The sequence below is a fragment of the Salvia splendens genome, chromosome 22, assembly GCF_004379255.2.
Source record: "Salvia splendens isolate huo1 chromosome 22, SspV2, whole genome shotgun sequence".
In the NCBI taxonomy this organism is placed as follows: Eukaryota; Viridiplantae; Streptophyta; class Magnoliopsida; order Lamiales; family Lamiaceae; genus Salvia; species Salvia splendens.
The window spans coordinates 24330731-24457233 of NC_056053.1; the positions used below are offsets into that span (position 1 = coordinate 24330731).

The window sequence follows — 126503 nt, forward strand, 5'->3', positions numbered from 1 at the left end:
CTCCAATATTGTCGCTGTCTTGATCCCTTTTGCTTAAACTTTCACTGCTCTATCCCGCCGGCGCCGCACCGCCACCGTCAGCGGCTTCTTCATTTCACAAGACAGCCTCATCTCCTCCGACAAATCCACGTCACCCGCCGCCGTAAACTCAAACTCATGCAAAAGCCTCGCCACCCAAAAGCTCACCGCCGTCATGCCCATCACTTTCCCCGGGCACGACCTCCGGCCCGACCCGAACGGCGCCAGCGTCATGTCCGCGATCCCCGCGCCTGAGAGGAACCTCTCGGACTTGAAGCTCAACGGGTCGGGCCAGTTTTCGGGATCCCGGCATATCGCCCACATGTTGACCATAGCCGTGGTCCCCGCTGGGACGCAGTGGCCGTCCACCGTCGCGTCCCGGATCGACAGACGGGACCACGAGAGCAACGGCCCCGGCGGATGGAGGCGCAGGACCTCCTTGACGACAGCCGTCAGGTAAGGGAGCTTCGTCAGGTCAGACTCTGTGACCTGACGCGAGCTCCCGGCCACCTCGTCCAGCTCGTGCTGCACCTTTGACTGAATGTCGCGGTGCAGCACTAGCCTGGCTAGTATCCACTCCATCAGCACTGCCACTGTGTCTGTCCCCCTGAATATCATTTCCTACATGACAGGATTACAAAAATAATTTATATAGTGATTTCAGTTATATTTATTTATTATTATATTATTATTTGTTTCATTTGCTCCAGACATACTACTTACCCAGAGAAGTGAGATCATGTCGGGTTCCGACAACCGGTCGGGCCCGTTAAGCGACATCAGGACGTCCACGAAATCATGATCGCCGTCTCGCCTCTCGTGCTCGGCCATGATCCTGCCGACAATCCGGTTCACCCGGGGCGCCATCCTGGCGCACCGGAACCGGATTCTCTGCAAGTCGAAATCTGCCAAAAACGAGAAGTGGTCGGACCAGTTGAGCCGGCCGAGCAAATCGTACCCTTCCTCCACCAATTCCCTCAGCTCCGCCGTCTCCCGATTACCGGAATCGAGAACGTACCGCCGCCCGAACACAGTGAACATCATGTTGTTAAGCGACGCCGCCTTCAACACATCCCTCACCCGAACAACACCAGATTCCATCATCGCCGCCGCCATCTGATCGCCAATCTCCGACCGCCTCCCGGCCGAAGCCCTGAGCTGCTTCGGGCAGAAGAGGTGGGCGGAGGCGATCCTCCGGAGCGTCGTCCAGTAAACCCCGTACGGGGCGAACCCCATGGACCGACCGAACATGAGCTCGTAGGCAGACTCCTTCGCCGGCCGGTCCACGAAGGCCGACCCATGCAGGATGTCACGTGCGACCTCAGGGTCGCACGTAACGACTGCAGGCGTCTCCCCGAGGCTGAACGCCATCAGGCGCTTGGCCTGGTGGGATTCAGCAGCGGAGGCCAGCTTGCGGTGGGCCAGGCCGGCCATGAGCGACATGCTGCCCACGACAGGGAGGCCTCTGGGGCCGGGGATGGACCCGGCCTGAGAGAAGGAGAGGGGGCTGGACCACCTTAGGCGGCCCCAGGCGAAGCCGCCGGGGTGAGCCCAGAAGATGATGTGGAGGATTAGGCATGATAGGAAGAAGAGAAATGCCAAGAATATGGCGTTTGAAGGAGAGAGAGATTTGCATTTGGAGACAAGAGTGATGAGCCATAGATTGTCTACGTGTGGTTTGATCATGTTATGTTTTTGTGTGAGAGAGAGAGCGATATATGTAAAGGTGGAGGAAAGTTTGATTGCTTTTGAAGCATGCTCCCTGCAACTGATTTATATAGGAGAGAGCTGTGTGTTTCGGTTTTCACTTTTTTACTACTTTTGAATTAATAAGTGTGTATTTTTGTAACGTTGATTAGTGGTGGCAAAATTATGCTCCGTTCATGAAATATTGTTCACTTTTGTCATTTTGGTCCGTTCACGAAATGTTATCCACTTTGATTTTTTTTTCTTTTATTTTCTTCCATTTTTTGTAATTGAAGCTCACTTTCCACTAACTCATTACACTTACATTCTATTATAAAATTAATATATAAATGTGTAACTCACCTTCCACTAACTTTTTTCATTCTATTTCTTCACATTTCTTAAAATCCATGCCGAGTCAAATATAGACAACATTTTGCCAACGGAGGGAGTACTCCTTTCATATATATACACAGTTAAGTGGAGTGAGAATAAAAAAGAGGAGAAAATAAATTAGATAAATGAACAAAATATAAAGTAAGAGCAAAATATACTAAATAATGAAGAAAAAATAATGTAAGAATAATTAAGTGTAATTTTTTGCCATACAAACTTAAACTATAGTTGGACAGCCCAAATAAAAATGAGACTCACTACAGTGACACAAACATTTTACCATAAATAGAAAATGATTAATTCTTGTGGATAAACAACGTGGTAAAAAGATACGATTAGTTATAAAACAACAGTAATATATAAAATTGAGTCTCATATTTGACTATATTTTTAATCCATATGAGGTTAAAATGGGACTAAATTAATATCGGTGAAAAAGGGAAGTAGTTACCGGAAAAGAACAGCGCCGCCATGGGCAACAACAGAGGGAAGAACAAACTAAAATTAAGGATGGCGCGTAGGGGCACGCACCAATAGGAATTGATAACGTGCGACACCCCTTTATTTAACCAAAACCTTATTGCGACAGAAGATGCCTTAAGCCATTAATTAATTAATCAAAATCTTATTATTTGTTAATAAAGTGGTGTTTTTGTTAATTACTTATGTAAGGATCAAGATCTGTGAGGTCATTACTTGCCTCTGCCTTTCTTGTTAATTAATCAAAATCTTATTATTTGTTAATAAAGTCCAACTAGCTTTTAATTTATCCATAAACATGCCAAGAGGATTAAGCTGAAGGCCTTGTTTACTTAGTTTAATCTAGTTGGTAAATGCCCAAGTTGTCTAAAATAGAAATAAAGGGAGTACTAAAGTTATGGAGACTCGATAGGGATGCATGGCTAAATTGGAACCACATATTCGATCAATAACTAGACCGATGATGACATTTTTTTGAAACATAACCGCTTCTCTCGAGCTAAGCTGGAATCAGTATACTAGTTCTACCAGTTAAGTCTCATAATATTTGGAAACGTAACTGGCGGTTAATCGTTGATTTTTGGCCAATAACAAGAAAAAAAATTAAAATAGGAAATTTGTGGAAAATTAGTGAAAAGCGTGCAAAATCGATCGTTTTGATTATAAAAAGCTACCATTTTCTTTTGTCGCGCCAATTGTGGTTCCAATTTTTAAATCGGAATCGGGCGGTTCTTATCATAAATTTGGCGATTCTTGAACTGCCGACATCCTTGTGACTCTTGGAAACTATTTTTGTAAGGGTTCATTAATCAACATATTGGGAAAATAATAGAGGTTGAAGAAATTCACTTAGTTTGGATGTAAACATTTTTATTTTATAATTTCATATATCTATAAATAGTCTTCCTATTGTACCTATTCAAGACAAAATATAATTATTCAACTATTAAGGAATGAACATGATAGGTCAGTGATTGAGGACAGTTGAATAGGGCAATAAATAGAAAGAAACAAACAAATTGCCTACAAACGAAGGTGAATTAAATTAAATGGGACCCCATTACTTAATTTAAATAAAGGCCACAAAGCAGTTGACGACCAGGATTGTGTGGATGAGTGAAGAATGATTCCCCCACCGTTGATCGTTCAACTGTTGAGGTACACATCACACGTACACACAAACATCAAGATCTTTCAAATATTGACCTTGGTCTCCCTCTTGTTTGCTCTTTCAAATTCTTCATTTTAATAGCAAATGTGATATGTGGGTTTTTTGTTTCTTGATATTTTTGGCTATTACATCGATCTCTCAAGTGGGCACTAATAATAGTGGATAACGTCAGGATGTATGTTGCCGCTTAATTGCTCATATTTTTTGTATTCTTCAATTTCATTACTCATGTAGTTACTAAAGACGTCAATCGAGCTAACCTGCCCGGGTTGTAAGACTATTCGGGTTATGATTTTTTCGGGTTATAAATGGTCAAATTCTAACCCTGCACTTTCAGATTTCGGGCGGCTAATCTGTTGGACCTAGCGGGCTCAACAAATTCTATAATTTTTTAGTTAATACTATATTTTTGTTGATAATTTTATATCTATAACGACTGAAGCCAATAGTAGTTTTTCACTTATATAGGGATGAGAATACATTTTTTTCCTAAATAAGGAGCACTAATAATGTTAAAAATATGAACTAAAATATATTTTCACATTTACCTAAAAATAATATTTTACTAATCCTTAAATGTTTTAAAATAGTAATTAAAATTGAAAACTAGCAAATGTGGTTATGGGGTCATGAAAATATTGTGCTTAAGACTATGGAATTTGAATCCCATCCAAAAGACTCCATCTGTTACATCCCTTTTTGGAGTTTTGTATAAAAAGTGAATTGAAGATGTCCAGGTTGCATAGTTTGGGATATAAAATTCAAACACGGATAATCACAAACATAATCACAAATTATCCCAAAATTACTTTTAACTGGTTTGCAAGAGATACATACTCTCTTCAAATTATTTTTGCTTCTTTCTTGCTCCTAACTTCGTCCTTTCACCATTTTTCCCAAGTGTGTTGGTGAGTATATTTTTGTGTCTAATTGTACTATTTAGCTAACAATTATTTAAATTTTAAACTCTCCAATATTCAAGAGATTAGTCAAAATAGTGCTAAGATTTGTTTACAAGTTTTGATGGAAAAAGATAGTGGATATCTTTGTGTACCTAATAGCTAATGGTAATGCCTCGTGATTTAATGATCTAAATTATTACTCCTATTATTATTATTATTATTCAAAGTTAGATGAAAGAATATTATTCGACTCCCTATCATGATGTGCTACTTCATGACATCACAAAATAAAAGAATTAAACTAATTAAGGGGGCATATTCAAATTAAGATTGTCATTTGGCTCTTTTTCCTTAGATATGATTCTTTTGTTAGTAATTTAATAAAATTAATCATTTTAATACTAGGATCTGCGATATTCATTTATATAAGCATCAATCATGCACTACTTACTATATTAATTGAATTTTTAGGACCATACCCACAATATATATACACTAATACATGTCTTTTTCCCAGCAATTAATTACTTTCCCAATGATTCATGGTTGCAACTAAATTATTCATTACAATATTTATCAGAAACTTTAAATTCAAGTGGGATTTCCAACGACGAAAGGAAAATGGATTTGTTCGTGAACTAGAAAGTGGATAGACTTCTTAATCCCAAAATCTTTTTGTTTTTTGAAATTAATAAGAGGGATTCTAGGAATTTTGTAATTTAATATCAAGACTTGATTTGACAACTATAAAAGAAAATCATGTCATATTTATAAAATAAATGAGTTCCCATGATATATCCGAGATCTACAAAAGGGTAAAACAGTAAAAATCATAATCCGAAAAAATATCGACTCAATTGATGGTTTATTATTTTTTTTTGGTAATAAGATGGTTTATTATTTTAATTTAAAAGAGATTTGTAGCATAACACTTCCTTGAGTAGAGGTATTAATAGGTGTACTTATTCAGTTGGTTCGGTTATAACACATGACTGAATCATCTCTATAATTATCAGTCATGAAAGCTAGAATAGATCGATGATCCTACCACATCTACAATTGTCGATTATTTATCGATGTACCGAGAATTAACCGTTTCGGTTTCCTATCAATTATCGTTGTTATTAAGGTTATACCAACCAATTACAAACTTTATCTTTTTTTTAAAAAACGAAATGCAAAATGCTCAATCCAAAGAAGGTACGTTAATTCAAATAAAAGGAAGACATCACAAATACAAACAAACATACACAGAAATAGAGAAGATGTAAAGTAAGATGCAAGATATGATTAGACAATTACCACTGACAACACCATATAACAAACAAAAGATGTCTTGTGGCAAAAGAGAACACAAACCAAATATCAAATGAAGACAAGACTAGAAGCAACCAGCAACACAGAACAACAACAACAACACATTCCAAACAACACAACTCTATCTTCTTCTCTTGCGATGTTCATCAACGATCGAGATCCCCTTGACTTGAATTACAAAAAAAAAGTTCATGTTTTGTCAAACATATTATCGATAATAGATGTACTCAATGAATATAAACCATTTATTTGTGCAACCTTATCATCATCTTGAGTTAGTTTCCAAATTCATCATAGCCTCAAAGCTTTCTCAAGGTAGAGGCACAGTTCCATAGAGTAAATTCTATAATCAAACAAACAATAATCATCTCCATCTTTAATGGATAAAGTGAAACCTTAAACAGAGATTCTTCATATATGTGAAACAAGATTTATTTAATTGAAGTGGCTTGCAACTTGTGTCACAAAGCCACTTGTTCTCATTCAAGAAATGATTGGATTCGATGCCATAATCTTACAAAATCATCTTTCTGGCTGATTTTTAGGTGTAAAGATTCTCACTATAGTTTGTTTTTTTCGACAATTTTATTCTTCAAGGTGTTAATATAAGTGAAGAATAATTTGTGTTGTTTAAATGTGGAGTTGAGGTTGATTAACCCTAGCGAAAACACAGGCTTTTTTTGGAGTATCTTTAATAATTTCAACACTTTATTAATGGCTATTTAATCTAATTAGCCTTTATTTGCCACTTAATCTTTGACTAAAATAGTTATTCCTGTTTTTATAATAAAAAAAACTGTGCATTTCCCTGCCTATGATTCTAGTATGATTATTGATGTTTGGACTCAAAATCTTAACCTTTCCTCTTTGGGTAAATTTCATGAAAATATCTATATTTTCGAGGTTATCCATAACCCATGAGCAGTAACAGTAATACCTTAATTAACCATAATCAACTTGTGCATTTTTTAGCACGAAGAAATTAAGCACTTACAACATTCACCTATATAATTTATTTTATTTTATTTTCTTAATTTTTAATTTAATATTAAATAACCAATAAACACAAATAAAAAATTCAATAAAAATCAAAATTCTATACTCAAAATAAATAATAAAATAGATAATTGGAAATTGTGAAATGGGTGTATATACAAACAAAAAAGATGACATGTGACGAGCTCTGATTGTGCAACAAAACGGGTGCCCTCCTACCGATGGGCGTGTAAAGCGCGGAGTGCATGTTTAAGAGTTAAGGCTTTTGATTCCAAGATAATTTTACTTATACTGAATAATTCTTTTTAGTATAGAGCATATATGTAAGAAATTTAACCTTGCAAGGAACGAATGGATGTCTTATTTATACATTATATGGTTTCAATTCTATAATCACATTCAATATTTTGAGGAATAATTTATAGTTATAAATAGTACGGCAGTGCCGATTAACATATGCATATAAAAAGGTTGTTATTAAAAAAGCTACAGAGAATAATATATAACAAAAAATTCCCCTATTTTAATATTTACATATGTCTAAGTTGACTTGCAAGTCCACGCATGATATAGTCGAGGTCAAATAATGGATATAAGGACAGGCAAACCGGCAATAGCATCTTTCATCCAAATTATTGTGGGTATTTTTATTTTGGAAGAATGAATAATTTGTGTCACTCCTTTGCAAGTGGACAGGTGAGTCTTGTATTATCAATTAATTATTATGTGACTAAGGTAAGTAAGTTAATTAATTTATGTGTTGAAGTTTGGACATACTAAAAAAACAAGGGGGGTTTGAAAAATAATAGGCTGGAATTGGAATCACTATGATTGTATATGAATAAATTATCGGATTTGAAAAAAATGTAGCTAGTGTAAGTGCAATAAATTGCGTTTACAATAGTGGATCTAGGAAACGGATACTTTCAGATCAGACAAAGTGAAAAGGTACTCATAGTAATCCGGCGTTGAAATGCAGAGACGATATCGCGACTGTTGTTGGTAATGGTCAATAGATAGTTGATGGAGAACAGAAGTGAACCATAACCCCCGATTGATTAGAGCAGACTTTAGCGTTGTAGGTACGGGGATAGGTCAAAAGTCAAACTTACTAAATTTTCCTGCCCTCGTGACCAGCGGTGGGATCAGTCGACCCCTCCTACCACATTTGCTAGAGGTACTGGAGTCTTACTCAAAATATATGGGCCTAATGAGATGGTTACAATTTTGTTTAAATGAGCCTAGTTAGTTCATGGCCCATACCTTATTTAATGGGCCTACAATAATCATTTTTATGCTCCTTCTCACCAATATCATATTCAGCTACTCATATGATTTTTTTCTTAATTTTTTTATTATTTAGATTGCTACATAAAGTGCTTAAGAATTTGGAATTAAGAACTCTAACTATATTCCATATATTTGTGAATTTCGTATTACATGCGGAACAACATTAAAATCAAAGTGGGAGATTCATATTCCTACTATACCTTAAAATCTTATTTCATTCCCTCTATACAAACCAAAGCCCTACCTATACCTCAGCCATAAGTAGGATAAGAAATCAAATTGCAGAGCATCATTAATTGCAAGAACACTAAGAAGCTCGGTCCAATTCTGATATGTCCCACAACTTTAAAAATCAACATGTTCGCAATCATCCCTCCGCGAAATGTTTTGATGATATTTCATCTTATATAAAAGTCATACGTAGATGTCATCGCTAAACGATGTCATATATTCATGAAGAAAACATCGGTGTTGGGTTGATAAACACAATCAATATATTACACGTACGCAGTTGGATCTTTTTCGTCTTGCGATACTTTGCAAACAAATCAAAACTTCCTGTTTTTTTGTTTAATTCATGAAGTTACGAAACAGACCACAATTTGACAAAATTTCATGAGTTTTCCGACAACCTGCACGTGTAATGAATCGAAATCAAGACCAAAAACCCCACCATTGGCAGCTACTTTGATCATTAACAACATCATCAAAATCAAGAACTCCCCAATCCGACGTCGTATCCATCATCCTCATCGCCATCTCTTCCTCCTCGACCGTCCCAACTCCCTCATTCTTCACTTCAAACTCATTCTTCACACTCTCCGATTCCCCATCGCTCCCTCCCTCCCCCTTCAACTTCCGCAACTGTTTCACAAACAAACAAATCAGTTGATATGAGTTGATTCGGCTCGAGTTTTAAGAAATATAGTCGCGTGAGTGGAAAAAGTTAGTTCAATTTAATCAATCTTTTATAATAAAATATGAGTTAGATGAGTCGGCGTGGTCCATTACCAAAACTAGTAAATAGTAACTAGCTAACTAACTACCTGATCGACCAACGACTGCTTCTCTCTCTTCAACGACTCGAAGCGGTCGGAGAGGGCGTCGTAGCTCGCTGCGAGCGCGGCGTACTCCTTCTCGACGTGCTTCGACTTCCACCGCGCCCGCTTGTTCTGGAACCAGATCGCCACCTGGCGCGGCTGCAGGCCAAGCTCTCGCGCCACCTCCGCCTTCCTCCGAGGCTCGAGCTTGCTCTCGGAGGAGAACGTGGCCTCGAGGCGCCGGATTTGCTCGTCGCTGAAACGGCGCTTGTCGTTGCTGCTCTTGCTCTTCTTGCGCGTGATTGAATCCGCCATGTGTTTGTGTGTATGTTTAAGTGAAGGAAGGTCATGCTCTTGTGTTTTGAAGAGGGTTTATGGAAATGTTTGCATGCTCAATTTATACTAAGAAGACGTGTACATATTTTCTTCTGCTTCCTTCGTTGGATTATATTGCCCATCACCACACTCCTAAGCAACTAATTTAATTGTTGGAAAATCGTGAAATTTGGTCGGATTCTGGTCTATTCAGCAATTTTTAAGATTGGTGAATTTTTTGGTTAAACTGTATTCGTTGCCCGTCGAGAAATCACATGTGGACATCGAAAATTTGACCAGATTTTGTAGTTTATAATTCGGAATTAAAGTTAATATACTTTCTAGGTCCTATTAGTTGGGTTACAAATTCATTACGCATAGGATGAGTGAGAGAAGTGAAAAACTGTATATAGTTGTCCAACTCCAATCAATTTAAGGCCTTTTGAGAGTGTTGTGCAAGCTAATGATTTATTTTATTTGAAAATATGTATTAAAAAAGTTGTGTTTTGTACTTCAAAAGATAGAGTTATTGAATTTGATTGACTTTATGTGTGATAACTTCCCTATGTATTTTAAAACGTGACAATTATAATGTAACAACACAGTGATATACGAGCCACTTTTAATGGGATATAAATATTAATTTTTTATACAAAATTAAAATAAATCTCAATTGGGATGGATGAATCATGAATGTTAACATTAAATAGAGATGCAGTGAATGTGCAAGTTGGAGAATAGTCAAAATCATCACTATGTTGTTTTCTCTCACATGGGTTTCAAGTTTCATCGGTTTACAAGTTGATATTGATCAAAATCAGCGGGGTCTTTTTGGAATTATTGTTGTGTCTTCACTAAATTTTATTTTATATTTTTATCTTGAAGTATTGTAAGGTGTAATCGGAGCAATGGTGAATTCATGTGAGGTCGAAGGATTGACCAACCCTACATTGATCCATGAGGGCCAAAAAATTCTATTTAGGCATTTGGAGTTATCTCTTAGACCTCACGATGTGGATATCGATGATCGCAATAACACTGAGGGGCTTAAGAACTTGTATAATATATCTAGAATTTTTGGTATTTGTGTCAACCGTTATGCAAAAGCTCTTATCATCATAACAAAATATAATAAAAATATTATAGTCGAAATTCTGAACTCAAAGTTGAGATTATATAGCTCCGCCCACCAAAACAAATTTCTACATCTGCATCTGTTTCCGACCACTCTTTTGGGCTTGTAAGTTCACTTGCATTCTTCGATCACTGTCCTTATCAGCAACGTCCGACATACTACTTCTGTTTTAGGGGATGATATTTTTACTGTGTCCGACCCAACGAAACCTATTTTTGATATTCACATGGAATAGTTTGAAATCCACTAATATGTACTTACCCATTGCTTATATGTGGTTAATTAAATTATTTTTAATAGTGATTAAATTATTTTTAATAGTGAAGTGGTAAAAGAGATACTTAGGGGCATGTGGTTATGGCATGCAGATAGAGCCGACAACAAATTTACTCATGACGAAGGGAATTATTTAATGTTGAAGATAGGGACAATTGTTTCAAAGGGATACGTTGTTTCCTTTTTATAATTTAATAATAAAATAAATACCTAAAATTAAATTTTGTATGTGAATCACGTTGTGGATTGGGTCCCATACTTCGCTACCATGCAAATATCAAATTTTGCATATAAAAAGTTATCAAAATTACTTTTAAAGTAAATAATGATTATTCTTCTTATAAATTAAAAATAAATGTTTTTGTATGAAATAGAGGGAGTATTTTTTTGTATTTTGCTATTTTCTTCTTTATTCTATTTCTTTTTGATAGATTTCTATTTATGAGGGACTCGTGCGGTTTAGTCTTTTCTAAAATGGATGAGTGTTGTTTTCACTAAATAACTTAACGAAAATTGGTTTTCCAATAGTATATTTTATTCCTTTTCCGATGATTCTATTTTTCATATGGTATATTTCCTTATTAAACAAGTTCGGCATTCATATAATTTTAATTGATATATATTTGTGCACTGTTTTAAATTCTTTCAAATACACGTATTCAAACATACTAGGAGTATTTGTTGTTCTTAATAATGAATTATGAAACTGACTGAATATATCAGTAATTCTAGATTTTATAGAAATTTATAAAACTATACTTTGTCAGATATAATCGATACAGACCAAATAGGAGAACTCATCCAAAAAACGTAGCTTTTTATGAGAGAGAGTTCATTTAGTCTATATATCTCACACCAGTTGTTCTCATAACTAATGTGGGAATTGAGTCCGTAACAATAATAATCTTATTATTTATATTTTCGTCAGTCCAAAAATCATTCTTCTAATTTATTCTTCTATTCATTTATTATAATTACTTTTCTATACTTTATTAAATTTATATTAAAGTATGTATAGTTCACTGCCAAGATTTTTGGCCGTGGATGAGACGGAGTTTTCTAATTCTCTTAATTATTCCTTTCATTTTCTAATTTATCTTTTTCTTCAATTTATTCTCTCTTCTCTTTAGTCTTTAAATATCATTTTGTTAAATTATACACTTAAATCTTTTTACAAAGCATAAGTTTAAGAAATATTTAATCGTTACCAAAATATAATTAAAAATATTTAAAAAGACAAGTAAGTCAGTATCACTGAGAGAGGCATAGGCGGCAGGTAGATTTTTTATTGAAAATTATTTATCATCTGTTAAAAAGGGCCAATGAGAGTGCGCCAGCTGACACAAAGCCAAGGCAGTACGGGACACGTGTCTATAGATGTGGGGACCACAGGGGAAACGTGTGTCCTTTTCATATGGTGTTGAAAATACGGTGGTTGCACGTCACTATCTCGTCTGGCCCCACACACTTTGTTTACCTTTTAATTTCCTATGGTTAATTAGGTTAATCGTGTCGCTTAATCCTAATCCACCCACCTAACGCCCATAGTATAATTCTATTTTAGTGATAATGTGATTTGTCATAGTCACAGTTTAAATAATAATCAAACTATTTTTTAATAATTTTGTTAAGAGATTTGACCGTTGATAAGATTAATAGAGTATATTTACATATAGTAAAATTTTGGTTAAATAATGAGTTTTAATTTTGTTCAATTATCTCATACATATATAAATCTGTCTTCTTTTGATGATGTTAAAAATGTTGTTTCACTAAAACGAGAAAAGAAATTGTACTTACAAATTTAAATGAAGCGCATCATTTTGTACATGTATATGGGACAATTGTGAAAAATAACAATTTCTTGATTTAATATCCGATTAAACCTTTATGAGAGTGATCATAATTTGACCAAATTCGATTATATTCAAAACGGTGTTGATTTAAATGAACTTAACTCGTACTAAAAATTTCCAAAAATAGTAGTACTCGCTTTTATAGATTGTGGCTATTTAACTTCATTTAAATTATGATTGTTTATTTTAAATGAATAACTATTATAGATTTTTAGAAAAAACAAGGCTTAGAGGCAAATGTTGATTGATTTGATGAATAGTTAGGGTGAGAGATAGGCATTGACTAAAGAGGAAAGTAGTAAAAATTAGGAAAAATTAAAAGATGTCCGAATCACTAATATCGTCTTCATATGCACATGTCAGCTTAAGGTTTGCTGAGGCAGAGACCTATCATTATCATTCTACTTCACTTGATTTAAAACGTGGACCTATTCATATATGAGTAATAAATATGAACTATACTAATACCATCCAAATTAAACCTAGCTTCAATTTTAATCATTATTTGTATTTATATACGTAACCAAACTCTATAAAAAGAGTCGGTCAGTCGTGCACGTGGAACTCAAAATGGTTCTCTATTTATCCTCGTGATGATTCAAATTCCGGACTTATTTGAAGAAGGAGAAATGTCTTTTCAACTAAATTGTGGTAACATGGCTAATTTTGCAGGAAAGAACTTACTTTGTGCCACATAATTAAGTAATTTGTAATTAAATTGAATAATAAATCCTAATAATAGATTACTAAATCAGTGCTAAACTTATCACAAACAATTCATAATGTGATTCAGGTTAGGGTGTTAGAATGGGCCTAGCATTTATAAAGATTGGGGCCTTTTTAATTTATATTGTATTGTTGAACAATGGATATGTGTGGGAATGGGCTCGAATCAAAATAGTAATTCATATTATCATACTTTTAGTGAATCAGAATGCACAGGGCTAATTTTTTTTTCCCATTGTTATTATTTCCTTAGTCTTATCGTAATTGAGTCATATTCCATTTTATGAAAATCCCGTTGTAATTGAGTCAAATCTATTTATGAAAAAAATCAGGAAATTTAAGCTTTCTTAGTTTATTCTCTCATATTTTGCTCTCTTTTCAATTATCTATTCTATTATTGTATCTTCTATTTATTTTCTCCTAAGTACTCATCAACTTTATTTTAAACATTAGTAATAGTATTTTATTTTCTCATCACATGACTCACTAAGTACTCATTCATTACTCTTTGTACTTTAAAAAAATGCATCAACTAGGATAGATGGATAGTATAATTTTTTCAAATCATGCTTAGTTTTATTGTAATCAAAAACTAATTTTATTTAAAAAATTTCACATAAACACGACTTTACTACATCTTGGCCAACCCAACATAGTATTGACGCGTTCGTCATTTGTGGTCGTCCACAACTTAGACATATTTCACTTTTCAAACAATGGCAGTTTGACCATAATAATCGAACAAATTTAGACATATTGCACTTTTCAAATTTAGATAATAATAACGTCAATTCCTGTCACAAAATTGATCAATAATTGGAGAAAACTAGCAAACCGCCTACCTAAGAATATACTCCATGCAACTCCCTATGAAAAATGAAAAATTGAAGTCATTGAAGAATGCTTTTAGATTGTTGTTATCATAAAAAAATCGAGTGATGCTAAATAACCACATCATAGTTGTACGCATAATAATTTTCTGGATGAGTCGCTCTGATTACTTTTCTAATTACTTTTCTTTAATAATCCATTTTCTAATTACTTTTCTTTCTCATTTAAGCCATTTTCTAATTACTTTTCTTTCTCATTTAAGCCATTTTCTAATTACCTTTCTTTCTCATTATACATCTCTTTCTCACCGCGACACTAACAGTGAAAATGGAGGACCTATTTAAAAATGTGTAGATATATGTAAATAAATGTATGTGGATATCGAAAATATATATTCAAAGCTCTTGAATTGTACATTTCGCATTAACTATATATGTTGGTGACAATGAACAAGTAATTTGGCTCTCACCCTCGGGTGTAGGGCATTCTCCTCCTTCCAAAATATTCATTGATGAGTCACATCTCACTTGAGACACCATGAGAAACAGCATATATTATTATTATTATTATTATTATTATTATTATTATTATTATTATTATTATTATTATTATTATTATTATATAATTTTCAATCTTTTCAAAATACAAAAGTTGGTCAGGGAAGTCAATCCATTTAATATGATGTATGTATAAAATTTAATTTTTTTTGTTTTTTTGAGAGCTCAAATTTCAGATTTGAAAAAAAAAAGATTAAAAGAAATATAGGTGCACAGTAATAATTAATAAGGCTAGCTATATAGGTAGTAGGCATAGTGGTGATATCGATTTCATCACATTTCAGAAAATGTCAAAAAGAAAGAAATAAAGGCACGCGGCTAACGAGGGTCCCCTAACTTTGTCACAACTATATTAAATAGGAGTAGAATGACAATCAAAATAAATGGGCAGATTGAAACAAAAAACATAAAATTTGGACAAATAATGGTATAATCTATTAATCTTGCAATTTAAAGATCAATAAAAAAATAATGAATTTGATTTGGTCTTAATTATCTCAACATGAAATTTTTTTTAGTTAAATTGTACTAGTATAGTACTCCCTCCGTCATGGCCTATTCGAGACGTTTTTATTTTTACACAAGAATTTCGATAGTGGTGTTTAGTGAATTAAATTATTAATAGTAAAGTAAGAAAGAGAAAGAGAGAATAAAATAAGAGAGACAAGAGGATAAAATATGAGAGAGGAGTGGGTTGATTGTTGCCACAAAAGGAAATGTCTCACTTATGTTGGGACGTAACCAAAAGGAATACGTCTCACTTAGGCTGGGACGGATGGAGTATTTGATATGTTAGCTGCGATTATATCTGGTCATCATTGTCTATGAATGAAATAATGTTGTTTATCATAAAGAAAACAATTGTCATTTGTTGAAAAACATAACAATATAATAAATATAGGTGATTAGATTTTGTTTTGTTGCAAGACATCCGTGAAAAAATCAGACTTTATAATCTTTTCAGCTGATTTTTAAATCGATAGACTAAAATTTGACCAAATTTTATAATATTTAATAACACGCATATAATAAAAATAATTCTACTATTTAATTATTATTTAGTAATTTGTTATAATTTCAATTTAAATAAATTATGATTCGTTTAATTGTGATTTAATAAAACATTTAATAAACTTAAAATACTATTTTAATCAAAACATTGTCATTTTAAAATAATCACAAAATTTAATAATATACAGATATTTAATTATATAAAATAAAATTATTAATTCATTATTTGTATGTTTTTCAAAATTTATAAAATTAACCTTGTATGGCATGATGCATAGCTTTATTCAAAGAAAAGAAAAGAGGGCCATGATTAATTAATGCTGTGCCTAATATCGGGCAAATCAATAACTCAACTACTCCCCTGACTCATTGGTGTGTCATCATTAATGATTCTCTTTTGTTAAATTATTTATCCATCATTACTCACTCATCACCCATCTCTTTATGTTACACCACTTTCAATGCAAACTTTCATTGCATTTTTATGCTATTTTCTCACCTTAATTTCAGTTTGTGTGTGTGTGTGTGTGTGCTGCTAAAGGTGAGTTCTTGTTCAAATAAATAGTTATTTTAATTCATGGATAAGTGTTTGATGCATGATGGTTAAAACTTAAAATCCAATGGTAGTAGAGTTCGAAATTGAAGTGTTTTTTTTTTTAAATTTGGACAAAATTCAAGAGAGAGAGTAGACAGAGAATGCATGGGTGTATTATTGTGTAGCTGTCAACCCTTTTAACCCGTAGTAATTCGGACCTTTATTTGTATCTTAAATCAGGCCAGAATAATGATATATTATCAATTCTCTCAAATTCTATGTCATGCAACAGCTCCGATAATCCCACACTGGAAGTTAAACCTTGATTAATTTTTTTATTTAAAAAAAATAATTTTCAAATCAGGCTAAAACACATAACTATTTTTATATTCTATTATTTGTAAAATAAAAATGACTAACTTAAAATTACATTAATTAAATACAATAAATAACACAATTCATCATTCCTAAAACTAAATTAATTAAATAATACAATTTTAATTTTATAAAAGAAGTTAAAATAAATAGTACTCCTACATGAATTGTGATTGTTGTATATATACATAAAAATGTGATTAAATAAATAACAAAAAATCAATTTTCGAGGAAAATTTTAAAAATAAAAATATTGATTTGCGGTCCGGTTGCTCCCCGCAACGTAACAGGGTCAGACCGCAAATCAGCCCCGGATTCACACCGCAAGAGGGATCCGAGGCCGGGCCCCAGAGCCCTACTTTTGTGATCAGGTCCAAAAAAAACCTACAGTTAGTTACCAATTCTCTTATAAGGTCTTCCTTCTATAACAAATCATATTCCACAATTTTATATCTCTCTCTCTCTCCCTTGAAACTAGGCGTAAGTTTTGGGGGATAAAACAATGAGAGACCAGAAAGTGAGATACAGACTCTCTTTTACATATAAATGTCGTCTTCACTTTCTAGTGCATGGTTATAAAAATAAAGTCGATCAAAAAAATTAAAGAGGAGCTAAATTTTTTGAGGGGAATGTTGTCTGGCTCGAGGACTTTTTCGATCCATTTTTTTCTTCGTTCTTGAAGATTTGTTTATGTAGATCTACTGCTAGAGTCTTCGGACCAGGCTTCATTCCCCCCAATTTCTGCTCCGTTATTCGATTCTTATTTCGATTGTGTTTATCTAAAGGTAATTAATTTTTTCTCTTTTTAGTTATAAATTTTCTTAGCTGTAGGTTTGCATATTCGTGTAATGATTAATTGGATCTTGACTTTTTGAATTTTCAGTTTTGACTTTGGATAGAATCTAGGGAAAGGTTTGTGATGATTAGTTACATTCATACTTTTAGTTTGTGCATTTTTTCTTACATGTCATGATTGTGTTTTGTGTCAGATGATTTGCCTTTTCTTAGGCTGTTTAACGTTTGGAGCACGAATTTGATTATGCCTTTTAGTATCAGATCTGGGAAAATATTGAAATTCTAGATCTGTTCTTGTTTTTTCTTTTTAAAAGATAGATTTGAGCCCTTTGTGTGTGAATTTGAAGTTATTTCGAGATTTGTGATTTTTTCAGCTTTGTTGGCTAGAAATGTATCAGTTTGCTAATCACATTTGAACTAATTGTGTAAGTATTACATTTATACTATATGAAATCTTAAATTGTTTCTAGTACTTTGTCACCTATCACCTTGTCCTAATTTCATCATTTTCAGTTTTAAGTTGTTTATTTCAAGTTTTTGCAGAATAACCTTCAATGTTGCAAACACTATACATTGCAAACACATTTCGAAATATTGTGTTAGTGTTTTTTATGTTGTACTTATTGGTGTGCAAAGAAAAATAAATATGGACACATGTTACTGAAACCCTAAGATGATTGGTGTCCATTAGAGTTAAGATTATGATTGAACTGGTTTTTGGTTCGATTTATGTTTTGGTACGTACGGCTAGCAGTAAGATTCATAACATTATCAACCGAACGACATGATTTGACCCGACCCACCAAATTAAAATGTCCATTTGCTGAACAGGATTTGCGGATTACCTACCCGTTTATGTTAGATTTTACTATAAAGCTTTGGTTGTTGACTTTATATGTGAGAAAAGCAATCCTTGGAAATTATACCTACATTTGAAACTCACATGCCATTGTCTCACACCTCATATTCTTCCGGAGAAAGAACAACCTCAAACTCCATGCCACATATGTTTAGTTAAATGATGAAAATGTTTTTAAATGTATACACATTATGTCACTTAATGCACTCCATCATTTTAATTTGTGCCCCACTCGTGTGAGCTTTCTCACGGTGCATGTCCGTCCCAGCCAAAGTGAAACTTATTTCTTTTTGTGACGTCTCAGTTTAAGTTAAAGAGATAGAAAGAAAATATAATTGAATTATTATTAATGGAGGATAAAACAATATCATATCACATAGAAACTAGTCAATATGACTATTTACTTAGGGATTAAGAATTACAATTCTCAGTGATCAATATTTATTATGCAAATAATTGGATATCTTACTTTTTATACCCAAACAATTAAATGGAAAATTGAAGGGCAAATTTCCGGAAAAAAATTGAATTTTGGTCAAATTATATAATATGTCCCACAACTTTATAAATCAGCCACAAGAAGCTTGTATTTCAATATTTTTCTCCACTTTCTAATGGCAATAAATTCTGATTCATACTCGTAATATATTGTTGATTTTGGCACACACGCTGAAGTGTTTAGAAAAAAGATAAAGTTCACAAGTAGTCTCATCCTCAAAAAATGTTTCAACGCCATTTGAAAAAAAAATGTTACTAGAATTTATGGTGCCAATTTCAAAGTTAACAGGACAAACCAGAATTTGATTAAAATTAAAGATTTTTTCTAACTTTTCTAAAAATTGAAATATAAAATAGTACTCCCTCCGTCCCACATAATTTGACCAAGTTTTCCATTTCGGGACGTCCCATATAATTTGACCCATTTCACTTTTACCATTTTTGGTAGTGGACCTCACATTCCACTAACTCATTTCTACTCACATTTAATTATAAAACTAATATATAAAAGTAGGACCCACATTCCACTAGCTTTTTCATCTCACTTTTCATTACATTTCTTAAAATCCGTGCCCGGTCAAAGTGTCCCAAATTATGTGGGACGGAGGGAGTATTTCACAAGGAAATGAGGCACTTATTGACATACAAAATTCACAATTGGGCCTAAAAAAGTAAAACAAATAAGTTTTAGGATAAAACAAAGGCATTACAGCTACAACACAAGCTTTTCTCCTCAGCTTACAATGGACAATCATTCATTCATTCTTCCCTCTGCTACTACGACGAACCAGAAAGAAACACTACGTCTAGTCAAACAAAAGTTGCTAGTTCTACAACACCAATCCAATGTCCTTCACTTGGCTGCCTCCGCATCTCCACTGCCACGAACAGCAGGAGAGTTTCCCTGGCCATCAGGACCGGCTGCTGCCCGACTATCAGGTTTATCCTGCATACTTACCCCACGGGTGTCCTTTAGGTTCAAAGTGGGAACACTGCTGCTGGCCCCTCCGAGACTCGGGTCGTTATGCTGGGGGTTCATGCCATTGTTGGGACCGACAGGCCTCATGCCCAGTTGCCCTTGGCTGTGTTGGTTATGCGGATGTAGCTGAGGATCTTGTAATAAGTGTGGGCTATTATTGAAGGGCGGTGGCCGTGGCTGGAACATGCCTTGCTGCTGAGACATGGGTGCAGCCTGAGGATGCTGCATGTAAAACCCTCCTTGTTGCATTGCGGGATGAGGAGTCACCTGCATTTTCAGATGCACGAATAAGCAAAACATGTCGGATATTATTGGTTACCTTCCTCCTACCAGACTGGAAAATATACCTGGCTAGGCATTGCGGGTGTTTGAGGCTGGGCATCGGCTATAGCAGCCAAATACATCAGGTTCTTTTGCAGTTGAGCCTGGTACCTGATCGATTCAGAATCAAAAGGATACCCGAAACAACAATACACAGAAAGAATCTTGAGATAACGTAATTAGCTGTTGAAAGGACATGTTGGGAGGTTATATACGATGGTGGCCCACATCTAAAACTAATGTTATGCGTTGGTATGATGACATTTCGGGTTCTCTGTTGCAAGAATTCATTTTTGAAAGATACTGGATCTAGACTTCATAAAGAGTATTGAAAAATGAAACCCTCTGATCAGACTAATTATTCTTGTCAACAAAAGAATTCACGAAATTATGTTCCGCGCTAGAGATCATTCCAACAATATCATGACACAATACGCAAAGTAATTTTTGAAGTAGTTTCTGCATTCGATAAAAGTACACATAATTTGCAGCATGTAAGCAGCAGAACTTACTGGGCACATTCAGCGAGTTTGCCTAGATTTTGATTATCCAGAATGGCCAATATCAGTTTCTTGTTCTCGTCTAGGTACTGCATCATGAGTTGCGATAATCAGAACGTGAATTATATGATGATCAGAATTATGCTATAATGATGTGTAATAACACATATAAGTGAGAAATTGAAGATGCATGCCATGGATCACTTCTAAGCAAAAGAATCGTGACGCACACAGCCTAATCTAGAAAACTCAAACTACACCTTTTTTCAATTTCTATACCGATCTGGTGCATGATGTGCATCTAATGCATAAAAAAAAGCACAACTATATGCTGAAAAGTATTTTATGAGAATTGCCTCATCCCATGAATCACTTAAGAGAGATAAGCATATAAGAGCAGTTCTGCTGGTTGCTGAATTCATTCTGATGATAATTTATCCAAAACTTGAAAAAATCAAGTATGAAGCAAAATGGTTAAAATGTGCATCTATAACTTCAGATTGGTAGCAAGGAAACACCCAAAGCAAGCTGTATGGCTAGATTCAACCCCAGAAGCGATGTTGGTGATTAAGTCCTATATGGTATTGACATGGTAGATCATATTGGCTTTCATAAAATTCATAAACTAGATCACGTTTTCAAGGGAAAAGATTCGGTCAATGTTTATTATTATATAATACACAAAACTTAAGCTTGAGGAGTCAATTAAACAAATTTGAAATGGAATAGTACTTGTGTTCCGGGATTAGCCCATGGATTAAAACAACTAGCGAGTGCCATTTAAAAACATTTGCCCATGAATGAAACTTTCAATTGGACACGTCACGAAAGTCCTGTTGCTAATATACTGTTTAAAAGTTTCCTAAACCAACGGACGCAACAAAATTTATAACAGGACTGCATCCTTATTCCTTAATGGAACAAACCTCAACTTCCAAACGACATAGACTCTTGTCACCACCGCTAAACTTCACACAACTCTACCAACTTCATAAATCAGAAAAAACTAATTTCTTAAGCCTCCAACCATGCCAGGTGGTACACAACCCGAAAATTACTATTCTTTTCCATGACCAACCGAAGCATAACTAGTGCTTGAGTGCTTAATAAAATAGTAAACCTTAACTTCCGAAAAATATAAACTCTTGCACCACTGCCAATTTTCATACAACTCTTCACAACTTCATAAATTAGAGAAATTTCGTTCTTAAGCCTCCCACCACACTAGGTGATACACAGCCCGAAAATCACTATTCTCTTCCCATAACCAACCGAAGCAGAATTAGTAGTCCTAGGTTGATATGATGTTCTAGCAACTATCACGTGGCTTTAAAACAACGATAACCGCAATTCTATTAATTCCACTTCATCAGAAGGTGCTTGAAGTTTTTTATGCAAAGTCTTGACATTTGTTTAGCAGACTGTAGTAGTTTCCCAATAGAACTCCTTGCTCCAGCTAAATTCTTTAATCATCAAATCATCAAAGTCAAGATATTATAAAATAGAGGTTAAATAGATCCTTAAGTTCATTGGTTAGAACTATGTAAACATCACAACAAAACATCCAATAAGCTCTAAAAGACTAAATCATATTCAGAAACTAATCAATTTTAAAATAATACAATCTTTTCCACATTAAAGCTAAAAACATCATCATCGAATTCATAAATTTGCCCTAAAAATTGGGGGAAATGGATAGAGATATGAGACCTTCTGAATCTGCTCCGTGGTGATGTTTGTAGGTGGAAACGACGGCATGACGGGAAACATTGGCGCCGGTTGCTGCATCTCTACTTTCTATCTCCTGCTTAATTATAAATTATGAAATTTACTATTTACAATCTCCACCAAAACCCAAGCAATCAATCGAGATTGAGTTCTATTTTTACTTTTTCCGGAACGGAAAGCATAAAACCCTAAGCCCGCGTGATCAAATAACTGAGAAAGTTGCTCTTGCTCAGCTGAAAAGGGGGAATAATCTGTCGAAATTAGGTTGTTAAGAACATCAAATTGGCGGTGGAATGTGGAAGAGAAGGAGAAGTGGAGTTGTACTTTCTTTTTTTGAAGAATTTGTGAATTATACTTCACACCCTATTAATTTATTATTTATTTAATATAAAGTGGGTATTAGTAGAACTATAGAGAAATTCAATTCATTATTGGGCCGAAATTTTATCCAAATTTCGGCCCAAATAATAAAAATGAAATGGAAATAAGGTCCAGCAAGAAGAATTTGGGTGATAAACAAACACTATTGCAGGTTATCCAATATATTTTGCCTTCAAATAAACTGGATATTCTCAATCAGACATCATCAAATATTTTGATTTTCTATTGATTATTTAAATTTTTTTGAAAGGATTTGAAACCGCAACCGACGGAATGGTTCAATTGTTCAATTCCGATTCCAGATTATTGGAACCGTAACCGACTGTTAACCATCCTGTAAATGTTGAATTTAATAAAGTTTTCAGGTACCACGAACCGAGCCTGGTCCTGTTTTGATCAATCATTGTACAACTATTTGTGACTACTTTCACATAGTCATAAAATGACACCTAACTGTATAACCAAATATCTCATGTTCGAGTCTCAATATACCTTATGCAAAGACGTCTTATAAATTTAATATTTATAAGTATCATAAGATTTTGCCCATCATGTTTGAGTGACACGTACATTTGGATTTTTCTCCCATCATTACTCAGATTGGTGAAATTAAATACGCACTATAATATCAATTATTGAACAATATGATTATGGTAGTTAGTGACCTGAAAATCGTAATTAATTGAAAATGCTACATTTGATTACATTCCTTCCAAAGCCTCCAAATTCCTTGAATACTATATATGTACAGTCACGTAAATAGTACGCAATTAATAATTACTTCAGCTAATCGCTCTGACTTATTAGTAACAACACATTATTATTATCATTATTATTGTAACTACTGTATTGTTTTATACAATATATATCCTAGATGGGCTGAACGGCCGACACGTCACCCATCGGGTCGTTATCCGTCGGCACAAAGCTCCATAAATCGCCTTCACTCTGGTAATCATGCGCCGTGGCTGTCGCCGCCGCGGCGTAGCGCCTCGACGATCTCTGCTGCTGCAGGTTCAGCAGCGGATCGTCGAAGCTGGTGGACACCTGCCTTGGGGCGTCGCTGATCAGGTGCGATGCCACCAGGCGGTCCAGCGCCGCCCAGTCCTGGATCTCGGGCGGCTGAGGGAGGAATGATGGGAAGTCGGCGACGACGTCGTCGCCGAACATTTGAAGGTGGAGTGGTTGGTAGTAGCTGAGTCCTGGAAGTTTCAGGAATCTTCTGCTACCGTTGTTGTTGTTGCTGCTGCTGTTGTTGTTATTATTATTAATATTATTATTATTATCATTGTTGTTGTTGTCGTCGTTGTCGTTGTCTATATCCAAATCTCTTATACAGGGAGTGCCCAGCATTTCCTCGAGGCTCGCCTCGGTGCATGAATTCATGGTCATCACCGACGAGCACGACCACGGGGTCGCGCTGTCGGACGCTTTGTGGCCGAGGCTTTTCTTCTTGAACACGCGGCAAACCACCCACCCGTCCTCGGGCCCGCCCTCCCCGGCCGCGTTGCAAACCTTGACATGATATTTTTGTACAGTACACATTAGACAACATTTAAGCGCTACAGAAGCGGAAACACACATATATTTATATAGCAAGCAAGCTTTACCGAGGTCGGAGCAGCGTTGTCGTCGAGCCGGTACTCGTGCATGATCCAGTCCGATTTCTGGCCATGTGGGGCGCGGCCCTTGTAGAACACCAGAGTCTTCCTCATACCGATTCTGGCTGAGTTTCCACCGTAGATGACCTTGTCGCGTCCCGTCGCCTTCCAGAAGCCCGAGCACGTTGCCCGGTTCGTGCGCGTCCCCGTCGGGTACTTCTTGTCTTTGTGGCTAAAGAAGTACCAATCGTTTTGTGGTGTAGTCCCAATTTTGCACTTTTCTGCACCATAAATTTTAATATTAACAAATAATTACATAACACGACAAAAAAATAAAAAAAGGTACTAGTGCATTTTGAAACATTGGTACATAACATCTGATTTATTTTTCGACGTATCTTCATTTCTATAATCTAAAACTTATAGAATGCGACAAACAATCAATTAAAAATTGATTGATAGTATACGATTTTCTGCTCGAGACTTGCCTTTCTCTCTATACTATGACCCAACGACGAAGAAAACGAAGAAGGTACCTTGAATATCCCAAGGTTCGAGTTTGTTAAGATCCACATCTTGGATGACATCCAAATCAATCTTCTCCGAACCAACTTTCTTCTTCAAGTAATACTGCAAAAGCTCCTCCTCGGTCGGGTGAAAACGAAAACCCGGAGGCACCTGAGACTGTCCGTTCACCGATATACTCATCTTCCTATCTCAACACAATCACCATAAATAAAATAAAAATGAAAATGAAAACATGGAATTTTTTTGGTTGTGATTTTGTGCATGGAATTATAACTTTATAAGATGAGGCCAAGGTGGGGCCATGAAGGGATGAAGCTACCTAGAGAGAGGAAGGGGGGTGGGGGCCCACCGCGGTGCCTGCCGCCACCGGCATAACGGCGACCTCGGACCTTAAAAATCCGATGATGGAATGAAATTGGGCAACCACCATGATGATGATGATGGTGATGATGACAATGATGGTGTGTGGTGAGAGTGGGCCTATGGATATACCTATTTCTATATATGTGTGTATCATATTCTACCTTTCTTACATATATTTTTATGTATAGGTATTGATATAGATTAAGGGGTTTTTGTGTGTATCATTTTATTACATACATACGGTTGTGATGTACCTCTCAATCTATACCAATGCATGCATGCACTCATCAACCATGTTCACCACTTTCCCTATTCTTGTCCTCTTTCCAAGTTTTGTCATCTTTGGAAATATGTATTTTGATTTGATTATATACTCGTTTGCGAATTGTCGAAAAAATCATGAATTAATTTTGGACAAATTTTGGTCCGGCCATGAATTTTAAACTTTTTTTTAAATTTTCCATGAAGAAATATTTTGAGTTTCTATTGTTGATTTACGCACACAAGTTTCGAATTGATGACATGATTGAGTTATTCGTGAAGTGTGTTGAAAAAATAATAAACTTCACGTGCAGTCTCATGCTCGTAGAAATATTCAGATGCCACAGTATATACAACTGTACTCAAATTAGATCATGTGGGGAAATTGAGAAAATTATCAAATTCACGGTTTTGTGACCGATTTTAATATTCCTTGCTTTTGTAGCAATTTGCCTATGATTTTAAGAAGGAACCTCGTGGATTTTTATAATAGGTTCAAAGTGTCTCATCAACTTTGGGCTAAAATTTTATCAAACTCAAGAGTATATCATAAATCAAATTTGATATTGTTTGAGATGAAGGATTGGTCCAACATGATCAAAATAACGTGTACATAATACATGGAGTATATTACACCAATAAACGTGACCATCGGACCCACCATATTTCTATAGTATTGATGTAGTACATGGTACATGCATTTGAAAATTTGTAGAATATCATCTTCTTTTCAATTAACCTACTCCTATTATCCATATAAATATATATTGCGTAGTGAAATATATATACTTATAAGGGAAATAGTATGATTGCCTATTGTTGTTTGTGTATAAAAGTGAAAAGAAGATAGAAACTTTGATCGACACACTTTTCTGATTTTTCACTTTGTTTGACTTTGTTGGTGATTACGAAATTAACTGAAGATTAGAGTGGTGACAATTTTCATTTAATGATGAATCTAAATCCATCCAAGTTGGGTTTGGATGGATCAGTTAGAGCTTATAAATCAAGCCAATTTACGATTGTTTAGTAAAATTTATTAGGAACCTTATTTATGTGCTGGTTGATCATGACTTGGTTCTGATGTCATTTTGATTGGGCATTTTCTAGTACATAAAAAATAAATAATTCTATTAAAGTTTGGTTAAACTCCTACCAGTTTATAACATTTCAAATCGAAAGTACTTAATTAAAGAATGGAGTTTCAGTTTTTCTCAATTGTCTCGCCCAGATACAAAACAATAGTTTGTTTGGTGATGTTATTAATAAACAACTTATTTCACTAGAAAAAAGAAGAAGAAAGGAACATAAAAGAAAAATATTTATATTAATGAAACGCGTCATTATAAACATCATAAAAAAATGATATTTTGTACACGAATAAAACAATGGAAAAAATTGAAACTTCATAATTTAATATTTCAATTTCAAACCTCATTAGATTAATCAAAATATAACCAAACTTAATAATTTAAATAGTTATTAACCCCAAAAGGTACATCTAGTGAGATTATGAGCTTATAAAATGAACAACATCAATTTACAATAGCTAAAACCTTGCTACATTTGTCTTAATTAGCCCACTTGCCAAGAGATATTGATCATATGCAATCTTCTTATCTTAAAACAATGTCTTTATGCGTGCTTGGAATATTTCTAGTTAAAGTAAGACATATACATTGAGAGAGTGATAAAAAGAAATGGGAGAGAGTAAGTATATAAGAATAATAATAATTATTATAATGTGGCTGGATTGTCAATTCCAAAAGACTTGATTAATCTCTAAAACCATCATGAGAAGGGCATGCTTATTTAGTTAGGCAACTTAAATTTTAGTGGTCTCCATAATTATGTTTAGCATTGCACCACAAATTAAATTCTTTCTGCCTAATCATTAATTGTTATCTCTTCTCAATTGACCACACAACCACTCCCTACTTTTAACAACTAGCTTTCATTTGTTGAATTCATTTTCCCAAATTTATTATATGTTATGAGGATTGGGGCAAAACTGCACAATCAGTTCAGTTCGGTTACCAATATACTGTTCGGCGATTAGGGACCGATATGCTGTTCGGTGATCTGACGAACTGCAATCATGCTCGGTGATTGGTCGAGTTTGTAGTCGTGCTCAGGGATTAACCGAACTCAATGTTCGGTGTTGAGCTCGGTGCTCAATGTTCGGTGTTGAGCTCGGTGCTCAGTGCTCGGTGTTGGTGCTCGGTATTGGCCGAACTTAAACGAGTTCGGAGTTGACAGTTGTTATTAACTGATGCACGTCGTCGGATGCGACTAGTTAGTTAGCTTTAAATGAAAGCCGTTAGGTTGAACTAGTTGTTAGATAAGTGTTAGTTAAATAGAGCCGAGCTGTGAAAAAAGAAAAGAGAATTTTTTCATCCAAGAGTTTTGTAATCTTCCACACAAATAAAACACAAGATTTCCATTGACTCTCCAAGAATTGTTTTCTTGCTTATTCATTTTCATATCAAGTATTCGTTCTTCTCGTTCCGGAATCGATCTCGTTGTGATAACAAGATTGAGTCGCGTATCTGATAGCATTACAAATTGGCGCCGTCTGTGGGAATCGAAGAAGGACGACGAATTCAACAATGTCTACCGCAAAGTTCGACGTTGAGAAATTCACCGGCGAAAATGATTTCGGCCTGTGGAGATTGAAGATGAGAGCTGTTCTGATGCAGCAAGGCGTCTGGGATTATGTGAAATCCAAGACGGACAAGAAAGAGATTCAAGGGATGGATGCGGCGAAATGTCAAGAACTGGAATACAAGGCGTATAGCTCGATTGTCTTGTGCCTCAGCGATAGAGTCTTGAGGGAGGTTCAGAAAGAGGATGATGCCGCGGGAGTGTGGGAGAAATTGGAGAAAATATATATGGAGAAGTCAATCTCCAATAGGTTGCATCTCAAGCAAAGATTGTTCAACTTTAGATTTTCTGACTCCAAGAATCTGGCGGATCAGCTGGAAGATTTTCGAAAGTATATAGATGATCTTGAGGGTGTGGATGATCCCATGAAAGATGAGGATAAAGCTTTGATGTTATTGAATGCTCTGCCTCAGAGTTTTGAGCAATTCAAAGACTCAATACTTCTTGGAAGGGATTCGAAAGTGACTTTGGAGGAGGTTTTTTCTGCATTAAAGCTGAAGGCAATGCAGAAATGTGTCAGCAAGCCAATCGATCAAGCTGCTGAAAGCCTCAATGTGAAGGCAACTTCAAAGAAACAATTCAAATTCAAGAAACCCCCATCTGACAAGTGGAAGCCAAGATCATCTAAGGAAGGAGATCAAAAGGAATCTAGAAGCTGCTTCTGGTGTAAGAAACCAGGACACATCAAGCAAAATTGTTTTGCTTGGAAGAAAAAGCAATCTGAAAATCACAAAGGAGATGGTACAGCAGCTATCACTGAGGAAATTGAAGAGGCAAGAGCTCTCAATGTGGTGGAGGATAGCCCATTATCAAGGCTATGGATCATGGACTCAGGCTGCAGTTTCCATATGTCCTCCAATCTCGACTGGTTCCAAGATTTAAAGGAATCTGAAGGCTCGGTGTTGCTGGGAGATGACCATGTGTGTAATGTAAGGGGTGTTGGGAGCATATGTTTGAGGATGGACAATGGAATTTTCAGAACTCTCACTGATGTGAGATACATCCCATCCATTAAAAGGAATCTTATATCCTTGGGTCTTCTTGAGAAGAATGGCTACGAATTGACTCTCTTTGGTGGAGAGATGCTTGTCAAAAAGGATGGCCAAATGATCATGAAGGCTGTCAGAAACAATGTGCTCTATTATCTGAAAGCTGAGGCAGTTGCTGGAACAGCTAACAACACACAAAAGACCATCAATTGGCATGCTAGGCTGGGCCATGTGGGGGACACTGGGCTGATGCAGCTGGTAAAGCAAGGCATTATTCAGATGGCTGATTCAGAGATACAAAGAGCCATTGGATCGTGTGAAGAATGCATTCTTGGCAAAAACAAGAAGCTGCCATATGGAGTGGGCAAACATAACTCAACACAACCTCTCCAATATGTTCACAGTGACATATGGGGCCCTGCACCAGTAAATAGCATTGGAGGAGGCAGGTATTTCTTATCATTTGTTGATGATTTTTCAAGAAAGGTTTGGATAATGATCATGAAAGAAAAGTCAGAGACCTTCAAGAAATTTCAGGAGTGGTGTACTGCAGTTGAGCTAGAAAAGGGGAAGCCTTTGAGATGCCTAAGAACTGACAATGGGCTGGAATTTTTGTCCCATGAGTTTGATGAGTTTTGCAAGAGAAAAGGAATTAAAAGGCATAGAACGGTGCCTCACAACCCACAACAAAATGGGGTCGCCGAGAGAATAAATAGAACCATTCTTGAAAGGGTAAGATGCATGTTGATAGCATCTGGAATGTCAAAACCATTTTGGGCAGAAGCAGCCTCCACAGCTGTTGTTTTAATCAACAAATGCCCCTCTGCTGCCATTGAAAATCAGACTCCGGATAGTAGATGGTATGGATCTTATGGAGACTATTCAAAATTAAGACCATTTGGGTGTAGAGCATATGCTCACATCAAACAAGGAAAGCTGGAACCAAGGGCTCTCAGATGTGTGATGATAGGCTATCAGGTTGGAGTTAAAGGTTACAGATTATGGTGCTGTGAGGAAGGGAATAAGAAGGTTGTCATCAGTAGGGATGTTATTTTCAGGGAATCTGAAATGCCTTTCTTCATGAAGCAAGTTCAGACTGTTGAGTTTGAGGTGGAGGGTCAGAGGGAATCCTCATTTGATGCTGTAAGAAGTCCACCAGATACTGTGAGAAATTCACAAGAAACCAGTGTTGGTGGATCCTCTGAACATGAAAGTAACATCAAGACTCCACAGAGACTGGTTGCAAGAGACAGAACCAGAAGAAGGATCAAGCTCCCTTCCAGATTTCAGGATTTTGATATGATGCACTATGCACTGGCCATAGCTGAGGAGATGGACTATCATGAGCCTTCAAATTACAAGGAAGCAATAAGGAGTCCGGAGAAGGATCAGTGGCTATTAGCCATGCAGGAGGAGATTGATAGCTTGTACAAAAATCACACATGGATTTTGGTGTTGAGGCCAACTGATCAGAAAACAGTTGGTTGTAAATGGATTTTTAAGAAGAAAATTGAGGCCTTCAACAACAATCAAATCAGATTTAAAGCCAGGTTGGTGGCCAAAGGCTTTACACAAAAGGAGGGAGTAGATTATAATGAAATATTCTCCCCTGTGGTAAAGCATAGCTCCATCAGGATTCTACTTGCCATTGTTGCTCAGAGAAATTGGGAATTGCAGCAACTCGATGTCAAAACAGCCTTTCTTCATGGAGAGCTCGAAGAGAAAATTTACATGGAGCAGCCTCCTGGTTTTGTCCAACCAGGAAATGAAGGAAAGGTGTGTTTGCTGAAAAGAAGCTTGTATGGTCTAAAACAAAGTTCAAGACAGTGGTATCTCAGGTTCAATGAGTTCATGCATAAGATCGGTTTTGAGAAGTCTTTGTATGATCATTGTGTCTTCATCAAGAGAAGAGGTGGAGTTGCTGTGGCATATCTACTATTGTATGTAGATGATATGCTGATCTCTGCAGAGCATAAGGAAGAGGTGGAGTTAGTGAAAGGTGATCTGAAATCTGAATTTGATATGAAGGATCTTGGAGATGCAAAGAAGATCCTTGGAATGGAGATCATAAGGGATAGAGACAAGAAAAGGATATGGCTAACACAGAAAGATTACATCAGGAATGTGATCAAGAAATTTCAGATGGATAAAAGCAAACCAGTGAGTGTGCCCCTGAGCCAGCAGTTTAAGCTCAGTGTAAATCAGTGCCCTAAAGATGATAGTCAGAGAAGAGAGATGGATAAAATCCCATATGCAAACATAGTGGGAAGCATCATGTACACCATGGTGTGTACAAGGCCAGACATCAGCCAAGCCATAAGTGTTGTGAGCAGATACATGGCAGATCCAGGTATGGAGCATTGGCATGCTTTAAAATGGATACTAAGGTATCTGAATGGTACTCAGGATTATGGCATACTGTTTGATGGAAGTAAGAATTTTGATGCACAGCCTCTATTGGGATATTGTGATTCTGATTTTGCTACTAACATTGACACAAGGAAGTCCCAATCCGGCTATGTTTTCTGCATGTATGGAGCTGCTGTAAGTTGGAAGTCGAGTTTGCAATCTGTGGTGGCACTCTCAACAACTGAGGCAGAATATATTTCCATGGCTGAGGCCGTAAAGGAGAGCATGTGGCTGAAAGGAATCTGCTCGGATTTTGGAGTTGATCAAGGAGCTGTGACTGTATTATGTGATTCAAATAGTGCCATATGTTTGTCAAAACATCAGACATTCCATGAGAGGAGCAAGCATGTGGATGTTAAGCTTCATTTTGTGAGGGATGAAGTTGAAATGGGCTCAGTGAAGATTGAAAAGGTAGCTACTGAGCACAATGCAGCTGATATGCTAACAAAGGTGTTGCCCGGACTTAAGTTGAAGTATTGCATGGATTTGGTGAATCTGATTCAGCTGGAGTGATTGTGGAAGATGGATGAAATCTATGGATTGTCCAGTTATGTCCCAAGGTGGAGATTTGTTATGAGGATTGGGGCAAAACTGCACAATCAGTTCAGTTCGGTTACCAATATACTGTTCGGCGATTAGGGACCGATATGCTGTTCGGTGATCTGACGAACTGCAATCATGCTCGGTGATTGGTCGAGTTTGTAGTCGTGCTCAGGGATTAACCGAACTCAATGTTCGGTGTTGAGCTCGGTGCTCAATGTTCGGTGTTGAGCTCGGTGCTCAGTGCTCGGTGTTGGTGCTCGGTATTGGCCGAACTTAAACGAGTTCGGAGTTGACAGTTGTTATTAACTGATGCACGTCGTCGGATGCGACTAGTTAGTTAGCTTTAAATGAAAGCCGTTAGGTTGAACTAGTTGTTAGATAAGTGTTAGTTAAATAGAGCCGAGCTGTGAAAAAAGAAAAGAGAATTTTTTCATCCAAGAGTTTTGTAATCTTCCACACAAATAAAACACAAGATTTCCATTGACTCTCCAAGAATTGTTTTCTTGCTTATTCATTTTCATATCAAGTATTCGTTCTTCTCGTTCCGGAATCGATCTCGTTGTGATAACAAGATTGAGTCGCGTATCTGATAGCATTACATTATATTCCCCTCGTTTCTGAAATATGTAATCTTAATCTTGTGATTGTTAAAATATAAAGTCTGGTCTCAATGGGAAATTGGAAAGTAACATTTTAATTAGTTTGATGTAATTAAGGCGTTGACCTCTGATATACATCGAAGACCGGCGGGAGCGGTGGTGGTCGACGAGGTGCGGCGATTTTTCGTAAACCCTAACCCTAGAGCTAGGGTTCGAATTATTTCGAATCAGATATAATTACATATTTATAGATGAATATTAGGGCTGTCAATTTTTGACACGACACGATAACACGACACGAACCGGCACAAAATTAATGGGTTTGGGTCAGAGCTTATTGGGTTCGTGTTCTTATCGGGTCGACCCGTTAAGGACACGAAAATTTCGTGTCGGGTTCGTGTTATGCGTTAAGAAATAATATTATAATATTATTAATTCTTATTATTTTCATTTTTGTTGAATTTTGTTGGATTTTGTTACTAAGAAATTATTGATGTTTTTATGTTTAGATCATATTTTGTAATTAGCAATTGGATGTTTTTAATAGGTTTAACCGTTATCAGGTCGTGTTGTTATCGAGTCGTTATCGTATCATCTCATGTACGTGTTGTTATCGTATCGTGTTGATCTGAAGTGGTTCGTGTCGTTAATGGGTTCGTATCGTGTTCGTGTCTGAGGGTAGCGGTTCGTGTTCGTGTTTGGGGTTTTCTTAACGGGTCGTGTTCGTGTTTGTTGTTATCGTGTCGTGTCGTTATCGTGTCGACACGATAACGACCCGACACGCACGGTTTGCTACCCCTAATAAATATAAGACTATAGAGGTTACGATAACGACACGACACACACGGTTTGCTACCCCTAATAAATATAAGACTATAGAGGTTCGACTTTCGTTTACTGAAAAAATTGACAAAAGAAAATCCATAAATAAACTTAGAATAATGCTCGACTTATTACATTAATTAAATAACTGTATTAAATTAAGGAGAGAAATAAATAACATAGATACTTGATTTGGCCTAACCTAAATATCTCTAAGGCAAGGTGACACTTCGACGGTTGAGGCGAGTTGGGCTCGACAAGGTCCTCATGGCTCGAGCAATTGTTGGTAGTGTCTGTAGTCTGTACCATCCGCACCATTTTCATGGAAATATATACGAATTCCAAAATTAATTATTTATTTTTAGGGAAAAAATAATTTATTTGAAATATAAATTCGCAAAATGCTAATAAATAATCTTTCTAGGTGAGCACTCAATTGACAGAACCCTCCCTTTAATAAGTTGATCCCATGTTTCAGGTCTGTATTTTCTTCACTTTTTGAATTATTTTATTGTTTTCTTGCCCAACATAATGAATGTGTAGAAATTGTTGGGGAAAAGGGTACTACTACCTTTGGAAGGATTTGGGACAGTGGAGAAGAGCCTTTATAGATATGATTATTATAGTACTAGTATGTATTTTGGTCGGGTTTCGCATTAGACTTTATTGGATTAAATCGCTATTAGGTTGATCCAATAATGACCTAACTAACACGATTTGTCATACCTATAAAATAAGTGTATATGTGAACAAACAAATTTTTATTGTATGTATATTAGTGCATAAATGGAAGATTGTTTCTATTAAGTATGTGGGGCTTAATTATGTACATCTATTTCTATACATAAATTAATAATCGTTTGAAGAAGTAAAGTTTTCGTTTATGACGCAAAAGCAACTTTATGCACATGACATATGAGTGTGAAACAAACTGATTTTATGTTAAGGACCTAGATCCCTAACGATCCGATAAAACGGACAATAACGAGATAAAGATAATCCGGCGCCCGTGAGGGTCAGCGGAGATAAAGATCTGGGCGGCTGTGCGCGGGTTCCAACCCGTCGGGCAACGGCTACAGATCAGATATACGTTCCGGCTGTGCGCGGAGACCTTCCGTCGGGCAGCAGGTAGCGTAAGGAATTAGGGATTCAAAGAATCACAAGTGGACTTGGCCAAAATAATATTGTATTTCATTGAATGATTAAAAAGATAACAGTCTATCATATTTATAATGCTACTGACTTAATGAACAAGAAAACAAAGATATAGAAAGAGATATGCTAAATCCCTATAATATCTAAACTAAATAATAATAATAATAACTAAAGTAAATAATAATAATATAGGTTCGTATCAACTCCCCCACGGTTAAAATTCACCTTGTCCTCAAGGTGGGAACCACGAAGCAAAAAGGAGAGTTGAAAGCAGAAGCTTCGGCGAGGCAACTCCTCCTGGATCAAACACACACCGAACAGATGGATGTCTCCCTTCTTCACTTCCATAAAAAATCAACAAAGAAAACCCAACTTTGTCGGAAAAATTTCTTGCCAAATCGAAAAACTTGTCCACGCCTCCCAGAATGCCCAAGCATGGCATGTCATTACTCGGAGGGATCAACCTTGCATCTTTGTCGAGCGATGTTGATCGATGATTCATACTTGGAACGTCACCGACATTCAAATCCACATAGACACAAGCAATTACGGGCAAATCGGTGTAAGTACCATCTCCTTTCTTGCCCCAACAGTTTGCAACAACATTTTTGGATGACACTTGAACAACATTGAGTGAGGCGATTATCTTCTCCACTTCACCAATAGAACCATATTCCTCTTTATCTTCTAGCAATGTCTCCTCCTTTTTACCAATCTTCTCATCATATACCCTAACGAGCACTTGCGGTGACTCATTGTCGTTCTTGACAATCCCTATGTTCTTGACGAACTCTCCAGGGGACTCGTTGTTTGGAACATCAAGAGGAGCGCCATCATTGTGAACATCGGTAATGTCATTGGGAACATCATCACCGAATACTATCGTGGGAGTATAATCAGTTTTTTCTTCGGCTAAATTCTCATCTTGAATGTTCTCCTCAAACTCCTCCCCATTATCCGCATAACATAGAATGCGTTGTTTACACACATGTCCCCTCACCCATTTCTCGGGACAGTGCCAGCAGAGACCCAACCTGGACCGTTCTGACTTCTCCGCTTGGGAGACCCGTATTAGCGGCAGGCGTGGCTGCTCTGGAGTTTGACTGGTCACACGTGCGGGCTGACTGTACAGGTCCCGCGTTGGATTTTCGATGGAGTAGCAGGGCTGGTGGGAGGCGGGTTGGACTCGCGCTCTCACCTCCTCCCGAGGGCGAGGTCGGTCCCAGCACGTCTCCGAGCGTCGGGGCCGGTCAACGGTCGTTTAGCCGCGGTCCTGCTGTTGCGCCGGTGGGTCCCAGCACGTTGGGCGGTGCCGCTGCGTTGCGGTTGTCGGGTAGCGATCAAACCGTAATTGGGTCTGATGCTCTCCCCGATTAGATAGGTGGCCACCCCTCTCGACGTAGCCGCCGCGGTGTCGGGGCCAAGCGTCTTGCGCGCCATCGCGGTACTCGATGGGCTGGTATCTCGGCCGTGGGCGACGATCAGGTGGATCTAAGTGGTGTGAGACGTAGGGTGATTCTGGATCAAGCCATGACTGCAGGCGGAGTACTTCCACTCGGATGCTTGGAGGGTCCCAACTGGTTACACGGCGAGGTTGGGCCGGATGGTAGGGACGGCATGGCTGTGGGGCATGAGGGAAGTCGTATTGACGACGGCGATAACCGGCGTAGTCGTATGACATGTTGACGGACTGAGGCGTGGCTGTGGTGGATGATGATCGTCTGACTTCGACGCGGCACGCGGGAATCCTTCCCGTCGGGCGTTGCAGAAGTAGTGTTGTCCTGCGGCTAGAGCTCGGCGGACAGGCGGGACTCGACAACCAAAGCAGTTGCTGTGCGCGGAATGTTTTCCGTCGGGTAGCGGTGTAGCTTCGGTTCGAGATGGTGGGAGGGTCAGCTCTCAATGAAAGCACCAGTTGTTAAGGACCTAGATCCCTAACGATCCGATAAAACGGACAATAACGAGATAAAGATAATCCGGCGCCCGTGAGGGTCAGCGGAGATAAAGATCTGGGCGGCTGTGCGCGGGTTCCAACCCGTCGGGCAACAGCTACAGATCAGATATACGTTCCGGCTGTGCGCGGAGACCTTCCGTCGGGCAGCAGGTAGCGTAAGGAATTAGGGATTCAAAGAATCACAAGTGGACTTGGCCAAAATAATATTGTATTTCATTGAATGATTAAAAAGATAACAGTCTATCCTATTTATAATGCTACTGACTTAATGAACAAGAAAACAAAGATATAGAAAGAGATATGCTAAATCCCTATAATATCTAAACTAAATAATAATAATAATAACTAAAGTAAATAATAATAATATAGGTTCGTATCATTTTATCATATTAAGTATTTACGTACGTGACACCATTATTCAATCTAATAATGCATTTTTGGAATGATTATTAATTCTTTTCATACAAAAGAAATGCTCATTCTTTAGCTTATTTTAAACTTGGGTATTTAGTGTCTTTCGTTTTCTGTTAGAAATAAAATGTTCTACAAAAAGTTTGTAGTGATTGAAATATCAAACTCACAACCGAAATTAAATATTGATTGAGTAATCAATGTGTAATTTTTGATAATCAGCATGTCATTTAGGTAATAGCCGTATAATTTATGCTATCACATCCATATTTTGATCGACATAATTTTTCTACGCGATATTTTATTCTTAGAAATTAAACAATGGCTATTAAATGATAATTACTTATACAATATGACATTTTTAGATAAATGGTTCAAACAACAAAATAAAATCGACCACTGATCCTTAAAACTTCTCATCCCTAAATGAGTTCAATTTAAAAAATATATATGTATAGGGAATATTTTGTTTTGGCTAAATGCATACACATTCATTGAAACCAAATAATGCTAGTTTATGTTAAACATTATCAAACACCAACTATATTTGAAATTTGTCATCTACAATTTGTCATCATTTGGTTGGATACAACCATTTTAAGATTAATATAATATATCCATTATATGTAGAAATTTCATTATATATTACTATTAATACCTAACACTACTATAATATAATATGAAATAAAATAAGAGGTCCCACTAAACTAAAAGTGGAATTTAGTATAGATGCTGTTTACCCGCCGTGGTCACCTCCCACTTCAGTGGGAAATATGAACGTCATAGGCATTTCTCAAATCTACTTACCAACAATTTTTTAAAAAATGTATTTGAATTTATGTAACAGCATCTCAAAATATTCTCTATATTCCTTAAAAAATGGCCTCAATTTGACATTTTAGTTTATTCACAAAAATTAATTCTATTTCGTTTAAGCATTTACGTTGTACATTGATACATGCTAGTATAATATTGTTCATGCATATATTATTCGAGAGCCACATTAGCTTTTCAAACAAAGTCCACAAACACCCGCAAACAGGAACAAATCCCACTACTTACTTTTCTAATTTCATCTTCTTTTTCTAAAACTTCGATTTTGTATATTTATTTGAATAGCAATATTTCTAAAATTAAAGTAAACGGTTAGAATTTTAAAAATTAATTTAAATTAAATTTTAAAATATATAATCAATAATTATAGAGCCTTTTGTCATAGTTAAAATTTATAAAATAAAAGTCTCAACAAATAAAATTAAAATAAATCTAATTTATCTATTTATTTACTCTTTCTATCACACACGATCAATTATTTTCGTCACCCATATTACATTTAATAATCATTATTAATACGAATAATTGTTCTTAAAGTAGACCCATTTTTCATTAAAATACGAATCAAAACCAGACTAATAGTCTTATCCATAGTTTCAATACTAACTTATCCAATAAAGGCAATTCTTTAGCCTAGCCCAACTAATGTCCAGCCTTACTTGTACTTGCAGAATTTGGGCTTTCATTCGACTGTCAGCCTGTCACAACATGGGATATCATTGATTTAATACATTAACTTTGCCTAAATTTTAATTTAGGGAAAATTGTCGATTTTTTATAACATTTGGCCAAATTTTGGCTTGTCCCACAATTTTAAAAATTAATAAAATTTGAAATTTAGATTTTTTTTACAATCACTTTTGTGGTAAAAATTATACTCTGATTTAGAAGGCAGAGAATCATATATAGATGTCACTGTTGAAGAGTTAAATAAAATAGATTATATATCGTTTATTTATAAATAAATCAGCATTGTTGGCTAAAAACATTAATTGTATATTACATTCAGGCAATTGGATTTTTTCATCGTAAGATAATTATGAACAAATCTAAATTTTATAATTTTTCCACTCGATTTTTAAAGCTGCATGACAAAATTCATGGTTTTTCGCTAGCCCTTTAATTTATTAGGTGATTTTAACTTTTTTTCTTAATCTAAAACGATTTTTGGCTTGATTGACCTAACAACTACTCCCTCCGTTCCATGTTAATAGAGTCATTTCTTTTTGGCACGGAGTTTAGGAATAATGTGTTAAATGGATGGTGGAAAAAGTAAGAGAGAATAAAGTAAAAGGGAGAATTACTTTTTACCAAAAATAGAAATGACTCAATTAACTTGGAACTTCCCAAAATAGAAAAACGTCTCTATTAACATGGAACGGAGGGAGTAACAACCACCCGTCCCAAATATAACCTTAGACTACACAAATACATTTATAGACATATTAGACTGATTACATAAATGTCTCAATCTTCCATTAATTGAAGTTGAATTTTCACAAATCTAACACCAGAAATTTGACGTAGCTTGTCAGAATCTTACATGACCACAAATAAAAGAAATGTGATTTTTCGGAAAGATTTTGTATCAGTCCAATTTTCATTTTGGTGTATTCGTTGAGATTTGGTTGGTGCTAAAATTCCAAGGTCATATTCACAATATATTACACAACAAATATAAAATTATTCAGCAACTTTGTGACTAAACTTTAGAGACTTGTATTAGTATGATAACAAAGAAGCAGGATTCAGGTATGGTTGGGGATCGATCGATCGATTCAATCGCCGATTTACGAGGTCGGAAAACTTTATTAAATTTAATCATTTGCCCCAGTTCTTTGAGTTAAGACTCACTTCTATTTTTTGTCTAGGCATTTATTGTCAATGATACGAACATAATGGATCAGGTATCGGGCGACCCAGTCGTGACACCTAACTTGCGCATCGAGGCTCTTGCCTACAAGACAAAAACACGATATAAGGAGTAGTATATAACCAAAAGATATCCGGATTAGGCAATTAGTTGGCTATTTATTTATTTCATTGTGTAGATAATATAAGTCATTTAATTAATATAATGACTAAGAACATTATTATAAACTCATATTTTTAGTTTTCTTTGTTGTTTGCTTGAATAACAAAAGAGAGGTGAACGCCATAGGATCAAAGTATTAGTCTATAAATACATAATTATGTATAATAATTAAGAAGATAAATATTTAGCAAAATGTATCTTCCTTATCTCTTCTTCTTTTCCTTCATAATTTTCGAAAACCATGGGGTACTCGAATTTGAGTCGCTGCCTTCTGGTGCTCATCGATCGTGACAATCTTCAGTGTATTAGACAAGAGTGGCCTTCTTCATTGTATCTGATTTCACGAGTTCCATTTCTTGGATCCGAACAATACCACGTGGAATGAAAATATTTAAATCGCTAAAATAAACTTTAATTTTATTGCACTAGATCAATTTAATAATAATCACTATTCTTGCTACAATTAAAACAATAATCATCATACAAAGTGATGGACAAATTAGAACTATTCAACTTGTGAGTTTCCTATCTACACATACGTCTAAAATCATCACCAATACTCAGCGGCGCTCGTCCTACTCCGCCGCTCAGAGCTAGCGGCGGAGGACGGAACCCCGGCCGCTGCGCACTTGGCCGCCGTCCGGACGCTCTCGATGAGCGCCTCCGTCTGCGCCTCCTGCGACAGTATCTCCGACAGCCGGTCCGTGTCGATGACCAGCCTCACTTTCCAAACCCCCGCGCTCGGAAACGCCTCCGCCTCCTCCGGCAGCCGCCGCAGCTTGTCCACAGACATCCGGTACGGCGGCGCACGGTCGTCGGCGGCGGCGGCGCCCTTGACTCGGTGGGCGGGGAGGAGGTAGTAGTGGTGGCCCGCGCGGAGGCTCTCGCTGTGGAGGAGCGGAGGGGAGGTGCGGCCAGGGCTGCCGAAGATGGCGTGGCCCGGGAATTCGTTGGTGACGCACTCGGCGGTGATGGGAGCGTAGAGCTCCATCACGCCGCCGTCGGGCGTCACCACTTTGGCCATGTCTTCTACGGCTCCCAACGCTTTGAATATGCAATTTCCCATCGATGGATTTATACGTGTGTGTGTGTTTGGATGTGATAATTAGTGATGAATAAATGAATGCGCAAGTGCTATATATAAATGAAGGTGCAAGTGGACTTTAGAGCATCTCCAATGAAGAACTTCTCAAAAAAATTGAAATATACCCTTTGGAAACTAACACATTTTAAAGGAAAAAATTTATATAAATATATTATTTTCTTAAAATAAAATAATTGTACAAAATACATTCCAAAAACATTCTCAAATACCTTCTCTCTTGGAAAATGGTCTTACCAACTACTCAACGGGGACGAAATTCAGTCGCCTATGTATAATGTATTGCTAAACGAGGCCATTTTATATATGAATAGAACTCACACAAGGATGTCCACATAAGATTTCTAATCTACCATATTAGATACAATTTCACCAAAATTTTTTTGCCATGGGATAATTGCGAACAAATCTAACATTCATGGTTATTCTTACTATATCTTATTTTTAATCTTATAGAAAAAACATAAAGTTTGGCTTTGTTCGCAACTATCCCACGGCCGATGATAAAATATGGTCGCTTACTTGAAATATATTGTTTATGTTTTTCAACCACACAAAGTCGTTTTATGTATGAACAAAGGACATTGTTCACCTCACCAACAACAACGTCCACGTATATTTTCTGACTGCAGTATCAGATACATATTTCACCGAAAATCGTTACGGGATAATTGTGAGCAAACCCGAATTCGATAGAAGTTCACGATTTTTCTGGTTATTTACTTACTACATAAGACTAGTGACAGACTAAACACATACTCCCTCAGTCCCTCTGTCCCATTAGAAATGAAACGTTTTCTTTTTTGGTCGGTCCCATTAAAAATGAAATGTTTCTAAAAATTGAAACAATACTATCTCTACTTTTTCTTTTCTCTTACTTACTCTTCATTAACTCACAAAACAACACTACATAAAATCACGTGCCGAAAAACAAATGTTGCATATTTAATGGGACGGATGGAGTAAGACATTTCATAATTTTCTCGACGTGTGCTCGAGGCCTGGGCCGGGTGAATGTCGGTGGGGTGGTTTGGTGAGGTTGTGTGGGTTGGAATATGTGTGGACTCGGCACAACCGACACAAGCATTCTTGTGTTGCTAGGGTACACGATATAAATTCAATAAATAGTAACATAGTATATAGCCATTTTTATTAGTTGATGTAATTAAAAAAGTATATATGTTTGGCTAATTAATTGTTGTTTTAAAATATAATTATCCGTCACCGTCAGATGCTATACTGAGAAATTTTATTTATATTTTCATGGTTCAATTATTTACTATATGTTGAAATGTTTGGTATAGAAGCGTAGCGTGTGCGTGGATCTTGGGCTTAAAGATGATATCCACGTGGGGCATATTATGTCTGTTTATATATATGAAGTGAGTGTAGTATTTATTAATTGATGGGTGCACCCAATGTTTAATTTTTTGATATGGTATGTATGAATCCTTCTATTTGATTTGTTGATACATTGTGAGTGGAAAAAGAATCTTAACTTAAAATTTGATATTGGTAATCATTAAAAAGGTTCCACCAGCTATATATATCAAGGTAAGTGATTCTTTTTTTGGAACTTTTCAAGATAAGGAGTATTGCATTTCGTCTTTTAACTAAAATTAACTTTTATTATTTTTCATATAGGTATATTGTTATCTTTCCTATTTTCCTTTTTACTCTTCTATTTTATTATGTACTACTAAATCTCATTTTTCTAATTCTTGTGCTCAAAAGTAAGAAAATATTATACCCTCAAAGCAAGGGAAAGAAAGATAGAAAGGTGAGGACCACGTTGAAATTAGACCTCTTGGTCTGTAACAGTGGCGGATCCAGGACCCGAAAATGGCGGGGACGGAACTTATATTTAAATATTAAATATTTAATTTAATATTATTTTTAATAATAAAATAAATAAATAAATAAATATTATATTAATATTTAAGTAGCACTAGCTTCATTAATAAAATATAAACATGCTTCAGCTTGCAAATATGTATTATTCATTTTAAAATAAAAAATTATATAAATATAAACATGCTTTAGCTTGCAAATATGTATTATTCATTTTAAAATATAAAATTATTGTAAATATATGTACATTTAAAATCACTGTAAATATTATATACAAAAGTGATATAAGTAGAGCACTAAATATTTATATTTCAAAAATATTTAAAATGTTTATTTTGTTACATAGAGAATAATTAAGATGCATGGATCAAATTATAAGTACTTTAGGATAAAAAAGACTTTAACACAAGATTAAAAATGATTTTAACTAAAGAATAAATATAACAACATAATATATGCAACTTAGTAGTATTTAAAGGTATTATTTTGATAATAAGAAGAAATATGAATTGATAAAATAAAAAATGAAAAATGAAAATAAATATGTTTTTGTTGAAGATTGAACCCTAGACATCTTAGTTAAAAATCCAACAACCAAACCATTGGACTACTACATTTTATATGACATTTATTGAAAATAAAAATATTTCTAAACTCTACGGAGGGGGCGGATATGCTATTTTCGGCTTGATTCAATGAAAAATTTAGCCTCTCCGGACGGTCGGGTAGGGGCGACCGCCCCCTCCTGGCCCCCGGATCCGCCACTGGTCTGTAATAATATTCACAAAGTGTCAGCTTAGTTGTGTTCAATTTTAATTAAGCAACCACTTGATAATGATAGTAAAAAGAAAAGTATGAAAAAGAAGGTGATCAACCACCTCTAATTTATCGGTGATTTAATTTACTTGTGTCCCCCCCCTACCCTAGCTCCATTTTATCTTCGACTTCATTTCTAAGAGCGAGTTTGTCCGTTTCGCGGTACTCGCCGGCAATAATATGTTTGATCACTTTTCTTTTAAATTTTGTCATCTTTTTTTTCCTTTTTTAATTCTCTGGAATTGATGATATTGATTTCATTTTGATTATAAAAGAAATAATGAAAAAACAATATATTAGACCGATAAATAGTGATAAGATATGATCCTGTAATTATATTGTTATGAATATCATGTGATGATATATCTCCTTGGATGGTTTTATGAAAAGCCCATTTCATTCATATTGGAAATACAAAGAAACAATTTGGAGTGATTTACTGGACTACTTAGTTTTAAAGTTGGGCCCATTTAGAAATAATCAACTTTTACTTGGACCTCTTAGTCTCTTGGGCTTTTTTTAGTAGTAGTAGATAGAGAGACTATGATATCTGTAGTAATTTTTAAGAATATCAAGTTAGAATTTCATGAACGTTTTAAATTTGAATTTATCATGTTTAAATCTTATAAAATTTGCATGTTATTGCACAAAAAAGAAAACATGAGTTTGTCCCACTAAAATACAATACAGTAGTAATAATTTTTGGCACAATAATATTTTTCCACGGTCGTTGTCTACTCCTCAACGAATCCACTGCCGTCTAACCAATAAATCGGGAATTCGAGTCACCACAGAAATAGATATTAATAGTGTCTAAGCTTTGAGAATAATACTTTATCACGTGAGTGACAATGAAAAAACATTTTCCCTCTCACCAATAAATCAAAAATTCGAGTCATCATAGTAATAAATACTGATCCACTATACACTATGTAAATATGTATACTATACTACACTATATTCTTGTTTATACACACATATAGTATATAACAAATTTGACCACATACATTCCACTTTGTCTCACTAAAACCTCTCCTACTTCACCCCTTCTCTCTCTTGAAATCATGGCCGAGGAATCACCACCACCACCACCCCACGGCCACCCCACCACCAAAATGGCCGCTGCAGACGAAAAGCCCCACCACAAGGAACAACAACCGCCCTATCCCCACCACCGCGGCGGCCATCCCCCCAAAGACCCCCGCCGCGCCATCTGCGCCGCCGCCGCCATCATCCTCCTCCTCCTCGGCTCCGCCGCCCTCGCCCTCTACCTCATCTACCGCCCCCACCGCCCCAAATTCCGCGTTCTCAGCGCCGCCGCCTACCAGCTCAACACCTCCTCCCCTCCCTTCGTCACCGCCACCGCCCAGTTCACCCTCGCCGCGACCAACCCCAGCCGCCGCGCCGCCATCCTCTACGACCCCTTCTCCGCCTACGTCTCCTACCGAGGCCGCGCCATCACGCCCGCGGCGTCGCTGCCCCCGCTCGTGCAGGAGCGGCGGAGCACGGTGGCGCTGTCGCCGCTGCTGGGCGGCTCGGCGGTGCCGGTGGAGGCGGAGCTGGCGAACGCGCTGGCGATGGACGAGGCGTACGGGGTGGTGGAGCTCAGGCTGGTCATGACCGGGAAGATGAGGTATAAGGTTGGGGCGTTCCGAAGCCGGCGGCGCGGGGTTTCTATCGCTTGTGATATGTTGATCAGTTTGAAGAATGGATTCGTCGGAAAACTCACTCTTCTTGGATCGCCGCCCTGCAAAGTTTACCTTTGATTTTTTCCATTTTTGTAATGTTTTTGTATCACTAATTATCACAAGTGTAATAATTCGAATAATCGAATCGAACAAAATGTTGTTACTATCTCGAATGTTAGATTTTACGGGGGCTAAGTACGCTTTCATTTATAATGATATGCTAAAAGGAGATCGAGTAAGCCAACTAATGTAGCACTACAAAAAACATGTGGTCGGAAAATATATGAGGGTGGTTGATAAATGCTCGGACATGTACCGAGAAGTCAATTGCCGACTCACATGTGAATCCTTCGTATTTGTTATTACCACGCCTAATGGTGGATTTGACTCAGGCATGGGTTTTTCCCTTATACTCCTTCCGTCCCGGATAATTTGTCTCATTTTTCCATTTCGGTCCGTCCCACATAATTTATCCCATTTCACTTTTACCATTTTTTGTAGTGGACCTCATATTCCACTAACTCATTCTTACTCACATTTTACTATAAAACTAATATATAAAAGTAGGATCCACATTCCACTAACTTTTTCAACTCACTTTTCATTATATTTCTTAAAACCTGTGTCCGGTCAAAGTGAGACGAATTATCCGGGACAGAGGGAGTACTATACTCCATCTCAGTGCGTCCTCTTAAATATGAGTCTCTCGTATTTGGTGTCGTAATATCCAAAGCCACATTCGGCTCAAGCACATGGGGTTCACTTTGATACCATGTTAGATTTTAACAGGGCAAATATGAGTATATCATTTATTAAAGCTTACATGATACGTGAAGGACAAACTAATCAAATCCAAGTGAAATTCATTCTTAAAACCAGTGGGTGTATAGAAGGAGGAGATGTCCCGATATTTTCACATTCTGGATACGAACAACTCACATATGAATACCTCAACGACGTATCATCCATAAAATCCAACACCTCCCCTTAATTACAAAACTCTTCCTCTTCAAATTCCGGCTACCAAGAAAGAGACTCGGTAACATATATACCTATACCTAAATATGGAAGTGCTTTTCTTGATCGTATTTTCAAATGTGGAAATAGATGGATATCATTATATTTTGGTAGGCGGAGGTGTCTTTTCGAAAATAAGAATCCATAAAGAAAAAGATTATTGCTTAGAGAGTTGGTAATGCATGAGAATTGATTCTTTCCAAACTACAAGCTATATTTAAAGAGTGTATTGTTTTAGAAGCTTGGCTTCCTTTATCATCCTCATATTCTCCACTAACATAAATCGAATCATCTACTAGTGATTAATTACTTCCTCGAGGTTTATTTTTATCACCATTTGCACTTTCTTGGCAATAGATGCAAATTAAAAGATGACATATTCTCTATGAAAACCTATTTTCACATCATAATGTTTTGTTAATTTGAGTTACAATATGGGTAATGGAATTTACTTCTTGTGATGATTTGAATTTTCTAGATGTACTGTTGATGTGCCAACACCATCAAATTTAATTGGTAGATACTGGGTCTGAGTCCATATTGATTCCAGTGTATATATTGGGCCTAGGCCCATTTCTGCCTTTTCCTTGATTTGTGCCTAGTGTCCACTTTGAAATAGAACACATGGATTGATTTATTGATTGACAAAATTTTGAGCACAAATTCGAATAAATTGTTAAATAAAGATTTGAAACACATAGAAATTTCTAAAAATTGTAATGTTTCGATAGTTAAATTGAAAACAAATAATTATGGTGGAATAGTTGAATCGAGAGTTTGAGCTTTTGTGGTTAATTCCAATACATACACATAAATTAACTCTTTGTATAATCGGGTGAATTGACTTATGATGGTTAATTTGTAAATTCTGATTGTAAACATCTTTCAATCTCACTCTTTACTAGTAAAGTAGTACTTTCCTCGTCCCACTTTAAGTGAGACATATTCTTTTTTAGGTCGTTCTATTATAAATGACACATTTCTTTTTATGGCAAATAAACAACACTCTATATCTCTCTTACTTTTTTTTTTACTTTTGTCTCACTTCTACTTTATTCTCTCTACATTTAACCGCTAAACACCACTACCTTAAAAATTGTGCCCGAAAGAAATATAACACTTATAATGAAATGGAGGAAGTAATAGTCAATAGTTAATGGAGAGAAGCAAATAAGTATTCAGTCACAACTAGTAGTTAATTTATTGGCAATAAAATGTTAGGCTCTTGTCGATCGACATCTACAATCTATCAAATACGAGTATGAAGTAGATCATGGATATAAAATGTTTTACCATAACCAGATTAAATTATGTATTTACATTCCACAATTTCTTGAGTTATTATCACAAACAACACCTTACTCACAACAAATTATTTTTATGAATAAAATTCACACTCTCCTTTGAAATAAAAAGAAGTGTAGCTAGAAGTAATATTTCTGTGAATAAAAATGAGTGATGAAAAAATGTTACTCGTATTTATTGCAAAATGACTATACGCAAGGGGAGTGCTGTCCCTCGTGTAGACACTTCTAGATAAAAGGAAAAGGATGGCCACGTAGGCGCGATGGGTCCCACCTCTGTCTCGGCAGACGAGTCCAACTCGGGGCGAGTCGGCCGACTCAGCGGTCGACCGCGAGTTTGTGGCTCTCTCTCTTTCCCTGCATATTCTAATAAAAAGAAAACAAATAAAAGCGCAAGGTGGGCCCAGGGACTTCAGGAGGAGACTCATCACCCACTAACCTTTCGCCACCTGGCACCCTCTCCTGTCCTAACTCCACTGTTGGTTCTCTTCCAAGTTCCAGCCTCAAATAAAACCCCCAATTTTTTTCCATTTTTTATTAATTAAATCTACTCTGTATTTTCGTGGCTCACAATTTTCCTCACATCAAAAATAAAAAACAAAACCACACAATTTTCTCTTTCTCTTTCTCTCTCTGCTTTCCCCTTTCTTCCCCACTCGCTTTCTCCATTGGAGCTGCTCTCGTTAATTAGCAGGTTGCAGCGGTTAATTGCCTTTTCGAATCACCTTATTGAGCTCGGGGACAGCGTCGGTGGAGATTTCGATACCTTCATGCACGATCAGATGGAGATCGGAGGTTCTGAGCTGTTGTGACGCCATGGCTATCTCCGAAGGTACTTCTCGAGCTCGCAATTAGCTCAGTTTTTGTTTTCTATTTGATTGATTTGCTGTGCTGCCAATGTTGATTGATGACTCACTGAGTCTCCGAGTATAATCGTGCCTACTGATTGAATCGTTGAACCGTTTCTGTTTTTTGGTGGATGCGAAGGTTAAGGCAACGTGCGGTTCGTTTTGGTGAGGTTTCTGGATAAGGAGTTACCTACTGCTTGTTTTACTGTACTTCCTTGTTTCGGATTCGGAGATGCGTTTCTCTTTCCTTGCTCTATTTCGCTATCTATGGTTCCACTTCTAATCCTGCTTCTCTGACTACCGGCTTAGTTGAATTAAATCCAAAGCTTGTTTACTTTTATTAGGTATCTGTTTGTTTCCAATCCTGACTATTTGAACTGAAAGAAAAAGTAATGCTTAGGAAGAGTTGATGATTGGAAACAGAGGAAGGTTTCGTTTTGAGTGTATTTGGTGCAAGTGTTTCTGTTACAAGTTAATTTCTTTTGCAGTACTAGTGTTACTTTATCAAATCCTGTACAATAACACCACCACCACCACGGCCAAGTTGTTTGGCACTATTACTGGAAGTGATGGACGAAAGCACCATCTTTATATGAAACCGATCTTGGTTTCGTGTTAAGATGGACCCTTATTCATCCGGAGAAGATGTTATCGTTAAGGTCTTGTTTAACTCGTTATATTTCAATGGAATTGTAAACGGCTACCTAGTTAGTTATCACATGTGTTTTCTAGAACCGTTAGTATTTGTTCTTCGTTGCAGACAAGGAAACCTTACACAATTACTAAGCAGCGCGAGCGATGGACTGAAGAGGAGCATAATAGGTTTCTAGAAGCTCTCAAGCTCTATGGGCGTGCTTGGCAGCGAATAGAAGGTCTCTATTATATTGCTTGTTTGTGTTTTTTTATCTGTGATTCTGTGACTGGAACCTAACTTAATCTATGCCTGGAAATTGGATCAGGTTGATTATATGCTTCCTTGTGTAATCATGTGCACATCATTATTTGTACCTGTTATTAAGATGTATTTGTGATTATTCCTTTTACGAGATTTCTGTTTCTTGGGTGTACTTTCTTTTGATTATGGAGTTGTCCCTGCTCTTCTTTCTGTTTTGTATCTGGTGTTGGCACAGAACATATAGGAACCAAGACTGCTGTGCAGATAAGAAGTCATGCACAGAAGTTTTTTACAAAGGTCAATTCTAATGCCTTCTTTTTCTATCTTGTTTGTGATATACTTGAAACTGCCCTGTGCTAGGATTAGATCTTATGCTTGAAATTAGGTGAGTGGAACTGATTTATATGTAGTACATGTTATTTTCTTATTAAGACTTGCACAATTGGCAGTGAGCCTGTGATATTATCTTGTGATTCCTTGGGAGTAACATTATTTGAAATTCTGCTTCTGGGGGAGCATGTTACATGAATTTTGGGCTGAAAGTTATCCGAGATTTTTTGTTTTAAGTGTATAGTATCATTTTAAGTAGTGTCCTTGTTCTTTAATTATGTGTAGTGGACAAAACTTTACTACTGATGCTTCTAGCTTCCAATAAGCTATTTTCTTGCTTGTTTTCATCTTGAGCTCAGGAAAAGTTACACTCAGTATACGAACTATGTATAAGGGGCAAGCTAGTGGAAAAAAAGAGTTTTTTCATGAAGTGAAATTATTTTAAACCATTTCCGTTTATGATCCCCCAAAAACATTTATATTGGACCAAATAAAATACTGTAGCATTTTTCAATCCAGTGCAAGCTTCTAGGGATGAAGAAGTAGAGGATATGAGGAGCCAAGAAGGATAATTAAGGAAAAAAACTTAATTCTTCAGTTCCTCAAACTACTTTAAAAATTCCATATATACACTGGACACTGGTTTGACATGATGGTATGACTTCGTTACGGCTTTAGCCAAGCAAATCATCAATACATTATTCAATTCCCATAATACTTGTGACAAATTTAGCACAAAATGTTTTTCATCATCAAAAAGTGATTTTCAATATGGGAAGACGAATAAGGAGGAAATGACTATAAACTGAATGATGAAAATGATGAAATTCGAAAAGAAAATAGATGATTGCTTGTAAGGAAGTCACAATCCCGCCGAACCCCAAGGCTGGCCCGTATAAACAGAGAAAATGAGGATTATGGTCATACAAATCCAGCATGAAATGGGTTCAGGCTGGCTCAGTTGGGTTGAGCCAGCCCCTTTTTTGGCTCTGAATATTCTTTGACGAGTTTATATTTGAGGCCCATGATGCATTGTGTATTTACTTTAGCTCACTAAGAGCAGGAGTACAAATGTTTTTATCTTATATATTAGGCTGAAATTTGTGGTTTGCTGTTATGAAGAGGCCAAGCACCACAGGGTATCTACTAAGATGCTGAATTGGATATTCTGACATCTTTTGGGTTGTCAAAAGGTGCATTCAGGATCATGTATTTCTCATTGATCTTGTGGCATATACTTCTTAAATACTTAGTTGATTGATACTTTATTGTATGCTACTTTTTGTACCTTGGGTAATTTTGTTCCACCTGTGTTGTGATGCTTAATTTATTTTCTGTAATCCAGTTGGAAAAGGAGGCCATTGTTAAAGGAGTTCCAATTGGGAAATCTCTTGACATCAAAATCCCTCCACCACGGCCTAAAAGAAAACCGAACAATCCTTATCCTCGGAAGACAAGCGCGGGAACTTCTGCTTCCCAAGTGGGGGTGAATGATGGGAAAATATCAAACCCAGTTTCTTCCTCATGTCAGAGTAAAGTAACCATGGAACTTGAGGTATAAGCTTTTCTTTATGTTAGCAGTGCTAAATAATAATGTGTACAATTTCCCTGCTATAGTTGTATTTGTTTACTGTCTCGTTTTATATACCTTGTCTTGGCAAGAAAGTACTCTGATCGTCAGTTTAGTTTTTTTGTTTGTTAGTTCACTTGAAATAAACATGTTCTTTTTTTCCCTGACATGGTATGTTCAACCAGAAACCTTCCGACGATGAGAAAATTGGAAACAGTAAAGAATACTATGACAAGGATGATTGCTTTGAGGCTTTCACTCTCAAGACAGCTCCCTGTGAATTTCCATCTTCAGCAAACAAAATCGCATCTGTATCTGATGCTCCTAAGAACTCATGTACTTTTAGGCAATATATCCCACTTTCGGGAGAAGCAGTGGATCAGGATGAAACAGCTGCATCCCAGGTCACTACTGAAGCCAAAGGATTTCAGATTGAGAAGTCTGTTAATGACCAGCCTCTTCAGGATAAGCTCGTGTTCAAGATTTCAAATGATGAGCTGAAGCAGTCTGAAAATGATGATACAGTAGGAACTGCCGATGCCCCTGCCACACAAAATTATCCTCGCCATGTCCCTGTGCACATTTTGGATGGGAGCTTAGGAATGAGGGCATTCGATATCTCCCAGGATACATCGTATGCAGATTCTGCATTTTGTCAAATGGGTGGCGTCCTTGCTCCTCAAAATCATTTCACGAATCCAGCTGCTTCTGGTATTTCTGAGCATTATGATAGTGCATCAAAATCTTCGGTTCACCAGTCATTCCCCAGTTATCATCCAGTCTTCGCTCCTATCCAAAGTCAAGATGATTACCAGTCGTTTCTGCATTTATCAACCACATTTTCCAGTCTTATTGTATCTGCTCTATCGCAAAATCCTTTAGTCTATGCTGCAGCTACCTTTGCAGCAACTTCGTGGCCTTCTCTGAATCCGGAAGCTTCAGTTAAACAATCTACAGCCTCAGCTGCGGCGTTTCAAACAAGGCCTGTAACTACGACTCCTAGTTTGGCTGCACTTGCTGCAGCTACCACAGCAGCGGCAACTGCATGGTGGGCAGCTCATGGCCTACTTCCTTTATGTGCTCCGTATCATCCTGGCTTTACGTCTTCTCCTGCATCAGCATCGGCAGCTCCAATGGCTTGCAGCCAAGATCAAGCTGTAAACAGTGAAAAAAGAGAGAGCAGTCCTGATCCTGCCTTAGGTGGTCAACAACTTGAACCAGAATGCTCCGAGGCTCTTCACAAAAAGCAATCAGTTTCAAAGTTGCCAACATTATCATCATCAGATTCTGAAGAAAATGAAGGCGTGAAACTGAATGTTGGATTAGCCGCTCCTGGGACAGAAAAGGCCGAGGCTACCGGTGAGCTGCAAGATGTAGACAAGTCCAAGAGCAAAAAGCCAGCGGACCGTTCTTCATGTGGATCGAACACTCCCTCCAGCAGTGAAGTAGAAGCTGATCCTACAGAAAAGCATGCAGAAGGAGAAGAGGAAAAACAGACAGAGGAACAAGAGAAGCAGGATGACATAGATGCTGCAATGAATCCTTTTGGTGATCCATTTAATCGACGTTGTAGAAGCACAATTAATGTCAGTGACTCCTGGAAGGAAGTATCAGATGAGGTAATAAAGCATTCTGTCCTTTCGAAAACATAGCATGCCAGCATTCATACCTTTATTTTCTGTCAATGCAGGGCCGGCTGGCGTTTCAAAAACTCTTCTCTAGACAAGTATTGCCCCAGAGCTTTTCACCACCTCATGCGAATAAAGGCAACATCAACTGCCTCAGAGAAAATGAGAAAGCCGAAAAGGGACTCCAGTTAGACCTAAATAGTACGACTTGGGGTTCCTTTTCCCAGAAGAAAGGCGAGGAAGATGGCGCATCTGTGATTGGCGAGAACAAGGAAAAGGAAGGCCTGTACACTGGACTGGGACAGTGTAAACTATCAGCGCGCAGAACTGGATTCAAACCTTACAAGAGGTGTTCAGTGGAGGCAAAAGAGTGTGGTGTGTCAGGAAACGGCCATGATGAAGAGAAATGCCCCAAGAGATTGCGCGTGGAAGGAGAGGCTTCTACTTGATGTTGAGGATTATACGTGTAAAGCTGCTGCGCCGTCTTTGGTATTGCATTTTTTTCGCTTCGTTCTGTGTTATGTGTCGAGTTTAATGTATTGATTGAAAGAACTACGTCGTATCGGTAAATTTGGTGTAGTTGTTGTTGTGTCTAGGAGACTAAGCAAATGTAATTCAAATAATGGACATATATATTCCTCAGTCACACTTTTCTACTTTGCTTCTTAACAATTTTCTGTGTTTACTTGCAAGAATAGTGTAATCCTCATTTATTATGTAATGGTGTAAATGTTTTTTGTGCACAGTATAACGGAGTAATGAAAAGAAAATTCAATGTAATTATTAAACATAAGTATATGACTTGATAGAAATCCACAAGGTTACGACCTAGAACCAATTGGTGATAGGAGGAGTGGTGCATGAAATTAATATGTAGTTGTTACAATTCTTTCTTTACACCGATGTGGAAGCATCTACTGCCATGAATTGCAGTCGTCCGGGCATGAGCAGATTCAGATGGCCGTGGACCTCGTGGAGCGGTGTTTGCTCTTCGGAGACATGCCCAGAATGGTGTATGTTGCGAGGAGCTGATGCATATCACAAAAAAAGTGGCGGATCATTTTGCACTAATGGCGAATCCAGAACTTAATTTTAGGGTTGAACCATTGGGTGCAATCCTTTTGCACTAATGGGAGAAAGATTTGTTACTTTAATAAGTACTAGTAAAATTGTAATTCGAATTTTTAAAAACAAAAAGACATGGTTTAACGTCTACTTCTTATGCCCGGCCATGCCATTTCCGGCCGACTCTAAGGAAAAATTGCCTCCTATTCGTGACCTGAAGCCCCTCCCACTCCTCTAAATCCGCCACTGCATATAGCTAAGGACTACACGGCTGGAGGTAGCCGGATAGCCTCCTTCAAATATCACGTCGCCCGATTCGATCCACATGTCGTCCCAAATTGAACCGGACCGGACCATATCAATAGATGCCCGCTTAGTTGGTCGCTACTTTCCCAAATTGAACCGGACTGGACCATATCAATAGATGCTCGCTTAGTTGGTCACTACTTAGTTACAAACCATTTCACTGTAACAATTTTTCCTATCTAGCTTGGGAAATCTATTAACTAATCAATCAAATACAAATTAATTAAATTACACATTTTTATCTTAGTTCTTACAACTTTTCCAATTCTATTATCAACAAATCAAACCGAAATACCGATATGTATGGATCACCAAGTGTCTGAATTATGTATATTCATAGTTATACACTAATTTATAGTACTACCTTTTTACATGGATCGATTTACATGTGTTACCGTACTCACTATATATTATGCTAATACGTTTCGTTAATTGTCATTAACATTCTTGGGCAGTTTCATTCTACTAATAAAAAAAGTAGTAATGCCTTTTTCTTGATTCAAAGCATATTAATGCATGAAATCAATGTTAACTCATCTTTTTTTTTTTTTGCAGATTGATTGAAAATGAGCAAACCAGAAGGATCAAAACCGGAATCTCCAAAGCTGAACAAGAGAATCTTGTCGTCCTTGTCCAAGAGATCAGTCATTGCACATCTTTGGCATGACATTGAAGTTGGTAAATTCATTAATCTCAATTTAATTATGTTAATTACATCACACCTTTTTCAATTCATCATGTTTTTGTTTCACTGCAGGACCTGAAGCGCCTCACATTCTCAATTGCGTATGTCTTCAAGCCACGTGCCACTTAATACAACGACAGATTTATCGTCACGGGGGCTTAATTTTTCCTTAGGGTCGCCAGAAAAAAAACGATGTGAAATTACAATTTTCCCACCTATATGCATGTTTTTTAAGAAGAAAATTCAACGAGGTTTTTATCTCATCAAAGTAAAAATGAACTGTTCTCGGTCTCGTTTCGTTCACTTTCAAGGGTGCGAGTTATTTTCGATCCATGGATCCGTCCCTGAAAATTATATTCTGAAATCGCCATTGGATCAATATACTTGATTAACTAATTTTGCCCATCATTATGTTAATTAGGAGAAAGGTAATTAATCAATATGTAAAGAGTATATGTTTTGACAGGTTGTGGAGATAACAAAAGGAAGTAAAGTCAAATATGAACTTGACAAGAAAACTGGCCTCATAAAGGTTGGTTGCTTGATACTTATTACTCTTTGGCTATCTTTTGGATTCTGATATAACCATTGCTTTTATCAATATTACAATTCACTAATTTATAGTAATTGATTTCATCAAAATTATACTCCCTTCGTCCCGCTTTAGCAGTTTCAGTCACTTTTGAACACTCGTCTTATCTACATTATTCTCTTTTTTATTTTACCATTTCTTCACTTTAACTATTTATTATCATTTTTATAAAATGAGTGCTCAAAAGTAATTGAGATTGCTAGAGCGGGAGAGAAGGAGTAATTCACTAATTTATATTGGAGTGGTGTTATTCTACCATAACAAGCGTTGCTATAATTTCAATTCAAATAAAAAGCCTTCATCTATAAGTGGTATAGTAAAACATGTAATTTACATTACAAGTATGATTATTCTTATCCTAACAATTATATCCTTCATTGGATCAGTAAGTGATGGTAGTATAAATAATTGAGGATTAACTAATATCGTTAATTTATCATTTTTGAGTAAAATTTACTCTTTTATGACAAGTATATAGCTTTATTCGTATGATTGTTTTAAAACTTTTTCAGGTTGATCGTGTTCTATACTCGTCGGTGGTATATCCCCACAACTACGGTTTCATCCCACGCACACTATGTGAAGACAATGACCCCATTGATGTCTTGGTCCTTATGCAGGTACCAACATTATGAATGTTTCTATCTATTTCTTTGTTTCTTGAAAATAATCAATTTTTTTACCAATTTTTGTACTCACTTAAAAATTAACCCACTTTCATTTATAAACTATATATTACTTTCACTATCTCACCTTCATTAAAATCTGTGTCATGCACCCTATTATGAAATAGGAGCCCGTCCTTCCGGGAAGTATGCTGAGGTGCAGGCCTATCGGGCTAATGCCCATGGTCGACCAGGTATATCCGGTGCATCCGTCCTAATTCAAATATAATCGAGTTACTATAATCACGCCGATTAATTAACTAAATGGATAAAATGAAAATAAAACACAGGGGGAGAAAGATGATAAGCTGATAGCAGTATGTGCTGATGATCCAGAATACAAACACTACACTGACATCAAGCAGCTCGCCCCTCACCGACTCATGGAAATTCGACGATTTTTCGAAGATTGTAATTATTTTAATTAATTCTCACGTTTAATTAACTTCAATTAGTATGTAACCACTCTAATTAAGTGTGCGTGTGTGTATAATTACTGTGTTTGTGTGTAGATAAAAAGAATGAAAACAAAGAGGTGGCAGTGAACGACTTCTTGCCTCCGGCGGCTGCGCTGGAAACTATTCAACAATCCATGTGAGTCAATGCGTGAATGCATTTTTAGAGTAGATTGTCGGAAAAAAAAACTAAAAAATTTTCGATGTGTCTTGTGATTGCTGATGTTTTTCATCCAAATGACATCGGTTTATGTTCACTATGTGTGAGCACATGCTCACTGGATGACTTCAATTTTTAAAAAAATTGTTTGTGCAAAGAAATCAAATCCAAGAGTTTTCTAGCTGATTTTTAAAGTTGACTCACGCACTAAAATTTGACCAAACTTTATGATTTTGTTTTACAATTTACCCTTTTTGTTTATATTTCAGTTAAAAATCCAAAAACATAGTAAATTTTGTTATTTTGCAAAAAAAGGAATATGGTTTCTATAACTAATTTTTTACGACTTGTTGTGCAGTGATCTATATGCTGAATATATTTTGTTGACTCTAAAGAAATGAGGCATCAGAAATCAGCAGTTTTTGGGAGGAGATGAAGTTGATTACTACTGAATAAGAGAGAGTGATAGTTAGTATTATAATACCTTAAATAAAAAATCGTCCTATTATTTTTCATTGATGAGTTTTGCCAGGCAGTACATAGTTTGTAATTTGGACGGTTGTATTTACACAATTGCAAAGATCAATATATATAATTTGTACTTTATTAATGAAATTGATTAGACACGTCACGTCATTACGTGACAATATAACAATATGTTTGGATTATCAAACTTGTACTCCATACAATGAGGATCATATATGAAAGTAGATGATAACGACTTGATTAGTTTTATCCTCCTCTATTTCCTCGAATTAAACAAGATAATAAATATAATACTCCCTCCGTCCCGCACTACTCGCCCCTTTCCTTTTAGGCACGGAGATTAAGGAATGAGTGATAGACAAAGTCAACAATTACAGCTGTAGGTATAAATTGTTACTAAAAATGGAAAGAGTGCAAATAACTTGGGACGCCTAAAAAGAAAATAAGTGCAAGTAGTGCGGGACGGAGGGAGTATTAAATATATTTCTGCAAAAATACATAGCATATGAATATCACAATCTTATGTTATGCGGTATAGTTTACTTTCAAAACTGTCAATATTCTGAAAATGATTCAAATTTTTTTTATTGAGAATAGTTGCAAACATCTCCTTCCCGTTGCATATCATCAAAATGTCATTCAACCAGTCATCTTTCATCTCATTTCGCAGCTTTGACCTCACAAATTTTATTATCGAAAATACTCTTTCAACAGATATTGTGTCGTTTTGTTGCCATTGATATAAAATAAGACCAATTTAATCAATCGACAAACCAATGAGAAATAATATTCCCTTGAACAAAAGTATGATACACGATTCCTCTATAAAATTTGTAATTTATATTCAATCTTTAATAATTTATCACAAGCTATAACATTCTGAATTTAGTCTAATTAAGGATAAGGCAAACAAAACAATTAAATCAATAATAAAAAAATTAAATGCTTTATGAGTTCCTAGTATTTTGGAACTTGTGCCATCTCAATTAGCAGGTGAGGCGAGGCGAGGCAGGCCCATTTTGTGAAGCCCAATTACTAAATAAGAATTCATCTTCTCCGCAGCAGATTTAGCGCACAGCAGCTAGCAGGAGACTTGGCGCCGTGGGGTCGGCAGTTGAAGGAGGGTGATTCTCCAGTCATCCGCCGCTGCTTTGTCGGTTCATCTTCTCTTACCTACTTTCACTTTACTTTTTGATGCTTTTAAGAATTGTTTGCACGATTTGAGCCTATCTGCTCCTGTAATCAAAAATCTCCTGCACAAAATAGTGAGAGCATTAGCAATGGGGCGCTCTAAGGCGCGCCCCGTCAGCAGTTTTATCCTCTTACCTCCCCACCTACAGTGGGGCGCCCTAAGGTGGGCCCTATGGCGCGCCACATCATCATTTTATTGTTTTGTTTAATTAATTTAACTGTTTTCAAATAACAAGTAACGAGTAAATAAAAAACGGTCTAAATAACAAACGACGAAGTTTTAATAAAAAAAAGTTACATCATTGAACTAATAAAAAAAAAACTAAGTCGGACTAATTCCCAACTTCCGACGCAGCTCATCGAGTAACGCTCGGAGATATTCGGCTTCGTCGGGGTCGGTACACTTCTTGAGGGCTCTGTGCGTCTGCAACATCGTCCTTGCCATCGACGCTGTTGCTAACGACTCAAACGCGGTGGCCGTCTGGGTCGGGAGCTCTACCGGGACCGGAGCTTGGGTTGCAGCAGTCGACGATGAGGTCGCGTCTCCTTCCCCTTGGCTTTTGCAGCCTTGACGCCGGGAGGACGCCGGAAGGACACCGGTGTGCCGGAACTCCCTTCATCCACGTACGTCCGGTTGAGATCAACCGGGTGACTGCCGCTGCCGCTGCTCGTGTAGTCACCGGGAACACCGGGCCAAAGTGAGAGTTTCGTCGTTGTTGTAGTTCGTACGGCCGGGGGCGTACTCATCGCAATCACCGGGATGCGGCAACTTCTGCGCCCGCTGCCGGTTCCGCTTCTTTATGGCTGGGGCGGAAGCGGTCGCGGCGGGGTCGGGATCGGCCGCTGCGGTTGGGCGGTGCGGAGACGGCTCCATGTCAGACAACCCATACGATTCCGTACTGAAATCGGGATCGTAATGGGTGTTGGTGTCGAACGAACGATAATCGCCGGGTTCTGTACCCGGCCAATGCGTCCCTGTGCTAAACGTAGAACTATTGGGGCTTGGATCCATTTCGTAGTAATTATGTAAATGTAAGTTTCGAAAATGAAATCGCGTGAAATGAAATGTTACAAATGAACGGTATTTATAAAAAAACGAAACCGCTTGCCATCGTCCGCGGTAGATCGTCCGCGACCTCCACAATGGGGCGGACGATGGCGCGGACGATGACCATCGTCCGCGGCCATCGTCCGCGACAGCCGCAATGGGGCGGATGATGGCGCGGACGATGGCCATCGTCCGCGCTATCCTCCGCGACCGAAGTATAGGGCGCGACTATCGTCCGCGTCCTATGGCGCACACCCGCAATGGGTGCTGACGATGGATGGCGCGGACAATGCGCGCCATCGGGCGTGCCATCGTCCGCCCATTGCGGATGCTCTGATGTTTTCTTAACAAAATTGATTGCCTTTTTACGGTAATGATTTGCTTACAAATTACGAATTCACAACTCAAACTATAATACATTTTGTATTAATTACTAGTACTTTACAACATAAAACTAAAAAAATAATGAAATAAAAATTATAAATAAAAAAATATTCCTAGATTTACTAAATCGCCCCCCCCCCCTTCCAAGCAACTAGTTTACAGTTTTCTTCAAATTCAAACTTCCTCTTCACTAAATTTTTACAGTATCTTTAAATTCATTATTCTTTTCTAAATTTCCTTCCTATTATAATTCACAACAATGCTTTCTCTATATTTCTCTACTCTCTTCTCATTTATTCTCTAATTTTCCGTAGAGGCGAAATTGTCGTACGTGGAGTCGGGAGGCGGAGTTGCCGTGGGTCGGAGGGCGGATTATAGAGTTCCCAAGCAGTACTCACGGAGGCCCGACCCCACCTGGGTCCGTCATTGCTTCTTATGACAACAAAACATAGTTTCGTTAGTTAGGCATTTCCCCTTTAATTAATAGATTAGATGTTCAAGTCTGAACAACGAGCTTTTATTTCATTTTAAATAAGTTTATATCTTGTTTTCTGCATTCCACAACAATTTTATTATTTTATTATTACTCCCTCCGTTCACGAAAAATATGACACTTTCATTTTCTGTACTCGTTTTGAAAAAATGATAATAAATAATTAAAGTGGAGAGAAAGAAAAGTAAGAGAAATAATAATATAGACAAGAAACTCCTCTACATTATTCTCTCGCGTACTTTACATTCTCTACACTTTAACTAATTATTATATTTTTTAAAACGAGTGCAAAAAATCAAAGTATCCTATTACTATCATTTTTCGTGGATGGAGGGAGTATTTAAAACTAAACAATTGGAAATACAGTAAATTCTGTCTACATTAATTGCAAGAGTAGAAAATTATTGCAATGCCCAAAAAATGGAAAATTACTAATAAGTAAAGTTTGACAAACACGTAGGAATTAGAATTGGAATTTATGACTATTGAAGTTGATGTAATCTATATTTTATCAAACCCTTGGAATCGTCGGTGAAGATACTGCATAAGTTTGACTAAAAAGCTTCAAAATTAATTTATGAAAATTAATAAGTTCAAAAAATCCAAATACAAAATTACTCTTTTGCTTGAAAGAAATCTAAATACAAAATTATCTTTAGTTTCAGTAATTGAATAAGAGGTGTTATAACTTATATCTATAACCCTAATATCCAAATAATTAACCAAAATGATTGTTAGAAAACAAACAAATAAAAATTAATTAAAAATAATTCATCTTTTTCGTAACAATTGAATAGTTCAACCAATTAATCTCTTTGCCCCGCAAGCCGCCACTAGGGCACAATGCTTGATGCCCTAAAAGGTTCCACCCGCCTCCATCCCTATCTTCATGTTTACCGTTATCACAATCTTTGCACCGCTATAGGGCTACTCGATTGTCTTATTCGCATATAGAGTGACCAAATATAAGACATGGCTCATCCGCTATAGGGCTACTCGATTGTCTTATTCGCATATAGTGACCAAATATAAGACATGGCTCATCCATTTACAACACATCGGGTACGCCAAAGACCACAGTTACATTAGCAAAGATCAAGCATAAGAGAGTAGCAAACTTCGTATGTGTTGCTTGACTCGACCACACCTTTACATATAACGTTTTCATGGATGATATTCCTCAGATTAATAGTGGCATCAATTTAATTTTAGATAAATTTATGAAATTGAAGATTCTATAAGTCAAAATAGAATCATTAGAGTTTTCCATGAATAAAATTATTGTGTTTTACTATGTTCTATTGACTTTTGGATTTGGTCCGATATAATAAAGCAAGAAATTAAACACGAATTGAATAAAAAAGGAAAAATAAAAGAAAAAGAAAGAGCGACGAACAGAGAAGAAGAAAGATCGGAATTCGGAAACGAAGGTGTGAAGGCGATCCGATTCAACTGAGGAAGCAGTGGAATTGCTTCCGATTCACGACGACGACCACTGCAATCGCCACTGTAATTTATCCTCTCAGATTCATTTCACTCAATCCAATTTCCGCATTTGAGCTCGAGATTTAGGGAATGTGGTTTACGCAATTGGAGAGGTAGGGCGGTCGATGTCGGCGTCTCAAACCCTAGGCGGCGCATCCCGCTGCGGCTGGGTGCTGGGGCCTTCGCTCGACAAGATCATAAAAAATGTGGCGTGGAGGAAGCACTCTCAGCTCGTTTCCGCCTCCAAATCCGCTCTCGACAAGCTCGAATCTCTCTCCGACGACCCCTCCGATCCCGCCTCCTGCTCCCCTCTCTACGGCCTCTCCTCCTCCGATGCCGACCTCCTGCTCCAGCCGCTCATCGCCGCGCTCGAATCGGCCTACCCTAAAGTCGTCGAGCCGGCTCTCGATTGTGCCTTCCGTCTCTTTTCATTTGGCCTTATCCGCGGCTGCGAGATCAAGGAGGATGCCTCGATTATCTACCGAATCATTGATTCCGTCTGCAAATGTGCTGCAATTGCCGATGAGGCGATTGAGCTGGCGGTGCTGAAGGTTTTGCTGGCGGCTGTTCGATCTCCATGCAATCGCATTCTCGGTGATTGTTTAATCTATATCGTTAGGTCTTGCTACAATGTGTACCTCGGCGGCCACAGTGGTACCAATCAGATCTGTGCCAAGGCTGTTCTTGCGCAGATGATGATCATTGTTTTCACTCGAACGCAGGAGAATTCGATGCACGTTGATGTGAAGAACGTTTCGGTTTTTGAATTGCTCGAGTTTGCGGATAGGAATCTTAATGAAGGGAGTTCTATACATTTCGCTCAGACCTTTATCAATGAGATTATGGAGTGTAAGGATAGCCCTTTTATGGTGAAATCGCCTACAGAGTTGCAAAATGGTTCCGAAGCTTCTGAAGAAAGACCTGATGAGGAAAGCAGAAAATCTGTTGATGAGAGTGCTGATGTGAGCGAGTATAGTACGATTAGGGAGGATGGTTTTATGCTCTTCAAGAATTTATGCAAGTTGTCTATGAAATTTTCATCACAGGAGAGTTCTGATGATCAGATTCTGCTGAGGGGAAAAACCCTCTCCTTGGAGCTCTTGAACGTGGTCATGGGAAATGCAGGGCCAATCTGGCGTACAAACGAGAGGCAAGTACCAAGCTGTAGAATGATTCATGTGCACCTAATTGAACATTATCTCTAGTTTGCATTTTTGGCTAAATCAATAGGGAGATCTATGCAAAAGTATCTATGTGGATTAAGATTAGTTATCCTACAAAGTTGATCGAATTTGCCTTGATAGATTAATAGATTAGTCAAGATAATAGGATGAACGAGTATGGTGCTGAGTCTGTGTCATATTGAGCTTCTTTACCTGGGAGGTGATGTGAATGGAAAGACCCTAATCTCCCCAAGATGAGTTTCAACATTAGCCCTTTTGAAACTCAAACCTTTATCTTCATGATTTTTAATAACGGGATGAAGTGAAGGGAATCATACTTGCAGTTGCACAAATAATTTCTTGATTATTTTGAGGTTTTCTCTTTCTTGTATATTAGGGAAATGTTTTTTTACGAAGTAGCTAATATGTTCTTCTGTTTCTTGTTTGTTAGGGGAATGCTTTGTTTACAAAGTAGCTAATATGCTCCTCTCTAACAGGTTTCTTTATGCTGTCAAGCAATTCCTGTGTCTGTCATTGTTGAAGAACAGTGGACAATCTGTAATGTCTATTTTTCAACTTCTTTGTTCAATATTTTGGAACCTGTTGTTGAAATTTAGGTCTGGGTTGAAATCAGAGATTGGAATTTTCTTTCCCATGTTGATTCTTCGAGTACTAGAGAATGTGCTCCAGCCTAGTTTCTTGCAGAAGATGACTGTTTTAAGTTTATTAGAGAAGATCTCTCAGGATCCACAGATTGTTATTGATATTTTTGTCAACTATGATTGCGATGTGGATGCTCCCAACATATTTGAAAGGTACAGAGAGTTTGATCCCAAATTATTGTTGTTTTTGGTATATTTTAACTACCAAATAATTTCATTTAGCAGACCAAATACTTGCAGGATTTCAATAGCCTTTTACAGTTTTCTATAGCTTGTGCCAATTTTTAATTCCCCTAGATTTTTGCAGGTCTGTCAATGGCCTTCTAAAAACTGCTCTAGGTCCACCTCCTGGTTCCATTTCCTCCTTGTCTCCCATCCAAGATATGACATTTCGTCATGAATCAGTTAAGTGCCTAGTGAGGATAATTAAATCAATGGGATCATGGATGGACCAACAGCTGAAAGTTGGAGAATATAATCCAACAAAGACCTCTGATAATGAAAACATGGTTGAGAGTCCGAATTACCACAACGATGATGCAATAAATGCTGATTTTGAGCTACACCCAGAAGCAAACTCTGAAATTTATCATGCCGCAACACTGGAGCAGCGTAGAGCTCATAAGTTGGAAATTCAGGTTTGCGTATTATTTCTCTTTAAGTAATTTATCTGTGGGTCCTCAAGAATTCTAAAGTAGGAGTCAAATTTTTGGGTAATTTAATGTCAGAATAGGGTTGCATTCTAACAATGCAAATATTTACCATGTAAAACTAGTTGCCTAATCTCGTAAGAGTCAAATTTTTCTTATAGTGGAAGACTGGTATGATTTGGAACATTTCAGTGATTATGTCAGTGTAATGGGCGCAGAAAGGTACTGCGCTGTTCAATAGAAAACCATCGAAGGGAATTGAGTTCTTGATAAAAGCCAAAAAAGTTGGTAGCTCCCCTGAAGAAGTGGCCCATTTTCTGAAAACTACTTCTGGCCTGAATGAAAGTATGATAGGTGATTATTTTGGTGAGCGGGAGGAATTCCCTATGAAAGTCATGCACGCTTATGTTGATTCCTTCAACTTTGAGAAGATGGGCTTTGGTGAAGCAATCCGATTCTTTCTAAGAGGATTTAGGCTACCTGGAGAAGCACAAAAGATCGACCGCATCATGGAAAAGTTTGCAGAGCGCTATTGTAAATGCAATCCGAACTCGTTCACCAGCGCAGATACGGCTTATGTCCTTGCTTACTCTGTCATAATGCTCAATACCGATGCCCATAATAGTATGGTAAAGGATAAGGTGCATTTCTAATACTTCAGTAGTTTCCTTTCTATTCTGTCAATGTTTCCTGGAATGTTTCTAATTTGTTTGAAAGGGGAAAGTAACATGCTTCTACACTTCTAGTAATGAGCATCTGTGACAATATTATTGGAAATAAAGTGCATGTATACTTAATGACAAGAATTCGAACAGTTTGGTTGCATAGTATAGTCTTATTTCTTTTTGGCATTCTAGTGCTATCTCCCATCTTAGAAGTCAAACTATGTACTACTGAAGTATTCTCTTTTAACTTGATACCTTCATTGTAATCTTATTTAGTCTATATAAAACTAGTAAGGTAATATCTATTTTATTGAGAATGAGATCTTTAAATTTTATGCAAAAGAGTTCTTAACTCTGTAGTTTGAGTATAATTTTTCCTTTCCCATAATTTTATGAAATTAATTAAAAACCATTTCTTGTATATGGTCTTAATTTGCATGATTTGATCTTTCTGTTCTAAATAAACTTTCCAGAAGCGTTCTTTGACATGCTTCCTCTTTGTTGGTGAACTCTAAGCCATTATTATCTGCTAGAAGCATGGTCCAGAAACAAATATATTGGATATCATAGCACCTTAGAAGTACTAAACAATTGAATAATTCCTTCTGGACATTCATAATGAGCTTGCATGGACCCGAGATGTCCCATGTATCTCGGATTCTCGGACCCATTTTTTTATGTTCATGAATAGGCAAAAGATGTGAAAGTAAAAGTGTTTTACTTATACTGCACTTGTTTCCCCAGTTCTAGCTACTCCTTGATTTGATTTTGTTTGTAAGTGTGGGCTTCTTCTGACTTATATTGAGATTGGATTTTGACTTTGAAGATGACCAAGGCTGATTTCATTCGGAATAACCGAGGCATAGATGACGGCAAGGACCTATCTGAGGATTACTTGGGCTCTCTGTATGACCATATTGTGAAAAATGAGATTAAAATGAAGCCTGATCCTTCTGCTCCACAAAGCAAACAAGGAAACAGCCTGAATAAACGGCTGGGTTTAGATGGCATACTCAATCTGGTATGGAAGCAGCCAGAAGAAAAAGCACTGGGTGCAAACGGATATCTGTTAAGACATATCCAAGAACAGTTTAAAGCAAAATCTTCAAAATCAGAGTATGATCCAGTTCCACTTTACAGTAGTTTGCTAGACTATTTTTGTATTAGATATTTGTTAATTGTTATCTAGAACCAGTATCAGGCTATCATCTACTTGGAATAGGAAGATGCCTAAATGGAACTATCAGTTGAACTTATTCGATGCAATTGGAGTAAACTATAATGCAATGTTATGATCATGTTTCTGGTTTTTCATTCTGAGGGTGTCTACTACTTTGCAAAATTTTCTCAAGTATTCCCTTTTCTTCTGCAGAGTTGTTTATCATGCTGTAGCAGATCCTGCAATATTGAGGTTCATGGTTGAAGTTTGTTGGGGCCCAATGCTTGCTGCATTTAGTGTAACTCTGGGCCAGAGTGATGACAAGGAGGCTACTTCCCAGTGCTTACAGGGCTTCCGATATGCTGTGCATGTTACAGCAATGATGGGGATGCAAACCCAGAGGGATGCTTTTGTTACCACTGTTGCCAAATTTACTTACCTCCATTGTGCTGCAGATATGAAACAAAAAAATGTAGATGCAGTGAAGGTATATGTCAATTTGATCCTTCAATAAATAAACCACTTGTGTAATCTGCTTACCTTTAACTCAAGAGTCAAGACCACCATGACGAGTATAATATTTATGTGTGGTTTCCGTAATCTCTATGAATCTATGAGCTGATTGTATGGGTATTTTAGTAATATGAAGTATTCATATTCCATGAAAGTGATCTGAGGCAAACTGTGTTTCCTTTTCAGGCCATTATATCAATTGCTATTGAAGATGGCAATAACCTTCAGGAATCATGGGAACACATTTTGACATGTTTATCCCGGTTTGAGAATCTACAGCTCTTGGGAGAGGGAGCACCATCTGATTCATCCTTCCTTAATACATCTAACTCAGAACACGATGATGTTACATTAAGAAATGTGAATTATCCATCCCTGAAGAGAAAAGGAACACTCCAGAACCCAGCTGTAATGGCAGTTGTTCGAGGGGGCTCTTACGATAGCACGTCTCTTGGAAAAAACACTCCTGGTCTTGTTTCTCCAGAGCAGATCAATCATTTCATTTCAAACTTGTATTTGCTTGACCAAATAGGGAATTTTGAACTAAACCACATTTTCGCTCATAGCCAAAGGTTAAACAGTGAAGCAATTGTGTCCTTTGTAACAGCACTCTGCAAAGTCTCCATGTTAGAATTGCAGTCTCCAACTGATCCACGCGTGTTTAGCCTCACAAAACTCGTGGAAGTTGCGTAAGATCCTTTCCTGAATTGAAAGTAATGATTAATCATAGTGCTGTCCTTGTGTCATTTAGATTGGGAAATAAAACAAATTGATGCCTTTGTTTTGCAGACATTATAACATGAATCGCATAAGACTTGTGTGGTCTCGGATATGGAGTGTCCTTTCCGATTTTTTTGTGGCGGTTGGGTTGTCAGAAAATCTATCTGTTGCAATCTTTGTTATGGACTCACTGCGGCAACTTGCTATGAAATTCCTAGAACGAGAAGAACTGGCAAATTACAACTTTCAAAATGAATTTTTGATACCCTTTGCAGTTGTGATGCAGAAAAGTAATTCCACAGAGATCAGAGAGTTAATAGTTCGATGTATCTCTCAAATGGTCCTCAGTCGGGTCGGTAACATAAAATCTGGATGGAAGAGTGTTTTCACGGTAATGTTTTATTTCACATTTAACCATGGATGCTTTCATTTCCAAGTATCTTTCATATAGTTTTTTTATGGAACTTCCATGGAAGTTCATGTAACACTTTGTGGTCCAGCTACCAGTGAGACTATCTTTTAGATTTTTGAGATGGCTAATAGTTGTAGAAGGTGCATACTTTTGTTCGGACTGATTAATGACCTTCCTTAATTCATCGAGTTTTAGTAAAGATTGAAATAACGTACTTGCTTCTTAGATTATATTTTGAACTATATCGTGATGCCTTGGTTTGCCTTTGAAATGTGATTTCAGGTATTTACAGCGGCTGCAGCTGATGAAAGAAAGAGCATAGTCTTGTTGGCCTTTGAAACAATGGAGAAAATAGTGCGGGAATATTTCCCCTACATAACTGAGACAGAAGCTTTGATATTTACTGATTGTGTCAAGTGCCTCATCACCTTCACAAATAGTAGATTTAACAGTGATGTCAGCCTCAATGCTATTGCTTTTCTGCGGTTCTGTGCTGTCAAACTTGCAGATGGTGGACTTGTTTGTAGGGAAAAAAGTAAGGAGGATGATTCTTGCAGTCAAGTTTTAAATGAAAATTCTGTCGATGGTCAAACTTGCACAGACAAGGATGACTATGCGAATTTCTGGATTCCCTTGCTCTCAGGTATTTAATTTAATTGATATTTGATAATTATTCTGGTGGCAGTCTAGCCACTAATGGTTGTATCTCTGGTCACAAAAAATGTCTTGTTTTTCCGATGTCTTTGTAGTCTTGTTCCTATTGGTGGATATAACAAATTTACCGATTGATACCCCTTGCTTTAGATTATTGACTTTTTTTTTATTAATTCAACTTCAGGACTATCAAAATTGACATCAGATCCTCGAGCAGCCATCAGAAAGGGTGCTCTGGAAGTCCTGTTCAATATTTTAAAGGATCATGGTCAACTTTTTACACAACCATTCTGGGCTAATGTTTTCAATTGTGCGATCTTTCCCATATTCAGAATCAGTGTTGACATTAAAGATTCTGGTCCCTTGCATCCTGAGGGGAATGTATGGGATTCTGAAACTTCTATAGTTGCGGCCGAGTGTCTTATTGACTTATTTGTCCATTTCTTCGATATGGTAAGAACCCAGATGCATGGAGTAGTATCCATACTAGTGGGGTTTATGAAAAGTCCAGGTCAAGCCCCCTCAAGTGCGGCGGTAGCTGCTTTGATGCGTTTGGCTAATGACTTAGGGAGCAAACTCTCCGAAGATGAGTGGCAAGATATCGTTCTCTGTTTGAAAGAGGCTGCTGGATCCAGTCTGCCTGATTTTGCGAAGCTTCTGAAAACCATGGACAGCATTGAGATTCCAGATATTTCTCAGCCCGATAATGAAATGGAATTGTCTACCGGCCGTGGAGTAAATAATGATGGCTCTGAGGATAATAATGCAAACCTGCAAACTGTGGCATATATTGTATCAAGAATGAAAGTCCATATTAATATACAGCTACTTGTTATACAGGTTCATGCTCTCTCTCTCTCTCTCTGAGTCGTGCGTTTACCAGCATGCCAAATCTTTTTCCTTAATTTCGAATTTGATAGCTCGTTGAAGTTTCATGCTGATCTTTCTCCTTACTCACAGGTTGTGACTGATATTTACAAGATCCACTGGAAGTCCCTGTCTCCAAATATTGTCACCACAGTACTCGGAATCTTTTCATCAACATCGTCTCACTCTCACGATTTGAACTCCCAAACATCATTACTGCTCAAGTTAGACAGAGCATGCTCTATGTGGGAGATCTCAGGTCCACCACTCGTTCACTTCGAAAACGAGTCATACAAGAGCTACCTAAACTTCTTGCATGATCTACTAGTGAACAGTCCATCTCTGTCAGAGGAGAAGAATGTTGAAGGCGAGCTCATTTCCGTATGCAAGCAAGTGCTGCAGACATACCTCGAGTGTAGTGGATTCGAATACGTATCACAGGATAAACCTAGGGCGAACTGTGCTCTCCCACTAGGCTCCGCGAAGAAGGAGGAATTAGCAGCTCGGACGCCTCTAGTTCTATCAGTTATGTGGATTTTGGGCAGTCTAGGGAGGAATTCGTTCAGGAGGCATGTTTCTGAGCTGTTTCCGTTGCTGGTGGGTCTCGTGCGAAGCGAGCATAGTTCGATGGAAGTGCAGAGGGTTTTGAGCAGTATATTTCAGTCGTGTATAGGTCCTTTAGTATGTAAGTGAACCTTGTTTATGTATAGAGTATAAATTGAGATTCTTCTCTTGCCTCATTATCTATAGGGATATTGTTTTGATGCTTAGGAAGATTCTATATTGAGGATCAAAGCCATTTTGCATTACTTTAGAAATATATGCATTCATACTAGTTTTGGCTACACTATCATTAAATTCGTTCATTTTCTTCTTTCTTTATTCCATTATTATTCACATTGCCCTTATTGTTGTTCCTTACGGACTGAAATTAATTGCAAGGTATTTGTATAAAAAATCGGATGTTCTGAAATAATCTAAAATCCAAAATATATTAAAAAAATACTACATATTATAATTATAAACCTAACAAATTACAAAACCTTTGTGTTGAACAATTTTGATGCTATTTGACTAGATTTTATATATATGTATTCAATTTTAGATTTTTCGGATCGGATATTTTCAATTTGGATTTTCAAACAATGTGAACTGATTCATTTTTTCATAAAATTTTGAATTCTCAGATCAAGTCAGATTAGGCAAAAGTCTAAATGTTCGACTCAACGAGTTTCATTTCCATTAGAATTGTGGTTCTTGTCATTGCACTGATCGTTGAACCGCAAACTACGATCCCGAATCCGCCTTTCGTCGTAATCCATGGAAAGTAAAGTGACTACTGATTAGTGCAATCACAAACCAAAGATTCGAGAATAATCCCACGATTAAGGGAAGAAAATTATTCCACGCTGTAATCTCACCACAATTTTGAAAATAAAAAACACAAAAAAAAACAAAAAGAGGAAAAATTCAAAATGTGAACAAACGAAATCACAATTTTGCTGTGTGAACCTTTTCAAAAACCCAAATAAAAACACGCTGTAAAGTGTATACCAAAAACAACATTCCATTCATTCCATCTTTCTCCTTCTCCCCTTCCTTCTCTCTCTAGAATTCAATCCAAAATCAATCACAGATTCACAATGAGCTCCGTTTTCCACCTCCATAGAAACGAATCCCTCCCTCTCTCGCAATCCGCAACACGCGAGGCCTCCTCAGGCCCGGGGATCCGCCGCCGCCTCTCCTCCCTCTCCCTAAATCTGAAGATCCAGCCGTCCTCCTCCTCCTCCGCCGCCGCCTGGGCAATGCGCCGCTCCAAATCCATATCCTCCATGGGCGAGTACGCCGGCAGCTCGGTGCGGAGGTTGTGGGGATGGGGATGGGGCTGGATCCTCGCCAGAAAACCTACCTTCGCCGCCGATCTGGAAATGAACGAGGACGAGGCCGCCGCCATCGGCAGCCACAGCAGGGGCAGCTGGCGCCACGTCATCCACAAGGTCGCCTCGCAGCTGCGTCGCAAGCTGCGGGGATCCGACGGCGTCGGCCTACCGCAGACGTTCCGCTACGATTCGTTCAATTACGCGAAGAATTTCGACGATGGAAGGTCCGCCGCTTCTCTCATTCACTGAATCTACCATTCCGTTTATATTCGTTGCTGTGATCTCTGTCACGCGTTGTTTGTATCATATTATGTGAATTTGTATGATATTCTTTAAATTGATTGATTAGTTTGGTCTGTAATTCGTTGAATTTTGAAGATGAACGCGTAATTGTAAAATGTTCAGCTACAGTCTGGATTTATTTATTTATTTATTTATTTATTTATTTATTTATTTATTTATTATTGCCAATGCCGACATTATATATGTCTAGGTGGCACATTTACCACCTGAACTTCTGTCAATCACTAGTAATTTCTCAATTAATCCGTCATCAATTACTCCAGTTAACTTGTTAAGTGGTAGATGTTGCTACTAATGTAATGACAAAAGGTAATGATAGTTTCTCATCTACTCGTGATTAGAATGACTCAAATCTTCGATCGATTGATTGCATTTATCGATCAAGTTCCTAGAGTTTAACAAACCTTCATAGATCAATAATAGTAAAGATTCAATTCTTCGATCCCCTAATTGCGAGGAAAGTGTATTACCGATGAAGTTAACTTGCAGAGTGCGTGCTTGATGTAACAAAATTAGTTTGACGAACCTTCGATTTACTGGTTGTAGTAGGTGGAAGTAAGGTTATATTGATTATTGGAAAGTTAAGATTAAAGAAGAATAATTGAGGTTTATAATGCAATAAATAGAAGAGAATGACAAGTTATGATAATTGGAATTTGGTATTAGTCATTGAAAGGCATATGCTACTGAATACTAGAAAATAATGACAGGTCATCCAACTTGAGGGTGACTTGGAAATTAAATTATGTCCACGCTGTCTCATTTCATGAATGGGTGGTGATGCCAATTAAATTATAATCGGAACTGCCCGCCGATTCATCACCATTCACTATAATTTCAGTCACCACAAAATAAACTAAGCCGGCTTATTATGAATTAAATTATGTCCACAAAATATCTAACTCATAATTCCAATGAAATACAAAGAAATTGGGATTCATGGAGTGGCATGACTAATAAATTAATTGGGTAGTTGGGTCTCGATTCTCTTTGTCCACAAAATAATGTTTCAATTTGGCATTTTCAGATATCTAAAGTCTCATTTATTTATTTTTATTTTAGATAATTTTAACAAATTTCTCCTACTATTTCGTTCAAGTAACACTCGATCGTCTTTACATTCACGATGGAGGCCTTGTATTACTTCCCAAGCAACTATGGTCTTTTCAAGAAAATTAATATACATATTTTCACACAATTCTGTTGCAAGAGATTGCAATAGCAAATGAAACTGCAAGTAGAATATAATACTAGTATAAATCATAGCAAATGCAATACCTTATAGAATCTACAAATACTCAGTTATTGCTTGTAGAAAATTGATTGCATTTCGTTAAATACTAATGTATATGATGTTGGTATAAATCAAAAGAAAGACAAAATTACAACACTAAAAAATAGATTCCCAAGCACCAGCAGCTGTAGCAGAAGTTCACTATCTAAATTACAACATTCCTATCTCCAGTATGAAGGTCACAACCTGTCTAGTTTCGCAGAGACACGGGTACTGTCGAACACGCATTACTTTAAGAGGCATATTTAGCCGAACCTTGTTTAACATTCTTCTTCCTGTACACTGCGCCCTCGTCCTATGCGAGTTGGGCTAACGGTTTAATAGGACAATCAATCAGGATTGAATTGATGGGTGAAGGTCAGGTAAGGGGTATGCTGTCTCACTAGACCTGATGATGAAATCTCTACTTCAATAAACTAATGAAATAATGGATTTCTATTATAAACATAAAGAGAGCTTCACCTGTTGTCATAAACCTAGAAATGAGAGAGATGAAGGCAAAAAAAAGTTGTGTTAAATACCTGTGGCAAGTTTAAAGCGAAAAGCTGAGGGCATCTGGAGCATCTCTCATGCTCATATTCAAGCTGTTTCGCATTGTCCGCCTTCCGATGCCAGCATTACCCTTTGTCATCATAGCAACGAATTCCCCATAATCGATCCTTCCATCCTGGAATCACATACCGGGGAGGATTAACTAAACTCATATCCATGATAAGTTACTTGCATCACTCAACAAAGTAAGGTGACTTACATTATCTTGGTCAACTTCTTTGATGATATCTTCAAGGAAGTTATCCGACATGTGTTGTTCTTCGCAAGCTTGCTGGAGTTCATCAAATGTAATATAGCCACTTCCATCTTTGTCAAAATATCGAAACGCTGCCAAAAGATGTTCCTCACGCTCGAGCTTATTCAAGTGCATCGTCGCTGCTATAAATTCTCCGTAATCAATCGTCCCACTGTTGTCTACATCAGCCTGCAAGCATAATAACAATTCAACTATGAATGACAGAAACTTTAAACATATTAACAAAAAATCTTACTGAAGAACCGAACAAGAAGCATATAGACTATAAACTTATTGACAAGATACGCCCATACCGCATCCATAAGATCACGAATTTCTGTATCCTTCAATGTGGAACCATATTTCCTCAAACCAGCTTTGAGTTCGTCAAATGTGATCGCGCCACTGTTGTCAGTGTCCATGGCCGTAAACATTTCTCTTAAGCCGGCTATCTCCTCTTCTGACAAGCTTTCAGCTATTACCTGGAGCAAGAGTAGAATCCCATTTATTTCTATTTCCTAAATCTTGTGATAACTGTTTGAAAGATGCCTTAAACTGATAAAAGACTCAAAATTGAAGAGAACCTTCAAAGAAAAATGCTATAAATATTTAGCTGCGTCCGTTACATACCCTCAAAGCCATTTTCTTCAACCTATTCATTGCAGAAAATTGCTTAAGGCGAGAAAGTACAGCCGCGTCCAAGGCTCTGTCAGGAGCAACACCATTTTCAGATATCCAAGGATGACCTAGTATGGTTTTCAAGCAAAAAAACCAATTAAAGATGTCTTTGTAGAGTAGTGCAAACAACGATCGTGTGCAGTCGCACAGGCTGAAGGATTACTTGATTGACATACGAAGTGGAAAATACAATATTAAAGATAGGGTAACAAACACACTTAATACTTGATGAGCAGTCGCACGGTCTGCAGGATGCATGCATAGCATCTTCCGAATAAGATCCTTAGCACTCTCCGATATCAGTGGCCATGGGTCGGAATCAAAGTCAATGTGACCCTTCAAAACAGCATCAAATATCCCCTGCTGTGTTTCTGAACAACCAACATAAATCATCAGTTTGGAATGAGGATACGAATCTCTAAAGCAATGGGTATATAAACAAACTCATTACCAGCCCAAAACGGAGGCACACCACTAAGCAATATGTAGAGTATGACTCCTGCTGTCCATACATCTGCTTGTGGCCCATAATGCTTCAACAGAACTTCTGGTGCAACATAATACGGGCTTCCGACCACATCAGTGAAAATCTGCCCTGAAGAAGCAAACGGCGTACAAAGTTAAACAGACATCCGAAGCTATTAGAAGTAGTTATTAGTTACTAGTACCTGGCTTGAAGAAAACAGAGAGCCCAAAATCAATAGCTTTAAGAGAGAAATCATCATCCTTGTTAACCAACAAGAAATTCTCTGGTTTAAGATCTCTATGCATAACTCCGAGCGAATGGCAAGCCTCAACAACACCTACGACGATCTTAGTCAGCTCAGCCGCCTTCTGCTCCGTGTAGTGCCCCCTCTGTATAATCCGGTCGAACAATTCACCTCCGTTGCAAAGCTCCATGACAATGTGGACATACAGAGTGTCCTCGTACGCCCCCTTAATTGTGACGATATTCTTGTGACCAGACAGATGGTGCATTATCTGAATCTCCCTCCTAACATCCTCCACATCCTCCTTGGAGATCAACTTCCTCTTCGTTATCGATTTACAAGCGAATTGTAAACCTGTGGCAATCTCAGTGCAGAGATAAGTCGTACCGAACTGCCCCTGCCCCAGTTTATGCCCGAGCACGTATAGGTCGCGAATGTTGGCAGTCTTGTGGCCCATGACGAAGTGAGCCTGGTTGGCCATGCCTCGGGTCATGATGATGCTGCTGCTGGTGTTGCTGTCTTTGCTGGGGCAGATCACCGGCGGCAAACCATGCTCCTTTTTGGGGCTCGGGTGGGCGTCTTCACCGCTCCGGGAGGAGGACTCGGACTTCGAATTCAGCTGCTCTTCCGGCTCACTGTACACCTCTGAAGGCTTGTCTCCCAATGATCCACGGCATGTATTGCCCATCAAACCCCAAATCTCTCTCTGCCCCTTTCCACCATCCAATTATTCTTTCCCCCCTTTTTCTGGAAATTATGAACGGAATACGATTCAATCATACAATTATACGCCAATTAATCAACTACACAACGGAAAAACTCAAATAAAAGCTAATTCATGGCAATAAACAGAAATGGCGATGGAGATCGGATGAATAATCAAATGAAAAGCGAAACGATAAATAAGCATAAATAGATGATTGCGGAAATGGAAATGGAAATGAGAAAGGAGAATTCGAAAGCGAAGGAGAAGGAAACGTACGAAGATGATTAAGCAGATGCGGAGATGGATTGATGGAGAGGAAATGAAGAGGCTTTGTAGATCTCGAGATAAAATTGAAGCATTGCCGGGAAAAATGGGGAGAGAGGGATTGAGTCAAAGGAATTCGTGTGTGTATGTATATATACATGTGTGTCGGACCGCTGCGCGTTTAATTCGTCAACTGCTGTATACATTCATGATAGATACATATATTAATTTTTGCATTTAATTCCCCTTCTAAGTATTACTAGTATAATTTGGTGTAGTACTAGTATTTATTGTTGAAATAAGAATATGCTATGCCTATGCATTTTGTATGTACAATACTATATAAATTAATCTTATTTTTTCTACTGTAATTTCTCTATAAAATTATTTTTTCTAATAACTTTCATTTAATTTTCCAGTATCTTTTCGCCAACCATTTTCTTTATCTTTATAGTTAATTCTCATATGTCCGTGATTGCAATTTACAAGTCTCATTTCTTATCAGCTCGGTTTTAAAAAATGTTAAGAAAGTGAGTGGAAAAAATTTAGTAGAATATACAGTAAATGTCAAAACTAGTCCTGAACATATGCTCATTTTATGATTTTGGTAATATACTTTATCTTTTAAATTTTTGCATCATGAACAGTTCAACTCGGATCACAATTGATCATACATTAACAATTCCGTCAATTTTTAAACGGTTTTAACCCGATTTTGACCGATTTTAAACGGTTTTAGCCAGAATGAGACTGTTAAAACCATCAAAATCGGTCAAAATTGGGTTAAAACCGTTTAAAAATTGACGGAATTGTTAGTGTAGGACCAATTGTGATCCGAGTTGAAATGTTCATGATGCAAAAATTCAAAAGATAAAGTATAAGACCAAATTCGTAAAATTGGCATATGTTCATTACCAGTTTTGACCTTTACTCTAGAATATATATACAACTTATATATACTCCTTCCGTCCCAATTTAAGAATCCGAATTAGTTAGGGCACGAGTTTTAAGAAATATAAAGAAAAGTGAGTTGAATAAGTTAGTGGAATATGAGTCTCACTTATATATATATATATATATATATATTACTTTATAATAAAATATGAGCGGAATAAGTTGATGGAATGTGAGACTTACTTACCATTTATGATAAAAGTGAATCATGACTCTTAAGTTGAGACGGATGAAATATTTGTTTTAAATAAGATATAAATGAAATAAGTTAATAAAATATAAGACCTTGATAATAAAAATTAATTGATACTCTTGTTAATGAACGAACTAAAAATGGACTCTAAAAAAGTAGGAAGCTACAAAAAAAGAGATAAAAAGGGTAAGGATATTTTATTACTCTACTAGAAAATAAATAAGCAGTATTAATATAAATCTAACTTTAAATTTATCATTCAAATTACCCAAACGTCACTTTCCATTAGGTTAAAAAATTAATTTATCTAAAAATAAGAAATTTAAAGCTGTTATTGATTATTTCTCCTTCTTCTCCATCTATCCAAAAATGACTGAAACTCCCCAAAGCTTCATTTTTGGTCCATTTCTTGTCCACCCGACCCTGCCGTTGTCTGGCACCGGCCAAGCCCCCGTTGCCTTTGTCACTGGCTGGCCGATGATAGTCAACAAGCGTTCCTCACCCCTCCGCTTGCAGGTCTGCATACCCGAAAAAAACACAATGTTTTCTTCTGATGAGAAGAAGGGTGACAATAGCTGAGCAGAAACTGTAAACAATCGGAGTGGTTATATATACTTACAGTCCCGTGAACATTTTGATGCTGTCGTAGAAAAACCATTGCAACGTAACGACAGGACCCACCGTTGCAATTCTAACGGGGAGACTTCTAGTAAACAGATTGGCAAGCCCGATCTTCTTTATCGCCTGAAAGAAAAACACGGGCGACATATATATTTGTATACTCGTTGCTACAAGAACCAATATGAACTGATTTGATCGATCCTAGCGAAATACCTGCAGTATACTTGCAGCCTTTTTGTTGTAAAGAGATGAAACTATGTTGTCAGCAGGATTGGAGAGCACAGCACCAACAATCCCAGCTGAATACCCGGCTAGACACGTCACAGCAAGTTGCTGGGGTATCGAGCAGTCTTCTCTCTTTCTTCGTATAACTTTGCGATGCATTAGATCCACAGAATGCTCAAACGTTGTGAACATGAACATGGAGACTGCCAAAACAAGGATGGCAGTCAGCAGTAGCAAATGCGAAGCTATCATACATGAAAACGTGTATTCTCAGCCACAGGTTATAACGCCCTAGTGATCTTTAGATGTCGGTATGGACTAATAACGTAATGCAGCGAGCAAAGAGTGTTTTTTAGTGGAAAAGATCATCTTTCTGGGCTTCATGGGGACTGATGTAGCGACTTCCTATAGTTCGTATCTATAGATGAACTCGGGTTACTGGAAATGTGCTGAAGCTCGAAGGACAGGTGTTACGAGACGTTTAAAGGCATAAGGTGAACAATATTTCCAACGAATTTGGGAACAAACTTTTAGAGCCCAAGCACTAAAATGTAAGAGCAAGCACATTAAGCAATGAAATGGATGAAGAAGACTGAAGCAAGGACACTTACATGGAAGGTTACGGCCCCAGAGCGGAAGCAGTCCTCTGTACAATCTGCAAAACGTTTTAACGCAACACGTGTCAACTTTTCCCAAGGTGAAATTTCAACTAAACTTGATGGGGTTCGCTTTACTTACCCGTAAAACCCTTCTTTAGAGTAAACTTTAGGAAATCCATCGGCCAAGCCATTGGCGAAACTTGGCTGTGACTGAACTCGGACTTTGACAGCTTCAAACGGGCAGAGAGCAATGTCAGCAAAGACTTGAGCAGAGGCAGCGCTGAGGAAGAATATGACACCCTTGTTCTGATTCACCAGTAGATCGCCATAAAGTTTCTTGAAATATTCATAGAGACCGAACTTGCATCCACCTTGTACACCATAACCAATAAGTTTTCCAGACCAACCTCTCCAAAGAGCCGAAGCACCTTCTTCTCGGCAAAGAGTACTGAACCCTGATATGATGCCATTATATTTCACTGGATTCACCTGAAACGTGCAAATCAGCAAATGTAACACTGAAAAACACAACATAATCGCAATTAGGGATAAAACACACACACACACACACACACACAACCAGGGCACATCCCCCTCCACACCACCACCACCTTTGTTCTTTTTTGCTTCTAATTTTCAGCAACAGTTCTCATCTGAAAACAAGTAAGCACTCAGGAACCTAACTATATAAGCTACACAGCGCAAAATCATCTTGATATAACCATTGAACATGGCATAATTCTATTAAGAAAACAAGGGGGAAATGAAGGGATTACCTATAACTGTAATACATGAACTGTCAACATAAACATAATTCTATTCAGAAAATTCATTTCTTTCAGATAGTAAAAGGCTCCATAGTGGGATTTCTAGGCCCAAAATCTCAATTAGGGCTAAACTGACACACACAACAAGGGCACATTCACCCCCCCTCCCCTCATCCCACCCCACCCCCTTCCCACCACCTCTTTTTCTTCTAATTTCCAGCAACATTTATCATCTCATAAAAAGGTAGCACTCAGGAACCTTGAGTTACACACGATGGAAATCATTTCGACAATTCTACTCAGAAAACAAGCAGAAATTGAAGAAATCTACCAACTGCACAAACATAACACAATTCTACCCACAAATTCATTTCTTCCGGATTCTAGAAGGCCCCGCATTCGGATTTCTATGCCCAAAATCACAATTAGGAATTAAGAACAAATGCAATCATCGTCAAAACGCATACATAATAGAAACAGATGAAGCTGGAGATCGTAAACGGAGCAAAACCTGCATGTTAACCTTCAAGACATCGAGAGGGGTGATGGCGAGATGCGTAGCTCCGGCGCTGAGCATTCCTCCCGCCGCACACACCCCGTAATACCCCTTCGAGAACTCCTCGATGTTGCGCTGCCGCCGCCACGTCTCCATCCCCAAATTCCTGTCGCTTGAAACGAATTCAGCAGCGCTCAATCATACTCGGAGCTAAAAGTGTTCAGTTAGCGGGGCCAATTCAATTAATTTCGATTCGATTCGGCATCAGAGCTGCGAAATTGCAGGAGCCAGTCGTATATAGCAGCTACTTTTCATTGTCGTTGTTGTTGTCAAATTGATCCACGTTTCCATGCTGAGACCCGCAAAATTAGAAGGGATTAATTCATGTTCAAACATGCAGAGTAAAGTTCAAATCTTTTGCCTCAATTGGACTGGATTGGAGCCCTAATCCTTGATTATGCTCCTAAACCTTTATTAAGCTCTTGTTTTACTACTACACTTTTATGTTGTTGGGTTTGATTTTGGATATGAACATTACTGTGCGATATTCCATCTCTCACTTTTCTTACTCAAATATTGTGGGCAAAGGCCCAATCCAATTCTTTGGTCATTATTCTACTATGAAAGATTGTTTTAAAAAATATGATTGGTAAGTTTATCGATGCATCTATCAATTTTTGGTTCAAACATTGATAGGATCTGAATATTATAGAATAAACATTATATGAAAACATAAATATAAGTATGTAATTATGCATATTAATTGCGCAAATTGTATCGGACGGGCAGCTTTGACGTTAAACCGTTTTAGCCCCGTTCCATTAATTCATAATACTCATATTTTTATTATAAAATTATTGTATAAAAGTAGGACTCATGTTCCATTAACTTGTACTATCTTTTTTTATAAAATCAAATAATTTTTTAAAACCCGAATCGATCAACTATGAAACATTTAGTCATGGACGGAGGGAATATTACCTTTATGTACTTTAACGCCCACACTCCACTAGTATTAGAGCATCCGCAACGCATCTCGCGGGCGTCTCGGTCTCGTCTCGAGAGACGAGACGGCCGCGAGACAACGTTGCAGCCTTCCGTCCCGGTCCCGTCTCGTCGAGCGTCTCGTCCCGGAGGGACGACTGGCGCGACAGCTCGCCACACGCTAGGCGTGATGCCCACTCGCCGGCCCGCGAGTGGACATCGTCACGCTGACGCAAAAAATCATTTAAAAAAAAACGATTTTAATAAAAAAAAATTATAACGGTAATGTTACCGTTTTTACCGTTCAACGGTATTTTTTTTACTCTATAAATATTCCTCTTTCATTCTCATTATACACACAAACACACTTACACACATCTATTCTTCTCAAATCATCCCTCTTTCCTCTCCAATTTTCATCTCACCTCTCTAATTTTCATCTCAAAATGTCCGGCGATGGAAACGAGGGCGGCTCCGGCGGATATGACTTGAACACGTTTGGCGACTGGGGGCATGTACAATGTCTTGGGTGCTGCCGGTTCCGGTTCTTCGACACCGGGCACCCAAGGCTCGTCGACGCCGGCGTACCAACCACCCTATTTTGATGTGGAAGCATACTCTCGTCCCTCCGCCCCGAGGTACGGGCAATCGCAGGGATTATCCCAAATTAGGGAGGATTTTTCGGATGAACCCAATTCGGAAGGAGGACGCGGCGGTGGAAGCTCCAGGGGTCGCGCATTCGACGCCGTGGAGGAAGAGGAGGAGGCGGCCGAGGAGGAGGAGGATATAGGTCGTCATCCATACAGCCGGGCGGATACGATGACCCTGTTCAACGCTTGGCTCAGCGTCTCGTACGATCCCGTCGTCGGGAATCAACAAACCCGCAAGTGTTTTTGGGAAAAGGTCACTGCCGCCTACAACGAGAACAAGCCGGCTCGGTCCCGCCGCCGCACGCTGAAGATGCTCCGCAGTCATTTTGACCGCGTCGACAGAGATGTCAAAAAATTTTGCGACATCTACAAGAATGAAGAAGCTCAATAACAAAGCGAAGCCAGTGAGCCGACATTATGAGAGTGGCTTTGCAAGTCTTCTTTGACGACAACGGCAAAGAATTCAAACATGTCGATGTTTGGGAGGCCATCAAAGACGTTGAAAGGTGGGCCGACGGTGTCCAGTCCAGCCAGGGCTCGAGCTTGAAGCGCACGAAGCACACGGCGGGTGGCCAATACTCGTCTAGTGAGGGCGGGTCAGGCAGCGCCTCACAAGAGGTTGAGGGCAGGCCACCGATGCAGGGGGCTCCTCACGTGGGCGTCGTCGGCCGCAAGGGACCAAGGCGGAGAAGGCGGCTAGAGGGAGGAGGGGCCGAGGCAAATCAAGTCAGGCGGGCTCGGGTTCGAACACCCTATTGTCCATGTACTTGACCTCCACGATGGCGGACACTTCCCGCATGACGCCTCTACAATATCAAGCTCATCTTGCCGGAATTGAGTATATGGCAAGTAGGGGTGTGCATTCGGGTTTCGGTTCAGTTTTTTGCCAAAACCGAACCAAAACCGAAAAAACCGAATTTAGTTCAAAATCCAAACCGAACCGAACCCGAAAAACCGAAAAACCAAAACCGAAAAACTGAAAACCGAACTTAAAAACCGAAAAACCCGAACAAAACCGAAAAACCCGAAAAAAAATCGAAAAACCTAGAAAAAATAAATATAATATAAATATATATTTATATATGTGTATTTTATTTTATTTTATATATACTAATAGAATATTTATATATAATATAAAATTAATAATACATATAATATATATTATATAGTAGAATATATTAAAAGAATACATATATTATATATAATATAATATATTAAATTAATAGAATATATATAATTCGGTTTTTCGGTTTTTCGGTTTTTTCTTCGCCCGAACCGAACCGAACCGAAAAACCGAAAAAACCGAACCGAATTTCAAAATTTCGGTTTGGTTCGGTTCGGATATTCGGTTACCGGTTTTTTTGCTCACCCCTAATGGCAAGACAAATTGGTATTTCGTCTCCAGTTAGCTTAAGTGCACCGCCACCGCCTTCGGGGGATAATTCGCCGGCGGAGTAGTTTTTTTAATTTCTATAAAATTATATTTTAAATTATGTAATTTTTATTTTTGTTTTGAATTTTAATTATGTGTTTTTTTATTTTAAGTTGTATTTTTATTTTATTTAATGAAGTGTGTTTTTTATTAATTGAATTTGTTGGAAAAAAATAAAAAATGAAATTGAATGAATAGTTAAGGGATAAAATGGTTAAGAGACGGTTAAGAGATGAAGGGTTGCAGGTGTTGTCTCTTAGTTAAGAGATGAGATGAAAAGTACAGTGGGGCCCATGAATAGTGAAGAGATGAGACGGTTAATAGACGGATAAGACACAGCGTTGCGGATGGACTTAGATAACACTTCCATTTATGATTATCACTTCCATTTATTGAGGTAGTATTTTAATAAATTTAACAAAACTAAATTATCCATAAAATAGATGATATTGGGCCTAGATTAATTAGATAGCCTAAACTAATAATTTGGCCTTGATAGTGATATTTAACAAACAAAAGGTTGAACTGAAAAACTTAAAAAAATAAATAAAGAAAATAACATAAACCCTCGAAGGCTTAAGAGCATCCACAATGGCGTCTGTCCCGGCAGACGTCCGGCCGGCGTGCGGACACCGGAGTTCCGCGCGGGACGTCCGCCATTGCGCAGCAGTGACGCGGATACGGACGTCTGCTGCGGACACCGGAGTTCCGCGGCGTTCCCGGGACGTCCGTCGCGACGTCCTTGCGGACGTCCGCCATTGCGTTGACCCCACAGACGTCCGCGCGAACGTTCCGATTATTTTATATTTTTTTCAAAAATTCTATAAATACGGCTCACTGAACTTCATTTGATTCGCACCACTTGTATTAACGAGTATCTCTCTCTACGTTTCTTTTTTTTATTTAATGAAATTTTAATTCCGTAATCGTGGCGAAATTTTAATTCCGTAAATTGTTTAATTTGGTGAATTTGTGAATTTTTATTATTGTGGGAAGTCCGTCGGGATGTCCTTGGGGATGTCCGCCACTGTGCAGTGGGATGTCCTTATGACGTGGCAGTGCAGTGGGAAGTCCTTATGACGTGGCAGGAGGTGTTTTTGGGATGTCTGCCGGGACATCCGCACCACTGTGGATGCTCTAAACCCATTCCTCTCTCTCTCTCCGGCATCCATGGCAACCGTCGCATCGGAGAAGAAGAATCAGAAGAGGAAGAGAGAGAAGCACACTCTCTCGGAGCTGAAAACCATGGGGCAACAACTTCTAACCTCAAGAGCTCACGTCAACAACCTCCCCCTTCTCATATCCTTCATCACCCCCAATTCTCCGCCACCATACGCCCTCGAATCTCTCCTCTCACTCCAATCCTTCTTTACTCCCCTCATCCCCAATCTCCCTTCCTCCTCCAAGCATCCCGACGCCGATACCGACGCCGAATTCATCTACCTCACGTGGCTGCGCTCCAAATTCGACGAGCTGACGCAATCGACAACCCGGAACCGGAAGCACCCAAAACATTGTACATGCCCCCCAGTCGACAAACGAGTTCAAGTCGAAGCCGCCCTCGCCGCCGGAGTTTCCGTCACCGGACATTTTTGCAGAAATTGGAGAGGAAAGAGAGATGATATGATAGTGATGAAAAGAAAAAAAAAGATGAGAGATGTGTGATTTTGTGTTTAAAATGAAAGAAGTAATGAGAGTATTTATAGAATAAAAGAAGAAAAATTTTTTTACCGTTACAAACCGTAATATTACTGTTTAAAAATTTTAATTTATATATAAATATTTTTTTTCGAAAAATCGATTTAAAAAAAATATTTATTGCGTCAACATGACGACGCCCACTCGCAGGCAGGCGAGTGGGCGTCACGCCTCGCGCCAGAGCTCGCCAGCTTCATCTCCACGAAGGGCCATGGGACGCGACGAGACAGGACGGGAGTGCTGCATCGCTTCAGTGAGACGAGATCGCATCGAGACAGCGAAGCGAGTGGCCTTATAAAGATACCTTTTGGTGCCTTTATAAAGATACCTTTTGAGATTGAATTGGTCTGAACAGTTGCTATCCACCTGGGCTACATTCAATTAAATAGAATGCCCTCTATAAAAATCAGCTAGAAAACAAATTAGAGAGAGCTTCATTCATTTACATCTATTAATATCCCAAAAAGCTAACAAAAATATCTATATTTCTCTTCAAATATCTATATTTCTCTTCTTCAATCTCCACCATTTCCTCTTTCAACAAAATATCCCAAATTCTTCTATAAAACTCCCCCCCTTTCATCTTTGTGTTCTTTCCCACCTGAAAAAACCCTAAAAAATCAAAATCAAAATCAAAATGGGGATCCGCAAGCTCACCGACGGCGAATCCTCCGCCCATTCCCTGCCGCGAGTAGAAACCCCTCTCCTCGACACCTCCGGCACAGCCAAGCCTGCAGCCCTCTCCTCCCAGCCCAAAACATTCGCCAACGTCTTCATCGCCATCGTCGGCGCCGGTGTCCTCGGCCTCCCCTACACCTTCATGCGCACCGGCTGGCTCACCAGCCTCATCACCGTCTTCGTCGTCTCCATCTTCACCTACCACGGCATGATGCTCCTCGTCGTCACCCGCAGACGAATCGACGAATCCACCTGCTCCTCCTCCAACAACAAAATCGCCTCCTTCGGCGACCTAGGCTTCGCCGTCTGCGGCTCAATCGGCCGATCCGCCGTCGATCTCCTGATCGTCCTCTCCCAAGCCGGATTCTGCGTCGGCTACCTCATCTTCATCGGCAACACCCTCGCCAATCTCTTCTCCTCCTCCTACGAGCTCGCCGCCTCCGCCACAATTTGGGGATTTTCCGCCAAAACCCTATACATTTGGGCGTGCTTCCCCTTCGAATTAGCCCTAAATTCGATCCCATCTCTAACCCTACTAGCTCCCCTCAGCATCTTCGCCGACATCGTCGACCTCGCCGCGATGGGCTTAGTCATGATCGAAGACGCCCTGTTATTCAGCCGCCATATGCCGCCGGTGGAGGCGTTCGGCACGTTCTCCACCTTCTTCTACGGCCTCGGCGTTGCTGTCTACTCCTTCGAAGGAGTCGGGATGGCTCTCCCCCTCGAATCAGAGATGAAAGACAAATCCAAATTCGGGAGAATTCTATGCCTAACGATGATCTTCATCGCCGCAATCTACGGTTCCTTCGGAGTGATGGGCTACTTCGCATTCGGTCCGGATACCGCTGACATCATCACTGCAAACATGGGGAAAGGGCTATTAAGCACCTTCGTTCAATTAGGGCTTTGCATCAATCTATTCTTCACATTTCCATTGATGATGAATCCTGTCTATGAGGTGTTCGAGAGAAGGTTTTGGGAGGGGAGGTACTGCATTTGGATGAGATGGATGCTGGTTTTAGCAGTGTGTTTGGTGGCGCTGTTTGTTCCGAATTTCGCGGATTTCTTGTCGGTTGTCGGGAGCAGCACTTGCTGTATTCTGGGGTTCGTGCTGCCGGCGCTGTTCCATTATCTGACATTCAAGGATGAGATGAACTTGAGGAGAGCTGGTTTTGATTTGGGAGTGATTGTTGTAGGGACAGTTCTTGCTGTTATAGGAACTTGCTACTCCCTTCAGGAGATGTTCTCTGTGAAGGTATGATTTTGTGATTCAGTTTTGTTTGTGTTGGTTTTCTTTGTCCAAGATTCTTTCTAAATTGGGAGAATACAATCTGTATATGTATACTTAGTGCCTCTTTGTTGGCTCTTTGATGCAGCCATTTTTCTGATAATGGAAATAAGGAATTTGTAAATTGAAATTTGGATATTATCTTTTGAAGCAGTTGATGGTTTATGTATGCCTCACATTGATAGAGGTATTTTGCTGTGATATTTCTTTTCTGCCTGTGGAATTGATGATGTGATGGCAATTCTCAATTAAGATACTGGGACTGTGAATGTGTGTTTTGTGTGGTGTGTTATAATCCATCTATCCACCGTTAATTGTCCCGTATGAATCGATTGTACACAAGTGAGGCCCAATATGGCAAAGAGCCAAGCCCAGTCTCAAAGAGGACAGAGAGAGATCTTGTCTTAATCACCGTCTTTATCGATTTATCTACGTAATCAGACAATGACTTGTGACAGCCCACGTGTCATCCAAATTTATCCATTTCTTAGCCCGTTGTTAAAAATAGTTGCTATTTTTAAAAACGGAGAAAATATTTAATTTATATAAAATGAGCTAATATTTATGAATCGATTTTCAATATTTATCACTATCCTTATCATTAATAGCAAAAATATAATGAGACTATTTTTAGACGGACGCTAATGAAAATACGGAACCCTTTAATCGTAGACATAAAAAGTTATAACTATTTTATGCATAAATCCGATAGTTACCCCGGGAAAAGGTTACGCCCCACCACCGCAGCTGCAAATTAGCTGTCACCAGCTGAATATTGAATACTTTCTCTCTTTCAAAAGCTCAAACTCACTCACTCTCTCCCCACTTTATCACTCACCGCCACCGCCACCGCCACCGCCACCGCAACAATTCCGCCGCCATGCTCATACACTTACTCTTCCTCACTTCACTAATCGCCGCCGCCCACTCCCACTCCCACAATGCGACGAAACAGCCCCTCAACTTAAAGCCAATGAGCTCCTCCTTCAACCCCAAGATTCCCCCCCGCGGAATCTCCGCCTCGAAAAGATTCGAGGGGTCCTCCAACCTGGTGAATCTCCGGTACCACATGGGCCCCGTCCTCTCCTCTCCGATCAAGCTCTACCTCATCTGGTACGGCCGCTGGCCCCCCTCCCACCGCCTCCTCATCAAAGACTTCCTCCTCTCCATCTCCCACCCCTCCTCCCCCTCCCCCTCCGTCTCCCAGTGGTGGCGCACCCTCTCCCTCTACTCCGACCAAACCGCCGCCAACATCTCCTCCCGCCTCCTCATCTCCGGCGAATTCTCCGACCACCGCTACTCCCACGGCAAATCCCTCACCCGCCTCTCCATCCAATCCGTCATTGCTGCCGCCGCCACCACCGCCGCCGTCGACCACCGGAGCGGCGCCTTCCTCGTCCTCACCGCATCCGACGTGGCGATGCAGGACTTCTGCCGCGCGGTCTGCGGGTTCCACTACTTCACGTTCCCGTCCGAGGTCGGGTACACGCTCCCGTACGCGTGGGTCGGGAACTCCGGGGCCCAGTGCCCCGAGGTCTGCGCGTACCCCTTCGCCGTCCCCGGGTACATGGCCGGAGGGGGGCCAGGGGCGCTCCGGCCCCCCAATGGTGACCCAGGGCTGGACGGGATGATCAGCGTGATCGCGCACGAGCTGGCCGAGCTGGCATCGAACCCGCTCGTGAACGCGTGGTACGCGGGGGAGGACCCCACGGCGCCCACGGAGATCGGGGACCTCTGCGAGGGGCTGTACGGGAGCGGGGGCGGCGGAGGGTATATGGGGGAGGTGATGAGGGATTCCGGCGGCCGGACCTTCAATTTGAACGGCCGGAATGGGAGGAAGTTTTTGGTGCAGTGGGTTTGGAGCCCAGTTCTCAAAGCTTGTGTGGGCCCCAATGCTGTTAATTAACTCCTTTTTTTCAAACTATAGTTTTTGTCGATTTTTGTTGTATAATCAAACACAACTTTTGGTTGTTAATTAGTCAATTACTCGACTTATGCTATGTTGCTATCCCAAGAATCATTTTGTTTAGTAAGTTACACTTTATAATTAGGGGATTTTTTACTCGATTTTCGAAAAAGACAAAAAGGGGTAAAGTGAAGAAAGGAACGGAGTATACTACTACTATATTGTTAACTCAATCCATTATTATTATTATTATTATTATTATTATTATTATTATTATTATTATTATTATTATTATTATTATTATTATTATTATTATTATTATTATTATTTTTTGCGTTTCGGTGGGGTACAAAAAGATCGACCAAGGAAGACATTCAAAAACAAAACATGATCTTATACTATTCTCTTTAATACTATGTAGGAAAATATCTAGTACATTCAACATAGGAAAGTAGTTGTAATTAAATCTAAAAATTAAATTGCACATGCAGCCGATCATGATAAAGACCATAGGTTGGTTTGTTGGGCCCCAAAAACTAATGTTGGGTTTGCCTCTATGCATAGATATTTTTTATACCAAGGTACAAACAATCTAAATGGACCAAGATCTTGTAAGACGGATGAGTAGTGCCTCGGTGGGACGGCTTGTATGCGCAAGAGGGGAAGGGTCGGCCGGCTCCATCGTGAACCACAAGCATTTCTCATGCCCAATGATAGATTCGAAAAATGGAACTCGTGTATACGTAGTCAGACATGACTAAAATCTACTGGTACAAAATATATATGTTGCAATGCGAATAACACTATGCACATATTTGTTAAAATTTGGGGTTGCCATTGTAAAAATTAGGATTCAGATTTTGCTTTATACTATCTCATAAGCTAAACACCATTGGTCTAACAAAAGATCCATCGGTACAAAATATTAGTAACAATAACTAAATTTAGTTGAGACAGAGGAAGTACATGATTATCACATATAAGAAAGTTAAATTTTTTTATCACTTTTTGTTTGTGAAACATCGCAAAAAAAATCTACCTTGCATGCATTGCTAAAGCCTAAAACATTCAATACCATGAAAAAAAAGCAAAATGCACAATATTTTGTGGATGAACCGAAATAGCAAATGTGAACAACATACATTTAGTGGACGGAGAGAGTAAATAACAATTCTCTCCTTGTTTATAAAAAAGACCAATTAGGCCTTCTAAATTGTTATGCTAAGTGTCTCATTCTTCGATATGTCTACAAATTAGCATAGAGAATAATCGCCTTTCGATATAATCTATAGCAACCGAAACAAAACCAACCAAACATAGAAATTTGAAAAAATAAAAAATTGAAAATTTGTAAATTCGTGGTGGACGGAAGGTGGAGCCTATCCTAAGCTTTGACTTTTGAAAGTGAGAACTGAGAAGGATGAATCACAATCACAATCACAATCACAATTCACAACTGTTTTTGTATTATTCAGAGTATCTAACAACCTTAGACTTCCCTCCAACAATGGTGGGGACACATCTTCATTACCTTCATGAAATGGCTGCGATATTCAAAGTCCCAACTCTTTGACCACTCCTCATAATCATAAATACCCCAAACCGTTTCTCCAAACTCCAATGATCAATAAATTTGAACAAAGTGGATTGATAGAGAATTGATCATATTTTGCATTTTGATGGGAATCTGCTGGAGCTCTGATGATCGGAGCCCTCCCACCACAGGGGAGCTCTGCTCTTCAACGCCGGCGACGACAGATACGACGATGGCGTCGAGCGGCAGCAGCGGATTCTGGGGGTCGAGCCCGGCCCAGACTCCGCAGATGCTGCCGCACCCTAGTTTGAGTATCTTTACGTTCGCCTAGCTTCGGGCGGCTACTAGAAACTTCCGGAGCGATACAGTGGTCGGGGAGGGTGGGTTCGGGAAGGTGTATAAAGGGTGGCTTGACGGTGGTCGCGGTTAAGAAGCTCAATCCTGAGAGCCTCCAGGGATTTGAGGAATGGCAGGTTTGTTTGCACCGATGTGGGATATTATTTGTTTTCATTTGTCAAAACTGTCCCTCGAGTCCGTACTTTAAAAAAAACTCCTATTGGGTTAGTCATTCATTTTGTTTCGGTACAGATAATATATTGTTAGATCAGTTAACGTACAATGGTTCCATTTAAAAATTTGGTTATAAGTAGAGTGGGCTATCGCGTTTATATAGTTATTCTAGTTCTCTCTTGATTGGAGATTTGTTTGTTTACATTTTTCAACATTGTCCCTCGGAACAAGAACTTTGGAGGGATTGGACTTTTTAGACGTTAATATGTTGTTTGGTCCATCATTTTCTTTTTGTTTCAACAAAATATATTGTTGGGCCACTTAAAGTTTCAGTTTATCATCGCGACCCACTCTAGTATCATGATAGAAGGCTATGTGGTTCCTTCTATAATACAATTGATTACAAGTGGAGTAGGTCATGACATATATATAGTTGTTCCGGTTCTCGATTGATAGGATAGAGAGGGATTGAACTTTTTCTGCTCAAGTATACTGTTGGATCATTCTTTATTTTTTGTTTCAGCCTTAGGTCAGTTATTGTTACGATCCAAGTAGAAGCATATTTCCTTCAAAAATTCAATATAAGTGGAGTATGTCATGTGCTGTTCCAGTTATCTTTTAATCGTATGTTTGTTTGTTTTCATTTGCGATGATGTGTTGATTCTATATATGTGTGTGTGTGTGCGGTCGGAGGTGAATTTTCTCGGGAAACTGTCGCATCGGAATCTTGTCAAGCTGTTAGGATGATAGAAATCCATGGGTCCACAAGATTTTCTCGGGAAACTGTCGCATCGGAATCTTGTCAAGCTGTTAGGATGATAGAAATCCATGGGTCCACATCCATGGGTCCACCCTTCAAGGTGAACCTTGGAGGGGTTGAATTTTTTTTAATCGATTGGACAATCGGCCCAATTTTTTTTTTCATCGGAAATCCATGGGTCCTTGAAGGGGTTGATATCCATGGGTCCTTGAAGGGGTTGAATTTTATCATGGGTCCACCCTTCAAGGTGAACCTTGGAGGGGTTGAATTTTTTTTAATCGATTGGACAATCGGCCCAATTTTTTTTTCCATCGGAAATCCATGGGTCCACCCTCCAAGGTTCATTTTTTTTTCCATCGGAAATCCATGGGTCCACCCTTCAAGGTGAAGCTTGGAGGGGTTGAATTTTTTTTAATTGATTGGACAATCGGCCCAATTTTTTTTTCCATCGGTTGGACCACTTGGCCCAAATTTTTAAGTCCAGATATACTGCTGGGTCAGTCATTTTTTCGGTTTCGGCCCAGATATACTGCTGGGTCAGTTAAATTTGACCCACACTCGGCGACCCGCTCAGATACTATGATAGAAATCCATGGGTTCCATCCTAAAACCAATTGGTGATAGGAGGAGGGGCCCATGAGACTTATATACTAGTTTCAGTTTTCTCTTGACACCGATGTGGGACAGTTATATGTTATATTTTTAGTTTCAATTGCCAATATAGGATAGTGTTGGGATGAGAAAGAACTGCTGCTTGTGTATGAATTCATGCAGAGAGGCAGCCTTGAAAATCATCTATTTGGAAGTAAGAGATTCATATTCATTCATTTGTTCCATTTATTGTATATTTGTGATTGTAACAACTAATTGGAAAAGTGGTGTTGATGAATGAATATGATGATTTAGGGGGTGCTGCTGTCCAGCCGCTGCCGTGGGATACGCGGCTGATGATACTGATCGGAGCAGCCAGAGACCTCGCATTCTTGCATGCTTCCGATAGAAAGGTCATCTTGCTCGACCAGGTATTCTGTTACCGACTCTAATATCCCAACATCATCCGTTGTCTTCACAACCGGTGTGAAATTTATAGACCAAATAGACTAGTCTTTTAGGATGACTTCTCGTGTTATGATATTTCTTGTCATTGATCAGTCGTACCACGCGAAATTATCTGACTTCGGGCTAGCAAGAATGGGGCCGACCGCGAGCAAGTCCCATGTTTCGCCACAGCTAATGGGGACGTACGGCTATGCTGCCCCGAAATATGTTGCCACAGGGCATCGTCTATATGTGAAAAGCGACGTCTATGGATTTGGATTGGTGTTGGTGGAGATGCTGACCGGGCTACGTGCTCTCGACACCAACCGCCCGGCTAAGCAACATAATCGGGTGGATTGGATAAAGCCCAGTTTGCAGGAGAGGAGGAAGTTGAAGAGTGTTAAGATTCACATTTGGAGGGGCGATATCCTTCAAGATCAGCACTGAAGATAGCCTAACTTGCTCTCAATTGTGTTGAGAGTGAGCAAAAAAACCGGCCCTCAATGCAGGAGATTGTTGAGACGCTCGAAGAGATCGAGATGGTGAGGGAACGGCCCAGGCAACCTCGGGTGCACTCTAGTTATCGTGCGAATGATAGGAGTGTGCCTCAACAGCAACAACAGTATCGTCACCAAAATCAACCGAGGAAGGAAGCTAAACGTGCCTATCCACTCCCACCACGCGCATAGTTACTCTGCATGCGCGTGGTGAGAGCGCTCTTAATTTGTTATCGAATTAACCCGATCATAAATATCAGTAGAAAATTTAATTAGCTAGCAAATGAGCAACAAAATTGATTATTCAACAAAGAAGCATGATGTGTGTGAAGTAGATTTCGAAACTGTTGATGCGATACATATGTATATAGCTCAAATTGATATGTGTGACTGAGCAAATTGATTATATTTCGAATACAAAACCAAATTTTATCTTTCACGCCAAATACAATTTCACTCAAATCAAAATTTGTGGAATAATTGCTAACAATGTTAAATTTCATGTTTTTCAGGTGATTTTGAGAGTGCAACATAAATCTAAATTTGACTAAATTAGTTATGAGAAGAAGGATTTTATCAACTTAATTACTGTTATTATGATTTCGAATCTTGGCCTGCATTGCGTATCTCCACATACGTATTCCTACTCCTTTTGTGTATATACGGTAACATGACTTATTTTATTTTATATATTGTTTAAAATCAGCTTCATATAAATTACACATACATCTTATTTATATTTTAATTATAATTAGTAACTGAATTCCAATTCACAATTATCAATTAAATAAATACTAAATACTAGTAATTGCATTCCGCCGCCGACCATTATTACTTCACAATTATTAAATCATTAGATTGTAGATTAATTAGTTATGGTGTGCATATGATAATATATGACTGAATGAATTGCATGGAATTTGAAAGCTATAAAAGTACAATTCATAAAGAAAGTGAATTATTGTTTTATGTACATATTTTAGAATAATATTCGTATTGAATTAATCATCATAATGTAGAATATGGAAATTACACTGTTGACCCACCTAATATTGTTCCATCTTAGTAACATTATTTATCTCATTCATTATTTGTGTTAGAATGAAGATCGCAAAAAATCAGGGAATAATGTGTGATATATTTGGGAGAATATCATGCCAAAGATAGAATATCATTAATTATAAATTATGTTTACCTTAGGTAGAAAATATCTGGCCTATAAATATGTAATCTTTGTATCATATTATTCATTGAAATACAAGAACGATCTCTCCCACTGATATTCAACATGGCCGCAGAGCAGGAACGATCTTGGCTCAGAAAATTCTCATCATAGCCAAATATATCATTTCTCGACCTTTTCTTTTCCAACCAGAAACCAGAATCTGCACTCTAAATGTCAGATACAGAGGATAATAAACCAGAACAGATAACCAGTTTGAAGAATAGCAAAAGCGTCACCATCGCATTCAAATTGAATGGGAAGAATTACCCCATATGGTCAAGGCTGATCAAGGTGAAAATAGGAGGCCGAAGAGCCTATTCTTACATCAGAAACTAACCCCCGAAACCGGGCAGCAAGGGGGTTCGACGAGTGGGAAGAGAATGACTTGGTGGTGTTCTCGTGGATCGTCTACAACATCGAGAAAGATATCATCGCTGATTTCGCGCACCATCTAACAGCCAAAGCGTTGTGGGACAACCTTGCCGTGACATTCAAGAACAAAGCCGACAACTACCACATCAACGACCTGGAAGAGAAGGCAATAAACATCAAACAGGGAAACCTCGATCTAGAAACTTATTACCGGAGGATCCACGGGCTGTGGATCAACATCGACAGATGCCAAAAGTAGCCGATTAGTTGTTGTGACAAGGGAATTGACCAGTTCAGAACGCACTCAAACGAGAAGCATTTGATCAAGTTTTTGATCGGGTTGAATCAGGGGTATGATTCAATTCGGAGAGACATCTTGAAGGAGGAGTCGACCCCATCAGTAGAGGCAGCTTATGGATGGGTGAAGACGGAGGCGGCTCGACGTCGCATCATGCCACCGGCGTCGCCCTCACCCACCGGAGAAGCCAGCGGCGATAGTGCCGACTCATCATTTGGGGGGGAAATCGGCCACGGACTCGCCGCCATCGGGCAAGGCCTCGCTGCCTAGGAGAATCAATCCACCGGTGGTAACATAAGGGGCGCCGACAATTTCGCCGAGAGGGCGGGAGGTTCAGACGGCGCAGTGAAGGCGCAAGACCAAACCCTAATTTGATGTTTTGCAATTCACGTTTTTTACCCCATCAAAATAGTGAATATCAAAAAGGACCCCTTGCTATTAAATCTTGGCCCCCTGACTATTCGAAATTAGAAATTGACCCCCAGGCTGTGTAGAAATTTTGAGATTGCCCCAATTATATGTCTAGAAATCAGTTTGCACCCCTACTTGAAAATTCTGTTGCATTTCATGTTCATAGTAGTGCCGATAAATGTTCGAGGGGTTGGATATTTGACTGTGGGGCAACCGATACCATGACTCTAGATAGAAATGATTTTATTACCTTTGATGTTGACACGAAGTCGTATATTAAAACTGCAAATGGGGAGCTGATTACTATTGAGGGATCTGGCACTATTGAAATTTCACTCACACTCCGACTCACGAATTGTTTATATGCTCCCACTCTATCTCAAAGATTGATATCTATTAGTCATGTGACTATGAAGTTAAATTGCACACTCCTAATGCATCCCGATTTTTGCATTTTACAGGATATTCAGACGAGGAGGATTCTTGGGCGTGGCACTGAGAAACAAATGCTCTATTACGTGGACGAGATAGCTCAACATGACAGTGCAATGCTGGCTCATGGATCCACGAAATAGGAAACTTGGCTCTGGCACCGAAGACTAGTCCCACTTTAACTCGTGCGGATTTTAAAAAAAGTGAAGGAAAGTAGTTAGAAAAAATTCGTGGGATGCGAATCCTACTTTTATATATTAGCTTTATAATAGAATATGAGTATAATGAGTTAGTGGAAAACGAGATCCAATTACCTAAAATGAAAAAAGTAAATGTGGAAATTATTTTTGGATGAAGGGTACTATTTTTCAAATAAGTTCTCATGTTTGGTCTGTGACATAATATGACGTTTCTAGTCATTGATCAGTCGTACCACGACAAGCTATGCTGCTGTAGAGTATGTTGCCAGAGGGTGATAGGAAGGGAAGGTATGGCTATGTTGCTCCGAAGTGTGTTGCCACTGGGCATCTAAATGTGAAGAGCGGTGTCTATGGATTTGGCGTGGTGTTGATGGAGATGCTAACCGAGATGCGTGTTGTTGACATGAATCATCCGGATAAACAACATAATCTAGTGGAGTGGAGTTGAAGAGTGTGATGGATTCACGTTTAGAAAGGAGATATCCTTCAAGATCAGCATTGATGATAACCCTACTTCCTCTCATTTGTCTTGAGATTGAGCAGAAGAACAGACCATCAATGCAGGAGATTGTTGAGACACTCGAAGAGATCGTTATGGTATATAATAAGATCTCTCTCTTTCATGATTCAAGGCCAATAATAACTACTTGATTTTAGAGTCGTTATGAATTGACAATGATTTTATATTACAAAAGCCCAAACATACTGAATATACTCCATTATTTTAATATTTTAACCTGGAGAAAATTCTCATAAATTTAATTAATTAACATAATTAATCATTACTTTTGCTTTTTTATACCTAAAAAAGCAAGTCTCCCTCTCTCTCCTTTTTCTCCACCTTGATTGACTTGATGAGCCTTCATCACCGCAGCAACCCCCAATCCAAACCCTAATTTCACAGATTTGAATTTCTCTGTTACTGAAGATGTCGAGGCGAACTCTTCCAATCGTCAAAAACCTCCTCTCCAGCGCCGGATCCACCCGATCCGTGACGTACATGCCCCGACCCGGCGACGGAACCCCGCGCCCCGTCACGCTGATCCCCGGCGACGGCGTCGGCCCGCTCGTGACCGGCGCCGTGGAGCAGGTGATGGAGGCTATGCACGCGCCGGTCTACTTCGAGAAATACGACGTCCACGGCGACATGAAGACGGTGCCGCCGGAGCTGATCGAGTCGATTAAGAAGAACAAGGTGTGCCTCAAGGGCGGGCTGAAGACGCCGGTCGGCGGAGGCGTGAGCTCGCTGAACGTGATGCTGAGGAAGGAGCTCGATCTCTACGCTTCGCTGGTGCACTGCTTTAACCTCAAGGGGCTCCCCACTCGCCACCAGAATGTCGATATTGTTGTGATCCGGGAGAATACCGAGGGAGAGTATGCTGGCCTCGAGCACGAGGTTGTTCCTGGAGTCGTTGAGAGCTTGAAGGTGTTTTTTTATTCAATTTTCTGTTGTTTTTATTTCTTTTATCTCTTTATGCAATTTTGCTGAATTTCGGAAATAGCTTTGAAATTGTCGGATTGGATTTCATGATCGTATGCATAATTTGGTAATGCATGTTCCCTAGTGTTAGAATCAATCTTGTACTAATTACACAAGCAAACACTTATTTTCTGGATATTGTATGCTTTTTGATTAGTCAGAATCTAGTTCGAGTACGGATGATGATCATTGAAAGTAAGAGTCATGGTTCTACATATGTTTGCTGATGCAAGTAATTTTTCATGTCCTGTGTATCATCTCGGATTGTATAATGTGCCCACTTTGTTAGCATTTTTGGCCATGCCTTCAGAATATACTACTACTATAAAATCCTTTTTCTAGCCACTTTTTGGTGCGTTTGCAACCTTTGTATGAATGTGCATGCTTAAGATGATCACTGGAAAAGATCCATCGTTCTGATTTATCTCAAAATGATAGGTGATAACAAAGTTCTGTTCTGAGCGAATTGCAAAGTATGCATTTGAGTATGCCTATCTGAACAACCGCAAGAAGGTGACTGCTGTGCATAAAGCAAATATTATGAAACTTGCAGATGGTTTGTTTTTGGAATCCTGTCGGGAGATTGCTAGCAAGTACCCTAGTATCCAGTATAATGAGATGATTGTGGATAACTGCTCCATGCAACTTGTTTCAAAGCCAGAGCAGTTTGATGTTATGGTAAGGAACTAACGTTTTCTGTTTTTCATTTTACTTGGACCATATACTTTGGCTCAGATGGTACAGTACTTGAATTTCTAAGTGAGTCGCAAAAGCTGCGTGTTTTCATATTTTCTTTCTGGTTCAAATTGAAAGCATGAAATTTTCATATCAACATTTACAAAGATGAAATGTCCTTTTTTCTTGCAAAATTAGGTAATAATTTACATTTGAAATCTGAACTTGAAGTCGAGATGCTTGGTTTCACTTTCACATGAAGATGTATCTTAGAGGAGGCTTTCAATAAGACGCTAGTGCATAAAACTTAGACCCTCTGTAGTGATGCATAAGCCTTTATCCTTAATTCTTTTCTTGTTATTTACCAGTTAGGAACACTTCTTTTATAGAGAGCCATGCATGAAGTTTGTGTTTTCTATCATTTATGGTTTCATTTATTGTTTGATGAAACTAAGTTGCAGGGAAAATGTGTTTAGGAGAAGGAATCTTGGAACTAATCATATTCTCCGTTGTTTGTTTCTCTGTTTACAAATAAGATGTTGGGTTCTGGGGTCAAACTGTACCCTTCAAGTTTTGAACATATGATTTATGATCAACATGATATATTTTTCCTCTTGAATTTACTTTTTGTATGCATAATCCTAGTATATCCTTTGCTTATATTCAAGTGTTCTGGCTACAGCTTGTTAATATGCATTTTTTAATTTGTAGGTGACTCCAAATCTCTATGGGAACCTGGTCTCCAATGTAGCTGCTGGTATTGCTGGTGGTACTGGTGTCATGCCTGGAGGTACGCATTATTAGTAAATTTTGCCACTTTCTCCCCTCGTATGCTCAAAATTATGGATGTGAGACATGTTGTAAGTAGGGAGAGCATTTCCAGAACTTGTATTTCTGATTTGACATGTTGATGTTGCTCGTGGGCACTTCACTTACGTCTTATAATTACCATTGATCATGCAATGTGTGAAATAGAACAAGGGTGATAATAGGTGTGACTGTGCTTCTCTCAGGGAACGTAGGAGCAGATCATGCCATTTTCGAGCAAGGTGCTTCTGCGGGTAATGTAGGAAACGAGAAATTACTAGAGCAAAAGAAGGCCAATCCAGTAGCATTGCTACTCTCTTCCGCCATGATGCTAAGACACTTGCAATTCCCTTCCTTCGCTGACCGGCTAGAAACTGCAGTGAAGCGTGTCATATCAGAAGGTAAATACCGAACAAAGGATCTTGGCGGCGTCAGCACCACCCAAGAAGTTGTGGATGCTGTCATCGCAAATCTCGAATGAATTCCTCTAACATCGATTGCCGGACTTATTTAGAGCTTCGCAAGAAGCCTCGCGCCCTTCTTGTAATGATCTTTTACATTTTCACATAATTATTTTTTTCGCTCCCCAGATAAGACACAGCAAAATAATGATTCACACATAACTATTTTTTTCGCTCCCCAGATAAGACTGAGCAAAATAATGATTGTGAATCGTCTCACAAAGAAAGAAGAAAATATGAGCATTGGGGTTTTATTGTTGTTGCTTCATACCCCCAAATTGTGGAAGTTATGCAATGTTTTACTTCTGCATATGCTATACTTATTAATTGACATGAGGTATAATATTGTTCCAAGTCTGGTTTTGCTTATTTTTGGTTGAAAATGTCTCTTTTAATACACTCATCTCTCCTTATGTTATTCTTCTCCCAACACTAACTATTTATAAATGGAGGGGAAGCTAATTCGACACGCGCATCATCCGTCCACGAATATTTGTTTTATTTATAATTTACTATTTTTGTTATCACATTTTATTACTCCTCACTTAAAAAACTAATGAAATAAAATAGAATTATATTATTTTCTACCTCCTTTCTTTTATGTATTTCTTAAAACTTAAGCTGAGTCAAAGTAAGACGTTTAGTCACAAATGAGATTCATGGTGTACTAGAGAGAGAGAGAGACTGTGCAGATTAGAGAGGAGAGAGGGAAGTGTGGAAGATGAGAAACAAGACACCATTGCAACGTTTTTTACCCTCTGATTTAACTTGTATTCAACATCCTATAAATAATCAAAAGATTTCACTATTTCAGTTCATGACCATTACAGCAAGAAATTATTTTTGAAACAGTTGACAACCTGCATCCAAATAAGACAATAAATAAACAACACAATCATAATTTTGCAATTCATTTCTCCTCCAGGCGACGGAGAACGGATTCGGCGAAGCTTTGCTGCCTGCAAATGTAAGGAGTAGAGAGATCAGCAAGATTCTATGCTCAATTAGATGACTAGGTGTACAGATCATGGGAAATGTAGCACACGATGACAAATGAGCAGGTGACCTTAGAGGGGCAGTTACGTAATGACAAATGTTCGTGTTCATAGTTAGTGAACAACCCCGGCCCAAGAAGGGAAACAATGAGCAGGGCAACTTTTTTACTTGATTTCTTGGTGGTGAGTAGTAAACAATTCAATGGTAGCTCATCACAGTCCACAAGTCAATTGGTTCAACCACCAAGAAATCAAATTTATAGCATTTTCCTTGTAGAAATATTCGTATGAGAATAATCAATCTTCCAGCATCAACACGTAATATTGCAAACTCGTAAAGATAGTAATCACACGCAAAAGCTTACTTTTGCTCACGATGCTTGGGGCTTGGGCGGGAATATTTCAAATATCCATCCCAGGGCACCTTTTTAAGGCCTGCTCGAACGGAAATAATGTCCCTCACCCTAGAATAAACATCACACTCATTACATGTCTATCTTTTGTTTGTAACATTGATTGGGAAACTAGAAACACCATGTAGGGTATAAAGTAGAAAACAAATACAAACCTTTCGGCAAATTCAATTGCTGTTTCCCCTGGTTTCAGGTTTTGAGGCTCCAGGTACCATACATCACAAACAACAGCCCAGGAAGTCATAAGCTGTAACAAGTGTGTTGTGAAGGACTGTCTGCAAACAAGATCAAATATGTTTTCAATAGGTGTTTCAACCAACGAAAATTAGTATCTTGGCACCAAGCTTGTGAAAAGTAGCATTACATCAAGAAGCAACATATTATCATCAGGATTTCATTGAAAGCAAGCTCTGCCATATTATCAGATGGCAGAATTCACAGGATGGTTCAGCAACAAGGATGGTTCGGGACACCACAGGATGAGAGAACTCGTATAATATCAAATGTGACATTTGAAAAAGTGAAATTGCAATAACCAACAGCACCATAAGTCCATAACAAAACTTACTTTCGGCTGTTCCAGAAGGCATCCACAAAAATCTTGTTATACTTGACTGCGATTGGACATACAGTGCAGCCAAGTTCAAATGCGCCCTAAACCATAAGGAAATGATAGATAAAATAATGATGAATAACAGAAATGAAGAGTTAGGCAATCGTCATGCATATATGTGATGTACATCTTCACAAGGTACTCTAATGTATGTAGCAACTTGTCTTCTTCAAGAGTTATAAAAGAAATTTACTTGGAAAGCTCATATTAAATTCAGATATGTTTAGAGAGGACGGGATGTTATGGTACGGTAAAAAAGCATATTCACCCCCAAAGGGACTTCAATTGTCAGACAGCAAACTCAATTTAAAAACTGTAGTAGGCATGTGAATAAGTGAAACCTTCTTAAACATCACAGTGTAGTGATTATTAACGCAAGTTCCTTCTGGGAATATAAGAAGAGGATTATTATCAGCACCATGAACATGTTCCCTTAGCCTGATCCAAAAAAAGAAATGAATGTAAAGAATAAGATGCACAAAACAAGGAAAATAATAGTACAAGTCAAAGTAAGTAATCTCTTTGTAGGAGAACATACTTTCTTGCAACAATTTCACGATCCTTGGCCTCTGAGCGGTTAAACCAGATGCATCCTAGACTTTCCAGAATAGTGCTCTGCAATAGTCCTTGTGTGGCACAACACAAAATGATAAATGAACAATATTAAGGTTAGCCTTCACCTGATCACATCAATTGATTTAATGCAGAGTATAGAAAATAAGATCATTTAGAGAATGTGCATTTAAACATTCCAAATAGTTAATAATTTAAAAGGTCTAGCATTTAAAAATGCTAGGCACATACTACTCCATATAACTGCTCAGGATTCATGCACCACCAGAAGAAACTTACCGACCCACCCAGGATGCTTCTGCATAATCACTGCAAATGCAGTCATTTGTTCCAAAACAATGAAGTCAATCATGGATGTGTGATTAGCAACAAAAACCTGCAAAAATAACAATTTAATTTATATGTACTAGAAATGAGGTCATCCTAGTTAACTACACAGAAATATCTAGGTGATTTAAAAACCCTTTGAACAGTCCACCTGCTTAGGCCGCATACTAGGACGTGGACCATGGTACTTGACAACTCCAGTCCATGATGCCACAAAGAAACTGCAAATCAGCTCCACAAGACCTCTCTGAAGCATAAGCAAAAAGAAAAAAACAGTTAAGACTTGAGCAACGTCACTGGGGCAGTTTTCTTATTTTTGTGACAAAATAACAGATCAATCATATTACTAATATTAATTAACTAATTATGTTTCCCAAACAGCATGTAATCCCCTTTCCTCTTTCCACCTCTGTGTGCGTGTGTGAGAGTGTGTGTGTGGAACTCAAAGTTCTACCAAGCTACTACAAAGTAATACTGTACTAGGTGTTATCATGATTTCCAGGATACATAGAGGAACATGAAGCTAACCTACCCAAGTCATAGAAGTATTAACACAGCAAGACAAAAGAAGAATAAAGCAGTCAGGCCTATATTGTCTCAAAGAAATTTAACCAACCATACCTCTAATCTTTTTCTCAACTTCTCCTGCCCTGTTAACAGGAAATGCACAGGAAAATAGCAAGAGAGGAATACAATCCATCCTAGCGTCAACACCATTACCCTGCGTTGAAATGACATAAATCAAGATGTGCATGAAAAGCAAAAAACACATTAAAATAAATCATGTAAAAAGAAAAAAAGACTATTTTTTCTTGACTACTAATTATAAATCATAGATCATGTAAGGAAATGCACCACAGGATATAAAGCAAGATTGTCGGATGAAAAATTTATAATCTTTCATTATAACAAAAGAGCAGCCTAGCAGGATCATTCATTGATAATCTTTTCAAGACAATCAGAAAAAGGCAATATGCATAGGCTAAACATTCACCTTAATGGAAACAGAATCATATATCTGACTACAACTCCCAAGCACCACAAAGGAAACAAGTATATATTCCAGTTCCATGGTTCCGGGGGATTCGACTTAAAACATCTCGTGAAAGAATCCTGTAGTGCAGCAATAAATGATAAGCCACAGTAATAGCAGAAACAATAAAGAATTGATGTTATGTTTCTTCAGAGGTAATACCACCAACATAACCCAATACTTACCAGAAATGGACGACAATACCGAGGCTCATAACTTGTAAGCACCAAATGAAAATCATAAACTATTAAATAGCACAACTCCGGATTCAAGTTATACACTCAGATTCTTTAAGCTTCGAGTTCAAATATAAAAAGGGGACGACTGACAAAAACTAAAGAGCAGCATATAGAAAACTGAAAAATGATCAATTAAATGGGGCAATAAAATCATTAGACCTAATTCAACAGATTAGCATTCCGCCAGTGAGAGAGAGCTTACATCGACAATGGCGCCAGCTGCCTCGGTCAGAGTTGGCGAAATATCGAGCAAATCGCGCCTGAATTCGATGAAATTGAACGCCTCAGACGTGTTTGGGATACGCACATATTCATATTATGACATGCAGGCATGGAATAGAGAGAGGAGAGAGAAAGGAATTACAGGCGGAGCTCGCCATGGGGCTCTTGAATGGATCCGGAGGGGAGATAGTCCTCGATGTTAGGGCGATCCAAATCCAATTCGGAGCTCGATGTATTCAGCTTATTCATCCTCTCCTTGTGGTGCAAAAACACGCGTTGGTGTGTGTGAATTTGCGATTGTTATTCACACAGCCGCAATCCTGCAAATGCAAATCATGAAAGGGAGAGGGAGAGGGAGAGGGAGAGGGAGATGGAGGAGAGAGGTTAGCTTCGCGCAGTCAGAGGCCACGTGGCATCTGGATTATATCATTTTTGGGAAATATTAATGGGCTGTATTATGACTTGGTCAAATTGTGAAAAGCCCAATAATAAAACTAATTTGGGCTTTTGGAGCTGATGTATTTAGCGTAAGGAATTTAAATAATGGGTTACATTCAAAATATATACATTCATTAATTTAATACTCCCTCCGTCGTATAGTAGATGTCACACTTAGGAGATGACACGAGATTTTAGCAGATGTTATTTTGTGTATTAAGTGATGAGAGAAAATATAATTTTATAATTGATGTGAGAAGGAACTTTTTCCAAAAGAGGAAATGTGACATCTTTTGTGGGATAAACTAAAAAGGAAAGTGTGACATTTACTATGGAACGGAGGGAGTATAGGATAAACTAAAAAGGAAAGTGTGACATTTACTATGGAACGGAGGGAGTACTACATCTATCAACAAAAAAGATTTAATCCGGAATGTCATGAGTTTTAATGTATAATAAGTAAGCCCATAAGATAAAAACAAAAAATAGTAAAATATGAGATAGAATAGAAAAAAATGAGAAAATTTTCACACTTGGTACACGGGCCAAATATTCATAATTAGCTAATTTTAATTTGGGGTTGGTGGATGAAAAAATTAATAGAATGAAACTGAAAGTGTAACAAGGTTCTTTCCGTGAGGGCATGGGCGGACGCAGAAAATTTTGTTGGTAGGGGTTGTACTATACTACTCGTTTTGTCCTTAAAAAGTTTATTTTAGCTATTTTGGTTCGTCTAACAAAACTAGCTCAATTTGATATTAAAACCCGCAATGCTCCCAAAATCTCTATATTAAAGAGATAAAAAAGAGTAAATATACTTCCTCCGTCCCAGCTCAAGTGATTGATTTCTTTTTTGCCGTTATTTTGCGATGCATGGTGATAATAAATAGTTAAAGTGAAGAGAAAATAAAGTAAGAGAGAGAATAATATAATAGTTATTCAATACTTATAAAATTATTAAAATTTACGTAGATTATATTAAAAGAAAATTAAAATTATACTCCATATTTTGCAAATGATGATTTATTTGTGAGAACTTATCATTTATTAAAATTTTGTGTTGAACTACAAAATTATACGCGACACACACAAAAAAAAGAAAAGGCAAAAAGTAGTCATTAATGCAATTTAAAACATGAACCAATAAATGAGCACCACCTCATACTGTCAATGTTTATATTTTTTCACAATATACACAATTGTTTTAAATTTTAATAAATGGGTCTTCGTCTTCCTCAACCACATACAACCATTTTTGCTCCATTTTATCTCTGTATTTTTGGTTTTTTCATTCAATTCAGCCTTTTTTTTACTTTTAAAATTCAGATCATTTAGTCGTCTATTGCAATAAATTAGGAAGGACTAAAGATCATTTTTGAAATTTTCAGAAATTTTAGAAGTAGAAAAATTAAGAAAATGAAATTTTGGGTGAGGGCTTAACTGCTTAAGCCCTCCCCTCATCTCACGTGTGTCCGCCGATGCGTGAGGGCCTTTTCTCTTACATATGTTGAAGGATTTCTCACGTGCCGGGCGGCCCGCGTTCCGCGTTGGTGGCAAACATCTTGCCGGTTTCACACACGATCGTATGTTACATGTTGATTTTTCGGAGCTGGGGATAAGGGAATTTAAAATTCAAATGTTTAGCTAAAAATATTCAAATAATTAAATTATGTAGGTGATAAAAGTACTAGTAATAATAAATGGAGTATTAAAGTGTAATTAGAACCATGACGAATTTTGTTGGAGCTAGATGGGTAGGATGATTAATCATGTGGACGACATATCCTAGATTATTTGGTAAAATTATGAGCTTTAATCTTACTAATCGAACGGTTACAAATTATAGTAGTACTATTTTAGTCAACATAAGTAATTTATAACATGCCCATTTTACCCCATGATTTATCATAATATATTCAATTTTAATGTACCCAAACTTGTCCCACGTCGAAAACAGGGAGAAGTCTAAGCTTATTTATAAATGAAAAACGAAGTTGAGAAAATTGCCGGGCTCGGTTGCGCGAGCCTGTGACCTATGCAAGGGCATTAAGGCGGGGGATAGAAGGTTGATGTTGCTCTTGCTAAGATAACGAGGGGATCAATCTAACCGGGCTCGTGCTCGTGCTCGTGCTCAACCTTGACCCCTGTGATGGAGATATTTAAAGGAGAGTCGGGGCAGCAGCCCCAACACTAATGTTTGAAGTTCTTGTCTGTTCATGAGCCTGAGTTAGGTCCGATCCCCTCTATAGTTAGTAGCCCGACCTTCAATCGAACCTCGACCTTATGTTTTTGTTATTGCAACACTATACCATTCTAGTATCTCTGCATATTTTATCAAATTATATATAGAAGAATTACAGAAATAGATTCAACAGAGTGGCATGAAATTGGGTGTGAGAATGTCGAGAGGCCACAAAATGTCTTGGTTGAGGCTCCAGTCCATGTTCAAGGCGGTGTTGCAGCTCCACCCTTCGAGCTTCACATCCTCGAAATCGGAAAACATGGAAAAATCCGATGACGGAGTTGGGGAAGTATCGGTCTTGTTCTCCTCTTCCATGGCGGCCCTCTGCTCCAGCACCTTCAACGGCGTCGCCTTCCGGTATATCTTGCACAACACAATCTCCTGCATTGCAACCAACATATTAGCAAAAGGGATTCAAATACACCAACTTTCAATTATTCTCATTCTTCACACAATTGTCCATTTTCCACAAATTAATGTTGTACTGACCTAGATTTGCCCTATAAAATTTAGTATTTGCCTTCACCAGATCATTTCCTGGCTCATGACTACATTGTTTAGATTTTCCCTCTGGGCATGACATAGGCACATCACATGCCCTACATTTTTTTCGATTATTGTCCCCATTTAAATAGTAGTACAAAATTTTGGAAAGTTGGAGGTATTTATTACCTGTGGTAAGGTGCAGGCATCTGGCAAACGGAACTCGTTCATAACCCAATCAGTCTTTCTCCCACGCGGCGCCCTCCCCTCGTAGAAAACAAGTGTTTTCTTCACTCCCGACACCTTCCTCGGATCGCACGAGCTCAGGATTTTTCTATCAGAGCCGGTCGCCTTCCAGAATCCGTTTTCTGTGGTCCGGTTAGGCCTCCCGCCGCTTCCGTGCTTCCTCTCTCGAGGCACCAAAAAGTACCATTCTCTCTCTCCATTGATTCTTGCCAGACCTGTTTCATTAATGGATAATTAATTATGCTCTCACATTTATACTTTCAGTTTTTATAACTATACTACCACATATCAGAATTTTGACTATATATCTTTCGTTATTTATTTACCTGGCAATTCTCTAGGATGATGCTTGTAGATGTTGAGAAAGCCGATGACGTCTCCGTGGAGTTTGTTGCCGGAGAGCATTCGCCGGAGGTAGAAGTTGAGAAGCTCCTCCTCGGTGGGGTGGAAGCGGAACCCGGGGAGTTCGACTTCGTGAGACGAGGATGGTGGTGACGGTGATTCGTCCATGGATTAGGATTAATTTAATGATGAAGGCAGCTCGGATTATAGTGTGTTTTCTTGATGCTGTAATAACTAACTTCAGACACAATATGTTGGTGTGAGTGCGTGGAAACATGGTACATTTGGGGATTATATTTATAGACACTGGTTGTGACCATGATGGTTGATGAGGCTGCGAATTTTTGATGGTGATGAATGTTCGTAAAAATAAAGGAAGATCAACACACAGAGATTTACGTGGTTCGATTTACTGAGGTAAATCTACGTCCACGGGAAGAAAAGAGGGCAGAGTTGTATTGCTTGATCTGTTTTCTACAGCTAACAATACAGACTTGCTATTTGCTATTTTCTCTCTAGAGAGCTTAACAGAAGTTAACAGAAGACCTTTATCTATCTGACCTAGGTTCTATTTATACATTGAACCAAGATCGTGGCATGCAGCATTTATTAGGTAGTGGATGTCGTGGAGGTCGTGGCGACCTTGCATGGGTCCACTATCCTGCATGAGTTAATGACTGCTTGACACCACTAAATAGATCGTCGGTGTAGCGGAGGTGGAAATCTTGCATGAGTCCACTATTTCCTAGTTCGGTCGAATACTGAGACCGGACTGCTGAATTATTGCCGAGCAGCTTTTGCCGATCTGAGAGTAGAGCTTGATGCCGACCAGAGAGCAGAGTTTGATTGGTTGGCTTTTACCGAGCTGTAGGCTGGAGCCGAACTCTGTGGTTGTGCCGAACTGAACTCTTGAGTCATGCCGGACTGATACTCTTTAGCCATGCCGAACTGATACTCTTTCTTGGGCTTTACTGCTGTTGGGCTTGTTTAGTATTTGTTTAGTACGTACTCCATCACTACCCCCCCCGAAAAGTGAAGTGAATCACTTCGGCATTCTGGATAAAGGTACGGGGTAAGTTGATGTTTGTCCTCGGTCTGATGAAGTGAACTCTTCTTTGACCGGACTTGGTTTGTGTCCTAATTTGGCGAGTTTTATCGCTCGGATCGAACTTTCCGATGTCCTAATTTGGGGATCGGACTTTCCCTTGTCCTAATTCGGCGAGTTTTATCGCGTGGATCGGACTTTCCCTAGTCCTAATTCAGGCAAGTTTTATCGCGAGAATCAGACTTTTGTTGCAGTTCGTTTCAGACGAAGTGCTTGATTCTTAAGCTGAATTGTGGTCTTGTATCCTCTTTAGAAGCTTGGACTTCACAATCGTTTGCTTATTGCAGCTCGTTTCAGACGAACTGCTTGTTTAAGCTGAATTGTGGTCTTGTATCTTCTGTAGAAGCTTTGACTCACAATCGTTGGCTTGTTGCAGCTCGTTTCAGACGAACTGCTTGTTTAAGCTGAATTGTGGTCTTGTATCTTCTGTAGAAGCTTTGACTCACAATCGTGTGCTTGTATATGTTCTAAGAAGGGGATCAGCCTTCGAAGAACAAGATACCTCAGTAACATTTGTAAGAGACGACACACACAGAGACAGACAAAATACACAGACAAAACGCACAGAGACAAATAAAAAGCACATAGAGAAACAAAGATCAAGCAAACCAAATAAAGCACATTGACCGGACAGGACTCAAGACTGACTGACCGGACTGTCTCTTACAAATGAAACTTCTTGAGGTTGGAAATGTGCCATGTTCGGGGTACCTGTTCTCCTGACATGTGAGCCAATTTGTAAGACCCTTTGCCGAGGACTTCTGACACCCGATACGGACCTTCCCATGTGGGTTCGAGCTTGCCCAGCTTTTCTGCTCGGCTTACTTCGTTGTTTCTCAGAACGAGATCTCCCACTTGAAATTGCAGGCTTCTTCACCCTTTGGTTGTAATACCGGGCTACTTGCTCCTTGTACTTGGCTGCTTTTATGCATGCCAATTCTCTTCTTTCTTCGGCAAGATCTAGCTCAGCTCTCAGTCCGTCGTCATTCATTTCTGAGGAGAAATTTAGAGTTCGGGGACTGGGTACGCCGATCTCCACCGGAATTACGGCTTCAGTGCCGTACACAAGGCTGTACGGAGTTTCACCGTTGGAGGTTGTGGGTGTAGTTCGGTAGGACCATAGGACTTGAGGGAGATTTTCTACCCATTGTCCTTTGGCTTGTTCTAACCGAGCTTTTAACCCTTTCACCAGGATACGATTTGTTACCTCCGTTTGTCCGTTTGCTTGTGGATGAGAGACCGAAGTGAACCGCTGTTGAATATTCAGCTCTTGGCACCAATTCTTGAACGTCTTGTCGGTGAACTGAGTCCCGTTATCCGAGATGAGGATGTGGGGTATGCCGAATCGGCACACTATGTTCTTCCAGACGAAATCCAATGCCTTCGAGCTCGTTATCGTAGCTAATGGTTCAGCTTCCACCCACTTCGTAAAGTAGTCCACGGCAACGATTAGGAATTTCATTTGCCGAGGAGCTTGAGGAAGTGGTCCCACTATGTCTATGCCCCATTGCATGAAAGGCCAAGGGCTCTGCATAGTGGATAGATCGGTTTGCGGCATCTTTGGGATATTTGCATGGATTTGGCACTTCGGGCAGGTCTTGACGAGCTGCACTGCTTCTTGTACCAAGGTTGGCCAATAATATCCCCATCTTAGAACTTTTTTAGCTAAAGCTCTAGCTCCGATGTGGCTGCCGCACGATCCTTCATGAACTTCTCTGAGGATGTAGTCCGTCTCTTCTGGTCCTACGCACCGCAATAACGGCTGGAGGTAAGACTTTCTAAAGAGGACTCCTTCATGAAGTTCGTACCGAAGTGCTCGGCACGTGATCTTCCGAGCTTCTCTCTTATCCTCGGGCAATTGTCCTTGATCCAGATACTGCAAGATCGGCGTCATCCAGTTCGGCGAGCTGGATACTGAATGTACCTCGGCTTCATCAATGCTTCGATGCATTAATTCTTCCGCCTTTGAGCTCGGATCTGAGGCCAACTTACTTAAGGTATCTGCTCGGCTATTTTCCGCTCTGGGAACGCGGATTATCCGAAAATAGGAGAAACTTCGGCTGATGCTTTGCGCTTTGTCCAAATACTTCTTCATTCTCTCGTCACGAGCTTCACTTGTACCCAACATGTGATTTACTATGACTTGTGAATCACAATGGACTTTGAGAGATTTGACGAGCAGACTTTGCGCTAACTGGAGTCCGGCCAGGAGGGCTTCGTACTCGGCTTCATTATTAGTAGTGGGGAATAGGAACCGAAGTGAGTAGGTTACCTCGTGTCCGTCGGGAGCGACGAGTAAAATACCAGCTCCACTTCCCATCTTGTTTGAAGCTCCATCTACGAATCCGCTCCAGCAGTCCGGCGGCTCTACTTCGGATTCCAAGGGCTGTGCTAGTTCGGCATTGGCAGACTTTTTCTGTTCGGCAATGACAGGGATTGCTTGATCGAACTTGGCTTCTGTAAGAAAATCTGCCAAGGCTTGTCCCTTGATGGCTTTCCGAGGTAGGTACTCGATTGAGTGTTCTCCCAGCTCTATGGCCCATTTGGCGATTCTGCCTGATGCTTCTGGCTTGGTCAAAACTTGCCGAAGAGGCAGATCGGTTAAGACGCATACCTTGTGAGCATAGAAGTATGGCCGCAGTCTCCTTGCTGCATTTACTAACGCCAGAGCAATTTTTTCCAGAGGTTGATACCTTGTTTCTGGACCTCTTAATGCTCGGCTTGTAAAGTAGATGGGAAACTGCTTTAGGCCTTCTTTTCGTACAAGCACCGCGCTGATGGTTTGATCTGATGCCGCTAAGTATAAGAATATTACTTCGGCTTCGGTTGGAGCAGAGAGAATAGGAAGCTCGGCTAGATAACTTTGAGCTCGTCAAAGGCCTTTTTCTGCTCGGCTCCCCACTCGAACTTGGGTGCCTTTTTCAACACCTTGAAGAACGGCAGTTGCTTTTCGGCTGCTTGGGAAAGGAATCGATTCAGTGCGGCTAGACATCCGGTTAGCCTTTGCGCGTCATGTATGGACTTCGGCATTGCCATGTTCTGAACGACTTGAACTTTTGAGGGGTTTGCCTTGAGTCCGTCCTTTGAAACCCAACAACCCAGAAACTTTCCCGAATCTACCAAAAAGGTACACTTTTGGGGATTAAGTTTGAGGTTGGCTTTCTTGAGCACGTTGAGAATGGACTTGAGGTTGAGCTCGTACTCCGAAGTGCTTTTGCTTTTGACGACTATATCGTCAACATACACTTCAACCTGCTTTCCGATTAGGTGCCGAAAAAGCTTGTCTACCATCCTTTGATAAGTTGCTCCGGCATTCTTTAAACCGAATGGCATCTTTTATAAGCGAAAATGCCGAAATCGGTAATGAAAGCTGTTTTCGGAGCGTCGCTCTCATCCATCAATACTTGGTGATATCCTTTATATAAATCAAGAAACAGAAAATTTCGAAGCCGATCAAAGCTTCTACTTTTTTATCTATATTCGGAAGGGGATAGCAATCTTTAGGACAGTGCTTGTTTAGATCGGTGAAATCTATGCACATCCGCCATCCTCCTTCCTTTTTCTTGATCATGACAGGATTGGCCACCCAAGAAGGATATTTCACCTCGAATAACACATCCGCCTTTCAATAATTGACGGACTTCGTCATGGATGACTTGGCTTCTTTCTGCCGCAAAGAGTCTTTGCTTCTGTTTTATCGGCCGGACCGAAGGATCAATATTTAACCGATGAGTGATTACCTCGGGGGGCACTCCGGTCATGTCCAACGGAGACCATGCAAAGACGTCTTTATACTCCTTGAGGAGCTGGATGGTTTTTTCCCGAAGTAGAGGTGTTCCCGCGAAGCCGATCTTAACCGTTCTGGATGGATCGTCTTCGTACAGCTGAACTGTCATCGGAGTTCGGCTCCGGTATGGCTTCGGTCATCACCTCTGACTCCGGCTGCTGTGATTGCTATGCTTGGTGGTGCCGATCTGACTGCTCGGCACTTCTAAGCGCAATTTGTAGACATTCCTTTGCTCTCTTTTGGTCACCTCGGATGACCGCTATCCCTCCTTTAGTAGGGATCTTGATGGTGAGGTGATAAGTAGAGCAAACGGCCCGAACTGTGTTGAGCCAGTCTCTCCCCAGGATGATGTTGTACGGGGACCGAGCTTTCACCACAAAGAACTCGATCATCGTATTGGAGCTTGTAGGCGCTTTTCCCACCGTGATCGGAAGGCTGATAATACCTTCAGGGCGGGTGTCCTCCTGGGCGAAACTTTTCAGAGGAAGCGGAGCCGGACTGAGTCGAGCTGGGTCCACTTCTAGTTTGTCGAAGCACTCTTTAAAAAGAATGCTGACTGACGCTCCTGTATCCACAAATACTCTGTGGATCAGTTTGTTTGCCACTCCGGCTTGAATGACAATAGCGTCTTGGTGAGGAGAGAGTGGCTGGGACGGGATCGGCATCTGAAATGTAATCACTTCGTCTGTCTTCAGCCTTCTTTATGTGTTGGCTCCTCTTGATTGGAACCTCTGCGTTCTGCTTTTAGGGACGACTTAGTCTTCCCGGCAGGGAGAGCATCAATAGTCAGGATTACTCCATCATATTGCGGCTCGTCGTCGTCTTCGGGATCCTCATGCCTTTTCGGATCCTGAGGATTGCAGTTCGCACCTCTCTGTCTTTTGTTCTTTTTCGGCTGCTTGCTTTGGTATTTTTTTAACGTTCCTGTTTTCACAAGAACATCAATATCTGCAGCCAAATCTCGGCACTCCTCGGTATCGTGTCCGTGGGCCTGATGGAAGGAGCAATATTGATCCTGAGGTCGCCGCAGGGCTGATTTCGTCATCCGCTTTGGTCTCTCGAACATATCGGAATGTAGTTCGAAAATTTCCGCTCTTGACTTGTTCAGCGGTACGAACTGAGCGGGCGGCTTCTCGGGGTTGAGACGTGGTCCCAATCTGCCTTGTACCGGTGCCCTTTGAATTCTTTCAAAAGGAGTTCGGCGAGGAAGCCTCTGATCGCTATGATCGGGCTTCTTTCGTCTCCTCGGGATGAGCTGTCTAAAGACCGTTTTCGACGGTCTGCCTCATCCGCACGGGAAAACTGGTCCGCAATGTCCCACATTTCTTGAGCTGTTTGCGGACCGCACTCCACGAGCTTTCTGTAGAGAGCTCCGGGCAGGATTCCATTTTGGAATGCCGAAATGACAAGTAGATCATTGAGATTATCTACTTGTAGGCATTCTTATGGAATCTCGTCAGGAAGTCGCTGATCTTTTCGTCGCGACCTTGACGTATAGAAAGCAGCTGAGCCGAAGTGATCCGGGCTTCTGCTTTCTGAAAGAACCTCCTGTGGAAAGCATCCATTAGATCTCGGTAGGATCTAATGCTGCCTTGAGGAAGGCTGTCGAACCACCTTCTGGCGTTCCCGATGAGCAGCTCGGGGAACAGCTTGCACATATGGACCTCATTGAGACCCTGGTTCGCCATATTATATTGATAGCGTCCCAAGAAGTCATGAGGATCCTCTAGCCCGTCATAAGTCATTGACGGTGTCCGGTAGTTCCGCGGCAAAGGAGTTCGGGTGATGTCGTCCGAGAACGGAGTCTTTAATGCTCCGTACATGGCGAACCCGACATCTCTTCGGTACGGAGGAGATGGAGTTCTCCTGTGGTTCCGGTACCGAGGAGGAAAGGAACATGTCGGGGTTGAGGATTCTTTCTCCTGGAAGACACGTCACTACTGCGGTAGTGACTTTCATGTCTGGATGAGGAGGGAGAATCCGCCGTTGTCTTCTCCGGCTGTTGGCTCTTCTGCAGGAAGGTTAAGAACTCCTCCTGCTTCTCGGCCAAGAACAGCTTGACAGCTTCATTTAAATCGGGCTGCTGGGAAGACTCGGTGCGATGAGTCTTTGAGCGGCTTGTTCCTTCTTCGTGAGAACCGGAGGTAGATGTCTCCCGAGGCCGTTTTTCAGACCTGCGAGCTGGACTAGCTTCCTCACGGTTATCACGAACGGTATTACGGGTGGTATGTGATCTGGTATGCATTTTTTTTTTGGGTGGAAAAAGGGTCAAAAATTCGCTTTATCACAAATTTGGTTCTCTGTTTCCCACAGACGGCGCCAGTGATGAATCGGCGAATTTTGATGGTGATGAATGTCGTAAAAATAAAGAAGATCAACACACAGAGATTTACGTGGTTCGATTTACTGAGGTAAATCTACGTCCACGGGAAGAAAAGAGGGCAGAGTTGTATTGCTTGATCTGTTTTCTACAGCTAACAATACAGACTTGCTATTTGCTATTTCTCTCTAGAGAGCTTAACAGAAGTTAACAGAAGACCTTTATCTATCTGACCTAGGTTCTATTTATACATTGAACCAAGATCGTGGCATGCAGCATTTATTAGGTAGTGGATGTCGTGGAGTCGTGGCGACCTTGCATGGGTCCACTATCCTGCATGAGTTAATGACTGCTTGACACCACTAAATAGATCGTCGGTGTAGCGGAGGTGGAAATCTTGCATGAGTCCACTATTTCCTAGTTCGGTCGAATACTGAGACCGGACTGCTGAATTATTGCCGAGCAGCTTTTGCCGATCTGAGAGTAGAGCTTGATGCCGACCAGAGAGCAGAGTTTGATTGGTTGGCTTTACCGAGCTGTAGGCTGGAGCCGAACTCTGTGGTTGTGCCGAACTGAACTCTTGAGTCATGCCGGACTGATACTCTTTAGCCATGCCGAACTGATACTCTTTCTTGGGCTTTACTGCTGTTGGGCTTGTTAGTATTTAGTACCGCAGTATTAAATGAGATGATTGTGGATAAAAACTCTTCCATGCAAACCGTTTAACAAAGCCAGAGGCAGTTTGATGTTTTTGGGTTTGGAAGGAACTAACGTTTTCCTGTTTTTTTCATTTTTACTTGTGACGCATATATTTTGGCTCAGATGGTAGCAGTACTTGAATTTCTAAGTGAGTCGCAAAAGCTGCGTGTTTTCATATTTTCTTTCTGTTCAAATTGAAAGCATGAAATTTTCATATCAACATTTACAAAGATTAAATGTCCTTTTTCTTGCAAAATTAGATAAAATTTCCATTTGAAATCTGAACTTGAAGTCGAGATGCTTGGTTTCACTTTCACATGAAGATGTATCTTAGAGGAGGCTTTCAATAAGACGCTAGTGCATAAAACTTAGACCTCTGTAGTGATGCATAAGCCTTTATCCTTAATTCTTTTCTTGTTATTTATCAGTTAGGAAAACTTCTTTTATAGAGAGCCATGCATGAAGTTTTGTTTTCTAGGAGTATCATTATGGTTTCATTATTTATTGTTTGATGGAACTAAGTTGCAGGGAAAATGTGTTTAGAGGGAAGGAATCTTGGAACTAATCATATTCTCCATTGTTTTTTCTCTGTTTACAAATAAGATGTTGGGTTCTGGGTCAAACTGTACCCTTCAAGTTTTGAACATATGATTTATGATCAACATGATATATTTTTCTTCTTGAATTTACTTTTTGTATGCATAATCCTAGTATATCCTTTGCTTATATTCAAGTGTTCTGGCTACAGCTTGTTAATATGCATTTTTTAATTTGTAGTGACTCCAAATCTCTATGGGAACCTGGTCTCCATGTAGCTGCTGGTATTGCTGGTGGTACTGGTGTCATGCCTGGAGGTACGCATTATTAGTAAAATTTTGCAACTTTCTCTTCCCCCTCGTATGCTCAAAATTATGGATGTGAGACATGTTGTAAGTAGGGAGAGCATTTCCAGAACTTGTATTTCTGATTTGACATGTTGATGTTACTCGTGGGCACTTCACTTACGTCTTATGATTACCGTTGATCATGCACTGTGTGAAATAGAACAAGGGTGATAATAGGTGTGACTGTGCTTCTCTCAGGGAACGTAGGAGCAGATCATGCCATTTTCGAGCAAGGTGCTTCTGCGGGGTAATGTAGGAACGAAAAATTACTAGAGCAAAAGAAGGCCAATCCAGTAGCATTGCTACTCTCTTCCGCCATGATGCTACGACACTTGCAATTCCTTCCTTCGCTGACCGGCTAGAAACTGCAGTGAAGCGTGTCATATCAGAAGGTAAATACCGAACAAAGGATCTTGGCGGCGTCAGCACCACCCAAGAAGTTTGGATGCTGTCATCGCAATCTCGAATGAATTCCTCTAACATCGATTGCCGGACTTATTAGAGCTTCGCAAGAAGCCTCGCGCCCTTCTTGTAATGATCTTTTACATTTTCACATAATTATTTTTTTTTGCTCCCCAGATAAGACACAGCAAAATAATGATTCACACATAATTTTTTTTTTCGCTCCCCAGATAAACTGAGCAAAATAATGATTGTGAATCTTCTCACAAAGAAAGAAGAAAATATGAGCATTGGGGTTTTACTGTTGTTGCTTCATACCCCCAAATTGTGGAAGTTATGCAATGTTTTACTTCTGCATATGCTATACTTATTAATTGACATGAGGTATAATATTGTTCCAAGTCTGGTTTTGGCTTATTTTTTGGTTGAAATGTCTCTTTAATACATCATCTCTCCTTATGTTATTCTTCTCCCACACTAGCTATTTATAAATGGAGGGGGAGCTAATTCGACACGCGCATCATCCGTCCACGAATATTTGTTTTATTTATATTTACTATTTTTGTTATCACATTTTATTACTCCTCACTTAAAAAACTAATGAAATAAAATAGAATATATTATTTTCTACCTCCTTTCTTTTATGTATTTCTTAAAACTTAAGCTGAGTCAAAGTAAGACGATTAGTCACGAATGAGATTCATGGTGTACTAGAGAGAGAGAGAGACTGGCAGATTAGAGAGGAGAGAGGGAAGTGTGGAAGATGAGAAACAAGACACCATTGCAACGTTTTTTACCCTCTGATTTAACTTGTATTCAACATCCTATAAATAATCAAAAGATTTCACTATTTCAGTTCATGACCATTACAGCAAGAATTATTTTTGAAACAGTTGACAACCTGCATCCAAATAAGACAATAAATAAACAACACAATCATAATTTTGCAATTCATTTCTCCTCCAGGCGACGGAGAACGGATTCGGCGAAGCTTTGCTGCCTGCAAATGTAAGGAGTAGAGAGATCAGCAAGATTCTATGCTCAATTAGATGACTAGGTGTACAGATCATGGGAAATGTAGCACACGATGACAAATGAGCAGGTGACCTTAGAGGGGCAGTTACGTAATGACAAATGTTCGTGTTCATAGTTAGTGAACAACCCCGGCCCAAGAAGGGAAACAATGAGCAGGGCCACTTTTTTACTTGATTTCTTGGTGGTGAGTAGTAAACAATTCAATGGTAGCTCATCACAGTCCACAAGTCAATTGGTTCAACCACCAAGAAATCAAATTTATAGCATTTTCCTTGTAGAAATATTCGTATGAGAATAATCAATCTTCCAGCATCAACACGTAATATTGCAAACTCGTAAAGATAGTAATCACACGCAAAAGCTTACTTTTGCTCACGATGCTTGGGGCTTGGGCGGGAATATTTCAAATATCCATCCCAGGGCACCTTTTTAAGGCCTGCTCGAACGGAAATAATGTCCCTCACCCTAGAATAAACATCACACTCATTACATGTCTATCTTTTGTTTGTAACATTGATTGGGAAACTAGAAACACCATGTAGGGTATAAAGTAGAAAACAAATACAAACCTTTCGGCAAATTCAATTGCTGTTTCCCCTGGTTTCAGGTTTTTGAGGCTCCAGGTACCATACATCACAAACAACAGCCCAGGAAGTCATAAGCTGTAACAAGTGTGTTGTGAAGGACTGTCTGCAAACAAGATCAAATATGTTTTCAATAGGTGTTTCAACCAACGAAAATTAGTATCTTGGCACCAAGCTTGTGAAAAGTAGCATTACATCAAGAAGCAACATATTATCATCAGGATTTCATTGAAAGCAAGCTCTGCCATATTATCAGATGGCAGAATTCACAGGATGGTTCAGCAACAAGGATGGTTCGGGACACCACAGGATGAGAGAACTCGTATAATCAAATGTGACATTTGAAAAAGTGAAATTGCAATAACCAACAGCACCATAAGTCCATAACAAAACTTACTTTCGGCTGTTCCAGAAGGCATCCACAAAAATCTTGTTATACTTGACTGCGATTGGACATACAGTGCAGCCAAGTTCAAATGCGCCTAAACCATAAGGAAATGATAGATAAAATAATGATGAATAACAGAAATGAAGAGTTAGGCAATCGTCATGCATATATGTGATGTACATCTTCACAAGGTACTCTAATGTATGTAGCAACTTGTCTTCTTCAAGAGTTATAAAAGAAATTTACTTGGAAAGCTCATATTAAATTCAGATATGTTTAGAGAGGACGGGATGTTATGGTACGGTAAAAAAGCATATTCACCACCCAAAGGGACTTCAATTGTCAGACAGCAAACTCAATTTAAAAACTGTAGTAGGCATGTGAATAAGTGAAACCTTCTTAAACATCACAGTGTAGTGATTATTAACGCAAGTTCCTTCTGGGAATATAAGAAGAGGATTATTATCAGCACCATGAACATGTTCCCTTAGCCTGATCCAAAAAAAGAAATGAATGTAAAGAATAAGATGCACAAAACAAGGAAAATAATAGTACAAGTCAAAGTAAGTAATCTCTTTGTAGGAGAACATACTTTCTTGCAACAATTTCACGATCCTTGGCCTCTGAGCGGTTAAACCAGATGCATCCTAGACTTTCCAGAATAGTGCTCTGCAATAGTCCTTGTGTGGCACAACACAAAATGATAAATGAACAATATTAAGGTTAGCCTTCACCTGATCACATCAATTGATTTAATGCAGAGTATAGAAAATAAGATCATTTAGAGAATGTGCATTTAAACATTCCAAATAGTTAATAATTTAAAAGGTCTAGCATTTAAAAATGCTAGGCACATACTACTCCATATAACTGCTCAGGATTCATGCACCACCAGAAGAAACTTACCGGACCCACCCAGGATTGCTTCTGCATAATCACTGCAAATGCAGTCATTTGTTCCAAAACAATGAAGTCAATCATGGATGTGTGATTAGCAACAAAAACCTGCAAAAATAACAATTTAATTATATGTACTAGAAATGAGGTCATCCTAGTTAACTACACAGAAATATCTAGGTGATTTTAAAAACCCTTTGAACAGTCCACCTGCTTAGGCCCGCATACTAGGACGTGGACCAGGGTACTTGACAACTCCGTCCATGATGCCACAAGAACTGCAAATCAGCTCCACAAGACCTCTCTGAAGCATAAGCAAAAGACAAAACAGTTAAGACTTGAGCAACGTCACTGGGGCAGTTTTCTTATTTTTTGTGACAAATAACAGAATCAATCATATTACTAATATTAATTAACTAATTATGTTTCCCAAACAGCATGTAATCCCCTTTCCTCTTTCCACTCTGTGTGCGGTGTGTGAGAGTGTGTGTGTGGAACTCAAAGTTCTACCAAGCTACTACAAAGTAATACTGTACTAGGTGTTATCATGATTTCCAGGATACATAGAGGAACATGAAGCTAACCTACCCAAGTCATAGAAGTATTAACACAGCAAGACAAAAGAAGAATAAAGCAGTCAGGCCTATATTGTCTCAAAGAAATTTAACCAACCATACCTCTAATCTTTTTCTCAACTTCTCCTGCCCTGTTAACAGGAAATGCACAGGAAAATAGCAAGAGAGGAATACAATCCATCCTAGCGTCAACACCATTACCCTGCGTTGAAATGACATAAATCAAGATGTGCATGAAAAGCAAAAAACACATTAAAATAAATCATGTAAAAAGAAAAAAAAGACTATTTTTTCTTGACTACTAATTATAAATCATAGATCATGTAAGGAAATGCACCACAGGATATAAAGCAAGATTGTCGGATGAAAAATTTATAATCTTTCATTATAACAAAAGAGCAGCCTAGCAGGATCATTCATTGATAATCTTTTCAAGACAATCAGAAAAAGGCAATATGCATAGGCTAAACATTCACCTTAATGGAAACAGAATCATATATCTGACTACAACTCCCAAGCACCACAAAGGAAACAAGTATATATTCCAGTTCCATGGTTCCGGGGGATTCGACTTAAAACATCTCGTGAAAGAATCCTGTAGTGCAGCAATAAATGATAAGCCACAGTAATAGCAGAAACAATAAAGAATTGATGTTATGTTTCTTCAGAGGTAATACCACCAACATAACCCAATACTTACCAGAAATGGACGACAATACCGAGGCTCATAACTTGTAAGCACCAAATGAAAATCATAAACTATTAAATAGCACAACTCCGGATTCAAGTTATACACTCAGATTCTTTAAGCTTCGAGTTCAAATATAAAAAGGGGACGACTGACAAAAACTAAAGAGCAGCATATAGAAAACTGAAAAAATGATCAATTAAATGGGGCAATAAAATCATTAGACCTAATTCAACAGATTAGCATTCCGCCAGTGAGAGAGAGCTTACATCGACAATGGCGCCAGCTGCCTCGGTCAGAGTTGGCGAAATATCGAGCAAATCGCGCCTGAATTCGATGAAATTGAACGCCTCAGACGTGTTTGGGATACGCACATATTCATATTATGACATGCAGGCATGGAATAGAGAGAGGAGAGAGAAAGGAATTACAGGCGGAGCTCGCCATGGGGCTCTTGAATGGATCCGGAGGGGAGATAGTCCTCGATGTTAGGGCGATCCAAATCCAATTCGGAGCTCGATGTATTCAGCTTATTCATCCTCTCCTTGTGGTGCAAAAACACGCGTTGGTGTGTGTGAATTTGCGATTGTTATTCACACAGCCGCAATCCTGCAAATGCAAATCATGAAAGGGAGAGGGAGAGGGAGAGGGAGAGGGAGATGGAGGAGAGAGGTTAGCTTCGCGCAGTCAGAGGCCACGTGGCATCTGGATTATATCATTTTTGGGAAATATTAATGGGCTGTATTATGACTTGGTCAAATTGTGAAAAGCCCAATAATAAAACTAATTTGGGCTTTTGGAGCTGATGTATTTAGCGTAAGGAATTTAAATAATGGGTTACATTCAAAATATATACATTCATTAATTTAATACTCCCTCCGTCGTATAGTAGATGTCACACTTAGGAGATGACACGAGATTTTAGCAGATGTTATTTTGTGTATTAAGTGATGAGAGAAAATATAATTTTATAATTGATGTGAGAAGGAACTTTTTCCAAAAGAGGAAATGTGACATCTTTTATAGGATAAACTAAAAAGGAAAGTGTGACATTTACTATGGAACGGAGGGAGTATAGGATAAACTAAAAGGAAAGTGTGACATTTACTATGGAACGGAGGGAGTACTACATCTATCAACAAAAAAGATTTAATCCGGAATGTCATGAGTTTTAATGTATAATAAGTAAGCCCATAAGATAAAAACAAAAAATAGTAAAATATGAGATAGAATAGAAAAAATGAGAAAATTTTCACACTTGGTACACGGGCCAAATATTCATAATTAGCTAATTTTAATTTGGGGTTGGTGGATGAAAAAATTAATAGAATGAAACTGAAAGTGTAACAAGGTTCTTTCCGTGAGGGCATGGGCGGACGCAGAAAATTTTGTTGGTAGGGGTTGTACTATACTACTCGTTTTGTCCTTAAAAAGTTTATTTTAGCTATTTTGGTTCGTCTAACAAAACTAGCTCAATTTGATATTAAAACCCGCAATGCTCCCAAAATCTCTATATTAAAGAGATAAAAAAGAGTAAATATACTTCCTCCGTCCCAGCTCAAGTGATTGATTTCTTTTTTGCCGTTATTTTGCGATGCATGGTGATAATAAATAGTTAAAGTGAAGAGAAAATAAAGTAAGAAGGAGAATAATATAATAGTTATTCAATACTTATAAAATTATTAAAATTTACGTAGATTATATTAAAAGAAAATTAAAATTATACTCCATATTTTGCAAATGATGATTTATTTGTGAGAACTTATCATTTATTAAAATTTTGTGTTGAACTACAAAATTATACGCGACACACACAAAAAAAAGAAAAGGCAAAAAGTAGTCATTAATGCAATTTAAAACATGAACCAATAAATGAGCACTACCTCATACTGTCAATGTTTATATTTTTTCACAATATACACAATTGTTTTAAATTTTAATAAATGGGTCTTCGTCTTCCTCAACCACATACAACCATTTTTGCTCCATTTTATCTCTGTATTTTTGGTTTTTTCATTCAATTCAGCCTTTTTTTTACTTTTAAAATTCAGATCATTTAGTCGTCTATTGCAATAAATTAGGAAGGACTAAAGATCATTTTTGAAATTTTCAGAAATTTTAGAAGTAGAAAAATTAAGAAAATGAAATTTTGGGTGAGGGCTTAACTGCTTAAGCCCTCCCCTCATCTCACGTGTGTCCGCCGATGCGTGAGGGCCTTTTCTCTTACATATGTTGAAGGATTTCTCACGTGCCGGGTGGCCCGCGTTCCGCGTTGGTGGCAAACATCTTGCCGGTTTCACACACGATCGTATGTTACATGTTGATTTTTCGGAGCTGGGGATAAGGGAATTTAAAATTCAAATGTTTAGCTAAAAATATTCAAATAATTAAATTATGTAGGTGATAAAAGTACTAGTAATAATAAATGGAGTATTAAAGTGTAATTAGAACCATGACGAATTTTGTTGGAGCTAGATGGGTAGGATGATTAATCATGTGGACGACATATCCTAGATTATTTGGTAAAATTATGAGCTTTAATCTTACTAATCGAACGGTTACAAATTATAGTAGTACTATTTTAGTCAACATAAGTAATTTATAACATGCCCATTTTACCCCATGATTTATCATAATATATTCAATTTTAATGTACCCAAACTTGTCCCACGTCGAAAACAGGGAGAAGTCTAAGCTTATTTATAAATGAAAAACGAAGTTGAGAAAATTGCCGGGCTCGGTTGCGCGAGCCTGTGACCTATGCAAGGGCATTAAGGCGGGGGATAGAAGGTTGATGTTGCTCTTGCTAAGATAACGAGGGGATCAATCTAACCGGGCTCGTGCTCGTGCTCGTGCTCAACCTTGACCCCTGTGATGGAGATATTTAAAGGAGAGTCGGGGCAGCAGCCCCAACACTAATGTTTGAAGTTCTTGTCTGTTCATGAGCCTGAGTTAGGTCCGATCCCCTCTATAGTTAGTAGCCCGACCTTCAATCGAACCTCGACCTTATGTTTTTGTTATTGCAACACTATACCATTCTAGTATCTCTGCATATTTTATCAAATTATATATAGAAGAATTACAGAAATAGATTCAACAGAGTGGCATGAAATTGGGTGTGAGAATGTCGAGTGGCCACAAAATGTCTTGGTTGAGGCTCCAGTCCATGTTCAAGGCGGTGTTGCAGCTCCACCCTTCGAGCTTCACATCCTCGAAATCGGAAAACATGGAAAAAATCCGATGACGGAGTTGGGGAAGTATCGGTCTTGCTCTCCTCTTCCATGGCGGCCCTCTGCTCCAGCACCTTCAACGGCGTCGCCTTCCGGTATATCTTGCACAACACAATCTCCTGCATTGCAACCAACATATTAGCAAAAGGGATTCAAATACACCAACTTTCAATTATTCTCATTCTTCACACAATTGTCCATTTTCCACAAATTAATGTTGTACTGACCTAGATTTGCCCTATAAAATTTAGTATTTGCCTTCACCAGATCATTTCCTGGCTCATGACTACATTGTTTAGATTTTCCCTCTGGGCATGACATAGGCACATCACATGCCCTACATTTTTTTCGATTATTGTCCCCATTTAAATAGTAGTACAAAATTTTGGAAAGTTGGAGGTATTTATTACCTGTGGTAAGGTGCAGGCATCTGGCAAACGGAACTCGTTCATAACCCAATCAGTCTTTCTCCCACGCGGCGCCCTCCCCTCGTAGAAAACAAGTGTTTTCTTCACTCCCGACACCTTCCTCGGATCGCACGAGCTCAGGATTTTTCTATCAGAGCCGGTCGCCTTCCAGAATCCGTTTTCTGTGGTCCGGTTAGGCCTCCCGCCGCTTCCGTGCTTCCTCTCTCGAGGCACCAAAAAGTACCATTCTCTCTCTCCATTGATTCTTGCCAGACCTGTTTCATTAATGGATAATTAATTATGCTCTCACATTTATACTTTCAGTTTTTATAACTATACTACCACATATCAGAATTTTGACTATATATCTTTCGTTATTTATTTACCTGGCAATTCTCTAGGATGATGCTTGTAGATGTTGAGAAAGCCGATGACGTCTCCGTGGAGTTTGTTGCCGGAGAGCATTCGCCGGAGGTAGAAGTTGAGAAGCTCCTCCTCGGTGGGGTGGAAGCGGAACCCGGGGAGTTCGACTTCGTGAGACGAGGATGGTGGTGACGGTGATTCGTCCATGGATTAGGATTAATTTAATGATGAAGGCAGCTCGGATTATAGTGTGTTTTCTTGATGCTGTAATAACTAACTTCAGACACAATATGTTGGTGTGAGTGCGTGGAAACATGGTACATTTGGGGATTATATTTATAGACACTGGTTGTGACCATGATGGTTGATGAGGCTGCGAATTTTTGATGGTGATGAATGTTCGTAAAAATAAAGGAAGATCAACACACAGAGATTTACGTGGTTCGATTTACTGAGGTAAATCTACGTCCACGGGAAGAAAAGAGGGCAGAGTTGTATTGCTTGATCTGTTTTCTACAGCTAACAATACAGACTTGCTATTTGCTATTTTCTCTCTAGAGAGCTTAACAGAAGTTAACAGAAGACCTTTATCTATCTGACCTAGGTTCTATTTATACATTGAACCAAGATCGTGGCATGCAGCATTTATTAGGTAGTGGATGTCGTGGAGGTCGTGGCGACCTTGCATGGGTCCACTATCCTGCATGAGTTAATGACTGCTTGACACCACTAAATAGATCGTCGGTGTAGCGGAGGTGGAAATCTTGCATGAGTCCACTATTTCCTAGTTCGGTCGAATACTGAGACCGGACTGCTGAATTATTGCCGAGCAGCTTTTGCCGATCTGAGAGTAGAGCTTGATGCCGACCAGAGAGCAGAGTTTGATTGGTTGGCTTTTACCGAGCTGTAGGCTGGAGCCGAACTCTGTGGTTGTGCCGAACTGAACTCTTGAGTCATGCCGGACTGATACTCTTTAGCCATGCCGAACTGATACTCTTTCTTGGGCTTTACTGCTGTTGGGCTTGTTTAGTATTTGTTTAGTACGTACTCCATCACTACCCCCCCCCGAAAAGTGAAGTGAATCACTTCGGCATTCTGGATAAAGGTACGGGGTAAGTTGATGTTTGTCCTCGGTCTGATGAAGTGAACTCTTCTTTGACCGGACTTGGTTTGTGTCCTAATTTGGCGAGTTTTATCGCTCGGATCGAACTTTCCGATGTCCTAATTTGGGGATCGGACTTTCCCTTGTCCTAATTCGGCGAGTTTTATCGCGTGGATCGGACTTTCCCTAGTCCTAATTCAGGCAAGTTTTATCGCGAGAATCAGACTTTTGTTGCAGTTCGTTTCAGACGAAGTGCTTGATTCTTAAGCTGAATTGTGGTCTTGTATCCTCTTTAGAAGCTTGGACTTCACAATCGTTTGCTTATTGCAGCTCGTTTCAGACGAACTGCTTGTTTAAGCTGAATTGTGGTCTTGTATCTTCTGTAGA

The 126503-nt window shown here is 38.9% G+C and overlaps 19 protein-coding genes and 1 pseudogene across 28 annotated transcripts in view; 9 read left to right on the top strand and 11 right to left on the bottom strand.

Moving 5' to 3' along the window:
* LOC121787875 (cytochrome P450 78A9-like) overlaps positions 1–1785 on the bottom strand; it is a 1941-nt gene extending 156 nt beyond the window's left edge. Inside the window, exons 1-2 of the mRNA XM_042186724.1 lie at positions 742–1785; positions 1–639 (exon numbers count right to left, since the gene is read on the bottom strand). The exon at positions 1–639 is cut by the window's left edge and continues 156 nt beyond it. Coding sequence (XP_042042658.1) covers positions 34–639; positions 742–1704 — 1569 coding nt within the window. The 5' untranslated portion in view covers positions 1705–1785 and the 3' untranslated portion in view covers positions 1–33. The remainder of the gene's footprint in view (positions 640–741) is intronic.
* A 6575-nt stretch (positions 1786–8360) lies between these two features.
* LOC121786220 (homeobox-leucine zipper protein ATHB-12-like) lies at positions 8361–9722 on the bottom strand. Its single transcript, XM_042184809.1, has 2 exons — positions 9303–9722; positions 8361–9120 (listed from the first exon to the last, which is right to left on the bottom strand). The coding sequence occupies exons 1-2, from the start codon at positions 9609–9611 to the stop codon at positions 8911–8913; spliced, it is 519 nt and encodes a 172-aa protein (XP_042040743.1). The 5' UTR covers positions 9612–9722; the 3' UTR covers positions 8361–8910.
* A 10015-nt stretch (positions 9723–19737) lies between these two features.
* Positions 19738–22950, bottom strand: LOC121787454 (GRF1-interacting factor 3-like). 2 transcript variants are annotated; one of them, XM_042186185.1, is made up of 5 exons: positions 22755–22950; positions 22576–22669; positions 20878–20954; positions 20392–20476; positions 19738–20311 (listed from the first exon to the last, which is right to left on the bottom strand). In XM_042186185.1, the coding sequence occupies exons 2-5, from the start codon at positions 22651–22653 to the stop codon at positions 19919–19921; spliced, it is 633 nt and encodes a 210-aa protein (XP_042042119.1). In that variant the 5' UTR covers positions 22654–22669; positions 22755–22950; the 3' UTR covers positions 19738–19918. The 2 variants fall into 2 exon arrangements, with proteins under 2 accessions (XP_042042119.1, XP_042042118.1); XM_042186184.1 differs by having other exon boundaries at positions 22576–22949.
* A 672-nt stretch (positions 22951–23622) lies between these two features.
* Positions 23623–25365, bottom strand: LOC121787453 (NAC domain-containing protein 66-like). The gene is made up of 3 exons (XM_042186183.1): positions 25112–25365; positions 24585–24856; positions 23623–24489 (listed from the first exon to the last, which is right to left on the bottom strand). Exons 1-3 carry the CDS (start codon positions 25281–25283, stop codon positions 23845–23847), a joined length of 1089 nt encoding a protein of 362 aa, XP_042042117.1. The 5' UTR covers positions 25284–25365; the 3' UTR covers positions 23623–23844.
* A 15327-nt stretch (positions 25366–40692) lies between these two features.
* LOC121786966 lies at positions 40693–41166 on the bottom strand. Its single transcript, XM_042185557.1, has one exon. The coding sequence runs from the start codon at positions 41164–41166 to the stop codon at positions 40693–40695; it is 474 nt and encodes a 157-aa protein (XP_042041491.1).
* Positions 41167–44895: 3729 nt separating this feature from the next.
* Positions 44896–45765, top strand: LOC121786147 (NDR1/HIN1-like protein 1). The gene has a single exon (XM_042184691.1). It carries the CDS (start codon positions 44976–44978, stop codon positions 45675–45677), a length of 702 nt encoding a protein of 233 aa, XP_042040625.1. The 5' UTR covers positions 44896–44975; the 3' UTR covers positions 45678–45765.
* A 2747-nt stretch (positions 45766–48512) lies between these two features.
* LOC121787313 (protein LATE ELONGATED HYPOCOTYL-like) lies at positions 48513–53863 on the top strand. Of its 4 annotated transcripts, none has more exons than XM_042186005.1 (8): positions 48513–48752; positions 48908–49112; positions 49257–49427; positions 49529–49640; positions 49899–49960; positions 51339–51548; positions 51749–53182; positions 53254–53863. In XM_042186005.1, exons 3-8 carry the CDS (start codon positions 49389–49391, stop codon positions 53638–53640), a joined length of 2244 nt encoding a protein of 747 aa, XP_042041939.1. In that variant the 5' UTR covers positions 48513–48752; positions 48908–49112; positions 49257–49388; the 3' UTR covers positions 53641–53863. The 4 variants fall into 4 exon arrangements, with proteins under 4 accessions (XP_042041939.1, XP_042041941.1, XP_042041938.1 ...); XM_042186007.1 differs by having other exon boundaries at positions 48908–49038; XM_042186004.1 differs by having other exon boundaries at positions 48908–48933.
* A 1151-nt stretch (positions 53864–55014) lies between these two features.
* Positions 55015–57729, top strand: LOC121787314 (soluble inorganic pyrophosphatase 3-like). 2 transcript variants are annotated; one of them, XM_042186009.1, is made up of 9 exons: positions 55015–55039; positions 55118–55240; positions 55320–55348; positions 55714–55779; positions 56352–56459; positions 56633–56698; positions 56795–56915; positions 57017–57098; positions 57478–57729. In XM_042186009.1, exons 2-9 carry the CDS (start codon positions 55129–55131, stop codon positions 57518–57520), a joined length of 627 nt encoding a protein of 208 aa, XP_042041943.1. In that variant the 5' UTR covers positions 55015–55039; positions 55118–55128; the 3' UTR covers positions 57521–57729. The 2 variants fall into 2 exon arrangements, with proteins under 2 accessions (XP_042041943.1, XP_042041944.1); XM_042186010.1 differs by having other exon boundaries at positions 55018–55042.
* A 4352-nt stretch (positions 57730–62081) lies between these two features.
* On the top strand, positions 62082–70506 carry LOC121785956 (brefeldin A-inhibited guanine nucleotide-exchange protein 1-like). Of its 2 annotated transcripts, none has more exons than XM_042184449.1 (11): positions 62082–63356; positions 63867–64184; positions 64339–64669; positions 64900–65322; positions 66173–66462; positions 66719–66992; positions 67205–67707; positions 67808–68129; positions 68433–68793; positions 68989–69644; positions 69765–70506. In XM_042184449.1, exons 1-11 carry the CDS (start codon positions 62332–62334, stop codon positions 70362–70364), a joined length of 5103 nt encoding a protein of 1700 aa, XP_042040383.1. In that variant the 5' UTR covers positions 62082–62331; the 3' UTR covers positions 70365–70506. The 2 variants fall into 2 exon arrangements, with proteins under 2 accessions (XP_042040383.1, XP_042040384.1); XM_042184450.1 differs by having other exon boundaries at positions 63184–63356; positions 63821–64184.
* A 587-nt stretch (positions 70507–71093) lies between these two features.
* On the top strand, positions 71094–72010 carry LOC121786133. Its single transcript, XM_042184677.1, has one exon. The coding sequence runs from the start codon at positions 71315–71317 to the stop codon at positions 71798–71800; it is 486 nt and encodes a 161-aa protein (XP_042040611.1). The 5' UTR covers positions 71094–71314; the 3' UTR covers positions 71801–72010.
* A 1123-nt stretch (positions 72011–73133) lies between these two features.
* LOC121788111 (calcium-dependent protein kinase 26-like) lies at positions 73134–76445 on the bottom strand. The gene is made up of 9 exons (XM_042186987.1): positions 76306–76445; positions 75282–76070; positions 75065–75208; positions 74832–74984; positions 74566–74681; positions 74250–74417; positions 73900–74124; positions 73670–73815; positions 73134–73536 (listed from the first exon to the last, which is right to left on the bottom strand). Exons 2-8 carry the CDS (start codon positions 76009–76011, stop codon positions 73681–73683), a joined length of 1671 nt encoding a protein of 556 aa, XP_042042921.1. The 5' UTR covers positions 76012–76070; positions 76306–76445; the 3' UTR covers positions 73134–73536; positions 73670–73680.
* A 1169-nt stretch (positions 76446–77614) lies between these two features.
* LOC121786033 (mitochondrial phosphate carrier protein 1, mitochondrial-like) lies at positions 77615–80599 on the bottom strand. 2 transcript variants are annotated; one of them, XM_042184544.1, is made up of 6 exons: positions 80176–80599; positions 79025–79374; positions 78898–78941; positions 78275–78489; positions 78060–78184; positions 77615–77958 (listed from the first exon to the last, which is right to left on the bottom strand). In XM_042184544.1, exons 1-6 carry the CDS (start codon positions 80302–80304, stop codon positions 77925–77927), a joined length of 897 nt encoding a protein of 298 aa, XP_042040478.1. In that variant the 5' UTR covers positions 80305–80599; the 3' UTR covers positions 77615–77924. The 2 variants fall into 2 exon arrangements, with proteins under 2 accessions (XP_042040478.1, XP_042040477.1); XM_042184543.1 differs by having other exon boundaries at positions 80164–80596.
* Positions 80600–85354: 4755 nt separating this feature from the next.
* Positions 85355–87002, top strand: LOC121787485 (amino acid transporter AVT3B-like). Its single transcript, XM_042186217.1, has one exon. The coding sequence runs from the start codon at positions 85550–85552 to the stop codon at positions 86849–86851; it is 1302 nt and encodes a 433-aa protein (XP_042042151.1). The 5' UTR covers positions 85355–85549; the 3' UTR covers positions 86852–87002.
* A 508-nt stretch (positions 87003–87510) lies between these two features.
* On the top strand, positions 87511–88878 carry LOC121788102 (protein EXORDIUM-like 5). The gene has a single exon (XM_042186978.1). The coding sequence runs from the start codon at positions 87759–87761 to the stop codon at positions 88782–88784; it is 1026 nt and encodes a 341-aa protein (XP_042042912.1). The 5' UTR covers positions 87511–87758; the 3' UTR covers positions 88785–88878.
* Positions 88879–90245: 1367 nt separating this feature from the next.
* Positions 90246–93569, top strand: LOC121787029 (probable serine/threonine-protein kinase PIX13). 3 transcript variants are annotated; one of them, XM_042185625.1, is made up of 4 exons: positions 90716–90791; positions 92313–92393; positions 92495–92610; positions 92741–93569. In XM_042185625.1, exons 2-4 carry the CDS (start codon positions 92357–92359, stop codon positions 93071–93073), a joined length of 486 nt encoding a protein of 161 aa, XP_042041559.1. In that variant the 5' UTR covers positions 90716–90791; positions 92313–92356; the 3' UTR covers positions 93074–93569. The 3 variants fall into 3 exon arrangements, with proteins under 3 accessions (XP_042041560.1, XP_042041558.1, XP_042041559.1); XM_042185626.1 differs by lacking the exon at positions 92313–92393 and having other exon boundaries at positions 90246–90791; XM_042185624.1 differs by having other exon boundaries at positions 90248–92393.
* A 3300-nt stretch (positions 93570–96869) lies between these two features.
* Positions 96870–99853, top strand: LOC121787635 (isocitrate dehydrogenase [NAD] regulatory subunit 1, mitochondrial). Its single transcript, XM_042186433.1, has 4 exons — positions 96870–97487; positions 97980–98219; positions 98928–99006; positions 99230–99853. The coding sequence occupies exons 1-4, from the start codon at positions 96990–96992 to the stop codon at positions 99502–99504; spliced, it is 1092 nt and encodes a 363-aa protein (XP_042042367.1). The 5' UTR covers positions 96870–96989; the 3' UTR covers positions 99505–99853.
* Positions 99854–100390: 537 nt separating this feature from the next.
* Positions 100391–104288, bottom strand: LOC121787772 (glycerol-3-phosphate acyltransferase 9). The gene is made up of 12 exons (XM_042186608.1): positions 104042–104288; positions 103880–103937; positions 103400–103518; positions 103027–103126; positions 102557–102652; positions 102358–102454; positions 102044–102131; positions 101847–101943; positions 101461–101546; positions 101048–101167; positions 100845–100943; positions 100391–100443 (listed from the first exon to the last, which is right to left on the bottom strand). Exons 1-12 carry the CDS (start codon positions 104146–104148, stop codon positions 100395–100397), a joined length of 1116 nt encoding a protein of 371 aa, XP_042042542.1. The 5' UTR covers positions 104149–104288; the 3' UTR covers positions 100391–100394.
* A 2207-nt stretch (positions 104289–106495) lies between these two features.
* LOC121787773 (NAC domain-containing protein 6-like) lies at positions 106496–108034 on the bottom strand. Its single transcript, XM_042186611.1, has 3 exons — positions 107635–108034; positions 107252–107523; positions 106496–106960 (listed from the first exon to the last, which is right to left on the bottom strand). Exons 1-3 carry the CDS (start codon positions 107816–107818, stop codon positions 106706–106708), a joined length of 711 nt encoding a protein of 236 aa, XP_042042545.1. The 5' UTR covers positions 107819–108034; the 3' UTR covers positions 106496–106705.
* A 9760-nt stretch (positions 108035–117794) lies between these two features.
* LOC121788112 lies at positions 117795–121692 on the bottom strand (annotated as a pseudogene).
* Positions 121693–123640: 1948 nt separating this feature from the next.
* On the bottom strand, positions 123641–125446 carry LOC121786102 (NAC domain-containing protein 6-like). The gene is made up of 3 exons (XM_042184637.1): positions 125038–125446; positions 124655–124926; positions 123641–124363 (listed from the first exon to the last, which is right to left on the bottom strand). Exons 1-3 carry the CDS (start codon positions 125219–125221, stop codon positions 124094–124096), a joined length of 726 nt encoding a protein of 241 aa, XP_042040571.1. The 5' UTR covers positions 125222–125446; the 3' UTR covers positions 123641–124093.
* Between the last annotated feature and the right edge of the window lie 1057 nt (positions 125447–126503).

Bases quoted from the DNA above. Each gene is read 5' to 3' on its own strand.
- LOC121787314 (XM_042186009.1), top strand. From the start codon at position 55,129: ATGAGCAAACCAGAAGGATCAAAACCGGAATCTCCAAAGCTGAACAAG. The intron at 55,241-55,319 runs GTAAATTCATTA...GTTTCACTGCAG, and splicing joins TTGGCATGACATTGAAGTTG to GACCTGAAGCGCCTCACATT. The intron at 56,699-56,794 runs GTATATCCGGTG...AATAAAACACAG, and splicing joins TAATGCCCATGGTCGACCAG to GGGGAGAAAGATGATAAGCT.
- LOC121786033 (XM_042184543.1), bottom strand. From the start codon at position 80,304: ATGGAGACGTGGCGGCGGCAGCGCAACATCGAGGAGTTCTCGAAGGGG. The intron at 78,942-79,024 runs GTAAGTAAAGCG...AACGTTTTGCAG, and splicing joins TCTAAAGAAGGGTTTTACGG to ATTGTACAGAGGACTGCTTC. The intron at 77,959-78,059 runs GTAAGTATATAT...TCGGGTATGCAG, and splicing joins ATCAAAATGTTCACGGGACT to ACCTGCAAGCGGAGGGGTGA.
- LOC121787453 (XM_042186183.1), bottom strand. From the start codon at position 25,283: ATGAGTATATCGGTGAACGGACAGTCTCAGGTGCCTCCGGGTTTTCGT. The intron at 24,857-25,111 runs GTACCTTCTTCG...TTTATGGTGCAG, and splicing joins CGAACCTTGGGATATTCAAG to AAAAGTGCAAAATTGGGACT. The intron at 24,490-24,584 runs GTAAAGCTTGCT...TATCATGTCAAG, and splicing joins ACAACGCTGCTCCGACCTCG to GTTTGCAACGCGGCCGGGGA.
- LOC121786102 (XM_042184637.1), bottom strand. From the start codon at position 125,221: ATGGACGAATCACCGTCACCACCATCCTCGTCTCACGAAGTCGAACTC. The intron at 124,927-125,037 runs GTAAATAAATAA...TTAATGAAACAG, and splicing joins TCATCCTAGAGAATTGCCAG to GTCTGGCAAGAATCAATGGA. The intron at 124,364-124,654 runs GTAATAAATACC...GTTGCAATGCAG, and splicing joins ATGCCTGCACCTTACCACAG to GAGATTGTGTTGTGCAAGAT.
- LOC121786147 (XM_042184691.1), top strand. From the start codon at position 44,976: ATGGCCGAGGAATCACCACCACCACCACCCCACGGCCACCCCACCACC.
- LOC121786133 (XM_042184677.1), top strand. From the start codon at position 71,315: ATGAGCTCCGTTTTCCACCTCCATAGAAACGAATCCCTCCCTCTCTCG.
- LOC121788111 (XM_042186987.1), bottom strand. From the start codon at position 76,011: ATGGGCAATACATGCCGTGGATCATTGGGAGACAAGCCTTCAGAGGTG. The intron at 75,209-75,281 runs GTACTAGTAACT...TTGCTTCTTCAG, and splicing joins CTCTGTTTTCTTCAAGCCAG to GGCAGATTTTCACTGATGTG. The intron at 73,816-73,899 runs GTAAGTCACCTT...ATGTGATTCCAG, and splicing joins AAGAAGTTGACCAAGATAAT to GATGGAAGGATCGATTATGG.
- LOC121787635 (XM_042186433.1), top strand. From the start codon at position 96,990: ATGTCGAGGCGAACTCTTCCAATCGTCAAAAACCTCCTCTCCAGCGCC. The intron at 97,488-97,979 runs GTGTTTTTTTAT...TCAAAATGATAG, and splicing joins GAGTCGTTGAGAGCTTGAAG to GTGATAACAAAGTTCTGTTC. The intron at 98,220-98,927 runs GTAAGGAACTAA...TTTAATTTGTAG, and splicing joins CAGAGCAGTTTGATGTTATG to GTGACTCCAAATCTCTATGG.
- LOC121787772 (XM_042186608.1), bottom strand. From the start codon at position 104,148: ATGAATAAGCTGAATACATCGAGCTCCGAATTGGATTTGGATCGCCCT. The intron at 103,127-103,399 runs GTGAATGTTTAG...ATTTCAACGCAG, and splicing joins ATGATTCTGTTTCCATTAAG to GGTAATGGTGTTGACGCTAG. The intron at 102,455-102,556 runs GTGGACTGTTCA...TTATTTTTGCAG, and splicing joins CTAGTATGCGGCCTAAGCAG to GTTTTTGTTGCTAATCACAC.
- LOC121788102 (XM_042186978.1), top strand. From the start codon at position 87,759: ATGCTCATACACTTACTCTTCCTCACTTCACTAATCGCCGCCGCCCAC.
- LOC121786966 (XM_042185557.1), bottom strand. From the start codon at position 41,166: ATGGCCAAAGTGGTGACGCCCGACGGCGGCGTGATGGAGCTCTACGCT.
- LOC121786220 (XM_042184809.1), bottom strand. From the start codon at position 9,611: ATGGCGGATTCAATCACGCGCAAGAAGAGCAAGAGCAGCAACGACAAG. The intron at 9,121-9,302 runs GTAGTTAGTTAG...TTTGTGAAACAG, and splicing joins AGCAGTCGTTGGTCGATCAG to TTGCGGAAGTTGAAGGGGGA.
- LOC121785956 (XM_042184449.1), top strand. From the start codon at position 62,332: ATGTCGGCGTCTCAAACCCTAGGCGGCGCATCCCGCTGCGGCTGGGTG. The intron at 64,185-64,338 runs GTACAGAGAGTT...AGATTTTTGCAG, and splicing joins GCTCCCAACATATTTGAAAG to GTCTGTCAATGGCCTTCTAA. The intron at 66,463-66,718 runs GTATGATCCAGT...TTTCTTCTGCAG, and splicing joins GCAAAATCTTCAAAATCAGA to AGTTGTTTATCATGCTGTAG.
- LOC121787773 (XM_042186611.1), bottom strand. From the start codon at position 107,818: ATGGACGAATCACCGTCACCACCATCCTCGTCTCACGAAGTCGAACTC. The intron at 107,524-107,634 runs GTAAATAAATAA...TTAATGAAACAG, and splicing joins TCATCCTAGAGAATTGCCAG to GTCTGGCAAGAATCAATGGA. The intron at 106,961-107,251 runs GTAATAAATACC...GTTGCAATGCAG, and splicing joins ATGCCTGCACCTTACCACAG to GAGATTGTGTTGTGCAAGAT.
- LOC121787454 (XM_042186185.1), bottom strand. From the start codon at position 22,653: ATGCAGCAACCGGCGCCAATGTTTCCCGTCATGCCGTCGTTTCCACCT. The intron at 20,955-22,575 runs GTCTCATATCTC...CTCATGATGCAG, and splicing joins CCACGGAGCAGATTCAGAAG to TACCTAGACGAGAACAAGAA. The intron at 20,477-20,877 runs GTAAGTTCTGCT...TGAATCGATCAG, and splicing joins AAACTCGCTGAATGTGCCCA to GTACCAGGCTCAACTGCAAA.
- LOC121787313 (XM_042186005.1), top strand. From the start codon at position 49,389: ATGGACCCTTATTCATCCGGAGAAGATGTTATCGTTAAG. The intron at 49,961-51,338 runs GTCAATTCTAAT...TCTGTAATCCAG, and splicing joins CACAGAAGTTTTTTACAAAG to TTGGAAAAGGAGGCCATTGT. The intron at 51,549-51,748 runs GTATAAGCTTTT...ATGTTCAACCAG, and splicing joins AAGTAACCATGGAACTTGAG to AAACCTTCCGACGATGAGAA.
- LOC121787485 (XM_042186217.1), top strand. From the start codon at position 85,550: ATGGGGATCCGCAAGCTCACCGACGGCGAATCCTCCGCCCATTCCCTG.
- LOC121787029 (XM_042185624.1), top strand. From the start codon at position 92,357: ATGCAGAGAGGCAGCCTTGAAAATCATCTATTTGGAA. The intron at 92,394-92,494 runs GTAAGAGATTCA...ATGATGATTTAG, and splicing joins TGAAAATCATCTATTTGGAA to GGGGTGCTGCTGTCCAGCCG. The intron at 92,611-92,740 runs GTATTCTGTTAC...GTCATTGATCAG, and splicing joins AGGTCATCTTGCTCGACCAG to TCGTACCACGCGAAATTATC.